At 45.6% G+C, this 121896-nt stretch overlaps 15 protein-coding genes and 2 pseudogenes across 16 annotated transcripts; 8 read left to right on the top strand and 9 right to left on the bottom strand.

Annotated features, from left to right (window-relative positions):
- The first annotated feature begins 2049 nt into the window (after positions 1–2049).
- LOC120707550 (cinnamoyl-CoA reductase-like SNL6) lies at positions 2050–7851 on the top strand. Of its 2 annotated transcripts, none has more exons than XM_039992466.1 (5): positions 2050–2652; positions 3978–4153; positions 6506–6706; positions 6917–7070; positions 7171–7851. In XM_039992466.1, exons 1-5 carry the CDS (start codon positions 2412–2414, stop codon positions 7503–7505), a joined length of 1107 nt encoding a protein of 368 aa, XP_039848400.1. In that variant the 5' UTR covers positions 2050–2411; the 3' UTR covers positions 7506–7851. The 2 variants fall into 2 exon arrangements, with proteins under 2 accessions (XP_039848400.1, XP_039848401.1); XM_039992467.1 differs by lacking the exon at positions 2050–2652 and adding an exon at positions 3310–3849.
- Positions 7852–7882: 31 nt separating this feature from the next.
- LOC120707551 (AF4/FMR2 family member lilli-like) lies at positions 7883–10300 on the bottom strand. Its single transcript, XM_039992468.1, has 2 exons — positions 9986–10300; positions 7883–8754 (listed from the first exon to the last, which is right to left on the bottom strand). Exon 2 carries the CDS (start codon positions 8691–8693, stop codon positions 8100–8102), a length of 594 nt encoding a protein of 197 aa, XP_039848402.1. The 5' UTR covers positions 8694–8754; positions 9986–10300; the 3' UTR covers positions 7883–8099.
- A 9169-nt stretch (positions 10301–19469) lies between these two features.
- LOC120707548 (scopoletin glucosyltransferase-like) lies at positions 19470–21201 on the top strand. The gene has a single exon (XM_039992465.1). The coding sequence runs from the start codon at positions 19629–19631 to the stop codon at positions 21099–21101; it is 1473 nt and encodes a 490-aa protein (XP_039848399.1). The 5' UTR covers positions 19470–19628; the 3' UTR covers positions 21102–21201.
- A 3071-nt stretch (positions 21202–24272) lies between these two features.
- On the bottom strand, positions 24273–26636 carry LOC120707547 (scopoletin glucosyltransferase-like). The gene is made up of 2 exons (XM_039992464.1): positions 24654–26636; positions 24273–24374 (listed from the first exon to the last, which is right to left on the bottom strand). The coding sequence occupies exon 1, from the start codon at positions 26432–26434 to the stop codon at positions 24797–24799; it is 1638 nt and encodes a 545-aa protein (XP_039848398.1). The 5' UTR covers positions 26435–26636; the 3' UTR covers positions 24273–24374; positions 24654–24796.
- A 5290-nt stretch (positions 26637–31926) lies between these two features.
- On the bottom strand, positions 31927–33144 carry LOC120710693 (transcription factor MYB21-like). Its single transcript, XM_039996292.1, has 2 exons — positions 32878–33144; positions 31927–32762 (listed from the first exon to the last, which is right to left on the bottom strand). Exons 1-2 carry the CDS (start codon positions 33032–33034, stop codon positions 32101–32103), a joined length of 819 nt encoding a protein of 272 aa, XP_039852226.1. The 5' UTR covers positions 33035–33144; the 3' UTR covers positions 31927–32100.
- Positions 33145–34954: 1810 nt separating this feature from the next.
- Positions 34955–36905, top strand: LOC120707544 (uncharacterized protein At2g29880-like). Its single transcript, XM_039992461.1, has 3 exons — positions 34955–35536; positions 35772–36092; positions 36180–36905. Exons 2-3 carry the CDS (start codon positions 35772–35774, stop codon positions 36705–36707), a joined length of 849 nt encoding a protein of 282 aa, XP_039848395.1. The 5' UTR covers positions 34955–35536; the 3' UTR covers positions 36708–36905.
- A 22-nt stretch (positions 36906–36927) lies between these two features.
- LOC120709940 (protein ALP1-like) lies at positions 36928–38091 on the top strand. Its single transcript, XM_039995558.1, has one exon. It carries the CDS (start codon positions 36928–36930, stop codon positions 38089–38091), a length of 1164 nt encoding a protein of 387 aa, XP_039851492.1.
- Positions 38092–38726: 635 nt separating this feature from the next.
- Positions 38727–39795, bottom strand: LOC120707546 (MYB-like transcription factor EOBI). Its single transcript, XM_039992463.1, has 2 exons — positions 39663–39795; positions 38727–39550 (listed from the first exon to the last, which is right to left on the bottom strand). Exons 1-2 carry the CDS (start codon positions 39790–39792, stop codon positions 38895–38897), a joined length of 786 nt encoding a protein of 261 aa, XP_039848397.1. The 5' UTR covers positions 39793–39795; the 3' UTR covers positions 38727–38894.
- A 2683-nt stretch (positions 39796–42478) lies between these two features.
- LOC120707545 (peptide deformylase 1B, chloroplastic-like) lies at positions 42479–45403 on the top strand. The gene is made up of 7 exons (XM_039992462.1): positions 42479–42795; positions 42899–43037; positions 43484–43676; positions 43961–44071; positions 44566–44628; positions 44895–45006; positions 45098–45403. The coding sequence occupies exons 1-6, from the start codon at positions 42585–42587 to the stop codon at positions 44991–44993; spliced, it is 816 nt and encodes a 271-aa protein (XP_039848396.1). The 5' UTR covers positions 42479–42584; the 3' UTR covers positions 44994–45006; positions 45098–45403.
- A 1975-nt stretch (positions 45404–47378) lies between these two features.
- LOC120707543 (polygalacturonase At1g48100-like) lies at positions 47379–51378 on the bottom strand. Its single transcript, XM_039992460.1, has 7 exons — positions 50831–51378; positions 49497–49628; positions 49149–49325; positions 49017–49058; positions 48725–48932; positions 48204–48394; positions 47379–47987 (listed from the first exon to the last, which is right to left on the bottom strand). Exons 1-7 carry the CDS (start codon positions 51299–51301, stop codon positions 47592–47594), a joined length of 1617 nt encoding a protein of 538 aa, XP_039848394.1. The 5' UTR covers positions 51302–51378; the 3' UTR covers positions 47379–47591.
- Positions 51379–79258: 27880 nt separating this feature from the next.
- On the top strand, positions 79259–81725 carry LOC120707542 (epoxide hydrolase 3-like). The gene is made up of 5 exons (XM_039992459.1): positions 79259–79619; positions 79721–80131; positions 80212–80301; positions 81160–81227; positions 81317–81725. Exons 1-5 carry the CDS (start codon positions 79338–79340, stop codon positions 81456–81458), a joined length of 993 nt encoding a protein of 330 aa, XP_039848393.1. The 5' UTR covers positions 79259–79337; the 3' UTR covers positions 81459–81725.
- A 3895-nt stretch (positions 81726–85620) lies between these two features.
- On the top strand, positions 85621–87860 carry LOC120707541 (putative fatty-acid--CoA ligase fadD25). Its single transcript, XM_039992457.1, has one exon. It carries the CDS (start codon positions 85771–85773, stop codon positions 87766–87768), a length of 1998 nt encoding a protein of 665 aa, XP_039848391.1. The 5' UTR covers positions 85621–85770; the 3' UTR covers positions 87769–87860.
- Positions 87861–88206: 346 nt separating this feature from the next.
- On the top strand, positions 88207–90213 carry LOC120709939 (PE-PGRS family protein PE_PGRS33-like). Its single transcript, XM_039995557.1, has 2 exons — positions 88207–88933; positions 89057–90213. The coding sequence occupies exons 1-2, from the start codon at positions 88207–88209 to the stop codon at positions 90211–90213; spliced, it is 1884 nt and encodes a 627-aa protein (XP_039851491.1).
- Positions 90214–91465: 1252 nt separating this feature from the next.
- LOC120710692 lies at positions 91466–97556 on the bottom strand (annotated as a pseudogene).
- A 2430-nt stretch (positions 97557–99986) lies between these two features.
- Positions 99987–103258, bottom strand: LOC120707540 (annotated as a pseudogene).
- Positions 100904–102226, bottom strand: LOC120707539. Its single transcript, XM_039992456.1, has 3 exons — positions 102046–102226; positions 101175–101964; positions 100904–100942 (listed from the first exon to the last, which is right to left on the bottom strand). Exons 1-2 carry the CDS (start codon positions 102070–102072, stop codon positions 101176–101178), a joined length of 816 nt encoding a protein of 271 aa, XP_039848390.1. The 5' UTR covers positions 102073–102226; the 3' UTR covers positions 100904–100942; position 101175.
- A 14402-nt stretch (positions 103259–117660) lies between the features above and the next one.
- Positions 117661–119130, bottom strand: LOC120710691 (protein RADIALIS-like 3). The gene is made up of 2 exons (XM_039996291.1): positions 118799–119130; positions 117661–117925 (listed from the first exon to the last, which is right to left on the bottom strand). The coding sequence occupies exons 1-2, from the start codon at positions 119058–119060 to the stop codon at positions 117921–117923; spliced, it is 267 nt and encodes an 88-aa protein (XP_039852225.1). The 5' UTR covers positions 119061–119130; the 3' UTR covers positions 117661–117920.
- Between the last annotated feature and the right edge of the window lie 2766 nt (positions 119131–121896).

The raw sequence follows: 121896 nt of genomic DNA, 5'->3' as shown, positions 1-121896 counted from the left end.
ATTGTTATTTTGTATGTGCCATCAGTTGTTCTTGAGTGTTATACCTACTGGATCCTTAGACCTGAGATTGCCATTGTTTCTCACTGTGTGTAGTGGTGCATCTTGGGACTGCTAAATGCTACTCCGTGACTGGGTAGTTACAAAAGTAGCTTACAGGTGTGTCATGAAACATGGAATGGGATGTGAGCGGATCAAGATGGAATTTGCCTCTCCTAGATAACGGGAGAGATATCTCTAGGCCCCTCGAGATAGTTGGATTTAAAAGTGCATGGCCATGCCAAAGTGATTAAAGAGTTAATCATGATGACTAAATGTTAGTTATGAATAAAATCCACTATTAGATCGAGAGAATGGTCGAGCTATCACAAAGGTGGCATGCATCTCGCTTTGAGCTTGACTGGTATCGTGTGGCAAAGGAATCGGTGTATGAGTATATCTAAGGTTCGGCCGATATGATCTTTATGTGTATTTGTGAGTCACTATGTCCTGCTAGGTGCCGCTATTGACTTGTGATTCGGAAATGATTTCTGATCACGACCACCTACACATGAAACTAACGGGTCACACACTTAAGGGATTTGGAATGTTGGAAAGCTTGCCTGTATGATTGTCTCTAGTGTAAGTGGGAGATTGTTGGTAATATGCCCAAGAGCCCATCATCACAAATACGGTTTAAAGGCCCAAGAGGATATTGATCCAAGAGGGATTAGGGTTACTAATGGGCCTATGAGATAGAAGCCCATTAGTACGCCCTATATATACGAGGGAGGGGCTAGGGGGCGACACCCCTGTGAGCCGCGCCACCTCCTAGCCACCGCCCCTCCCTCTCTCTCTTGGCCGCCGCCCATGCCGTGCGTGCGGTGCTAGCATACCGACGCACGGTGTTTCATCTCCGTACGTGTGGACTTCGTGGAGGCGCTGCTACGACTGCTGCGCTGATCGGCTGCTGGGATCAAGTACGAGGAACTCGGTTCGTGGGACGTGATCGACTACTTCCTCTACATCGACGCGCGACTTCTTCCGCTGCGCTGCGCGTCTAGTGGTAACGATCTATGATCTTCTACTCGCAAGTATCTTGGGTATATGTGGTAGTGATGCTAGCGTAGCCTACCCGTTTGCCCTACATCTTGAAACCCGCTGCCCGTCGTTGGCTCCTGCCACGTATGCGTTCTTTACAATTAAGATGGCACCATTAGCCCAGAGTATGACAGCCCATTTGATGTTCTAATTTGCCGAGAAATGGTCGGCGATAATCTTTCGCAAAGCGATGACGCCACCACTAAGAGGATCACATACTTTACAAATGACATGTCAGCGATCTGGTCACAATAGGTGGCGTACAAGCTAGAAACTTTCTGACTAGGAGCAGTTGACTCGGCAGAAAGAAATAGTAACCATTTTAAGCTACCAAAACATGCCTCCAACCGTGGCAATACGGCGGATCCAAATTCTACTTCTCATCAAATTTCTCAAAGCCGCGTCCATCTTTAAAAGTCCATCGTGTACGGGGCGCTTGTTCGCTCCATGTCACATGGGGCTTTCGATCATCATCCGGACAGTTAGAGAAGCGTCCCGTTCTGCCGCACCGGTGGATCACGCAGAGCCTCTTCATAATCGCAGTAGCAGGGACCATGGTCCATGAGAAGTACGCAAGTCATTGGCTCGCGTCGCATCGCATGGATCTCAAACCCGCATGGCGTGGCCACTCTCGGTACCATCATCTGCTGGAAACTGAGAGGTAGTAGTACTAGCTGCGCAGCAGCCCAAGGTTTGGCCTCCAGTAAGCCATTCGGATCGGGGAGCTAGCTTGCATCAGTCTCTCCAGCAAAATAATGAGTACAATTTGGCACCGATTTTTTTTTTAAAAAAAAGAAAAACAATTTGGCACCAAGAAGAAGAAATCGGGATCCAATCTACAGCCCTTATGATCCGAAGCGGAATGGAGTAAAGAAATGAATGCTAAACCGTGGAACAGGAACGGCCGAGCAATCCCCGCCACCCAGCGCAACAACCCCCCGCGTCCCGTGAGCCGCGCTCTAGTTCACCACCAGCCCGAGTGCCCTGAGAGAAAAAAGCAAGCCTCGGCCGTGCCGGGGCGAGCGGGAAGAGCAGAGGCAAGCGAGCAGTCCACGATTCAGCCGGCTCACCACGCGGGGGCCGCGGCCGCGGCGCACAGAGGCATCCTCCTCCTACCTACCCGGACATTAGCCTCCCCCCGCCCCCGCCGCGCGCGACAAGAGCTCACCAGCGAGTGCGAGTCCCCTCATCGCCCTATTTATCCACCTCATCTGCGCTGCGCGCACCCACCCCACCCGCGAAAACGCTCGCGAACCCACCCCACCACCATCACCACCAAGGCAGGGTGGTCCGAGGCGGCGGCGGACACGCCGCACCGCACCGCGGCGCAAGGCATGGGCGTCCTGCGGAGCACGCAGAGCCTGCAGGCGGAGGTGGACGAGCTGCGCGCCGCGCTCCTGGCCGGGTGGGGGTGGCGCCGCTCGGCGGGCGCCAAGCGCGCCCCGGGCGCCGGCGCCGGCGGGGCGGAGGCGCGCGCCGTGTGCGTCACGGGCGGCATCTCCTTCGTCGGCTTCGCCGTCGTCGACCGCCTCCTCCGCCACGGCTACACCGTCCGCCTCGCGCTCGAGACGCAAGGTCAGCACGCTTCCCCTCCCTCGCGGCCTCGCCCGCCACCTACCCCCGCCCCCGCCGCCGCCCCGGCCGCCGATTGCCTTCCTCCCTTCCTTGCTTCCCCTGCCTTGCCGTCGTCGCGGGCTCGGCCTGCCCTCGGCCGCGCGGGTCCCGCCGCCCCCCGGCCCTGGTGGTCGTAGTTTCCTTCGTCGCTCCCGTCACGCACACGCGCCTCGGGAAAAAGCGATCGCGAGCCTGGATTCCTGCAGCTGCTGGTGCCCCATGCTTGTTTTGTCCCCTGACGGAGACGCGACCGTAGAATCCACTGGGATCAACTGCGTCACGTGCCGTGTTTAGTTGCGCGTTGTAAAGTTTTTGAAAAGTCATCTTTCTACATTTGAAGTACTAAACATAGACTAATCACAAAAATAATTTCAGAACTTGTCTGTAAATCGCGAGACGAATCTAATGAGTCTAATTAATCCGTCATTAGAGGTTATTTACTGTAGCATTACTGTAGCAATTTAGCATCTAATTACAGTCTAATTAGGTTCATTAGATTCGTCTCGCCATTTACAGACAGCAGTCGCAATGCGTTTTTTATTTCGTCTAGATTTAAATCTCCATGCAGGTGCCGGAAATTTTTTTTGGAATTTTGATTTTTGTAACTAAACACGGCCTAGTCTTTTTTCCCCCTTCTGATAGCCGTGATGAATCGTTAGTTTCTTGGTGACTGACACGGCACCACACCCCGTCCAATCTAACAACTCGTTAGTGGAGTAATTGGGCCCCCCTCTACGTCTCTCCCCGCCTAAACAAATCTCGTGCGTAGGCTGCTGGGTGCGTCACGTCACATCGGCTTTGCAACAGATTGCTGCCCATGTAAAGCTGGATCAGACTGAACCTTGGCGCGGGAAAGCAGATGAACCATTTGACAATAAAAAGGAGGGATCCAACTTAATAGACAAGTGGTGGCCAGGGTGCGGGTTTAGGTTTCCGAAAGCCTCATCTCAACCTCCAACTTTTCCTCGACGAGCCGCCGGGCCGCCTGGAAAGAAAAAAAAAGATCGATCGATGCGGGTCTTTCTCTGACGCGCGACGATGCGTTCGTTGGCTAGCGGTTTAGTCTTTCTCTGACGCGCGATGCGAGCCGATCGCCGCTGATGATGAGACCCCAAGGCGTGCAAGGAGGGGGAAAAACATTATTCCGAACAGATCGTGGTTGATATTTATCTCTGTTTGCTGCTACTGGTTATTACAGTCATTGCAGCCAAGCTGATTGGGATTTCTATTATTTGGTTTCTGGCTGACATGGACCGGTGCTGCCCGTGCGCGTGCTGCGTTGGCAGAGGACGTGGACAAGCTGCGGGAGATGGAGATGTTCGGCGAGGACGGCAGGGACGGGGTGTGGACGGTGATGGCCAGCGTCATGGACCCGGAGAGCCTCCGCCGCGCCTTCGACGGCTGCGCCGGCGTGTTCCACACCTCCGCCTTCGTGGACCCCGGGGGCATCTCCGGCTACACGGTGAGTAGCACGGCGAACCTTTTTTTTCTTTTAACTTCTAGCGGTAAATCTTTTTATTTTAGCGAAACATTCTACTAGCTAGCAGAATCTGAGCCGGTAGCTGCTCACATCACTTTAGAAAAAAAAGAAGAGGACAAGCACCATGCGTGAAACTTCACGTAACCTTTTTCATCTGCGCGTGACATGAGTCGCACAGACCATGATGGTTTGCGAGTCTTTTTTTTCCTTTGCTTTTTGCTTCATGAAAATGATCAGGTAATGAAGAGTGCTAAGGGCCTTTTAGCAGTAGGATAAAATAGGAAGTTTTTGAAGTGGGAAGTCGTTAGATAAAGTAAAGTAAAAAAATTGAAAAAAAGCGGGACATTGGGCTAGGGCAAGAAAGTGTGATAATCCATCCAAGACCAAGTCGGCAATTGGAGATTTGGAGGGTGGTGCCGTGATCGAGCTGGAACAGAGGTTGCGATGGGCCCTTGGCAGAACAGAGGAAGCACGAGTCAAGTGCCACTGCCGGTAACAACTACCATATTTAATAAACTGGTTAAACCAGACAGTGATTTTGACAGGAAACAACCTTTTCTGGAACACAAGAGAGATGATTGGGGGGCAACAGAGACAGGCCACTCTCATCATTGAGGGAGGGACGGAGGAGTGAAGGACGGAGCTGAAGCACGAGGGCACTGCAATGAGCGGCGGCCCCCATGTTCATTTGCTCGGTGAAAGGGAGGCAGTTTGATTTGACGTGGGTGGAAGCACGCACGCCCCAGGATCTCGGCCTTGCTGCGTGGCCCGGCCCGGCCCGGCCCGCCGGATACGTGAACTCGTGAAGCACGTGTGACCGAGAGAAGGGGGCCTGCATCGCAGGAGAGCCTGACCCGGACACATGATGCCTGCATCGCAGGAGTATAATTTAGCCTTTGAAGTGTGAAGAGATGGATTCCCTACACCCAACTAGCCTACACTGTAGCAGCATGAGCTGAGGTGCTGAACATGAAAAGAAAGAAAGAAAAGCAGTACCTTCAGCACGGCACCCACCAACCCGTGCCGTGTGACTTTGGAAGTACAGCAGCTTGAGTTGAGGGTGCAAAAGCAGTACGAAATGGCAATCTTAATGCCCTGTTTAGATTTTTAAACGTAAACCCCGTAAACACAAAAAAAAATCACATCGAATGTTGGGATACATGCATTGTGTACTAAATGAAGTCTATTTACAAAATTTTTTGCATGGATGGGCTGTAAATCGCGAGACGAATCTAATGAGCATATTTAATCTATGATTTGCAACAGTGATGCTACAGTACCATCCGCTAATTATAGACTAATTAGCATCATTAGATTCGTCTCGCGATTTACAACCCATCTATACAAAAAGTTTTGTAAATATATTTCATTTAGTACTTCAAATTAATAAAATTCCAATATAAAATTTTAACATGTAAAAAACTAAACACGGCCTAAAAAGAAAGAGTTCCTGATTCGGACCTTCTCTGGCTGTACCGGTGCAGCGTCCTGAACCTTTTGACATTTTGGCCTTCCAACTGACTGAAGGCAACGCTGCCGACTAATGAGGGATCTCAAGTCCTACAATGTAGCTGGAGTACTAAACATCTTGGAGTGGTGTCTCATTCCTGTCTTAGATTCCTGAATCTTTAATTGCGCCTACCTAATCCAACAGACCAAGAACATATAGCTCGTCCTTGTCGAACACTAAGTCACTAACGACACTGATCGAAGGTCCAGACCTTTTCACCTAATCTAGCTAGCGCCTGAGACCTCCTGCCCTTTGACACTTCCCAGGGCGTAAGGTGCATCGTCGGATCTTTGATTTCACATTGCAACAGAAGAGTTTGACAGTGCAACAGCCACCAAACCAGTACGGCAGTGCTGCGTGAAGTCATTAGCAGTTAGGAGTTTGGAGCAGCAGGTGAAGGTCCCTTATCACCCCACGTATCAGATTCCAGGCTGAAAGTGAGGAGGCCCCCCTGCTCACCTGCTCACCAGTACGGCAGCCTACGGTGAACAGACAGCCAAAAGATCGCCGTCATATGTTGTTGGTAACTAAAACTGACCTGGACAGCCTTTGACTTGCATGCTCGTATTAAGTTCGGTAAAAGTCTTGATTAGGTTGCTAAGCCACAGTCTTAGTCCTTTTCTGTCAATTGCCTAACGCACCTACACCTCATTTACAATTTATCTATTGCGGACAAAGCCGCTTCTTTCTTTTTGAATTTTAGCGGTGGAACTTTTTTTCTTCTGTTAGCAATCAGATTGTACTAGTAGTTAATGGAAGACTGGAATGACATACAGGCTGAAGTGATTTTGCTGTTAACACATGGCGATGTCTGATTTTGGCAGAAACACATGGCAAGGTTAGAGGCCCAGGCAGCGGAGCGGGTGATCGAGGCGTGCGTGATTACAGAGTCCGTCAGGAAATGCGTCTTCACCTCCTCACTGCTGGCATGCGTGTGGAGGCAGAACTACCCCCATGACCGGCGGTTCCCCACCATCATCGACGAGAACTGCTGGAGCGACGAGAGCTTCTGCCGCGACAACAAGGTGAGCGGTTGCAAGAAATCTCTGTACTGCTAGAAGTTTCGGGTGTTGCCAGTTTCTTCAGGGTTCGGTGGCGCTGAACTGCTGAAAGGCCCTCTCAACCGTGGAAACATTTACCACCGAGGCACCGACCAATAAATAAATAAACAGTAATCTTGATTTTTTCTGTTGAAAAATTGAACCAACTGACGATGTGATCCACCATCGTTCCAGCTGTGGTTCGCACTTGGCAAGACGGCAGCGGAGAAGGCAGCGTGGAGGGCGGCCCGAGGGCATGACCTGAAGCTGGTCACCATCTGCCCCGCGCTCGTCACCGGCCCGGGGTTCCGCCGCCGCAACTCCACCGCGTCCATCGCCTACCTCAAAGGTCCGTGCTGTGACACGAACTAACTCGTGGTGTGATGCGTTGTTCACCAGTCATCATCGTTCTGACTTCTGACCGACTCGCTTGACATCTGGGGCCGCAGGCGCTCGTGCCATGCTCGCCGACGGCCTGCTCGCCACGGCGAACGTGGAGACGGTGGCGGAAGCGCACGTCCGCGCGTACGAGGCGATGGGCGACAACACCGCGGGCGGGCGGTACATCTGCTACGACCACGTGGTCCAGCGGCCCGAGGAGTTCGACGAGCTGGAGCGCCAGCTGGGGCTGCCGGGCGGCGCCGCGGCCGCGGCCGCAGCCGCGCAGGGCGCCGGCGACGACCGGCCGGCCCGGTTCGAGCTCTGCAAGCGGAAGCTGGCTAGGCTCATGTCCTCCACGAGGAGGTGCACGTACGACACCTACTACTCCGTCGCGTTTGACTAGCCAAGGACCTTTCTGCGAACACGGCTAGGATTGGCGCTGATGCATCTGAAGGCAGATTTCCTGGGTTTGCCCTGACGGACGGGCGATACCGCGGGTGCTATGATGAGCAACGATGGCAGCAAGTGTTGGCTGCACCGACCTGCATTCAGTGGTGGTCCGTTTTGCTTGACGAGTGAAGCAAAACAGTTAGACTGCTCGAGCTCGTTCCTCTTGACTTTCTTTGTGGATGGGATGGAGCAGAGAGCTCGGTTGAGAGTGTGTGCAATGATGTACTACTACTTGTGAGGCTGAGTGCAAACTTGTACATAGTTTTGGCCCAGCAATAAAAGCCATGTTATGATGCGGCTATCTTTCGTCCACACGACCACACAGCAAACTTTGTAGAGGAAATGACAAAGAAAACAGTTTGCACAACCATGCACACAGAGTGCGATCGTGTGCAGAGTTCTGCTGCAACAACGAAGGTGAGTCACCCACGAGCCACACCAGGCAGGCAAGTGCGCATTCCAGCACCGTGCCCAGCCCACGACCCGCACCCTCACCAAAAGAGAAAAAGTTTGTACAGGAAGACATTAGACATGGGCAGTGCATGTGTCACTCAGGAGCTGCGTCGCCGCCGTCCGTCTCGGAGTCGCCTCCTCCCCCGGCCATCACCGGCGCCGAGAAGGACAGCCGGCCGAACCCCCAGAGCCCGACCTGGTACATGTCCGCCCACACCTCATCGGACGCGTCCATCCTGGAGCTCACCTTCGCCCTGGCCTCGGCGCCGCCGGCCGCGGCCGCGCGGGCCAGCTCGGCGCCCCACTCCTTGCTCCGCCGCGGGCCCTGCTGCTGCTGCTGCTGCTGCTGCTGCTTCTGCTTCTGCTGCTCGTCGTCGCCCAGGTCGCGGACGCGTCTCGCCCTTGCCTTCCGCAGGCGCCTCCGGGCGAGCCTGGCCGCGCACCGCCGGCCCGCCGCGTAGGGCGCCCTGACGAGCGCCAGCGTGAGGCAGCTGAGCACGGCGCACGGGCAGAGGCACAGCGCCACGCAGCTCGCCACCGCCGACGCGCTGCACGTCCCGCACGACCGCCTGCTGCACCGCGCCGCCACCCGGTCGTCCTCCTCCTGCTCGGCCGCCGCCGCCGCCGCCGCCGCCGCCTCCGGCAGCGCGGGGAAGCGGTACGGGCGCGGTGGCGGCGTCGCCGCCATTGCCCCCCGCCCGATTGCGCTAGCGTCGCTGCTCCGTGCGTCGGCTCCAAAGCTCTGCTGCCTGTCAGTAGTCGACAAGAAGCCAGGACAGAGTCACAGAGTGATCATCAGCGACCAGATGGTTTTGTGGATGGTACCAGATAAATTCGGTGTTGGTGGTGGCGCATTTTCTTTTCCTTTTGAAAAAAACTGGTGGCGCATTTTCTCTGGTTGACGTATCGGGGATTCTGGGGCTCTAGTTTTTTTTTTTTTGATAACAGGGGCTCTAGTTAAGGTGCTGACAAAGATCTGTTGTGTAGCCAAAGTTAAGGCGCGCACGTCAGGTCTTGTGGCGGCTGCCCAACCACGGCTGTGTTTAGTTGCAAAATTTCTCTCCAAACTTCACTATTCACCCATCACATCAAATTTTTTGCCTCATGCATAGAGTACTAAATGTAGATAAATAAAAAAACTAATTACATAGTTTTGATGTACATTGCGAGACGAATCTTTTGAGCCTAGTTAGCCTATGGTAGGACAATATTTATCACAAACAAAAGACAATATTTATCACAAACAAACGAAAAGTACTACAGTGTGCTACAGAATCTAATGTAACTCTTTTTACCGTTTTTTGCGGATCTAAACACAGCACACATTCCAAACGGTGACCAGACGGCTGCGAACCTCATGGTCACCCGAGGTCTACTTTGAACACTGGGACAAACGGGCGATTGACCTTACCATATTGTAGAACTGCTGCAGACCGAAGCAATGGAAATGAAATGGTCTTGGGACATCATTGACCCAAACTTTGATCCAGTAAATACAACGTCAGCCGCGGCGCTGCATTTTGTTATGCAGACCTGCTGGATCCGCTTATGATTCTACGACGGCTGGCTCCAGCCTATAAACAGCACAATGTCGTCGCCAGAAAGAAAAGAGCGGCAGGGAGAGGACGCTAATCCCCTAATCCCAAGTCAAAAACAGGCAAAAATGAGCATTGTGTACTTGGATTCACGACACACTTCCAAGATCGAACATGGCGAGCATGCCGGTTTTTTTTTTTTTTTTGCTGTTTCTTCTCTTTTCTTCTAATGGTAAAATAATAATCTGTCTGTCTCCTGAGAAAAGGTCGAGGGGCAGGGGCAACGGATCGAGTTGAAACTTGAAACGACGGCACCGTGGCCATTTACGGGTGCGATGAGCGCCTCTCTAGCGTTGCGGTTACCGAAGAAGAAACGCCATGGTTAGGGGCAGGGCAAGCACGCACGATCCAGCGATGTGCAGAAGAAGAAACGGACAGGGGGTACCCGGGTGTTAAGGAAGGGGGAGCCGCTGACCGGAGACACCGCCTCGCTTCGCCGGCCGCGGCTCTCGCGATCACGTCGGGCGGCGGCGTAGAGGACGCCGCCGATGGAGAGAGATCCCGGAGGAGCCCACCGCGCCGCCTGACGGCCCCCGTACCAGCCGGCAGTCGACGCCGGAAGAGAGGGAGAGTGCAGTGTTGATTAGTGGATGATTGGCGGAAGGGGATGAGGATCGAATGGGTGCTCCGCGGACGAGTAGGCCGTTTAGAAACTGGGGAGATAAACAGGGGTTCTATGGATGATCCGGGGGCACGACTGCTTCTGTTCCTCTGGCTGCCACCGTCGCCTTGTTTATAGGGAGGTTGGACTCTTTCGTGTCAACTCAACAACTGTTTCCTTTTTTTTCCCACTCGGAGCGGAACTGAACAGCTGCTACTCCCGGGTGTCCGGTACCGGCGGTATAGACTGGGCCGGGCCGTCGTGCCAGTATCGATCGGTACCTCGTTCATGGCCGCGGTTTTTTCTTTTTTATATTTAAAAAAAATTAAAATTTCAAAAATATATATCGGTTTTGGAAAATTTCAAAAATATACCCCGGTCGTCCTATGGGGGCGACAGGGCTCAAATGTAATTTTTTTTTCTTCAAATTTGCAACGAAGTCTCTGGAGAAAAAAAAGGGGCCTGTCGCCCACCCCAGGGGCGACAGGCCCCTGTCGCCCGTTGGGGGGGTGACAGGGTCCTGTGTTTGCCTAGCCAACAAAGCCTATTGAATTTCATAAAATTCCTCCAGCATCCGAAGATTTATTGTGATATATTTGCAGAAGGATTTGGAAATCGAGTTCGAATTATCATGAAATTTACGGAAGGTGTCGGATGTCAATTTTGGTGGGCGATGCGGCCTCTAAAGGATGACACTAGATAAACTACTTTTCATGTGATTTCGAACTATAAACTTTTTTATCAGCGCGGATGTCTGGTAGATGCAGATTTCACAAACCTATAATGATTAGAAACTAAAAACGAGATCTCGAAGCAATTCGGACGATTTCGATTATCATTTATTTGTACTTATTAGTTACTTCTACCAATAGAGCTTAGAAGTTCGAAATAATAATTTCTTGGTTGATTTTATCCTTAACCATTTCTTTTTTTTTTGACACGAGGAACTCAACATGAATCCACTAATTGCTGTTGCTTCCGTTATTGCTTAAACCCTGGCCACCATTCGCCGCCATTCCCTTTGTCATTTGAGACTAAAAATTCAGAAAAAAAGAGAGGGGTGACGAGAAGTAATAATGTGAACCACCAAATTTTACATCATAATACAACGATAATGAAACACACATCACACATGCAGTGGCATGTCAGAACCCGTTGCAAACTACGGTAAACAGATTCCGGACTAACCTAACATGTCTTAGGTAATTTTAAAAAAATAGAATAAACACAATGATGCAGCATGTCACTAGCACTAGGGTAGTCCTAGTAGTCGTACCCCCACGTAGCAAACTGCGTTGAGCCTTCTCCGCAGTATCCACCCATTGCAGGTGGTGCAGGCGGTGGTGCCGGAGGCGCATGGCCCTTCTTCTTGTGACAAGGGCAGTTGCAGTAAGGAATAGTGCATGGTTCATCCTGTGAACCGGCTGCATTGCTGGTATCATCAACTTCGTCGTCTTTGTTACCCTCGCTCACTTCCTCATAATGGTTCACCTTACATTCCAGATCAAAGATCTTTATCTGGAGGTACTCGATGAACTTCTGAACAGAATCAATTGGTGCAGGATCTACCCACCTAGTAAAACCACAGTTTTCTGGAGCATCGGAAGACTGCAAAACAAATTCCAGATAAGGTGTCTCATTGAAGATAAAGAAATGAAACAACCAAGTATTACCCATGCGTGTGGACATTTAAAGAAACGCCGACCGCCATCCATCTCGTCGGTGCACATCTGCACTAAGCAGTCGTCACCATGTCTGCATTTTGGCCACGGTTCTCTACGGTTATCGTATTGTCGAAGAGGAGTTTCATTTGGACACTGGTTCCGGAAAGGAATCAGGTCCAAGAGGCCCCTCCCATATTATGGGGTCTCCCTTTCTTCCCCCTTTTCCTTTCCCAAAACCATAGTAATTCTTCCCGCTAGATCCACCTCCAGACATTGGGTATACAATAAGCTTTGGTGTTTGAGTGGTGCTGGGAGTTCACAAACTGGTGAGTATTTATAGGCGCACAAAGGTCTGATAACCGGAGTGTGGAGTGTAAATGAACATGAAAAGCCTATAGTATTCGCACGCTCCACAGCGCTCACTCGTACCACTTTAAACACGGACACGACCTCTCGTTGCTCTTGATTTGTACCCTCGCACGCTCAACACCGCTCACTCCTCCCACTTTAAACAACGACACGACGTCTCACTGCTCATGACTTCAGCACTTGCACGCTCTACAGCACTCACTCGTGATTATTGCACTGCCCCGACATATCCCATCGCCCGAAACACTGCAGGGCACCGGCCTAATCGTCATAATTTCACTACTCGATGCATCTCTGTGCATGCAGACTCACAGCACTGCATTACTGCCGCTCGGTCGATCGCGCCTAGATGCCGCCTTCCCCACTACACGCCACAGACCTTCGCTGTAGAATGACAGGTCCGTCGTCCTCGCCAGAGAGAATGCTTTGAAGGTGAGCTAGTGTGGTTGCCGTGTTGTCACATCTTTTTGAAATGTTGGAAGAGCACTGCTATTAGGTTGTCATCTTTTGTCACGTATGTCTAGGCAAACAATGCGACATTTGGGAAACCTGTGATCGCCGTGCTGAGCTTTTTAGCAGCAGACCCTGATGTATTTCTTAGTTCTTAATTCTTATCGTTATATTAATGTGTGTTTTTTAGTATTCTAGTGACATGAAAAGCTCCGAAAATATTAAGGAAAAGTTCAAAGATTTCATAGACTCCCGGCTACAACTGCAAATTAATGGTAAAGGCTACAACACACAGAGTTAAGCTCTTAACTTAAAACATAAACAACTAATTGCAGTGGCATGTGCACGCGACAAGATAATTTCTTGTTGCATCTAAACCTACCATGCCTTATAGAATGTAAAATGCCGGGATTATATGGTACTACTCTACTGAGTGCACCTAGGATATTTGCCCTTCCTAATTGCTTCGGGCCCGGCTTCCTTCGCACGGCGTGCCCTCTCTCGCTTTCTCTCCCTGTCAGCTTCACGTTCGGCCGCCGCCTTATGATCCACCTCCTCCATCCTCTTGCGGATCTCTTCTTGCTCTTTGTTGCGCTTCTCCTCTTGCTGCTCCTCGTGCTTCATTCGGCGCCAACGTTCTGCAGCCCATCTTGCTTTTTGTTCCACAATGTCCTTTGCCTGCTGCGACTGCACGGTGTCGAACCACTGCATAAAATCACAAAGAGGCGGAGGAGACTTTGTCCAACACAAGTTAGAATCATAATTCAATGTTAGGTCATATAGAAAAATAGCGTATGTTATCCTGCTACCTTGGCCCGGTCTTTGCCATATCGCTTAGGTGGATCATATTCGTAGTTCTCACACATAAAGAACCTCATGCCGTAGTCATCTCATAAAACCTCAGATTGCATGAACTTGCATAACGAACCGCAGAAGCACATTGGCACATTAATTCCTTTGGGTACGGTGGCTTTACACTTGCTCCACGGAATGTAGGTTGATCCTGACGAAGACATTGGCGCTATAGTGTGGTGCGCCAAATAACAAACCATAATTTAAGCAATGCACATATCGTATACCAAATCGATGCGTGAAAATATAGGTACTGTTATAATTCTATTGTCTTATACTGCAATATCAATAAGGTACTATCATAATTCTATTCTAATGTATAATTATTTTATTTGAAAAAGTCTGTAATAGTACTCAAATTGTAATACTAAACCAGTGTTCTAAAGCACCAAATCTAATTCAGCTAATCTGCTAATTAAATTAAATTGTTATACAATATCAACGAATTTATACGAAAATTACCGGTAGATCACAAGTGCGGAATTCGGCAGAGCTTCGCCGCTTCCCTTCTTCTCACCCCTCTCTTTTTTCTGGATATTTTTGGATTTTTTGAGGTCAAATGAGAGGAGGGAATGAGGGGGGCCTTATATAGGGAGGCTGACCCGGTCGCCCGTGGGGGGGGGGGCGACAGGCCCCCCCTGTCGCCCGCAGGAGGGGCGACCGGCCCCCCTGGCGGGCCCACTGGCCTGTCGCCCCTGGGGTGGGCGACAGGGGCCTGTCGCCCGTTGGGGGGGCGACAGGCCTCCCTCTTTTTTTTTCTCCAGGGACTTCGTTGCAAATTTGAAGAAAAAAAAATTACATTTGAGCCCTGTCGCCCCCCATAGGGCGACCGGGGTATATTTTTGAAATTTTCCAAAACCGGCATATATTTTTGAAATTTTAATTTTTTTTAAATATAAAAAAGAAAAAACCGCTTCATGGCCAGTCTATCATCTAAAGTTGGGCCAGGCCCAAAATCGGGGAGGTGATGGGCTAAGGCTTGGGCTTGAGTTCTTTTGCAAGGAGAGGAATTTTTTTATTACCAATTTGCAAAAAAAAATATTTAAGGATCGAGAATTTGCAAAATTATACCTCTGCCGCCACATGAAACGCCGTTTGAATAGGCGATTTTTGGAAAAAAATCACCAGAAAACATTTGGCGGTTTATGTTACTTCTGTTTAAACCGGCAGTGCTAGTAGTCCGCCGCCGCTCGTCAGCGCTAAGCAGGCGCCCCCACCCCTCGGGCGTCACCACCAATTCAAACGGCGTTAGACTAGTCCCAACTAGTCCCAACGCAAACCGGTGTCCATGCTACCACCTAGATGAGACGTTACATCTAGACATCACTGGTCCAACGCGTGGTGTCCTCGCAATAAATTTTTCTGACTCTTTCTCTCTCCTGCTCACCTATCACTCTCCGTTTTGAGCCCGCGCTCTCTCATCCCGGCGGAGTGTGTGCCTTGGATGCCGCGTCGAAACGGTGTGGTGCTGGAGACACCGATTCTTGCATTTTTTTTTTCTCTCACCTCTTTAACTGCGATGCCACATCAGTTTTTACTGTGCCACGTTAGTTTTTTGCTTAGTTGGCAGCGCATGAACACCGTCCGGCATGGAGCGTTGGGACCGGCTTTAGTAAGCAGTCGGCCCCTGGGCCCGGCCGCACTACGGCCACTTGAATCGGCGGGAGGAGCTTCCGCCGTTCCATTTGGCGGTAGGCTTCTAACGGCAGTCCAAATATGAATGAAGTTTGACGCATGTGCTTCTTCTCTTCTTTTTCTAAAGTGAAGGTGTGAGGAGCTACCCCATTCATATTTGGACTCACTGGCAGTAGAAGTCCAAAGAAAAACGTTGGCCGTGCTAATCACCGTGTAGCCCGAGATACCCCCGGAGTCCACGAAGGCGGAGGTGTGGAACGCGCCGTCGCACCCGTCCAAGGCGCGGCAGAGGTTCTCCGGGTCCCTGACGTTGGCCACCAGTGTCCACCCGGGAGGATACTGCCCTCTGCAGTTGAGTCACTGACATGTGGATCCGGCCTCATACGTCAGTGAAGGAGTAATACTGCACAGGAGTTGCTTTGGCGTCCACACCGAAACCGGATCAGCTGACTTTGGGGCTGCTGACATTGGGTCACTGCCAGCAGGCCCCAGCGCTAGTGGGCCCCACATGCAGTGGCTCAAAGTCAGCCACCCCAACTCCAGCGGATCTCAATCCGTCCACACCCCGCCCCGGCCGTCCTCACCCAACATCTCCATCTCCCGCAGCTTGTCCATGTCCTCTGCCAACACTGCAACACAGGCACACAGCAGGCGCACGGCACCACCGGGGTCCATGCCATGATGCCAGTCAGAAACCGAATATGGAAATCTCAATCAGCTTCCCTTTAGTAGCTGTAATAGGTAGTTGTAACAGGGCCTTATGACTTGTTTAGTTCCAAAAAAATTTCTACAGTACCCGTCACATCAAATGTTCGGACACATGCATAGAGTATTAAATGCAGTTAAAAAAAATAACTAATTACACAGTCTAACTGATTAGTACGAGATGAATCTTTTAAGGCTAATTAGTCCATAATTGGACACTATTTGTCAAGTAATTAAAATCAACAACTTTTCACCAACTAAACAAGTCCGCCAACCACGATCTGTTCGGAATCTGCTTCTATTGGCTCCCATCGCGCGTCGGAGAAAGACCAAACCTCTAGCGGACGAACGCATCGCGCGTCAGCGAAAGAAAAGTTTTCCTGGCGGCCCGTCAAAGAAAAGTTGTAGGTTGAGATGAGGCATTCGGAAACCTGAACCCGTTTCCCTGGTTCACCGTGGCACCACTTCTCTAAGTTCTATCCCTATTTTTTTTACTACCCCCGTTTCAAATTGTAGTTCGTTTGATTTTTTTTTACTCTAAATTTGACCATTCATTTTATTTAAAATTTGTACAAATATTGTCAAATTTAAGTCATTCTTGAAGATCTTGTGTTGAGAAAACAACTCACAATAAAAGAAGTGATATTTTGTACAAATTTTTTAATAAGACGAGTGGTCAAACTTAAGATAAAAAATTAAACGAACTAAAATTTGAAACCGATGGAGTATATAGCTAAATGGTTGTCTGCTTTCTGGCCGTACAGTGTTGCCGAACGTTCTTACGGGTTCAAAGTCCAAGGCTCAACGGACGTATGGTTCCTTCCTTGCCGTGCAACGGTTCAAGTTGCCATATCGCTACACTAGACTCTAGCGTGGCTGGAGGCCGTGCCCATTTTGTATTAGGGAGCAAGTCAGATCGATGCTGAACTGCTCCTCGTCATTTGTCGTTTTTCTTTCGGTCGTTCCAGTAGGCAGTAGGTGGGTTGATCAGATCGTCCAGGTGAGGTGACACATGGAAAAACGATGGAAAACAACGAGAAAAGACTGCCGTCAAAACTATGCGCAGAGCCATACTATGCATGGAAGTGGCCATCATAAGTTCATAACAAACTAACAACGGTTAGATTCTTTTTACTCTCTGCCCTAAAAAGAATGCAACTCTCATTTTCTGAGGAATCAAAATATTTCAACTTGGTGTCTCAATGGGGAGAAAATCGCTGATGCAGTACTCGAGTCAATTTTTTATCTCATTGGTGTATCTTAATTAGCAAGATGTCCCACGCAAATAGCGCAGCTAGCTAGTTTTTTTATTCTACTATCTTCGGCCCTAAAATTTTATGCATACATACATCTATATTGTTGTACAACAACTGTGTCTTTTTATATGACGTACTACGATTTACTACTGTACAATCCTCTCCTTTATGCTCACCATACTCTATGGCTCTCATTATTATCATAGAATCTAACTCGTGTTAACTTTTGTATCTTTTTTATTTTACTTATAGTTGTTTCCTATAAGTCAATACTATTCAATTGTGCTTCTCCTTCAATATTCTAATAATTTTTGGGGGTTGTTAGCACACTCTCTAAATGCTACACTAATGACCTATTTTGTTGGACCTTGTCTCCTAAAATTGCTTTAGTTTTAACTTCGATGGTGAAATCATATTTTTGATGGAGCTGGATTATTTTTTATTTTTATCAAAGCAACATCTTAGTGGTAATGTGGTAATTCTTAGAACACCTTATAACTCAAGGAGGAAGGACAGGCCGATGAAGCTAATTTTTTTCTCCTCTCCATTGTAAGCAGTTTTGGGATTTTATTTGGGCTTCTTGGATGATACTATTTTTTTTTACATATTTGGTGCAACTTTGCAAAAAAAAAACCTGTTGGAGAAGCCCCCAATAGTCGGATCCTAATACTTTACACATTTGTGGAACTTTACCTAAAGCTATTTTCCTTCCTAATTTGCTTATTAATCGCTATACAAAACAACAATTATTTTATTTCTATTTTATATTCATAAGTTGATCTATTTATTAATCATATTCATATGGATTATTTGGTCAACTACTAATTTTCTTATGGTTTACTTTTGAATTTAGCTATTTACTAATTGTAATTCTTTTTTTCAAGATCTAATTTTCTTATTTTTACAAACCTGAATTTAGTTATTTATTAATTATATCTGATATGGATTCTCCGGTGAACTGCTAATTTTCACATTTTCCTAATTCTGAATTTAGTTACTTATTAATTATTAATAGTCTTTAGGATGTACTCTTTGAGCTTCTTCTATTTTTATTTTTTTAATTCTGAATTCATATATTTATTAGTTGATATGGACTCTTTACATTAATTTAGACCGTTAGATCTACATAACATCCAATGGTGTAAATACTTCACCTTTTTAGATTAGCGTGGATATTTCTAAACCCTATCAACGAACGTGGTGGCTTCTTTAACACTCTTATTAATATGAAGCAGCCCGTTTGTGCATGAAAACGAAAATTTCGGCGCGTTGCTCGCGCATAGTATTCACTGGTTGGAGTCATTCAACTAGTGACTCTGAACTCTACCCCATCCATTCAAAATAAGTGTTCATTTAGCCATCAAATTTTGTCCTACAAAGAGTGTTATTTTATAATCCATCAAATTAAAGCCATATTAAATATCGAAAAAAATTGTATAGAGAAGTGTATGGAGCAAATCAAATGCTTAAGTAGATATTACTTTTCTAGTTCCACTGTATTTGCATTGATTGAGGAATTAGGGAACCTAATAAATAGCGCGTTTTTTCTATTACAATTGATATAGTTAATTAGGGTTAATATGATCATTTTTCACTATTATAATGTGTCTGAAATATTCTAAATATGTTTGAAATTTTGTAAAAGTTAGAATGGTATCGCAGTGCTGTACAAATAATCCGATCTTACCACTTCCCGGGACCGCTGCCCTCTAGAAACCTGCTAGTGGAGTCGGTTAGCTGTCAAACGGGAGGGACAATTTTCTGGTCAAATCCTTGCTGGTGAAGCAGCACACTGAATTGGAGGGCAAACCAAGTCAGAGATGGCTACTAGTGTTCTTCCTGGATGATCCATTCCATCACGAAGTTGAAAAATCACTACTAAAAAACATATCAAAGGTATTCATAGAGGTAGAGTTGTGTCCGTGTATTCATAGAGGTGAGTGTGCGTGCGTTTATGAGCATTTGCATCTGTACTGTTTTTTTGGAGAAAAAAAAGAAGCAGACTCGGTACCAATGCTAGCATAAGTACCTGGTTTTCTTTATGGGTTACTTCAAAAGAAAAGTATTTTCTTCTCATCACAAATGATGTGTAGGTGTGATGGTAAGCAAGATACATGAGAGGTAAGAATTCCCGAGTTCGAATGTGGGCCACTGCACACATGCGTAATTCGCGTGAAAAATAATGTGACTTATGATGTGCACGCGTGTGGACTTTTTTTTAACAAAAACTACCCTGATATAGAAGAAGGCATTAGGTACCGAGTGTTTTACCCGGTGACGAATATCGGTTCCCTAGTACTAGTTGGAAAACCGGTGCTGATGGCGTGTTTTCTAATAGTGAATATTAAAATCCAAATCATATTGAGCGTATAAATTGTATCTTCCATTCGGTCTGAAGTTCCCGTCTTCCTCGCCACTTTGCTTTCTACGCCCTGCCACGTAAAATCCACACCTGATCTTTCCCAACAGCGCCGGGGCGCCGACTCGCGGCCAGCCATGGCGATCAAAGGTGAGCAACAGCCGCTGCGCATCCTCTTCTTCCCTTTCCTAACGCCGGGGCACCTCATCCCGGCCGCCGACATGGCCGCGCTCTTCGCCGCCCGCGGCGTCAAGTGCACCATCCTCACCACCCCTGTGAACGCCGGGGTCATCCGCTTAGCGGTGGACCGCGCCAACGAGGCCTCCCGCGGCACCGAGGACGCCCTGTCCATCGACATCGCTGTCGTGCCGTTCCCGGACGTCGGGCTGCCCCCCGGCGTCGAGTCCGTGCCGGCCCTGAACTTCGATGCCGACGGCGACAAGTTCTTCCGGGCGATCCAGCTGCTTCGGGAGTCCTTCGACCGGTTCCTGACGCAGAACCGCACCGACGCCGTCGTGTCCGACAGCTTCTTCGACTGGTCCGTGGACGCCGCGGCGGAGCACGGCGTCCCGCGGCTGGCGTTCCTCGGCACCAGCCTGTTCGCGCGGGCCTGCAGCGACTGCACGGTGCGCCACAACCCCGTGGAGGCCGCCCCCGAGGACCCCGACGCGCCTGTGCTGCTGCCCGGGCTGCCGCACCGCGTCGAGATGAGGCGCAGCCAGATGATGGAGCCCAAGAAGCGGCCTGAGCATTGGGCCTTCCACCAGCGCTTGAACGCCGCAGACCAGAGGAGCTACGGCGAGGTGTTCAACAGCTTCCACGAGCTGGAGCCGGAATACGTGGATCACTACACCACGACGCTCGGGCGCCGCGCGTGGCTCGTCGGGCCGGTCGCGTTCGCCAGCAAGGACTTGGCGACGAGGGGCGCCGACGACGGCCTCTCGCCCGACGCCGACGGCTGCCTGCGGTGGCTCGACACGAAGCCGGCCGGGTCGGTGGCATACGTGTCCTTCGGCACGCTGTCCCGTTTCTCGCCGCCCGAGCTGCGCGAGCTCGCGCGCGGCCTCGACCTGTCCGGCAAGGACTTCGTCTGGGTCGTCGGCGGCGCGGACGCCGAGGAGTCGGAGTGGATGCCCGACGGGTTCGCAGAGCTGCTGGCGCGCGGCGAGCGCGGGCTCGTCATCCGGGGCTGGGCGCCGCAGATGCTGATCCTGAACCACGCCGCCGTGGGCGGCTTCGTGACGCACTGCGGCTGGAACTCGACGCTGGAGGCTGTGAGCGCCGGCGTGCCGATGGTGACGTGGCCGCGGTACGCCGACCAGTTCTACAACGAGAAGCTGGTGGTGGAGCTGCTCAAGGTCGGGGTCGGCGTCGGGTCCACGGACTACGCGTCGAAGCTGGAGGCGCGGCGCGTGATCGGCGGCGATGTGGTCGCCGAGGCCATCGGGAGGGTGATGGGCGACGGCGAGGGGGCGGAGGCGATAAGGGAGAGGGCCAGGGTGCTCGGGGAGAAGGCCAGGAGCGCCGGGGAAAAGGGCGGGTCCTCGTACGATGACGTCGGGCGGCTGATGGACGAGCTGATGGCTCGCAGGGGCCTCGTCAATGTCTGATTGGTGGAAGCGCGTCAAAAGTGGAAGGCTGCGGTTGATTTTTTAAAATACTTTATCTATTATCTTAATATAATAATTTTAAAAGAAACAACTACGTCTGCCGAGTAGAAATTACGGGACGCTGAATCTACAGTCAACCGTGAGTTTCTAAACTCACGGTCGATCTCTCCACCCACTCCCACCTTCTGGATCCTCCCGCACCCTCCCCTTCCGCACTCTCACCTGCTCCTTTCCCCTTCACCTTTCTCCCTCACCATTTTCTCCTGGATCTCGGCTCCGCCCGTGGGAGCTCCGCTCCCCATGGCGACCGCGCCTCTCCCATCCCCTTCTCCTTCCCCCGCCCCCTTCCCTTCCCCTTCCTTCCGCTAGACCAGATCCATGGCGGCCGCCGCCTCCCCTTCCTCCCTCAAGCCGCGCTTCCCTCCCCCTCGCTGAGCCGGCTCCTCCACCTCCCTGAATCCGCCGCACCTCCCCCGCGCGCCGTCGATGGACCGCCTCCCTGGGCCGCCGCGGGCTCCCCCGCCGCCGCGCGCCGCCAGATCCGGCTCCCTGGGTCGCTGCGCGACGCCAGCGGGGTGGTGCGGTGCCGGTGGGAAGACGGGCAGCTGTGGTGGGAAGACTAGCAGCGCGCCGCCGCCGGATCCGCGCGCCGCCGCCGCCGCGCGCTCCACCGACGTCGCCGCCGCCGGATCCGCCTCCCCGGGGTGCGGCGGCCTCAAGCCTCCCTGGGCCGCGCGCTCCCCCGTCGGCGGGGAGGACGACGGGGCAGCGCGGATCCGCCGCCGCCTCGCGCCTCCATTTTTTTTTGCAAAAAATTTTCAACAATTTTTTTTGAATTCCTTTTGATTTTTTTCAGATGAATATTTTTTAATGATGCAAAAAAAAATTCTTGAAATTTTTGTGCTCTCCAATTTTTTTTCTTGAAATTTTTTTCTGCTCTCATATCTTGCTTGAAATGTTTTTTGGTCTCCAAATTTTTTCTTGTATTTTTTTTTAAAAATTTTAATCAGTAAATGACAAAAAAATTTCTATAATAGAAAAAAAACAACGGTCGGAAAATCGACCATACGGGAGCCTCCCGTACGGTTGACCGTAAACCATCAATACCCTAGAAATTATCGTGTTAATCTGAAAAAAGAAGGATACATACCGTTGAATTTTTTGAATATCTAACGGTTTAGGCTAGCCCAAAAGTTCATATCTAATACGTCATATCAAATATGATAAATAAATAAATATATATATATTTAAAATTTAAAAGAAAAAAAGATGCATGTGTCCAAATATTTGATGTGATATTTTGACCAAAAATTTTTAGAAACAAAGCAGAGCTACTATCCTTTCTAAAAATAATATTCGATGCTTTTGTGAAAAGCAGCATGTCGTGGTATTGACCTAGATGAATAGTAAAGTAACTCCAGCAAAACCTCTATTCAAATTTCTACTCAAAAAGTAGGAGCTGAGAGAAAAAAAAACTCACTCCGCAGAGCCCTATACTCAGGCTTCAGGTACCCAAATCTCCCCATCCGACCCCTTCTCCCGCGGTTGGATAGGGAGGCCCTACCTTTTTATTTCACCTGTTTCTCTTCCTCTCCCTCTCCCTCTCCGTCTCCCGTTCCCTCTCCATCGCTTGAGCTGTCGGCAGCCAGGTGGTGCGCAGACGAGGCCGTCACATGCGAAGCGGTTGATCTGGAGCACCAGCACGGACAACGGAGTGGGAAGTGAGGGAGGGTGGCGGTGAGCACGTGGAGTGCGACGCCCGAGCCGTTCGGAGATGCCGATGCCGTCGCACCTCAAGAACCCGCTCTACTTCGACTTCCACATTGCACTACGCGTGTCAGAGTCACACGCATGGCCAGGAGTCCAGGACTTCATGACCACCCCGTCATGGTTGGCTGCGGCACGCCGGGGATGCCAGACGCTGCGCCGGTGGTCGAACTACGGGAACCCAGCACGACAGCGGTGGCCAACGTGGCGCGCGCCGCCGAGCAGTGGGACGCGTTCGTGCTCACCGGCCACGGCGTCCTTGCCGAGCAGTGGGAGGGGGAGAGAGAGTACGAGAGAGAAGAGCACGGGGAAGGGAGAGAAGAGTGAGAGGGAAGAGGTGAGCCGTGAGCGGGAGAAGTAAAAATATGAAAAAAATCAACAACTAATATGCGGGTTCTACCATGTCATATAAACGTAGGGGATAAGAATTAGGGGCTATTGCTGGAGTTGTGAGTTAAATCTAGAGCCTAACATAGTTAGGACAGCTCCTACTCAGTAAGTAGGATAGAGTTGGACTTACCAGCGCATTAGCGATGATTGTGATGTATACAAGTTAAAATATTTACTCCTAAATGAATTAAAATATATTCATATTATATGTATTATGGTGTATAAATAAAAACTTTATTTACCTAATCCCTTCATTCGAAACTATAAGTTACTTTTTGTTTTATTCTGAGCTAAATTTGTCTATGTTTGATTGAGTTTATAGAAAAAAAATCCATAAGTATCTACAATATTAAACTAGGCGCACCAGATATATAAATATATGCTTTAGTCTATATTTTTCATAAACTTAGTCAATATTAGATGAATTTTCCTTAGAGATAGTTTTAACTGAGGAGATATAACTCTAAATTACTCGCAAGTCCATTTGCATGATTGATAAGCTAGTACGTAGTATTATATAAACTAGGCGTATAGCCCGCGCATTTACGCGGCTAGTATTGAAAATTCAAAAATTTACATGTCGTTGTATCTTTACTTAAAGGTTATACTATTTTTTTACCATACATCATCCTGTTTGTTATCGTAAATTATGTCTTATTGTTGATTAAACAATTCAAGTATGATTTACCTATAATAACAATTTGATTTGTTGAGCTTTAATAATATTATGCGGGTAATTATTCTTATTTTCATTTTATTTTGATTGATTGTTGTTAGATTTAGTTTTTATTAATAATATATATTTGTAACTGATACATAGTTAAATGGTATTTTATATTTAATTTTTTATAATAGCATTGCTGGGTGATTTTTAATTAGGCACAGAGATATTTTATGCTAATTTTTATCGTAATGGTAGTGGTGAGTAATTTTTATTTTTTCTATTTTTCTTCGATTAACGTGGAAATTTTTAGGTCTTCAGAGTGAACGTAGAGGCTGCATTTATTGGTCAAATAATAAGATAAAGATAGATAGATGAGATTAAGAGAGGTAGCCATCAACGATCATGAACGTTAGATACAACCTAGGCAAGTCCAAACTCTCCGCGCAACTCCACTGAGGCTGTGTTTAGTTCCCTGGAAAAGTGGGAGAAAAAATTACACCGGACACTGTAGCACATTTCGTTTGTTTGTGGTAAATATTGTCCTACCATGACCTAACTAGGCTCAAAATATTCGTCTCGCAACGTATATCAAAACTATGCAATTAGTTTTTTTATTTACCTACATGTAGTACTTCATGCATAAGTCATTTGCTATATTTAATGTTTCGATGTGATGGAGATGTGATGGAAAGTTTGGATTTTGGGGTGGGTTTGGGGCATCTAAACACACCCTGAATACTTTTCCTTTCCACACGATGGATGGCACGAACTCTACGACTCTAGTCAGTGGCTGTCACTGATAACCATATTCAGATTCGCATTCGCCCCGTCGCTACCGAACCCCAACCTTCCATTTTCGACGCGCTTCCACCAATCAGACATTGACGAGGCCCCTACGAGCCATCAGCTCGTCCATGAGCCGCCCGACGTCATCGTACGAGGACCCGCCCTTCTCCACGGCGCGCCTGGCCTTCTCCCCGAGCACCCTCGCCCTTTCTCGTATCGCCTGCGCCTCCTCGCCGTCGCCCATCACCCTCTCGATGGCCTCGGCGACCACATCGCCGCCGATCACCCGCCGCGCCTCCAGCTTCGACGCGTAGTCCGTGGACCCGACGCCGACGCCGACCTTGAGCAGCTCCACCACCAGCTTCTCGTTGTAGAACTGGTCGGCGTACCGCGGCCACGTCACCATCGGCACGCCGGCGCCCACGGCCTCCAGCGTCGAGTTCCAGCCGCAGTGCGTCACGAAGCCGCCCACGGCGGCGTGGTTTAGGATCAGCATCTGCGGCGCCCAGCCCCGGATGATGAGCCCGCGCTCGCCGCGCGCCAGCAGCTCCGCGAACCCGTCGGGCATCCACTCCGACTCCTCGGCGTCATCCGCGCCGCCGCCGACGACCCAGACGAAGTTCTTGCCGGACTGGTCGAGGCCGCGCGCGAGCTCGCGAAGCTCGGGCGGCGAGAAACGGGACAGCGTGCCGAAGGACACGTACGCCACCGACCCGGCCGGCTTGGTGTCCAGCCACCGCAGGCAGCCGTCCGCGTCGGGCGAGAGACCCTCGTCGTCAGCGCCCCTCGTCGCCACGTCCTTGCTGGCGAAGGCGACCGGCCCGACGAGCCACGCGCGGCGGCCGAGCGTCGTGGTGTAGTGCTCCAGGTAGTCCGGCTCCAGCTCGCGGAAGCTGTTGAACAACTCGCCGTAGCTCCTCTGGTCCGCGGCGTTCATGCGCTGGAGCAAGGCCCAGCGATCCGGCCGCTTCTTGGGCTCCATCATCTGGCTGCGCCGCATCTCGACGCGGTGCGGCAGCCCCGGGAGCAGCACGGGCGCGTCGGGGTCCTCGGGCGCGGCCTCCACGGGGTTGTGGCGCGCCGTGCTGTTGCTGCAGGCCCGCGCGAACAGGCTGGTTCCGAGGAACCCCAGCCGCGGGACGCCGTGCTCTGCCGCGGCGTCCGCGGACCAGTCGAAGAAGCTGTCGGACACGACGGCGTCGGTGCGGTTCTCCGCCAGGAACCGGTCGAAGGGCTCCCGGAGCAGCTGGAGCGCCTGGAAGAACTTCTCGCGGTCGGCATCGGAGTTGAGTGCCGGTCCGGACTCGACGCCGGGGGGCAGCCCGACGTCCGGGAAGGGCACGACGGCGATGTCGATGGCCAGGGCGCCATCGGCGCCGCGGGAGGCCTCGTTGGCGCGGTCCACCGCCGAGCGGATGACCGCGGCGTTCACGGGGGTGGTGAGGATGGTGCACTTGACGCCGCGGGCGGCGAAGAGCGCGGCCATGTCGGCGGCCGGGATGAGGTGCCCCGGCACCAGGAACGGGAAGAAGAGCATGTGCAGCGGCTGCTGCTGACCTTCGATCGCCATGGCTGACCGCGACCCGGCTCCCCGGCGCTGTCGGGAACGGATCAGGTCAGGTGGACGCACGCTGCGCACTCTTTTTTTATGGATGAATTTTACGAGGCAGGGCGCACAAAGCGGAGTGGCAAGAAAGACGAGAACCTTCGAGTGGAAGTTACACATGTACAGTATTTATAGGCTCCAAATGATTTGGATTTTAGTATTTTTCTACATGGTGATGGAATCATCGAGGAAGAACACCAGTAGTTTCGCCTCAAACGAACACCAGTAGCCTTCTCCGACTTGGTGATGACCTCCAATAATTTTAAAGTAGTTGCTTGGATTGCCCTCCAAGTGTGTAGCTTCACCAGCAAGAATTTGAACAGAAAATTGTCTCTCTCTCTCTCTCCCGGCCCGTTTGACAGCTAAATGACGCCACTAGCAGGCAGGTTTCTACCGTAGAGAGCAGTTGTATTTGTATAGTGCGATGCCATTCGTAAGCGGCGGTAGACTTGAGAGTCACCAGCTGAAGTGAATTCCATGAGCGAGCGACGCGCGGGGATGCTGCGCCGCGATCTCCCCACCCAGACACCAAGTTGGCCTCGTTTCTGTGATGGAAAAAACTAACAACCGACCGGTCGCTACATCTAACCATCAAGCGACCCGCACGGACTGCATATGGCCTAATAAAGTATCAAAGCCCATATTCAATCTCCTGACAGGATTCCTCACCCGCACGTTCTTCCCTTTAATACAGTTAGCTCCGGAGTCTATTAAACATAAAAGATTTTAGGCTAAAAAATATTTTATCTCCTTCATATGATCTCTATTTTGATAACCGATTGCACCATTGTGTTCTATACGACAAGACGAACAAAACTAGACCGCACTTGTATATGTTTTGGCGATGTTTTACACTAGCAGCAATTTATGTGTAAATTTAAATTTGAAGGTTATTAAAGAACTTGCTACAATATACATATATAAGTTGCTACTATGTCTTTTCAAAAATAAGTTGTTACTGTGTCTTTCAAAAATAAGTTGCTATTATATGTATACTGGCAACTTAGGTATATGGCCACACCCTAGCGCCTTCGTACAACTCCCACGTGGCCCATAACCTCCCACCAGCGATCTTTCATTTCTTATGGCCTTCCAATTCGAGACTCATCTAGTATATGTAAGTGGACTTGATTTGACCCCAGATTCGCTCTTGTGGCCTGCATTCTTTATGTGGCAATTTATGTGACGAGTTGTTTTCTTTTTTTAGCAATTTATGTGTATTGACTTTGTTGTGGTGATAAATTACGTGTATAACAACTTTTATTTTGTGTTAACTTTATGTGTATGAGTGTATGATAAATTTGCTTATAGTAACTTATATGTTATATGTGCGGCAACTCATGTGTATTCATGTGTATAGCAGATTATACTTTTGTGACAACTCTCTTCTATAATAATTTATAAATATTTTTTTACAATTTATATCTTATATGTGTGGCAACTTATTTGTATGAAGTCTTATATTTTTGTGGCAATTTATATATATATAGTATATTGCAACTTGCTATCAGTATAAAATATCTTTAAAATATATGCAAGTGGGATCTCGTTTTGACCGTCTTATCATGAAGAGCACAACGGTGCAATTGGTATTCAACACGGAACTCGTATTAATGAGATAAAATGTTTTTTTAGAAAACTTCTCATACTAAAAAGTTGGATATTGATTTGATAAGATGGGACTGCACGTGGGTAAAAGGGGAAGGAAATGAGGTCGCGCGTTGCGCCTACCCCGCGACGCGTCGCGCATTAATGTTGTCCTTCTGTGATACCGACGTTGGAAATCGGGAACGCCCGGATGTCTCAAAACGGACTCCTGTTGTTCGTCATCACTTACGTAATGAGTCACATCTTTGAATATTCCCACCTGTTTTTTATACACAAACTTCAACTCGTGTAGTACGTGTGTCGTCGTGACTTGGAAGTGCACATGAGGATCGGGGGTACATCTGAAAGGATCAAGGCCCAAGAAGAGGGGTTGAATTGGAAAATTTTCAAATTTTTAACTAGTCCTTAGCCTAAACTAGTATTGCCCAATTTATAAATTTTAAACCTATCAACTAGAGCACACTAGCAAAAGGTCTTTAGGTGGGTAAACACACTAACATGCTCATCATTGTCTAAGGAGAGACACACTAGCAAGATTAAGTCTTAAGCAAAAAGTCACACTATCATGCGATTGTCCTAGTCAAGTAACAAGCAACTAAAAACAAGATCACAAACAAAGGAACTTAATTGTTTGAAAGTAAATACAAGAGGCACGAGGCAATCGGATTTTTTTCCTGTGGTATCGAGGAGTTGACGCTTCCCCCTAATCCACGTTGGAGCACCTACACAAGAGTATTGCTCTCTTGCTTCACCAAGGAGAAAGTGATCACTAAGAATGCTCCTTCTCCATCTCTGGAACGGCGAGCTTCACACCGTGTACAAGCTTTTCTTTTTGGGGCTCCCACAAACTCCAAGAGCTCACCAAGAACCTCCCGATCACGAAGACCGTCTAGGTGCCGTCAAACACCAAGAGTAACAATCTCCTAAGCCTTCACTTGACCTACACTCAGTTGGCCCTAAACTCAAGCACACTTGCTATACTTGCAAAGGTTGATTTCTTCAAGTTTGGAACACTATCAAGCTCTAGATCTTCATCTCATGGCTCAAAGCACTCTCTTCTCTTCTCTTGGGTGGCCTCAGGTATTCAATGCGTCAAAGGCATCATAAATAAGTCAGGGGGTGGCCTTATATAGAGTGGAGAGGGCCACATAGCCGTTGCAAACCCACTGCAGAAAAATTGGGACCATCGGAAGAACCGATGGGTTGTGTTGGAGTGGCGTCGGTTCAACTGGTCTCTCTGCGTCCAAATAGTAGCCATTGGAACCCTGACCCAGTGTGCATGCTTGCGTAATTGCACCAGTGCATACATCGATGGGGCATCGGTTAAACCGGCGCTGAAGGATGTTTCTGGTCCACCCAAACATGCTCTCTGGGCAATAGTATGTCAATTGCACCGATGGTCGTATCTGAAGCGTCAGTTCAACCGGTGCTGAAGGCAAATTCACAGCCACCCAAACATGCTCTCTGGGCAATAGTATGCCAATTGCACCGATGGTCGTATCTGAAGCGTCGGTTCAACCGGTGCTGAAGGCAAATTCACAGTCACCCAAACATGCTCTCTGGACAATAGTATGCCAATTGCACCGATGCATATGCTTGATCCGTCGGTTCATCCGGTGACCAGGGTATCTTGACTTGATCCCAATTTGCATTCAAGAGAAATAGGCCGACAGGGGCATCGGTCCTTCCGCTACGTTTCGGATGCACCGATGCTAAAGCATCGATTAAACCAGTGCTACTGATTTTCTTGTTTTGCAGCTGAATTGACTTGGATTTGATTTTTTCTTTGATTGATTCTTTTTTCAAGTGTTGTTTTGGCTTCTTTGGACTGTCTTGAGCTGTATTTAAGCGAGTGTGCAAGATTTCTAAGGCCAACTCAAATTTTGGTCAAGCTACTAACTCAAGAACCCCTCTTAATATACGGTCAAGAACTAAAAACTATAAAATCCTAACTAAATAAAATGTCCTTCATATCTTTATGACACTTGAGACTAGAGGGGTCTCCTTTCATATTTCATATGAGACTCAACCAATCATTGATTTTTCCATCAAAACATACATTAGTCGCATACGGTTATCATTAATCACCAAAACTTACTATTAGCATCTATCGGTCTAGATGCGCTTCGACGTCAAATCAACCTAGGAACGAACTAGGTGGTACGAATTTGTAAACTTAGAAATTATATATCCATAGGGCATTTCAAGTTTCTTAAAAAAACCTCCATAGATAAAGTTGTAGTATGCTTTCATAAAAAAACTTTAACTCCAAACTCCTCGGCATGATTCACTAGTAGATATAACAAATTTGGGTATCTCTAAAAAACTTTATGCCTGCCGCATGAGTCATTGTGACTGAAGGAGCAACTGCCTAAATTTTTTCGAAACGTTGCATCCAGCGTCATATTTTATTAATCTAAGTATTTTACCATTTGGAGTGTTACATCCATATAAAATACTAGAAGCTAGCATTGAAGCATGTCATTTTTTAGAAAATATAAGTAGGCCCACACCGTTCGGCAGGCTGGAGCTGGAGGCTGGAGCTGGAGTTGTGTGAGAGAAAAACACTGTTGTCTGGCTGGTGGCTGGAGGCTGGAGCTGGAGTTGTGTGAGAGGGAAATACTGTAGAGGCTGGAGGCTGTCCACCAGCCGAACGGGGTGAATCACCACACATCACACTCCCGGTCCCCCCACGCCGCACATCAATTTGAGCAAATAATATTTCAAATTTCAACCAAGCACGAAGCATGCATATTTGTACTTTTGAAACTAGTGGCGATCACAATCGATTCTGTAAGTAAGAGAAATATACACTCACGGTACTAATAGTAGCTATATAAGTCATTGTCCTATTTCCGTCAAAAAGAAACTAAGCCAGCTTCCTAAGTACTAACTTTGTAAATTTCTACTGTGTTTTGCAGCCTCAAAATTTCGATCCACGATTAGAAAAAATGGTTTAGCCCGACACGCACATTTCGAAAAAAAAAGAAATGGAGAATCTATTTAACACTTTGCGGTCCACATGGCGTTCTGTTCGCATCCAGCCCACCCAGGGACTTCCGTGGGCGGTGGGCCTTGAAGAAAAGAAGCTGATCCCGCCAGTTCAGCTCCACAGGCCCACCCGTCTGACACGATCGTTTCGGATCCTTAAAAAAAAACCTTCTGGACTGATAAAAACTCCGAGGAGGGTGCGGTCATTTCCAAAATCTAGCTTAGGTCATGTTTAGTTCTCAAAAAAATTTCTACAGTACCCGTCACATTGAATTTTGAACCAATACATGAAACATTATATGTAATTAAAAAAATAATTAATTACTCAGTATATCTGTTTTATACGAGATAAATTTTTTAAACCTACTTAGTCTATGATTAGACATTAATTATCAAATAAAAATAAAATAGTTATACCAAAATCCAAACTTTTTTCGCGAACTAAACACGGCCACAAGGAGGAGGATGAGTAGTCGTTGCAACCTGGAGTTGCAGCCTGCTTTTCCGGCACGTACGGGGTCGATCGATGACAGATTGACAGGCGCATGTGCGTGCACTTGCTCTCCAGAGCTAGCTCAGCTGCTTTTGTTCATCGAAATGGACAGCTCGATCGATCGAGCGCGCTTATGTACACAGGCACACCTCCTCTACCACTCATCTATATATACCCTCGTGCCGATCAAGTTTTCCCGTTTCAAGCATCGCCCCCGAGATGCTGGACGCCCCCAATCCTGCATCTAGCTGTACGTGCATTCCATCACCAAATCTGAAACACGGGATGGAAAAGATTACGCGACAAGCGACACGTACTGTGTGAAAAGGAAACATCATCGATCGGATGAGCATGCAGCAGCAGCAGCGGTCGACTCTTATCTCCAGCTGGCAGGATACGGGACACTGGGCACGATGGCGCGCGATGTTCATTTCAGGGAACGCAAAAAAAAAATGACGAACAATAATCCGTCCACGTGCACTTGTAGGTTAACCATGTTCAGTGCTGTCCACTCAGCAAATACGGCAACCAGAGCAATCGTTCAACTAGTATTGTAGTAACTTTCAAGAAGCGTTTGTGCTCCTAAGCATTGCACTTGTTTACCGATCGACCTTGCTAATAGTTCTTGCTAGCTAGCTACTGATCAACACTGAACGAGTACCACAAACAATTTGCCGGCTGCCATGTGCACTCTTCAGAATGCATCTGCGACCGGTTTTGTCTCCCAGAAATTCTCCACGGCGTTCCAGAAGGTGTCACTGAACTGGGACGAGAACCAGTGCAGCGGCGTCAGAGCGTCCACGCCGACGGCCGTTTCGCCGTGGCCGGCGGCGGCCGAGCTCATCAGCTCCGAGTAGTCCGGGCAGCAACTCGACTGCTGCACGTGCCAGTCTCCGGCGGTGGGGCTGTCCTGGCCCGTCAGCGCGGTCGACGCGCCGCCCTCGCCGCTGACGGCAGCCGCCGCCGCCGTCGGCGCAGCAGCTGCCATGGCGGCTTTCTGGTAGTAGTACGCGGCTTCCTGATCGGGATCGGGCTTCGTGCTGCACCAGTAGTAGTCCCCGGCGGCGGAGCTGGCGCCCTCGCTGACGGCCGGCGTCTGCTGACGCGGCGGGGTCGTCGTCGTCGCCTTGGGCGCCGCCGCCGGTTTCTTCTGGATCCTGGTCCTCCAGTAGTTCTTGATCTCGTTGTCGGTCCGGCCGGGGAGGTGCTTGGAGATCTTGGACCACCTGTTGCCCAGCGCCGCGTGGAGCTCCCGGATGGCCGCGTCCTCCGCCGGCGTGATGCCGCCGAGCCGCACGCCCGGCCGCAGGTAGTTGAGCCACCGCAGCCTGCAGCTCTTTCCGTTGCGGTTCAGACCTGATTCGTAGGAAAAAAATTGCAATATTAGGCGTAGGGTGGGACGCTCAGATCAATTGGTCCATCTCGGGAAAGCACGCGAGGTCAAGCAGTGGATCGGCCGATCGAGGCTTACCAGCAGCGCGCGCGAGGTTGTCCCAGGAGCCTTCCCCGTGCTCGGAGATGTAGCCGACGAGGATGATGTCCTCCTCCAGCGTCCACGGCCCCTTGCGCACCGCCGGCTGGTCGCCGCCGCGGCCGCGCGTCGACATGCCCACCGTGCAGGTAGCCATCTACTAGCTAGCTCGCGTGTATCGTGCGATAGATGACACCTCGAACTGCCGCACTTGCTAGTGCCGAAGTGCGCGCTGCTAGAGGATGCCGGCAGATCGATGGGCGCGGTGACCGGTTGGTGTGCTAGCTGCAGACCGTTCGGCGGCGGCCGTTATATAGGCGCGCCAGCCGAGACCGGGCCGGTGGCGGGACCGGGATGATCGGTACGTACGTGTACGTCGTCAAGCGCGCGCACGTTCTTGGTGGGAACCAATCATGTACACATGCTCGAACGATTTGAACCTTATTGTCCATCCTACTCCTACACGATCTGATCAAATTGATCAGACGCTTAATTGTCATCTATCTTTTGTTCAACTCTTTGATGAAAAGATGAAAAAACCAAAAAAAAAAACTCTGCCCTTTCTCTCTATTTATCCAAGAGATCCTCTTGTGTGGCTGCCATGAGGCCGGTTTCATGCACCTTTGGCTCGATTGGGAAAGGAGGAAGGCTGCTTTCGTTTGAGCCGCTTCCATTTGTACAAGTTAAAACCAATGCAACTCCAAACCACGGATCAGATTATTGGAGGAAGACCAATGCCCCAAACAATTCCGAACTGCAGAAAAGCTTGAGCAGAAATTGGCCACCAAAATTAGCCGCAGTTGTACTATAGCTATCCAGTGCCGGACTTATAGCCGCCAGTTCAGGACGAATTTGATCTTGTCATGTGATTAAGTTAACATGCTCGTTCTGTTCCGGAAACAAAAGGTTATCAAACTGTTTTATACTGTACTGCAGCCAAGCAAGTCCCCATTTGCTTTTGTCTCTTTACTGCTCCCCGACTCTTTTTCTTGCTTTCTCGTGCAAAAACAACTGACCGGAACATCCATGTGCTAGCAGTGCACGAGCACTACGAGAACACGTACTGCCTTCTGAATCGGGGAATGAAGAGAGCACTCGCTCCTTGCTGTTGCTGAACTATAGCATCGGTGCCATCGCTATCGCCGCGCGCGTCCTGTGTCTCAGGTCCTGCATAATGCCGATGCCAGTGAGAGAAACGCAGCTGTAAGCCTGCAATCTTATCCGCGAGCCGTGCGCACCACCAGCAGCAGCACGCATAGCACCGCGCACCCCCGGCTCTCGCTTTCGGTGCGCGGTGGACTGGCCAGTGGCCACTGGCGGCGGCGAGTCGATCAGTTTCAGTTGTGCCACCGTCGCGCCACGTGCATGCGCAGCCCTCGCCCGTAGGTGGACACGCGTTAGCTCTCCCAGCCAGCCAGCCAGCCAGCCAGCGTCGCATCGCTCTCGAGTCTCGACGACCACATCTTTTGGCTGCCGGAACCGGAACGCTGGCCGCGCTCGGCATGTTACCAGCGGCGCGCCTCGTGCCATTATCGCATGCCTGAAACGGAAGAGATGCCGCGCGCGCTCGCCTACTCTCGGAGATGGTTAGGCCGCCTGCCCGATTCCGGCCGGGGAGGGATAGGACGGCCACACTGCTGCTGGATATATACTGATTTGATTGAGACATGCGGCGGGCGAGGGGCCGGACGTGTGTGCCGGCTCTGCTGCGCTGGAGGGCACGTTTCGTTTGTGCTGGGAGAGGAGGAGATGGCTAGCTAGAGAGCTTTTGGTCGATCTTGCATTCGTGACCACGCACTAGCTAGAGGCTAGAGAGCCAAAGACAGCAGAGGTGTTTGATAGCGCGCGGAACAAGATCGAGAAGGGCAAATAATTAACATCCATGCAACTGTACAAAGGAGAAATGCATGATCTGATGAGCCGCACAACCTGCTTTCAGATGGATCTGCTGCCAACAACAGCTTTCGGCTGCGCTTGTGAGTTACACAATCAAAATGTTTATGCGGACGTACGAGGAAGATATATAAACGGGGGGCACAGGGCTGGAAGCTGTGCGTCTTTCTATGGCCCTGTTTGGGACCGCTTTACTCAGATTATAAGCGAAAAAAGCCAAATAATCCCGCCAAACGCCCTGCTTATTATCTTGCTTTTTTGGAACGCGACCGCGAAAAAATCCACCCCAACACTGCGTTTCGAAACGCGGCTCGCTCCTCGCTTTTCTCAAAACGCGACGCTTTCCCCTTGTAGCCCCTCGGTCCTCTCCTCCCCACCCGACCCAGATCTGGATCGGGCCTCCTTGCCGCCGGTCGCCTCCTGTCTGCTGAGGCGTCCGGCCTTGTCTGCTGCGGCGTCCGGCCGGCTGCCGCCCGCCTCTCTCCCTGCTGCGCACGCCGGCCCGCCTCCCTGCTGTGCCCGCCTGCTTGCAGCACGAGCAGCAGAGCCCCGCCGGGACTGCAGCAGGGCGCCAGCAGAAGAGCCCCACCGGGACCGCAGCAGAGCTCCGCCTCCCTGCTGTGCAGCCTTCTGCTCCCTGCTGTGGCTGCCTGGAGCGAGGACCCCAAGAAGCCCCGGCACGTCCCTCAAGCTAGCAGGCAGCAACGCCCTCTCCTTCCTCAAGCTAGTAGGCAGCAGCGCCCTCTCCTTCCTCCCTGCTTCGAAGGTCAGCACAAGAGGCTTTGGAAAAATTGGAAATTGGTGAAAATTAGTGCTGTAGAAATCTTATTACTACTTTGTGCAGTAGAAATTATGGCTATATATATATTATATATATATGTGTGTGTATATATATACATATATATATTCATGCTGGTAGAAATTCCTACCAATCTTGCAGTAGAAATCTAGCCTACATGTATTCATGGTACTAGAAATTCCACCAATTTTGCAATTTATAGATGGAAAAAACAACAAAGGTTCCAGCTAGATGGGATGCATTTGCAGCCAAAGTGTTCAACGAAATATGTGTAGAAGAAGTCCTTGCCCATAACAGGCCACAACATTGCTTGAATTCTGTGGGTTATGCTAATTTGGTGAAGAAGTTCTTTGATCGAACAAAAAGACCGTACACCCAAGACCAAATGAAGAACAGATGGGATGTTCTAAAGAAGAAATACAGTCAGTGGAAGACCTTGAACATGAGAGACACGGGATTGGGTAGAGATCCTGTTACTGGATGTATTTCAGCCTCAGATGAGTGGTGGGCTGACCAAAATGCGGTTAGTAGTTGTCATTTCGTGTTTTTTGTACATGCATTACTTGTTATTTTTTTGGTGACATTCTAATTGTTCTAATTTCTGTTTCAGGCTATGCCAGGATGTATATCATTCAAAAATTCAGTTCTTGAGCATGAGGACATGATGCACATAATGTTTGAAGCAATTAGTGTTACAAATGAAACTTCATATGTTCCTGGAACTGGTCATGCGGGGGGAGAGGAGGAAGAGCATGATGATGGCGAGGATGGTGAGGCTGATGGTGAAGGTGAGAGGGGTGCACCACAGGTCACCCCAAGTGCTAACAAAAGGCCAGCTCCATCTTCAGGGAGAACCACAGGTTCCCCTTCTGGAAAGAAAAAGAAAATATATAGGGATACCCTTATGAGGAGGTTGGTGGAAACATATGAGAAGAAGACCCAGAGTAGTAATAATTCAGCAACTTCTCATGTCATTGATCATGTTAGAGATGAGATTGGATCTATGTTGGAGCAAGTCCTTAATGATGGCGCTGAAGAAGGGAGTGATGAGCACTACTATGCTACCCAACTTCTAAAAAACAAGGAGAACCGTGATGTGTTTATTACTTTGAAGACACCTTCTGGGAGACTTAATTGACTGAGGAGAGCATGGGAGGACAGGAAGAACTAGTGATGTTGTTTTGTAATGAACCAATATTTCCTTGCTTAATTTCCTTGTACTGTAATAGACCAGTAATTTATTTCCTTGCTTCATTTAGTTGTACTGTAATGGACCAATTATTTGTTTCCAAGAATAATTATGTTGTTTCCCTGCTTTATGTGTACCTATTTTATAGGTACTTTTGTGACAAGTGAAGATGAGCACATGTAATGCTTCTTGTGAGATTGAGGTGTCAGATGATGATGAGGATTTCATAGTTGCATATATGGCATTGGAATTAATGGGCTCACGTAATGGTGCACGGAAGAAGGTGGTGGATCCCAATATACCAAGGATGACTGGGATCCAATGGGTTGAACTCACTTTAAATGACCGAGTTGAGTGCTACAACATGTTCAGAATGACAAGGTCAGTGTTCTATCGTCTCCATGATACATTGGTTCAGAATTATGGCTTGACTCCAAGTAGAGGTATCTGTACCAAGGAAGCTTTAGCCATGTTTTTGTGGGCATGTGGTCCACCTGAATCATTGAGACAACTCAAGAATAGATTTGGACATTCATTAGAAACTGTCAGTAGAAAGTTCAGTGAGGTGCTTTACTGCATTTGTAGATTGGCAGTTCACATCATAAGACCTAAAGATCCACAATTTCGTACAATTCATCGAAAACTACAAGAAGCTAGGTTCTGGCCTCATTTCAATGATTGCATAGGCGCCATCGATGGAACACATATACCTGTTACCGTGCCAAAAAGTGAGCTACCAAAATACGTTGGCCGACATCATTATTCTTCACAAAATGTCATGGCGGTTTGTGACTTTGATATGCGGTTCACATTTGTTGTTACTGGTTGGCCTGGATCTGCTCATGACACTCGGGTATTTTTGGATACTTTAGTCACCTACAAGGAAAGCTTTCCACATCCACCTCAAGGCAAGTATTATCTTGTTGATTCCGGGTATCCTAACAGAAAAAGATATCTAGCACCATACAAAGGTCAAAGGTATCATGTGCCTGAATGGCAACATGGTCACCACCCAGTGGAATTGAAGGAGGTGTTCAACTATCATCATGCATCCCTTAGAAATGTGATTGAGCGCTCATTTGGAGTTCTCAAGATGAAGTGGCGCATTCTCTTGAAAGTACCTAGCTTTCCGGTTAATAAGCAGTCTCAGATCATAGTTGCTTGTATGGCTCTTCATAACTTCATTAGAGAAACTGACATAAATGATGAACATTTCATAACCTATGTGGATGACATTCGTGACGAATACCCTTCAGAAGATGATAGCCTAATGGGGGATGATATAGATACGTGTGCCTTCCGTGATGTACTTGCTTCGGCTTTGGTTGGTTGATTTATTATTGTAATTTTTAGTATTTTGTAGCATTTTCGATGGATCAAATGAGAGTTAATTTGACTTCTATTGTACTTTATATTTTTGTAGAACTAGATTTCTATCTCAAACTTCAAAAAGATGCAGAAAATTGCCTTAACATCAGTGTTACAAACAAAACGTGGTATTATCAGCCTCAGGGGTATAGCAGTCATTTTATATACAGGACAGATAATCTACCGGCAATAATCAGGACAGCCAAACACCTTGCTTATTCTAGACAGCAGATTCTCCAGATCGCAGCTTATCAGATAAGCATGCTCAGCTTATAAGCGAGTTTCAGAAAAGCGGTCCCAAACAGGCTCATACTGTATAAAAAGCACAGTGTACGTACGTCTAAGGCAGCGCACCAGCGGTCAACAACGTACGAGCCTGCAGAGGCAGATCACGTACGCACTCACGGCAAAAAGCGGGTTCGTAGATACTGTTTTTTTTAATAAAAAGAAGAAAAGGGGTTCGGCTGCCGTCCCGATTATCGCAATCGCAAATCACAATTGAACGCTCAAGTGTGTGCATGGCTACTCAAACACTAAACAAATCTGAAACATCGGAACCTCAGAAAAATCCAGAGGTGCATATATAGCTTCGCCCAAAGGTAAATAGCACGATGTTGAAAGCACACGTTCACTGTTCACACACCGGCCTGTATATATAGCAGGATTCATGCATGCTACGAAAATGGTACTAGTCTTTTTCTGTCCTCTGTAGCAGCTAGCTACCCCTATACCCTCTCGCACGCGCGCTGTATGATCGGATCACTTCATTCAGGAATCAGGATAATGCAGCATCTGGAACCGGCCCCAGAAGTCGTCGTCGACGTTCCAAAAGCTGCCCGCGTCGACCATTTCCACGCCGTCGGCGGCGGCGGCCGAACTCAGCTCGGAGTAGTAGTAGCGGTCACCGTAACTCGTCTGCATGTGCTGCCCGTCAACGCCGGCGGTGGTGGAGCTGTCCCGGCTCGTCAGCGCCGACGACGCGCTCCCGCTGTCGACGCCCGCGGCCGCCGCAGCAACGCTCTGGGAGCAGTGCGCTCCCTGCTCGGGGTGGTTTACTGGCTCCACGTACCACCAGTCGGCGGAGCTGCCGTGGCTTGCCGCCGCGGACGACGACGACGACGCGCCCTCGCTGGCGGTCATGGCCGCCGCCGTCGCGGTCGCGGTCGCAGGCGCGCGGTAGGGCTGCTGCGCGCTGCTGGCTGGAGCCGCCGGCCGCCTCTGGATCCTGGTCCTCCAGTAGTTCTTGATCTCGTTGTCGGTGCGGCCGGGGAGGTGCGCGGCGATCTTGGACCACTTGTTGCCCAGCGCCGCGTGGAGCTCCCGGATGGCGGCGTCCTCCGCCGGCGTGATGCCGCCGCGCCGCACCCCCGGGCGCAGGTAGTTGAGCCACCGCAGCCTGCAGCTCTTCCCGTTCCGGTTCAGGCCTGTTCGATCAATCGGACCAACACATCGATCAGAATTCAGAAATGGTTCAGTCCACGCGGATCTCAGCATCAACGTTGAGCCAACATCAAGAAGCTAAGTATGTAGGATTACCAGCGGCGCGCGCGAGGTTGTCCCAGGATCCCTCCCCGTGCTGGGAGATGTAGCCGACGAGGACGAGGTCCTCCTCCAGCGTCCACGGCCCCTTGCGCACCGCCGGCTCGCCGCCGCACGTCCTGCCCATCTTCCTCTCGCAGCCGACTTCTTGCAAGCTCTCGCTCTTTGTGTGTGGACTGTGGCCGGTCGTTGCAGCTGATCGTTCGGCGGCCGTTTATATAGGCACGCCGCCGACGGGATCGATCCTCGCGTCTACGGCATCACACACATGCATGTTTGCGTTTGAATAACCAGCCACGCACGCACTCAGCCACACGCTCTTTTGTGGCTGTGGCTTGCGGCCTCCAACCTTCGCCTCGTTTGGGCAAGGAGAGCGGCTGCTTTCGATCGACGGAGCCAGTGAGCCGCTTCCATTTCCGGATGCACGCATATACAAGTGACAAGTCCTCCAGCTCAAAACACTGAACACAGCTGTGCAGCACAGCAGTGAATAGTGATCATCTCCGAGAGTCCGAGCAGTGCAGTACGCGTAGGCTCTCTCTCGCTTTCGGCGCGCGACGGATCGACGGCGAGGAGTCGGCTTCCGCCACGTGCGTAGCCCCATAAACGCACAGCTCCATCTCCCAGCCGGTGTCACCCTCTCGAATCGAATCGCTTGGTCACGCCTCGCCCTGCTGCTCGATCGCCACTTGTCGTTGTCCATCACCGCTAGCTATAGCGCCTCCCGGAAATGGAAGCCATCCCGGCCACCGCCTCGACCGACTGACTCCTCATGGAAGAACTGGTTACTGCTTCAGTTGCGTGGTTTGGCCGCCCGTCGATCCGGGGAGGGGGCCGGGGTTGTTCTCGAAGGATCCATCATCGATCGGCCGCCGTGGATGCTGATCGCGACGTGCGACGACGAGGAACGTGGCCGGCGGGGCCCGTGCTATAGGCTATAGCCTGTAGCGAGTGGCGGCGTAGGCCACGTTTTCTTGATGGGGAAGGGAAAGGGAGTCGAACGCTACTCACTTGCGAGTCACCCAGCAAATAGGTTGGAAACCAAATTATACCCACACCATCCCATTCTCATGAGAGAAATTATATAAATCCATCTTATTCTAAACCACCACCACCACACACCAATCTAAACCAAACATTTAAGCTCATAATGTAATAACTATTAGTCAAACTATAGTTACAATCCAATAAAAAACCGTTTCTCAAAAAAAAAATTACAATATAGATCTTGTCGCACTGTTTTGCATAGAGTAGCTGTCAATTATACTGAGTTATCTCAGAAAATTTCGGTCAATTTCGATTAAATTTTATAGTGTGAACGCGAGGTTTTAATTCCAGGGTCCGGCTCTTGACATGGGCCCACGTATAGGTCTAGCCACACTGCTTTGCACAGAGTAGCTGCCAGTCATACTGAGTCATCTCCAACAAAATTCGGTCAATTTCGATAAAAAATTATAGTATGAACGCGAGGTTTTAATTCCAGGGTCCGGCTCTTGACATAGGGCTCACGTGTAGGTCTAGCCACACTGCTTTGCACAGAGTAGCTGCCAGTCATACTGAGTCATCTCCAGCAAATTTCGGTCAATTTCGATAAAATTTTATAGTGTGAACGCGAGGTTTTAATTCTAGGATCCGGCTCTTGACATGGGGCCCACGTGTAGATCTAGCCACACTGCTTTGTACAGAGTAGCTGCCAGTCATACTGAGTCATCTCCAATAAATTTCGGTCAATTTCGATAAAATTTTATAGTGTGAACGCGATGTTTTAATTTCAGGGTCCGGCTCTACACAAAGAATCCATTTCAACCCAACCCAACCCAACCCGTATTTACATGGAAGCTGCTCCACCCCATCCCATTAACTAATATAACCTATTTCAACCCACCCAAATACACTCCACATCAAAACACAACCCATTAAACTCATTTGAATCCACACCGTTTGCAGGGTGACTTGCGAGGGCAACTGAGCTGTTCGGTCCAACTGAACATGGAGTTGTTCTTCCTGTTCTAGACCATGTTTGGTTTCCTTCAATTTTTAAGAACAGAGACCCGAATTATTGGTGGCTCCTATACATCTTGTGGAAGATGGATAATACAACTATCTTTAAAACCCATTTGGTCCAATAAGTTGTTACAAATATGCTCAATATTTTGATAGAATTAACTCAACATTTTTCATAAACAGGTTCAACAATTGACTTCAGATTGTTGAAATTATAAAGATGAAATGTTGAAATCAGAAGCACAGAATGTTGAAAATACTAAAATTGAAAGTTGAACGGGGCGCTTCTTCTTTTTTCGAGCTGGAGCCTTCTTCTCCCGCGAGAAGGGCGGTGCGAGGCAACGCGGCGGCGGGTGGCGGCGCGGGCGCAGCAGGGCGCGCGCTGCGCGCAACGGCGGCACATGGGCAGGAGAGGCGGCGGGCGACGGCGTGGTGTGGTGCCCGCCGGCGAGGCGCGGGAAGGCGGCGGGCAGCGGCACGGTGCACGGCGGCGGCGGGGTGAGGAAGATTGGGGAAGAGAGAGAAAGTTAGGGTTTGAATGGGATCCAACAGCTCTAGTTTTTTTTGAAAGGCTCCAACAGCTTTAGTTGTTTGCACGAATCTCAAATACTGGAAGTTAGGGAAGAAAAAAAACTTTCGAAAGATGTATATGATCCGTGCGAATTATTGGGCCCTGTCAAGGTATCTTACTGAGCTGCAGAGGCCACGAGGATTCGGCCCGAGGAAGACAATGGGCCGACTCGGACCGACCCAAGTCCAACCCAACTCACCGATTTCGGGCACGCGACACGGCGTCAGTCCTCGAGCGGCCACTCCACGCTCAATCGCCAGGGTGGAGAGAGAGAGAGAGAGAGAGAGAGAGAGATCGAAGCGGGAGAGAGACAAGGGCAGAACCAGAAGGCGCCCGCCGCTCCAATGGCCGCGGGCCTCCGCCTCCACCTCCTCCCGTGCCTCCGCGCCTTCGCCGCCTCCTCTCGCCCGCTGCTCGCCGCGCACTCCGGAGCCCTGCCCCTGCCCGTGCGCCGCGCCGGCCCGGCCATGCCCCTCGCCGCCCGCGCGCGCGGCGGCATAGGCTCCTTCTCCACCGCCGCCGCCCCTCCCGCCGAGGACGAGGAGTTCGCCACGGGTTAGCCGCCTCCTCCTCCAAAAGTCCTTCGAGCCACTAGGCGACTTCTCCACTCGATCGCTCTCGGCTTACTTGGGCTGATGCTGTGTTTCACGGTCTGCAGCTGCCGACCTCCGGTTCGAGCGGCCGCTCGAGGTCGTCAAGTACCCCGACCCCATCCTGCGCGCGCGCAACAAGCGCATCAGCACCTTCGACGCCAACCTCCGCGCCCTGGCCGACGAGATGTTCGACGTTATGTACAAGTGGGGTCCTCTGAGCCTTGCGCAATTTTTGTTTCCATAGCTTTAAGCTATGTGCACCGCGACTGTTTGATGAAACGCGCGAGAGGGTGTCGTGCTAATAGGCACCGAATCGGCGTGCTGTTGTTTCAAACAAATAAGCGTGCCTTTGTTAGCTTGATTGGGTGTCCGTAATAGTGGGCTTTAGCCAGGGCTTATTTTTGTGAAAATCTTTCTATGACTGTTGATTTGAGGAGGCATTTGTTTGTGTGGAGGGATGGTGAATTTGTTTGGGTAGTTCTTAGATTAGTACAAACTTGATGCAATAAGGGCTAGTTACATTAGGCATGTTTCAAATATGAGCAAAGTATCCAATCATAGGCCTGCGGCCTGCCTGCTGTTTTGAGATAGAACTGTGCCAGACTTATTAGGAACTGTACTGGTCGGTTAAATAGTTGGTTTCTGTACAGGACTGATGGCATTGGTCTCTCAGCACCACAAGTCGGAGTGAATGTGCAGCTTATGGTGTTCAATCCAGCTGGGGTGAAGGGGGAAGGAGAGGAGATTGTCCTTGTCAACCCAATGGTATACAAGTCTGGGAAACGATTGCTTGTGTTCGAAGAAGGGTGCTTATCATTTCCTGGAATATATGCCAATGTGGTGGTGAGAACAGTTTACCATACTGATTTTGTTACCCTGCAGAAGACTTTGTCTGTCCTTTATCTGACCTTAGTGTGATGCTTACCATTAGACATTTTCATAACATGCCAAATTTATGATTGACATTGGTACATGTTACATGGCTTTGACATACTAAATTAGTATGTAATTTTGTAAATTATCATCCTCTGCCATTTCTTTTTTTAACCAATCAGCCTCTGCTCGGCAACTGAAAAGGTGCTCAATTAATAAATAAAGTTAACTTTGTGGCCATTGTTTGCTTGCAGAGACCAGAAAGTGTGAAAATTGAAGCTCAAGACGTTACAGGAGCAAAGATCAAAGTAAAATTATCTGGCCTACCTGCAAGAGTTTTCCAGCACGAGTTTGATCATTTGCTGGTATGTATTTAACCACTATCCAAGTGATTATCAGGTCCATCTGCACAATAGTAATTCTTTGAGTCATGTCTCCTTTTCTCTCTTGACATATGCATTTGTCCACTGAACAAACTGATGACTCAGATATGTTATTCTCATAACGGAGGGATGCATTTAGTCCATGCCAAATGGAAGTGTACTTAGTACCGTAATCAAGCTACTGAGTTTTTAAGTCTATGTACATATATGCTATTTCTGTTTAATTTGCTATCACATATACTCCCTCTGGTTGCAAATTGAGTCATCCTAGAGTTGTGCCTGTCAGGTACTTTCAGTTTCAGGTTTAACCTTCATTACATAAAAGAAGTCTAAATTGGACATGCAAAATTGATATTACAGTAATTAGACATTTTCCTGGTTTTTAATGTCTAATATCATATAAATTACTGGTTAAAGTTTTAATTTGCATACGGAATATGTTATCAGGGCCATGCATGTTGTTTGTGGATTTGCAGGGGATCCTTTTCTTTGACAGAATGACAATGGATGTTCTTGAGACCGTACGTGAGGAACTGAAGGTTAGTACAATGTGGTTTTGAGTACATCATGAGGGATTATGTTGAAAATTCTTATTTGGCCATTGGTTTCTGCATCTATATGTTCTCCATCCCGGAATGATGTCAGCTTAAGTTGCCTTTCATATATAACCAAAATTAATAACATGTGCGTAAACATTTCTCCAAGGCTGCACATATAATTTGACTTAGTGGTTAATATTTTACATATTTTGTATATGACCTCATACTTCTTTCCTTGTTATTTCCTTTTTTTTTAAAAAAAAAAGAACCTAGAGAAGAAATACGAGGAAAGAACAGGACTGACGAGTCCTGAAACTGTTGAGAACTACAAGGGTACAAAGGATGTCTTTAGTTTTTCGAGATGAAGGGTTGTAGCAGGTCTGTTTCATCTCAATACCCTTCTAATTTGGCTATCTTCTCATTCACTGTCTGGTGATTCTAAGAATTTTTTTCCCTATTTTATGGACAGACTATGGAAATTTTGCAAATACATCATCAAGCTGAGCTTTAGCCTGAAGAGTTTTTGGGACAGTTCTCTCTCACACACACACTACTTTAGTTGCAGTGTTGGCAATCTTGCTATGTCTAATTTTCTGCGATATCAATTAAACTAGAGACAGCAAGTTCACTAGTTACAAATGAGGTTTAATTTTCAATGCTTATGTCTGTATTACTGTTTTGTCCGTGTATTTGTGACTCTTGGGTAATGAGCTATTGTAAAACTGGTTTTCTCTGAAATTATTTATGGAATGGTGATTTTTTTTTGTTTTCTCAATTTCTTATTAATGAACATGTCTCAGAGACATACAATTTTTTTTTAAAAAAAACAATGAGATAAGTTTGTAGCTGGCCCTTACTGCATGCAGATGCATCATTTTTGTCGCCACATTAGGAACACATCATAATGTATCATAATATAGTGTACCATCATCATCTTTTTCATTATGTGATGCAAGTAATGGTGATGTTCCTTTTGAAACTATCATTTGTAGCATCCCAGAATCATAGTTAATGGACTTGTTTCATTTTCATGTTTTACCGTTTACCAAGCAGTTTGTGGTAAGAGCAAATGTTTGTACTTAATAGGCCTTACACTTTTTTCCTGTAAATATTATCTTTATACCGCCACATCTGTTTTGCTGGTTTGATTGCTGGACAAGCACACTAAGACAGTATAGATTGCAAATGACATACCTCTTTCATTAACAAATGGTTGCCACCAGCTGCCCAATACTTTTGAATTTTGGCCATCAATATGTTTTAAGATATACAGAATGTCTACGTAAAAATTGTAACCTTAGATTAATCAATAGGAATGCTTCCATGGATTATGTTTCTATTTGATTGTTTGACAGGTTTCTAGGTTTTAAATATTGATTGATGGCTTAAAACTCCAAGTTCTTTGCAACCAGAGTGGGTAAAATAGTATGTGCTCGAACAGATATGATTCTTTGTTTTAAATATTGATTGCTAGCTTAAGTTTTAATGGACTGAAGAATGAAGATTGTGGTAGAAGAAAAAAAATATTGTTGAGTATGGCACAAAAGTAACATTTTTAGCATCCCAGAATTATTCTAGCATTGAAGAACTTTTGTAGCATCCCAGAATCAATCTTCTTGTGAAACTAACATTTCTACCTCAGTTAATGGACGTGAAGAGTATGGTAGAAGAAAAATTCTCCATCAATTCATAATTTTTGCTTTACAGTTGGAGAGACATAACATGTCTAGTTGTAATTTTTTTAAAAGGAATAAGAAAGGCAAAGAACTATATGCTCCATCTTTTGTACTGGATCATATCTTTGACAGTTCTAGATCCTGTTTCAGTTTTCTTTTTCCTCGTTATGTGTGAAAGATTTGGAGAAGCTAGTTACATGACCGGTTAGTCCCATATTACATATTTCCTATTTTTATACTGTTTTGTTCTCTTGTTTAGCTAAGCTTCTAGAAACACATAAATACAATAATCCATAGGCATGTTGCATGTATCTGACTTATAAATTGGCACTTTTGCATGCCATGTTCTTTTGATTAGTTATTAATTTTAGATAATCTACCATCTTTCTGTGCATTATAATTAATAATTTTAGTTAATCTATCATCCTTTTCTGTGCATTGTTATGCAACTACTTTGATATCTTGGAACACTTGTTGCCCCCATTTTTCAAAATAAGTGCAGCTGAACCCATTGGTATCCCCTAAGTATTATGTCTACTGTCATATACTCATATTGCAATTAACAGGTGGCATTTGTCAGCTAGAAACTGACTATATTACAATGCCTTATTTTTCTAACCATTTTCTAGTGTCCTTGAACATCCATTTCCTTTTTATATTTAGTCCATGTAATTTTCTCCTTAAATTTCATTGGTATCCTTAACAATCGATCTCTAGTTACTCCCTACGTTTCAAAATAAGGCATTCCAACTTTCTTGGACAGTCAAACTTTTTTTATGTTTGACCAAAATTATAGAAAAGATTACAGATATTTATAGCACCAAATAGATATACTATTAAAGTATATTTAATGAAGAATCTAATGATACTTATTTGGTATCATAAATGTTAGTACTTTATTGTATATAAACTTGGTCGAACTTGAAATATTTTGACTCTCCAAGAAAGTTGGAATGACTTACAATTTATTATTTTGATTATTCAGGTTATGTATTCACCAATTTCCATTGAACCCTTTGCTGTAGCTCTATTTACACCTAATAAAGAAAACAACCTTGGTCATCGTGTTACTCATATTTGGAAAACTCAAGTACATACTCTTGCTGTATAACCATTCAAATGATTATATGTATGTTCTGTTTAATGAAAAGGTTAAAAATTCTAATAAATGACATCAAAATAACTGTATATATGCACATAACAAAGCAATGGTGCAAAGGGGTCGGATGTATCACAACGACCACTCATGGATAAGCACCAATCTAACAGACGAAGGCACTTATAGTGTCAACATATATCATTATATGTCTGTAAGTTGTTCCCAGCAGGTTTTCCAATCTGCAAGCAAGCTATGGGAGGGACAGTCGGGGTGTAGAGTTCCCCAAAAGCTTGCCAGCAGAACGGGTTGTTCAGGTGGTAGTGGGGTACTTGCACTGGTCTGAGTTGCACACCTGTAAGAGAGATCCCTGAACAAGGTAAGCTGTCACTGCATGCAAAGTGGACAGGTTTGATTGTAAATGTCCCTCTGATGTTCTCATACTGGACCCCTGATACTGCCACTGCTGATGTTTGATTTCTGCAAGTGCTTTTGTCACAATAAAACTGATCTATAATAATAGGTGTTTGAACTTCCGAGACTTGTATATTTGAGAACCTTATGTCTTGAACCAATCCTACACCACCCTGCAAGAAACGAAAGTTTAATTTATTTAGCTGAGTATAATTATTATTGTTTCGCTTGGCGTCATCATTTTTTTCTTCTTGGAACCTTCCAAGGTTGTTGCTTTTATAGCTATCAAAAGATGACATTTCTTTTCCTTTTCAGTTTTTCTTTTGTGAGGTTGTCATTTGTCTTCTGTTGAACTAGGATTTTATTTGTATATATGCGCCCAAGTTTACCTGACAGGTCTTGATCCTGACACCATTCATGGTTCGGAACATGTTGACATCTCTTACTGTAACATTTGATACACATGCTTTTGTGTTGTCCCGTCCCAGTCCACCTATGCTGATTCCATGGCCTGGTCCACAATTCACGTTGTGTATATTTATGTTGCTGCATCCTGTCTGGATGGAGATACAATCGTCACCTGCATTGAATAAGACAAATTGGTCACATTGATGTTATACTACTTTGGATTTACTGTGAAAGGTAGCTGGATGTTTCAAGTACCCACAACAGTTTTTCAGTGTACCCTTAACTCTGAAACCTGTCTTTTGACATGCAGACTGTACAGGAGGTATAGAACTGAGGTGCAAGCTTTCAGTTAGCCCTAGGTAATTGTTTTAAAGTCACAAGTTTGTAGATAAAGCCTCATATATTTAGAATATATGTATTGTCTTCTGTTGAAAATTCCTTCTTTTGTGGTTAATGAATATAGCCTAGATGCCTCTTGACTTTGGATGCAACAAGGAATTACCGCAAGCCATGTTCGTATGATGAATGCTGACATCTTTGGAGTTCTGCAGGTGTATTCCGTCAGTGTTGAGACTGTTCTCAGGGGAGGATATAGTCACATCGTGAACCATCACTCCTTGACAGTTGTCAAACTTAAGATGGCACTGTGAGCTGTTGACAATAGTGATGCCAGCTACCAAGACGTTGAAACTACCATAAAACCTCAATGCCTGCATCAGGTTACGAAATCTGATTTATCATTATTTTGTTTCTGTAAGTGGTAATAATGTCAAAAAGATAATTGATATTCTTACTGTAGGTTTAATCTGTGGCATTCTGTCGAGCTCCACATCGTACTGCAGGAAAGTATCCAAGGTAAACAAACACGACCAACTTTTCATTCGAGTAATTTATTGACAATCATACACTTGGTGGCCAGTTCTTACTGTGTCATCATCATCATCATCCTCTGGGTCTGAGTAGGTCCACCATTGTTGCCCTCTGCCATTTATGATGCCATTGCCTTGAATTACTATTCCATTTAGTTTGGTGAACTCAAGCCACTGGAGCAAGCCAGAACCCCAGGCTTTAGCACTGGTTGGAGCTAGGATTGTTCCTTCCAGCTGCAAAATAAGTACAACATGAAACAGAATTTACTTGTTGCACCTATTCTTCCAATATCAAATTAGACGAAATACAGTCCTGCCCTACCTTTTTTTTATCAGTTTGGGCAATGAAAGTTATCGGGAAAGTTTTTTTTTGAGTAATTATTTGGGACTAAGAGCATAATATACCTGGAAGATGATGTTTGGTTTGCAGTAAGGCCCAGAGAATGAGATTGGCCCAACAAGGAACTCTAGTTCTGGTGGTATGAGAACTGTAGACGCCCCCTGCTTGCAGGCAGCAGCCCAGGCTCCTTCAAAAGCCTGTTTGCAAATGCGTACACAATTATTAGCTATAGCTTCTACCGAAAAGACAGTCCTCTGGAATCTAGCATCACTAAATCAAATCAGCAAGGGGTAAAACACACTCTGTAAAGCCCAGTCTCCCTAAGATAGATAGTCAGCAGTTGCGCTCTGCGTCTTATTTTTTCGACTGCCGTGCCGGAATGACAAGCAATTTATTACCACCGAAAAAGAAATTGAAAAAAAACTAAGTTCTTTTTAGTGAAAATATAAAAGAAGTCATAATTGATAAAGATTTCAAACCATGCGACAATGCATCTCAAAATATTTTTAGATGAGGTTTATTTCCTTGCAATTACAAATTTCCCATGAGTTTTATTTTTTGCTTTTTAATAAGAACATAAAAAAATATTACTATTGATTCATGCCTTGTGTTCTTGCAAAAGTTAAAAAAAGGACTAGGTTAATGCCAAAGAGAGAGTTTGCTATATTATCTATCTGTAAAGCCTGGGGAATCTCAAGGTTAGAATAATTTTTTTGTTTGTTTCCTCTGCACATAAAAAAGTCTTGCAAGAGCTGTGAAAAAGGTTCTCGTGTTGTGGATCCTGACTTCTTTCGTGTAACCATTGTTCTCTCACATGACTGTATAAATAAAAAAGCTTGACTAGCTAGATGTGTAAATGCGTCTGTTTAGCATTAGATGCAACAATCATGTGAGAAGGAAAGAATAAGCCAAAGTAGGGAACAAATCAAATTGCTGGCAACACATGCAGACACGCGAAAAAAGACCAGAAAATATGACGCTTGTGCCAACTCTCTCGGGCTCTGCACTAGAAATGTGAGGTGGTGAGAGTAAACTGGTACCATGTTCATAGGCAACATTGAAATGCCCACCACCATAGATTGCAGTTCTGGCAAATAAATTCGGGCTAGCAAAAGCATTCGTAATAAATTCACATTTCTAAAAATTCAGGAGACAATAAGAAAAATATGCATGATAAATTCTAATCTCAAGATGTCATTGGTATGACAGTTTCCACTGGAGGGGATCAACATGGAGTTCTCATGCAAGTCATGAGGAGGCGAGTCTGAAACAAAGCGTTTGAAGGGCAAACTGGACAAAAGGAATTGGCATTGAGAATTTACAACACAGAGAATGCATGGTGCTTGATAATTTTATAAATTTAGTTTGAAACAGAGCATTTGAAGGTGAAGCTGTCAACCTTAGTATCATCTGAGACTCCATCACCCTTGGCTCCAAAATCAACCACGTTGAAGACTGCACCCTGTGAGGCAGGTGGTGGCAGTGGTGGCCGCGATGGCTGTTGATGACCCTTTCCACAGTTTGGAGTCGGCGGCTTGGGACTCGGATGCCTACTGCTGTTGGCAGGGCTTGGACTTGGGCTGACAGGGGCATCCGGAGTTGGACTTGGCTGGTACGGATTCTGATTTCCTTTGCCAGCACCAGGGCTTGGTGTCGAGCTGACCGGTGGCTTCGGACTTGGCCGGTTGCTGCCATGTTGCCGGTGGGAGCTGCTCTTCTTTCCTTTGCCTTTCTTCAGCTGCGAGGAGCCTGGTGAGCTCCTAGGCCTCCAATGCTTGCCTCTTCTCGCCTCGCTGACATCAATGGTGGAGCAAAGAGCAAGGAAGACAAGGAGAAGCAGGAGGCCGAGGCCTTTTGCTCTCAGCTTCATCCTTCTGTCTGTATCTATTGGCTGTGTGGACTGTGAAGGTTGGATTGTGTAGCTGGTTAAGTAGATAGAGAGCAGAGAGCGAGAGAGGCCTGTGCGGAGGGAAAGGGAGGTGGTTTAAATAGCGAACCTCAGAGCCGGCCACGTTCTCGTGTTGTCAGGATTTTAGATGAAAATGAAATGGAAAATGATTGGGGAATGGGACCCCCAAGTCACGTGCACGCAAGGGAGACATGCTTCAGTCTTATATCTGCACAGTGAAGTTGTAGCGCCACTTTTTTACTATTTCGTCGCAATTATGGTCATTTGTAGCGTTTGATTGCCTTTGTTGTGCTATTATATGAGAATCTGTCGTTTGTGTTTATCTTTAGGCGAGGGATAAACCTGGCATGGCTCTTAGTTAACTCCTATTATCATGGCATTGATCTTGTCATTGCCTACTAGTATTCCGGAGGGCATTAAAGTTTAGGCGATATGGGTTGATTTGTGGAAAAAAAACAATGGAGAATCTTTCTGGTTTTGATTTATTGCTAAAGAATAATTGTACACTCTTAATGTACATGGCGTGTAATTAGTGTGGGATAGGGAGAGCACGCCTGCAGCTGAACTTGTCTAGAATGAGGTATCCCTAGAATATTTTTGGAGAGCGAGGTGTTTAGGGGAAAAACTGACAGAACTTGTGCCGAGATGGTGCCTAGCTCATGAGTCATGACGACCATGGCGAGTGTTGCCTCGACCTGGCAATCTGGCATCCCTGGCATGTGCCCATGTTCCAATATACTGGTTTGCGGGAGCACGACTTTCTGTACATTTAATCCCAGTATAGGTCACCCTGCCCTCCCTTTTCTCCTATTTAAGGAGCATTACTGCAGCGCTTGCGCCATCGTGCCATGGCTGCACTAGCTACTGTACAGCCATGTGTATGCGGCCAGGGCCAGGTCACAAATTGGCTGTAGATCGAAGCCAAAAGCGGGCACGCGTGGGTGAGTGGGGTGACCGATTCCCATTCACTCGCCAACGCCAAGGCTCAATTCAGCTCCCTCAGAGCTTGCAGGCGCTGCCACTGAAACTGCCCGTGTGTGTGTGGCTCGGAAGGACCGTGTTTAGTTCTTTTTACAAAAAAATTTTGCAAATTTTTTTTGCAAAAGAATCTTACCAATTTGAAGTACTAAATAAAGTCTATTTACAAAATTTTTTGCACAGATGGGTTGTAAATCGCGAGACGAATCTAATGATGCTAATTAATCCATGATTAATTAATAATTAGCGGATGGTTACTGTAATATCACTGTTGCAAATCATGGATTAAGTATGCTCATTAGATTCGTGTCGCGATTTACAGCCCACCCATGTAAAAAGTTTTGTAAATAGACTTCATTTAGTACTTCAAATTAGCAAGATTCTTTCGCAAAATTTTACGTTTTTGGGTTTACGGGGTGCGAACAGGGCCCTAGGTAATCCATGCGGTGGCTTCTTAAGAGTCATGCGGCTACAAATGACGGCGGTGTGGCCTGTGGAACACCGGCGGCAAGTGGCAAGCCGGCCGGCCATACGTACGTGGCCAGGAATGGCCGCACGCTGCACGGGGGGCCGCGCGCGGCGTGTCGCATGCACGCGTTCCCGTCAGCCCTCCGGTGGCGCTGGCAGGCCGCAGGCTGAGGCAGATTTTTTTTTACTGACCGCCACCCTCCATTTCCGATAAACCGGACCAATTTGACCTGTTACTGAAAAAAACCATTCAAATTCAAATTTCAAACAAAGAACGGCAGTTCAACCGGTTTCCACCGGTTAGCCGACCGGTTAGACCGTTACCGGTCGGTTTGAGTGGTAACCGGTCAAATTCAATTTTTTTTCTTTTTTTATTTAAATTCAAATGCCCGCAAAGTATACTAAATAAATATTTGTACAACATGTTTTAGCCTAAATGAGCCCTCCAATCCTCTTTTGTACTACTTTTACATTAATACAATGTATAACATGTTTTACATTATATTTGTATACTTTTGTATGCATGTTTTTTTGTTTAACTTCAAATGCTAGTAAAGTATACTAAATGAACGAATATTTGAAAAAAAATTTGACATCATTAGATTCGTCACAACTTGAAGTATTTTTAGGAATTTTTTGAGAATTTTTCATTTTTTTGAATTCAAATTTAAATTTTAAATTTGGGCCGGCAGCAGGCACAGCCACCGCTCTCCCTCCGCGAGAGTCTGCTGCGTCGTCCTCCACTCCTCACCCAATCATCCATCCAGCATCCGCCTGCAACCGGCCATCGACCTCCCCGTGGCTCCGCGCCGTCGTCACCGCCCTTCCGGATCGGGGCGGCTCCTAGCTGGCTCCATAGGTCACGGCTCGCACGACGCGCGCGGCTGCCGCGCCGGGGATCGAGGGCGGATTCAGATCGTAGCGACCTTTTCAGGCTCCCTCCTAGGATCTACACCTACTTGCTGGTCGCTGCTAGCTGCTAGCTGCTAGCCTGCTACTGTAAAATGCACACGGCAAAATCGTGTGTTCGAGTAAGTGACGTTTTTTTTTCCTTTACATCGATGCGTGGTTTGTTGGACGCTAGCTGGAGCAGAACCGAGGTAGCACGGACGGAGGTTTGCGTGTCTTGTGACGGTAGGAGACAGGGACCAAATCAAGAGGCCCTGAACCCAACTCGCTGCTGCTGCTGGCCTACTCCCCGTACATGTCGAGGTCACAGGTCAGGGACCGAACGAACACCGGCCGGCGGCACAGAACCCAGCGCTAGCTGCAGCGCAGACGGTCGCGAAGGCCGACACGTACGTTTCCTGGGCCAGCGACCCAGCGTACACAATACACATCCTCTAGGCTCTAGCTCCTCTTTCCTGCAGTACATCACATGCATGCATGCTCCGCGCAGCTAGCTACGATATTGGTCGCCCTGTACAGAGTCACAGTCAGAGATAGGGTTCTGGAATTTATGCGTCACAAGAACCTGTACGTCGGAGTTTATGCGTCACAAGAACCTGCTAGCTAGCTAGGTCTGACGAACAATAATGCCCAGTTAATTTGCATCATGCCACCAACTGATTGCCCGCCTATGTTGCACCGATTCCGACACGCGTGTCGGACACGACATGTGTCGGACACCCCGTGTCGTTGTTTTCTTAAAAATGTCGATACGGCGACACGGCATCATATATATATATATAATCATGACACCAAATCTCAGCAAATAGAAAAGAAGGGGGGGAGATAGAAGGGAACGGAATGGTCCAGCCCAACTTAGACCAATCCCGTCCTTCCCTTATTCCCATTGCAGCCCACTGGAGCTAGGGCTCCATTTTACTCCCGCACACAAACTGCTCATCTCCAACTCCACCCCTTCCTACATGGCCGCCGCCTCACTCAACCTCACCAATGGCGCTCAGCTTGGCCATCTCCCTCCAAGCACCCGCTCGTTGCCTCCCTCCGCGCGCTCAACGGCCGAGGATGCGGACCTCGGCAGCTGCGCGATGGCCTCCCTTGTACTGGTGGGGGGGGGGGGGGCGGCGAGGACGAGGCCCTGCGACGAGCGCGACGATGGCGGGCGCGCTGCTGCCGCGCCTCCAGCCGGGCTGCGCGCGCGAGGTGGAGGCCCGCGCAGGGGAGGCCAGCGTGAAGGATAATGGGGCAGCGGAGGGTTAAGGGAGGGGTAGGCGGCAGTATCGCGTAAGTATCGGCTCCGTGTCGTTGAAGTATCGGTTAGCAGAATTATTTATTTTAGAGGTTCGATTATTCGACACTCCTTCGACACGTATCGGTGTCGGACACGGTGTTCGAGTCCGACACGTGACTTCAGGGGCGTGTCGGTGTAACAGAGTTGCCCGCGTGCGTGTTCACCGTTCAGTGCTCCGCACTCACCGGAGACGGAATCGGAGATCGATAGATCCCGGCCCAGCAAGAAAAGGTTTGACGATACGTGGGCATATCGTGCCCCATCCGAAAGACAACAACACTCTGTTTGCTTCATCTTTGCTGCATACAGCCAATAGTATTTCTCTCACACACAAAACCAGCACCAGCCAGCCAGCATCAGCCAACTAATAATACTTTTCTCTCATAAAAAATCAGCACCAGCCACCAGTACCAGCCAGCCGAACACAGTGCAAGTGCACCGACAAGTCGTTGGAAGATTATCGACCATTATTGCAAGATGGCAGATGGAAACGTTTTGCTTCGAGGCAATAAACTTACAAAAACGCGGCCGGAACGTATGTACTACTAGAATAAATGATGCCAGGACCCCGGCCTGCAAGAGTCGCTCGTACTCGTACTCGTACGTACGCACGCAGACGCAGCTACTACGCTGCTTGGCTGTTTCAGTAGCTATCAGCAGCAGGGCTCACGAGCGCATGCCGGCCTCCAACTGGATCGACCTGACCTGACAGCGGTCGTGAGATACTACAATACAACCAGGGACGACGTGCTTTGCAGATGCGGCTCCGTCATCGCTGCTGCTGGTTGGATCCTAGATCGCTATTCGCTTGGGGGTGTGTAATTAATAAACCAGCTTAATTTAGCTTAGCATGCATGTGACTCCTTGTTATATGCGAGTTAATGATGCTGGGATCACAAGGCGACGTACGGCCTCGCCACTTTGGGCGTGTTTAGATGAAACGCAAAAAATTTTTGCGATGGAATCTTACTAATTTAAAGTACTAAATGAAGTCTATTTATAAAATTTTTTGCACAGATGGGTTGTAAATCGCGAGACGAATCTAATGATGAAAATTAATCCATGATTAATCCATAATTAGCGGATGGTTATTGTAGCATCACTGTTGCAAATCATGGATTAAGTAGGCTCATTAGATCCGTCTCGCGATTTACAGCCCATCCATGCAAAAAGTTTTGTAAATAGACTTCATTTAGTACTCTATGCATATGTCCAAATATTCAATGTGACATTTTTTTGTTTTACTAGGTTTACGGGTTGGGATCTAAAAGGCTTTTGTCAGTTTGCCGGCGCGTTCTGCTGCTGCTTGTTCTTTTTTTAAAAAAAAAAATTACATGCTGCTTGTTCTTTGACAGCGCTGCAGCATGCAACTCTAGCTGGCGGCTGGCGCGGCGCGCTAGCTAGACAGGTGGCTATTTTCCTTTGTTTTTCTTTTTTTTTCTCCCTACCTCAAACAACCCTGCTGTCAACCTTGCTGTCAGGGTGAAATAGCAGAGATGATTATATTGGTACCTGGCGAGAATAGAGTGTTTATTACCTGTTGCTGATGTTGGTGTTATTAGTTAAAGAAAGATGATATATATGTACCTATAGATGATGTATGTAGCCACATTTGTTTTCTACCAAAGTTTTTTTTTTTGAAGAAACCCCTCTGTCTAGGGTTGTAGAGAGTAGAGACAGAGAGGTATTGCCCCCATCTTCTGTTCTGAATTGAACAAATATAATAAAGCCATTTTGGACGTTGACATTGGCATGCTACACACATCTCATATATTGGAACCATACGAAGCATACCGTATCTGTCCATGGTGTGCTGTAGCTATCGTGCCAAGAGCAAGTGATGAGCACCATGCATGCTTATCTCTTATGTTTGGATCACAGTCTCTTCACACTAGAGGACAATAATGACCACAGATGTGAGATGGTCCTCATACACATACTACACCAGAGGGCAGATGACATCTGCTACATAGGTTCAGATTAAAGAAAGAAAGTCTCTCACATACACTTAGCTATTCTCTACACACACATACGGTGGCATAGTGTCAGCCACCGCCTCACCGATTATCGCACTACCGGAATTCCAAATTTTGCAAAGGACAGATCCCACTCGGCAAAATCTTTGCCGAGTGTAACACTCGGCAAAGACTCACAGCAAAGTTGACTTTGTCGAGTGTCGGATTTCGGACACTCGGCAAAGGCTTTGCCGAGTGCCTTGATACTCGGCAAAGCAGCCACGTGGCGCCACCCTGGGCCGGCGCTTTGCCGAGTTCTGGCACTCGGCAAACTTTCAAATCTTTGCCGAGTGCCAGTACTTTAGCACTCGGCAAACTAGCTGCGCTACTAACCTGTGCAAGCCACTTTGCCGAGTGTTTTGGCTTAAGCACTCGGCAAAGTGGCCAATTTTTATTATTTTTATTTTTTTCTCTGTTTTTCGATACAAATATAACAAAAATATATATAAATGTAGGGGTCATTACAGTCAGTTATTATAATAAATATATAATTGACAATTACAAGAATGACATCGATACAAATAACACAAGTCCATTACATATATCACAAGTCCAATACATAACACGAGTCCGATACGTATAATAAGTCCGATACGCAGAATATAGTCCAATACATAGAATAGTCCATCACATATATCACAAGTCCGATACATAACACAAGTCCATCACATAGAATATTGTCCGATACGTATAATAAGTCCAATACATTAGTAGGTGAAGATAGGTCCTAATCCCACCCGACCATGCGTAGATGCGGTCAGCTTCCATGATCCACTCCTATCCGAGACAGAATTTTGGCAGCACCTCCCCACTGTTCTCCAGATACACGTTCTGGAAGGAAGTTTGTGTATCCGAAGAACACCGGGGAGATGATGCCGAAACCCAGTCTCGGATAGGAGCGGACCATGAAAACTGACCGCATCTACGCATCCTCGGGTTGATACAGTTATAGATATGCAAAGATATGCATATCTTCAACTGTATCTATTCTGAACAGGAGACACCTAACTATGTTTCATGATCTATGAACATTAACATGCAAATGGACGGTGACGGTGCTTACAGCGGGTCGGCGGTGTAGGCGTGGCCGGCTTGGTGTGGACTCGCGGTTCAAGCTTCTCGTCGAGCACCTCCACTAGGCCCTGCAAAACCAGGTAGCCCCTAGGCCCTGCAAAATCACCAATGTCAGCTTCAAATTTTGGCAGCACCTCCCCTGCTTGGGGAGGTTACAAAACCTGCAACAAAAGAGCGGCACGATGATCGGCAACCACATATACGGCTAACCAATTTTCAATTAATACTAATTACAACCAAATTTAAATACAACTAAATCTAACTAAAACTAAATCTAACTAATTCTAACTAAAACTAAATCTAACTAACTAATAACTAATTGTAACTAACTAATAACCAATTCTAACTATTTCTAACTAATACTACCTAATATAGATTATTAATAATTATATATATATATATATAAAAGAAAAAACCTTACCTCACTGCCGTCAGCAGCAGTGTGTGGGGAGACCGCCGGCGTAGGGGCCGGGGAGGATGGCCGCGGTCGGGGGCCGGGGAGGAGCACGCGCGGCAGCGGCCTGCTGGCAACGGGGAGGAGGACGTGCGGCGGCGCGTCGCCGCGGGGCCCGGGGAGGAGGGCCGGGGTCCGGCCGGTGTCGGGAAGGAGGCCCAGGGTCAGGGGTTGGGGAGGAGCAAGCCCGGCGGCGGCCGCCGCCCCCGTAGAGGACGACGCGCGGCGGCGCGGGGGCCGGGGTGACGGCGTGGGACGGCGGCGTGGCGCGGGGGCCGAGGCAACGGGGCCGGGGACGGCGTTGAAAGGCCCTTGTTTGGTTTTGGTAATTGAGTGACAACTTAGGTGGACTAATAAGTGTTTATGTTGAGATACACAGGAAATTAGTCCACACAAAGACACTAGTATGAGCAACATGTGCCATGGTGGAGAAATGGCTAAGGGATTGATGCTATGCTCATATAGTGTGATCGAGGAGCTCATTGCATATGAGACATGACATGGAGTCATGTGACCAAAGTGGAGAAGATCAAGACAATGCTTGGCTTGATGGACCGGTTGCAATAGGAGAAGGGCAAGTCAAGGCTTTGAAGCGATGGACCGCGAGGCGGTGAAGCTTGGGCAAGATTTGGCGCCAATGGACCGAGGCAACGGTGAAGAGCGAGCAAGGTCAAGATCGATGGACCAAAGAGGTCATGTGATGATATGGAGTGGATCATATCATTCAAGGAAGATCAAGCCAAGTGTTGACTCATGAAGATGATCAAAAGGCTTGATGGAGTTTGGTGCTTGTGTGGCATCAATATTTGGAAAGATGAAATGGAATGCGCAAGGCAAAGGTATGACTTGTAGGGCATTTCATTTCACCGGTCAAAGGTTGTGTAGAGAAGTGCATGACCGGATTTAGGATAGATGGCCGTTCTATCAAGAGGGGCAAACTTGTTTGCATATCGGTCATCTAGTGCCACTTGAGCGATCTAACATTGCAATGTAGCTAGGATCGAGTGGCGTGGTGAGATCAAGTGAAAATCCTTTGAAAATGATTGTGAAATGCTAACACACATGCACATGGTGTTGTTCACGTGGTTGTGTTGGCACATTTGCAAAGGAGAAAGAGTTGGAGTTGTTGTTGATCAACATTGGGAAGTAAGAAAGGTTTTTCGGTGTTCTCCGGAAATTAGATGGCTCTTGGAGTGGAATACTGCTTTGATCCATTGTGTTTTGGATCAAGTATTCAGTTGGGTTGTGTAGCCCTCTGAATTAGCTTTCCATAGAGTCCAAGATCACCTAATTTGGACTTCGGAGCTAAGAGTTATGGCCGTTTTACCGAGGTACATTTCTGCTGGAAATAGACCTGCGGACGGTCCGCTAGACCTGCGGACGGTCCGCCCTTGAGTGGCGGACGGTCCGCCGTTATCTCGGTTGAGCTCAAACAGAACCGTTTTTGGCTCTGTGGGTGGTCCAAAATGACCTGCGGACCGTCCGGTCCATGGGGGCGGACGGTCCGCCTTTAAAAGCTGAAACGGGCGCAGAAACTTGGTTGTTCTGTCTTGGGTGCCCAAAATGACCTGCGGACCGTCCGGTCCTTGGGGGCGGACGGTCCGCCTCCTACTGAAATTTCTGGGACAGAAACACTGCGGTTTCTGTGTGTGCTCATGTTTTGAACTGCGGACAGTCCGCCCCTGGGGAGCGGACAGTCCGCCGGTAACTTCCAGATTTAGTCAGAGACGTTTGCAAATCGGTTGGTTCGAAGTTTTGAACCGCGGACAGTCCGCCCCAGGGGCGCGGACAGTCCGCTCGGGGCTCTAACGGTCGACTCTGACACATAATCATTGCAGTTCTAGCCGTTGGTTTTAAATGGCGGACGGTCCGGTTTTTGTGAGGCGGACAGTCCGCGAAAACTCAGTTTTCACGGGATTTGAGTGTAACGGCTAGTTTGGGGCCTCCCTCTATAAATAGAGGGTGTGGCCGGCCATTTGAGATGGCTTAGCACCTTGGGGACTTAGTGTCCATGTGTGAGAGTGCTTGAGAGCCCTCTACTCACTCTAACTTGATAGTAATCATCCGATCGAGTGAGAGAGCGATTCTAGTGCGATTGCTTTGAGAGATTGCATCGAGTGGCACTAGGTGATCGTGTTGCAAGCCGGTGTGCTTGTTACTCTTGGAGGTTGCCACCTCCTAGACGGCTTGGTGGCAAGAGGCTCCGTTGAAGCCCGCAAGAAGATTGTGCGGTGCTCCGGAGAAGAGATTGTGAGGGGTATTGTGCTCACCCCGCGGGAGCCGCGAAGAGCAACTCTAGTTGAGCGAGACTTGAAGAGCAACAAGTGGTTCGGCCGGATCATGTGCTAGAGCTCGGTGTGAGCACTCCACGTGGGAGAGTGTGACTTGAGAGTCACCACTAGCAAGAGGATCGGCGGCAACCTTGGAGCTTGTCTCAACGGGGATTAGCTTGGTGGCAACCAAGTGAACCTCGGGATAAAAATCACCGTGTCAACTTTGTCTACTCTTCTCGGTGGTTTGCTTTCTCCAAATCACAAGCATTGTATTTACATTCTTCTATATCTTGTGCTTGTGTAGTTGCTCTCTAGTGATTAGTTAGCTTGTGTAGCTTGCTAATCAACTTCTTGCTTGTGTAGCTAGAAGTAGAGATCCTAGTGTAACTAGTTAGCTTGTGTAGCTTAATTAGTTGCTCTTGCTTAGATTGTGTAGCTAAGCAAGTTGAGCACTTGGATTTGGATTGTGTATCCTTGTCCTTGAGCATCTAGTGAGCTTAGGTTTCGCTTTGTGCTTTTGCTCATTAGATTTGTTTAGGAGCTCCCCCGGTTTGTGTAGTACTAGTGCTTAAGCTTGTGTGACTTGGCATTAGAATTGTTAGGAGAGCTCTTACTAGCTTGGCACTCCATTTGCTTTGTGTAGGATCCTTTTGGAGGTGCCTTAGAGTCATAGTTAGAGGGGTGAAGTCTTGGCTAAGCGAATAGTTTCAATTCCGCATAAGTTTCGGTTAGCCGGCGTAATTAATTTTAGAAATGACTATTCACCCCCCCCTCTAGTCCGCCATCTCGACCCTACAAGTGGTATCAGAGCCGAGGTCTCTCATTTGTGGTCCTTACCGACCCGAGAGGATGGCGACTTATGGGTTAGATGTTGAGTGTCCACACATTTTTGATGGCACACACTTTGCACGGTGGAAAAATTGGATGATATGCAATTTTAAATTTATTTGCCCTCAAATGTGGTGGATGGTAGATGTAGGTTTATCTCATGTGTTAGATGAAGGAAATCTAACTCCAACACAAGAGAAATGCCTAGATCTAGACATTCAAGCTACTAACATCTTGTTTAGATCTTTGCATAATTGCATTCTTGGTGAGATCATGGACAAGGAAACCGCCCATGAGATTTGGAGTTATCTAAATGAAAAATATGGGGCGGCCTCCGATGATCATGATGATTATAAGACCAAGGAGGAAGTGCATGAGGATGATGAGCACATCCATGACATGGTGGTTGTGGAAGATTGCTCCACCTCATGGTCAAGTGATGACGATGATAATCAATCTACAACAAGTTCACTTGACATGATTGATGATGATTCAAGTGTTGCAAATTATGATTCTACTCCAAGCATACTTGATGATCAAGTTGGCTCATGTACGGATGATATTGCTATGTCAAGCTCATCTCCATCTCCACATTGCTTCATGTCACAAGGTGACACAAAGGTATCAAATTGCAATGTGATTGATCTTAATTCATATGATGAGCTCTTGAGTAGATATGCTAGCTTGACCAAATTATTTGAGGAAGTGTTAGCCAAAACAATCAAATTTGAAAAAGAAAACTCTTTTCTCAAAGACACATGTGAACAACAAAAGCATCTACTTTATGTCATGAGTTGTTCACATGAGGAGCTAAAATTGACTCATGAGGAGCTTAGTGTTGCTCATGAGAATTTGGTACTAGACCATGCTTTACTCACTAATAAATTTTCTAGTAAAAGAATTAAAACTAGTGAGAGCTCATCACATGGGTTAAAAGATCAATTGCAAAATATTGCTAACCCTTGTGATGTAGGAAAGAAGCATGTATCCACCTCATGTGATGATTTATTGTCTATGCCATGTACTTCACATATAGATGCTTGTTCTTCTTCTACTATGCAATATGAGACTAACCTTGTAGAAGAAAACAAAGAGCTCCAAAGTCAAGTGAAGTATTTGAGCAACAAGATAGAGAGATGGACAAAATCAAAAGTCACCCTTGAAAGCATAATCAAAAATCAAAGAAGCTTCGGTGACATGAGTGGCATTGGTTCCATCGAGAGCAAAGCCAAAGGCAAGAAATGGGGCAAAAATAAATATAATAGAAAGATGAAGAAGCAAGAAGAAATGAAGCTATCTCATTTCATGTGCTTTCAATGCCATGAGATGGGACATCTTGCAAATGGTTGCCCCAACAAAGAAAAGCTAAAGTTGAAGAAGGAAGAAGAGAAGCTTAAACATATCAAATGCTTCAAGTGCCGCACTTGGGGTCACCTCACCTCAATGTGCCCAACCAAGCAATTGGTGAAGCAACAAGAACCTCAACCAAAGCCACAAGTTGAGCAAGAGAAGGCACCCCAACCTCAAGACAAGATCAACCATGATGATCAAGTTGATGACTTGAAGATGATGAAAAAGAGAACAAGAAGGGGTGGCAAGGCAAGAGCAAGGCATCCAACTCATATTCAAGATGCCAAGATGTTGAGCAAGAACAAGATTCAAGATAAGAATCCACATGCTCACATCAAGTGCCATAGTTGTGCAATATTGGGTCACCAAGCTTCGGGTTGCCCAAACAAGCTTGAGAAGAAGGCTCAAGCAAACTATGAGAAGCAAGGCAATAAGAAGCATCAAATGAGTAAGAAAGAAAAGGCTCAACAAAAGAGAAGATGCTACTTATGCCGGGAAAGGGGACACATGGCTTATTCATGTCCCTTAGGTAACAATTCTAAGCTTATTTCAATTGATGCAAATATTATGCTTAGAAAGGATGGTAATGGTACCTCATTTGTTACTATTGCAAAACATTCCACTATTCATACTAAGGCTTTGCCAAAGTATGTTGCTCCTAACTTGAGAGGACCCAACCTAGTTTGGGTACCATCAAAACGTGGATAAATGTGTGTAGGTACCAATGACATTGGAGGCTTGACTCAATTGGTTTTATCTTGTTCATCATGTGATTGAGTCAAGTAATCGAAGCCTAGTGCTATTCTCATCCCAATGTCAAGTCAAAACAATGAAGTCCAAGTTCTACAACATACAAGTATCTTTTTCTAGTTGTGAAGATTTATTGGAAATATTTGATGGCTTGCAAATTTATTTGAGTAGAATCTCGTTTTTGGATGAAAATCTTTTTGCAAGTTGAGAAATGAGCTACTTGTCATTTGACTTCTCAAATATGACTTGAAAACTAATACTTATGGCATTTGGTTCATATATGCACTTCTTGTTTCATTTTTCTGAATTTTTAAGCCATTTATGAGTTTTCATGATTCTACTCGATTTATTTTTGAATTCTTGTTGAAACTTGCTCATATGAGTCTTTGGAAGGTTTTCATGCAATATTTGAGATTTTTGGATTTTTATATGAGCAATGATCCCAAATTGGAGTTGGATTTGAGAAAATTGGCAGAATTCAGATTTGTCAGATTTTTGGTAGCGCGGACAGTCCGCGGGTATGGGGCGGACAGTCCGCCGTTCATAAGGATTGTCCACCAGAGGCTCTGCAGAGAAGTTGTCAACCGCAGAAATTCATTGCGGACAGTCCGCCAAAGGACCGCGGACAGTCCGCCAGTGTTGGGCAGTATTTGCCAGAGGCAGTTTCAGTCGGGCGGCAGTGTGAAAATTCAAAGGCGGACGGTCCGCTAGGATATCGCGGACAGTCCGCGAATGGACAAAAAGGAGGATCCTGACAGCTGGACTTATCATGAGCTACAAAGGTATATCCCTAAGTTGATCACATTCATTTGGGTGCATATGAGATGTTTGAATTAGATATATATGCTCGTGTTGCTTGCTATAAGATGTTTGAATGGATTAAATGCTTAGTATTCAAAATTGAGTTAATTTGAATGGATATGATCATGAGATGACATCTAGTATGCGATATAATTGAATATATGTCTTGTGAGAGTATTCAAACAAGTTGACATCAAGTTTGATTCAATTTGATGAAGTATAGCTCAATTGCTCAAAATCTGTCCTTTATTGAAAATCTGAGTAAGCTGAGAAGATAGCCATAGTTGGATGATCAAATCTATTTGGATTGGCTTGAAATTTGGTGTGCATGCCCTACACTTATGATACTAGTTGCTGTACAAATATCATGAGAATATGATGAGGGGTACTTCGGTTTTGGAGTGGATCTTTTCAATGAATGTGCAGCAGTTTTCAGCATACACCTATGAGTGAAAATGTGAAATCTGGTAGCAATCAAGAAATGCATTGAAGCTCAAATTTTTATGGCCGCTATATGACTTAGTGTCACACATCTCCACAAAATTTTGTGGCAATTCAACTTGTACTTCGAGAGATGTGATGTATTCTTTGAGAAGTACAAAATCTGCCAGAAAAGTGACAAATATTGGATTGATCTTGAGTCACTTAAATTGAAAGGTCCTTAAGTTGAAATCATCTTTACAAATAGTTGAGGAACCTAGATTTGGTTTTGAGAAGAGCTAGAAGCATGAAAATTATTGGGTCACACTTTTGGGACTTAATTGAAAGATCAAGACCAAGCTCAAGAAGAAAGAAAAGGACTTAAAGAAAGATGTGAAGATTTTTTCATCATGACAAGTCCATAGTTTGATCAATCAATCAAAGCCATTCAAGTGAGTGTCAAGAATGGTTCTTGGAGAGATCACTTCTCCCTGGAGAGGGGCCGGGCCGCCCAAAAGTGGGATGGACAAGCAAGGTGCTTGGAAGGCCGACATGGAAGTGGTAATCTAGAGTCATTGGAGATGCTTAGTTGAAGCTATCAAATGGGTTGATCAAGAAAAGCAAGCATCACCTAACAAAAGAGAGATTCATGATAGTTCAAGTATATTCAAGTGGTATTCTCTCAAACAAGTAAAGATCAAAAAGAAGAAGCAAGCCAACCACTATAAGATAGTGCACTTGATTATAAATAATTCTCAATTCATATGGGTGAAGGATGGTTTTCATATTGGCATTCATTGTCTTCACCAAGCTATTATAATTGGACTTCATGATACTAGTTGGAGAGCTAAATTGGAATCTAATGACTATCCTCTACTCCAACATAGCAAGGTGAAATTGCTTGACATATGCATTCATACTATGCTAAGGACATGATTAATGCATATAGTCATATATAGTGATCATTCATGAGAAATAAAATAAATTTAAATATTTTATGATGCCACTATTGCTTCTATGCTTGATATGATCTAGTGGTAACATATGACATGTTCATGAGCTAGTAAACCCAAGTAGTTGATCTAGAAAATGAGCTTTCAAGTGTTTAACTCAACATTGTCAAGATAACCCTTAGAATGAGGTGTGAAGAAGCTTGTCATTGGTTCAAACCGAGTTGAATTATTTGGGCAAGTAGTCTAGATCAAGTCAAAAAGAAAGAAGCTCATGGAAACAATCTAGTTCAAGAATTGGTTATCAATGTCAAATTCCACAAGGTGATCCATCATGATTTTACAAGTGATACTAGATTCAACAAAAGGTATATCATTGTATCTCTACAAGTGATATACATGGTCATACAAGTAGTATTCATTCAAGTAGATCTAGTGCAATAATGTTGGTTCCACAAGTGATCCTCAACTTTAAGTGATCAATTCAAATCAAGAAAGCTATCCTCATCAAGAAGAGCTCTAGATTCAAGTAGATTGACAAAACTCTTTGACATAGGGGGAGGAGCCCCACTACAAAGTATCAAGGTCAAGGATCCTACTAGTATCCTACATGTGGCATTTCAAGGTGATCTTCATGCTTCCACATGTTGTTACAAGTGGTGTCGATTCCAATCAAATTGAAAGTGTCCATCAAAAATGAAGATTCAAGACTCAACCATCTACCCAAGTCCAACTCTTTGTATCAAACCACAAACGCTTCTTATGATTGCCTACAAGGGGTATTCAAGTGATAACCCTATAAGTACAAGAGGTACAACCTCAAGTGGTAGCCATTGATCTTCACATGGCCAATTTCATGTGGCTTCGGCCCTTTTTATGGTCATTGATGACAAAGGGGGAGAGAAATGAACAAAGATATGAATTATCCTTGGATGACAAAGGGAGATGAGATGAGAGTGCAATCATGGACATGGATCAAGAGGAGCAATATTGAGGAGGATCAATATTCTTGGACAAGAGGAGCACACAAGTAGGGGGAGCAAGCTCATGAACTTAGTTGTTTGCATTTGATATGTGCATATTCATGTGCTTGCTTGCATTTGCATAAGTTTTAAAATTTATATATGCATTGCTTGTGTGTGATGTATGCTAGTCATAGAACTTAATTGATGATTTGATAACTAGCATGCATAGATTGTAGCTAGACATTTTTTTTACAAATGGATCAAGAGCCTTGCTAATATTGTTGATCTCATGAGGTATCTTGAGTTTTTGATGAATGTCTAGTTACTCATTGATGCTAAGGAATGAACTCCAAGGATGCAACTCAAATTGGTATCACGCTTCAAAGGTTTATCCTATATACCTTAGCATCACTTAGTAGTGATAACAATCCCACAAATTTCATATTTATGCATGTGTGTGAGTTTAAAACCAAATCTCTTGAGCACACATGTAGGGGGAGTTATCACTACCAAGTCGGATTTTTATGGTGCTTATCCAATCTTTACAAGTGGTCTTAATGGTGGATAAGAAACATAAAATCCAAACCAAGTTAGCTATTTACACATGTGTGAAGTGCTAGCTTGGAATATGCTTAATTTCCATATCTTTGTAGAGTTGTCATCAATTACCAAAAAGGGGGAGATTGAAAGGCCCTTGTTTGGTTTTGGTAATTGAGTGACAACTTAGGTGGACTAATAAGTGTTTATGTTGAGATACACAGGAAATTAGTCCACACAAAGACACTAGTATGAGCAACATGTGCCATGGTGGAGAAATGGCTAAGGGATTGATGCTATGCTCATATAGTGTGATCGAGGAGCTCATTGCATATGAGACATGACATGGAGTCATGTGACCAAAGTGGAGAAGATCAAGACAATGCTTGGCTTGATGGACCGGTTGCAATGGAGAAGGGCAAGTCAAGGCTTTGAAGCGATGGACCGCGAGGCGGTGAAGCTTGGGCAAGATTTGGCGCCAATGGACCGAGGCAACGGTGAAGAGCGAGCAAGGTCAAGATCGATGGACCAAAGAGGTCATGTGATGATATGGAGTGGATCATATCATTCAAGGAAGATCAAGCCAAGTGTTGACTCATGAAGATGATCAAAAGGCTTGATGGAGTTTGGTGCTTGTGTGGCATCAATATTTGGAAAGATGAAATGGAATGCGCAAGGCAAAGGTATGACTTGTAGGGCATTTCATTTCACCGGTCAAAGGTTGTGTAGAGAAGTGCATGACCGGATTTAGGATAGATGGCCGTTCTATCAAGAGGGGCAAACTTGTTTGCATATCGGTCATCTAGTGCCACTTGAGCGATCTAACATTGCAATGTAGCTAGGATCGAGTGGCGTGGTGAGATCAAGTGAAAATCCTTTGAAAATGATTGTGAAATGCTAACACACATGCACATGGTGTTGTTCACGTGGTTGTGTTGGCACATTTGCAAAGGAGAAAGAGTTGGAGTTGTTGTTGATCAACATTGGGAAGTAAGAAAGGTTTTTCGGTGTTCTCCGGAAATTAGATGGCTCTTGGAGTGGAATACTGCTTTGATCCATTGTGTTTTGGATCAAGTATTCAGTTGGGTTGTGTAGCCCTCTGAATTAGCTTTCCATAGAGTCCAAGATCACCTAATTTGGACTTCGGAGCTAAGAGTTATGGCCGTTTTACCGAGGTACATTTCTGCTGGAAATAGACCTGCGGACGGTCCGCTTGAGTGGCGGACGGTCCGCCGTTATCTCGGTTGAGCTCAAACAGAACCGTTTTTGGCTCTGTGGGTGGTCCAAAATGACCTGCGGACCGTCCGGTCCATGGGGGCGGACGGTCCGCCTTTAAAAGCTGAAACGGGCGCAGAAACTTGGTTGTTCTGTCTTGGGTGCCCAAAATGACCTGCGGACCGTCCGGTCCTTGGGGGCGGACGGTCCGCCTCCTACTGAAATTTCTGGGACAGAAACACTGCGGTTTCTGTGTGTGCTCATGTTTTGAACTGCGGACAGTCCGCCCCTGGGGAGCGGACAGTCCGCCGGTAACTTCCAGATTTAGTCAGAGACGTTTGCAAATCGGTTGGTTCGAAGTTTTGAACCGCGGACAGTCCGCCCCAGGGGCGCGGACAGTCCGCCCGGGGCTCTAACGGTCGACTCTGACACATAATCATTGCAGTTCTAGCCGTTGGTTTTAAATGGCGGACGGTCCGGTTTTTGTGAGGCGGACAGTCCGCGAAAACTCAGTTTTCACGGGATTTGAGTGTAACGGCTAGTTTGGGGCCTCCCTCTATAAATAGAGGGTGTGGCCGGCCATTTGAGATGGCTTAGCACCTTGGGGACTTAGTGTCCATGTGTGAGAGTGCTTGAGAGCCCTCTACTCACTCTAACTTGATAGTAATCATCCGATCGAGTGAGAGAGCGATTCTAGTGCGATTGCTTTGAGAGATTGCATCGAGTGGCACTAGGTGATCGTGTTGCAAGCCGGTGTGCTTGTTACTCTTGGAGGTTGCCACCTCCTAGACGGCTTGGTGGCAAGAGGCTCCGTTGAAGCCCGCAAGAAGATTGTGCGGTGCTCCGGAGAAGAGATTGTGAGGGGTATTGTGCTCACCCCGCGGGAGCCGCGAAGAGCAACTCTAGTTGAGCGAGACTTGAAGAGCAACAAGTGGTTCGGCCGGATCATGTGCTAGAGCTCGGTGTGAGCACTCCACGTGGGAGAGTGTGACTTGAGAGTCACCACTAGCAAGAGGATCGGCGGCAACCTTGGAGCTTGTCTCAACGGGGATTAGCTTGGTGGCAACCAAGTGAACCTCGGGATAAAAATCACCGTGTCAACTTTGTCTACTCTTCTCGGTGGTTTGCTTTCTCCAAATCACAAGCATTGTATTTACATTCTTCTATATCTTGTGCTTGTGTAGTTGCTCTCTAGTGATTAGTTAGCTTGTGTAGCTTGCTAATCAACTTCTTGCTTGTGTAGCTAGAAGTAGAGATCCTAGTGTAACTAGTTAGCTTGTGTAGCTTAATTAGTTGCTCTTGCTTAGATTGTGTAGCTAAGCAAGTTGAGCACTTGGATTTGGATTGTGTATCCTTGTCCTTGAGCATCTAGTGAGCTTAGGTTTCGCTTTGTGCTTTTGCTCATTAGATTTGTTTAGGAGCTCCCCCGGTTTGTGTAGTACTAGTGCTTAAGCTTGTGTGACTTGGCATTAGAATTGTTAGGAGAGCTCTTACTAGCTTGGCACTCCATTTGCTTTGTGTAGGATCCTTTTGGAGGTGCCTTAGAGTCATAGTTAGAGGGGTGAAGTCTTGGCTAAGCGAATAGTTTCAATTCCGCATAAGTTTCGGTTAGCCGGCGTAATTAATTTTAGAAAGGACTATTCACCCCCCCCCTCTAGTCCGCCATCTCGACCCTACAGGCGTCGACGCGGGCGCGGGGCGACGGCGTGGGGCAGTCCATGCAGGAAGGCGGTGGGCGCGGAGGCGGCGGAGCGGCGGGTGGGGGCGGGGAGGTGTCGGAGCGGCGGTGAGCGGAGCAGCGGCGCGAATATGAAAAATGGCTAAGTGTGTGGCCGCGAGGGGTTTATTTCCACTAAAATGACGTGTGCCAGTTATGCCGAGTGCGGGATCTGGGCACTCGGCATACTAACCATATGCCGAGTGCCGGATCCTAGGCACTCGGCATACCCTAAGTATGCCGAGTGTTATAATTTTGGCACTCGGCATATCCCTAGATGCCGAGTGCCATTTCCTATACACTCGGCATATTAATTTTTCAAATGCAATTTACACCCTTTAGATAAACTCAATTAAATAAATTTTTAACTACAAAGTTGTTTGCCTTGTCAACATCTACAACTTTTCTATATAACTTTTTCTCATTTCACAAAGTGACCGTAAAATTGTTCACAAATCGGATAGCTCTGGGAGAAGATTCTAGAATCAACAAAGAGATCAATAAAATTAGTGAACTATCTCAACAATATTTTGTCAAATGCATAAAATATCAAAATAAAACTTGTTCCTCTTCTCAATATTGATAACTTTGTAGTTCAAAACTTTTTTGTTTCAAGTAATTCTGACGGCGCAAATTATGTTTGAATTTAAACGAATTCAATTTTGAAGTTCTTTTGAAATACCTCGGATGGGTAAGCAGCCAAAAGAAAATGTGTAGATCTCGAAAATATAAGAAACTTTGCAGTTCACAAGTTTTTATTTCGAAATCATGTTGTCAAAGAAAACTAAGTTTGAACTTTTAAAATTTGAAAATTCAAAATTTCAAATTCACCTCGTATGAAGATTCTACCAAAATGAAAGTTGAAGATCTAGGTAAGATATGAAATTTTGTAGTTCAAAAGTTTTTTTTTTTGAATCCGTTTAGACGCTCAAACTTGCGATTTACAGTAACTTAAATATACAATTTAAGGAACCGCAACCCTAACTGGACACTAAACAAACTACGTCGCGATGGTAAGGGTGGGTTTTTGGTATGCGGGAGGTTACGGGCTCGATTCCCCCGTTGGCCACAATTTTCTTTTTGGGTAAAATTGGACTTTGCCGAGTGCCAAACGGAAAGCACTCGGCAAAGCAAACGGACGTGACGGCCGTCGCGCATGACGAGCACGTGCGCCGGCTTTGCCGTGTGCCCGCTCCGAGGCACTCGGCATATTCATATTTTGCCGAGTGCCATTTGTTTGCCGAGCGCCGGCACTCGGTAAATATGGATTATGGCGTGTGCCTCTGGTTTGCCGTGTGTTGGGTTCCAGGCACTCGGCAAAGAGGTTCTTTGCCGAGTGCCCGTGTTGTGGCTCTCGGCAAACCTTCTGGCACACGGCATATAACAGGTTTCCGGTAGTATCGACTGCTTGACGCACATCAGTACAGGAGCACAAATCCGTCAGCAGTGGTTGCATCACAAAAGGCTCTTTCATCTTCTTCCCAACCCCCAAATAAAATGCCAAAAACGCCACCGCGCAGGCGTTCCTCCGGCCCGGGGCAGCTTGGATCCCGTGGGGCTGCTGCTGCGGTTGTTGTGATTAGAAAAGAAAGAAAAAAAGGTGTGGGTTCTAGCGCCCGGCAAGGCAAAGCCTCCACCTAGCTAGTTAGCGCTGTCCGGTTGCGCGCGCTCGTGAACCTCGAGAGGGACGCTCGTGAACTCGATCGATCGATCCTCCCCCACGCCGGCCACCACGTCCGTCCGCCGGCGCGCGAGCTGCAGGCTGCAGCTCCCTGCTGTGTTCTCGATCCGTCCGGCTCGCAGCATCCGCTTCGATCCCCACGTCCTGGAGGCTCGGCACATTGGTTTCAGCCGGCGGTATTGCCGTACTGCTAGCTGCAAAGCCTGTGGTAGCGGTGTCGTCGATGTGGAGTGCAAACTCGTTTGTGCGATGCCATTGGGAGACATATCATATGCAATCGGCCTAGCTGTGCAATCCGCGAATATGAAGCATCCGATCTCAATCCAACGGTCCCTGTTATTTTGCACTTAAACCCCCACCTCATCAGCAATCTTCTCTTTGAATACTTACTAAACACCCCTCGATGATATCGAATCGTTAAACCGTACCCCAGGTACCGCTCCACTCCGGTTCGTGACGTGCGGAGGACTTCTCGCATCGATGGCCCCGCGCCGGCCGCCTCGAGCTCGGCGGAAGCGGCCGGATCTGCTCCTCCTCGGCCTCCTTGCCGCGCCAGTGGGGCCGGCCCCCTCCTCCTCCCTCTTCCCTCCCCCTCCTCCCTCTGTCGGTGGCCGGGCCGAGGAGCCACGCCCGGGATCCGGCCAGGCGCGCCCCTCCCTCTCCCTTCCCTCTCGCGCGGGCGACGGCCGGCACGCGACGGCTGGTGCGCGCCAGAGACCGCGGCGGCCTGCGCACCGCGGCGGCGAGCCAGCGGCGGGCGTGTGCGGGGGCCGCGGCGGCGACGCACGCGCAGACGCTATGGCGGCGTGGCCCACGCCGGCGCTCGCGGGCAGGCTGCGGAGCAGGCGCGCGGCGGCGGGCTCGAACAGGAGCGGCGCCCTGTAGCTGGCGGCGAGCTCGGCACGCGCGCTCTGCAGCTGGCGGCGAGGACCTCCTCCGCGGCGACCATGGCGAGGCGAGGCGGCCTCCTCCTCCCTCCCCATCTGGCGGCCTCCGCGCTCCGCCCCTGCCGCCCGTGGCCATGGCGGCTCGGCACGGTGGCCTTGGCGGCGCGGCAAGATGGACTTGGCCTCCGGATTCAGGCGCGCGGCGGCGTCCATGGCCTCCGGTGGCGGCGCGGCCCTCCGCCGCCGTCGGTGGCGCGGCGTGGCGCTGCGGCGGCGGCGGGGCTGCTGTCCCGGGGCGGGGCGGGCCTACAAGGCGGCGCCGGGGCGGCCGGGCTGCTCGAGCGCCCTGCTCCATCCGCCGCGCCTCCTCGTGGGCTCCGGCGGCGGAGCCTCGCGTGGACGGCGGCGCCCGTCTGCCCTCCCTCCCTCTCCCATGGCGGCGACGCTGGCAGAGTTTTCCGCGGCCATGGCGAGCCGTGGGACTGCAACGCCCCCTCCTCTGCTCCATCCTCGCTCGCCGGCCGGTGGTTGGGATGGCGCGCGGGTGCGCGGGCCCCGCACCACGTCGCTGCGTTCCAGAGCTTCTCTACCTGCTCTGGATTTGGCGCGGGAAAGGCGATACCGGCGAGGAAGCCGAGAAGTCCTCTGCGCGTCGCGAACAGGAGCAGAACTGATGAGGTGGGGGGGGGGGATTTAAGTGCAAAATAGCAGCGATCGTTGGATTGAGATCGGATGCTTCATATTCGCGGATTGCATGATTGCACAGGTAAGCCGATTGCATAGGATATGTCTCCATGCCATTGATGGGTACGTATATTTGCGTGACCTCGATGAGCATAAACTTCAGACATCTCTTGTTTTTAAATGGGTGCGGCCGGAGCACTGGTCGATGGGGATTTATTCTCATCCAGCCCCGTGCTCGCTGCCATCTTGGAGATGTGGCCATGTGGTGCTTTATTAGGAGATGAGATTGGCTTTCGATCTATATACAATCTGTCAACCCGGCCGGAACGACACCGCACTTTCATGGGTCACTCCTAGAGACATCTCTGATTGATGATTCCACTGGTTCAGATCCGAGTTATCTCCAACTCCTGCTGTTTTGCTTGCTTATAGTAAATAAACTAGTGGATTGCTCGATAGTAAAAGATGTTTTGAAGTACATGAAGAAATTAAAAGTAGTATGTACATTTTATAAAATCTGATGAGGAAATAGAAAAAGGAATGTCGAAGTTATAGTTTTAGAAATTTCTAATTTTTTCCAGGTGTAACCTAATAAGATTGTAACGGATCTCAGTTCATGGAAACAGCCCAGATAGCAGATGTAGCCCAGATATGCTTAGGGTAGTAGTGTGCATACAATTGAACTCCCAAGAGCACACCAAAGCTAAGGAATCATTATACACATGAATTCTTCCAAGGAAACAAAATATAAATGGGCAAATGGCTTTGATACACGGGAGTCATTGCCAGATCCCTTGATAATAAAAGAAGAGAGGTGCACAATGTTTGATAGTTACATTTAAATTTAGAAATTATATCTCAACTTGTGTTTAAGAGTCCAAGTCATTGTATTTTAGGGGCTATATGCCTGTTATTTAACTCCATGCACCGGGCAAACACCACGGTTGATTATTTTCACCTACAAAGATGAAAAGATTATTTCCAGTTCTCATAAATCGACCAAAAGATTAATATCGACTGAAACAACACAATTCAATAAGGACAATATGAAACTTTCTTTGCTTGTTTGGCACGAAGGACAAATGCTTGTTGCCATGGTAACAGAACATTTTGTTCGTTAAACATGCACCATACCAACATTCTGAAAATGAAATTGAATCATATAGAGTACTAACACAGGGAGTTCATGTGATTAACCAAAAAGGGTGATTTACCTAGAAAAACAAATAATATAATAATTTGGTATACAATATGCAGACAACCAGCCCGTAATGACTGTAATCTGCTAAACTAAAACTGTAAACACATTACAAGAATAGAGCAGCTTGCAAAGATGATCGTTCATACGCAAAGATTAAGGATTACTCTGCAGGGCTCCAAAAGAATTAACGATGCCGAGGTGTGACTAACTCCAGCAGTGGTAGCTATAATTCTACATCGCATAATACAATCCTATCATCCCCAACTTCAGTAGTCAAAGATTTATATGATAGACAATACTCAGGGCAATCTGAATAGTTTGAATGCAAAGTATATTGATCCAATTATATTAACTTTTATCATGCAATCAAATCAAATTAGGTCAGCAATTAGCACAAAAATTCTATTGGCAAACCTGATCAGTATGTTTCAGGTGAATGAATATCGGGCATCTAGCACCAAATTTGGATTCGCAAACATGGCCAGCATCTCTCGGAGTCTTGGGTGAAATAATTTCAAGCAGTAAAGAGCGATGTCACTAGATCTGATATTTCTCTAGGATGCTTTGCAACTGTTAAGATGAGAAAAATTGTTCAGGTAGAGCAAAACAAAAGAAAAGTAGCCCCTAATGCTGGCGAGTTATCAATTATTCTAATACATAAGCATGCTTCATTGGTTCATCTAAAGAATCTGAACAAAGGTAGTTTGTCAAGAAAGAAACATTTTCAGATTGTAAGCTTAATGTAACAATGCATATCTAGATTATGAACAGGTACTCATCTAAACAAATAAAATCATGAACTAAATGAATAAATAGATACAAAGGATTAAAAACAGAAAGAGAAAGGAAAATAAAAATGGAAAGAGAGAAATAGGATATAGAGAAGAAAAGAACAAGATAAATAAGCATAAGAAATTAATCTAGCACTATGAATAGTTAAGTAGACAAAGTGAACACCCAAAAAATTATATGGACTAAAATAAAATACACACGCATGAAACAAATTCTACAAATGCATAAAATTAAAATATGTAGACTTAGAATGAGTTATATGAACTCATGAAAAATATTAAGTTGATAAATTTATGTTTATATGAAGTAAGAGAAGAACGAAATATAGAGTAGCAATGAAATAAAAGAATAGACAAAGAATGAATGGATGGTAATAAGAATGCAATGAGAAATACAAGAAAAAATAAAAAATAGATAGGAAAATAATGGGAAAATCAAATGAAATTGAATAGAATAGATAAACGAAAAATCAAGTACTATTTTATAGCACTCATACGCTTAGTCTATAAAAAAGAAAATAAATATTGGGAAGAAATATGAATTCAAATAAATGATACAACTAATAGGAGCATGCATTGAAAAACAAAATAAAAACACCATGCCGCAACATACGAACATGTGTCTGAACGGGCAACTTTGCTACTGAGGTGCGTCGCGTCAGACACTCAGAACAAAGACCAATAGAAACACCGAACAGGCTGGCTAAGAAACATTAATGCATGGGCTGACTAGTTTCGTAGCCCGCTCGTAGCGCGAGCGATATGACCCGAATGAGAGGCTTGTGGCCCTAAAAGCTGGGATGGGCTAGTTGGCCCAACCCAAAAATACGAGGGCATTGGAATCGAACAACGAACGGGTCGAAGTAGGTGATGGGCTAGAAGCAGCATTCGCCCGCCCGCCTGCCTGCCCAGTCTTTCCTCCTAATCAAATCAAGGGCGAATTGGGCCGCCATTGTTTTTTCAGTATTTGCACGGCAGCACGGGGTGTTTTCGTCAAATTCAGTTTACATTTTACTTTTTACATGTTCCCCCTTTTTCATCGAGGAGTTTACATTTTTTCGTGATGAACTGCGTGCAAGAAAAATGAGGCTTCACTTCATCATGTACTAGGGGGAAACAAGAATTCAAGAAATGAAACAGGCCGGGTTTTCATCATTTTGTGTACGATCAGAAATGAAAAAGGAACAGGAAGACTTCCTTGCGCAAAGCAGACCGATCTGCAGTCTACACAAAATTCGTACTCGTACACCGATCGATCGATCTGATTTAACGCGAACCTACTCGCCTGCCCGTGCCTGCCGCAGAGCTTGACTTTGCCTGCGCGCCATCGGAGGCTCGGCGGAGCCTACGAGTAGCTGTTTATATTTGGGACTTTGCGTGCGTTCCATCTGCAATGTTTTGCCCATCGCTGCGGCGGGCGACATGGCAAACGGGGAGAGCGAAGCGCAAGCGGCGCGGCGCCGTCCCAACTCCCAACTACTCGCAGGCAGAGCCCAGTCAGGACGACCCCAGGCTCTGCCATGGCGGACACAGCTTCGCATGCCGGGTGGTGGGGCAGCGACGTGACGGGCGGGGGCGCCGCTGCCTGCTGCCGCCGGCTGTGCGGGGCTTGGGGTGGAAGAAGTCGCCGTCATCCTGGGTAGGGTTGAAAATGGGACGGGAAAATCCCGTCCCGACCGGCTCCGTTTACCGTTTAAACCGACTGTAAACTGTTTCTGTGGAAAAAATAGGAAAATGTGAAAACAAAACGGGAAAACGGGCGGGAACGGGAACGGGAACGGTTATGGTGTTTTTCCGACCGTTTTCACGGTTCCCGTTTTCAGCCGGGAAAATTCCCGCGGGAATTCCCGTATTTGTCGTAGTCGGCTGTGTTACCTATGTTGGAAACGTGAATTGTTGTTTGCATGTGTTACAACGTGAATTGTGAATTCGTGATTCACTTTACCTGTGTTTCTTAGTTATACGAGTCTTGTTTCCATGTTATTTATGCATAGTTGTAATTATTTTATCGAGTTAAATGTTTGAAGTGGTTGTATGTATTTTCCCGTTTTGAGTTATCGATTCCCGATCGTAATCGGCATGCTCCCGACCGATTGATTCCGTTCCCGATATCCCGTAATACCGATTTCTTTTTCCCGTCCGTTTTTTCCGTTCCCGTTTCCGTTCCCGACCAAAAAATACAATTGCGGGAACGGTTAAGTGGTTTTCCCGACCATTTCCCGACCGTTTTCATCCCTAATCCTGGGATTCCAGAAGCCAGCGGCCGGTTCGTCGTCTCCGCGGTTGGAAAAAAATTAAGCAACGCGTCCAGCAGTGCACGCAAAAGGCTACCGATCGATCGTCCGAGCATCCCATTCCACGGTTGTTTCGAGTAGGCAGGAGCTGCTCATCTAACTCCACACACGCACCGATTAAAAATTAGCGCTGCTACCGCCACGTACGACTCATCGATCGCTCAAAGGCATGCTGACCCTGATTGTGATTTCTTTTTGAAGCGAGACCGTACCTGACTGCGATTGATACGTACACCTGTCCCGGTTGACAGGCCAGATTGTAGCAGCTCTAACACTAAACAATTCCTCGGCAGTCGGGATCTCGTTATGCTAGCTCCGCGGATTACAAGAATCGATAGGGGGAATTTGAGGCCGGGCAACTTGCCTGTCCCTTTTTCCCGGCAGCAGACCCGCGGAATTGGCTCGGGTGGAGATCACGCATGAGCGTGTGGTTGGTTTACCGGTCCATCTGTTAAGGTCTTTAGGACGCTGATGAGATCATGAATCTTGCCGTGATCCCAAAGATGGCCCTGTTTTTTTCCTCGTTTTCCACAAGGATGCACGGCACGGTGACAGCTGACATATGCATCCAAGTTGTAGCATGGTACTCTGTTGGAACAGCGATCGACCTGAATTCATGACATAAGATTGAAGCCAGACATCCCACGCGCGATATCCTGTTTTTTTTTTTAAAAAAAAAGCATATGCTAAACCAACTGGTTGAATCACTGTGACGGCATCCCACATATTTGGGGTTCGAACTCCGCATGGGGCGATCGCTGGCGCAGCCAGGTTCGGTGGATTTTCTCGACTAGGAAGTTGATTACTTTCTCTTAATAAAATACGGTTGGGGTGTCATACCCCACCCGGTCGCTTTATTTTTGCTGGGTAACCACTGAACCACCATATGCATGCATGTTTCATTTATTTTTGGGCTTAATATATATAAAGGTTCATTTCATCTTCGAGGTGGAATGAAGGTGAAGGCTACACCAAATTGCAGAGATACATGCGGGTCACCCGATGAGCTCCCACCACAAATTTAAAAGACCGCACAGTACATCCCAGAGCTGCACACCGATCGATCCCGTTCCAGTAGTGCCGTGCATGCATGCATCAACGTCGTATACACAATTGTTTGGCCCCTATCTGTAACGAATTTTTTGTACCCCACCTCACTTATTAAAGCGTTCAAAGTCAGACTAGAAGCTAGCAGCCAGTACCTGTAATAGGCTGATAGTCCTGTGCTGAAAAACGGAACGGTAGAAGAGCTGTGCTGAACAACTCGCAACTACCACGTACCACCCAGCCGGCCGGAACAACTCCTTCAATCACTGCTCCCCTGCCCTGTCCATCCTACGCACGCAGCATTCCGTTGCCAGCAGTATATAAGGTCAGGCCATCCAGACCCGGCTCTCTCATCAGTCACCAGAGCCCAGCATTTCGCTAGAATCCAAGGCTGTTTTCCTGTTGCAAGCGCGCGCAAGGATGGTGAACCTGGTGGAGGCGCAGAAGCCGCTGCTGCACTTCCTGGTCCGGAGGGCCGGGCTGCGGCAGCACACCGTCGACGTCGACGGCGCCGGCACGGTCATCACCTTCTGGGTGCCCAAGGACAAGGTGCCCAGCGACAAGCCCACCGTGAGGGACGCCACTACGCCCGATACCAAACTCCCGCCGCCGCCGCCAGCGGCGGCGGCCAAGAAGGACAGGCCCGCCGTCGTGCTCGTGCACGGCTTCGCCGCCGAGGGCATCGTCACCTGGCAGTTCCAGGTTCGCTGCTGGTCATTGGCCGGCCTTCTTTCTTGTCGATCCATCCATTCATGTCGTGAGTCGTGACACACACGGTCCGTCCGATCCGTGCATATACGCAGGTGGGCGTGCTGGCGAAGCACTACGACGTGTACGTGCCGGACCTGCTCTACTTCGGCGGCTCGACGTCGCCGTCGGCGGACCGGTCGCCGGGGTTCCAGGCGGAGTGCCTGGCGACGGCGCTGCGGAAGCTGGGCGTGGGCCCGTGCGCGGTGGTCGGGTTCAGCTACGGCGGGATGGTGTCGTTCAAGATGGCGGAGGCGCACCCGGACCTGGTGCGGTGGCTCGTCGTGTCGGGCTCCGTCGTGGCCATGACCGACTCCATCAGCGAGGAGGCGCTGGAGCGGATCGGCGTCAAGTCGTCGGCGGAGCTGCTGCTGCCGGAGTCCGTCAGGGGGCTCAAGGCGCTGCTCTCCATCGCCACCTACCGGAAGCTCTGGTTCCCCGACCGCCTCCACAGGGACTACCTCGAGGTGAGTGAGTGCTCATGATTCTTAGCCAGAGAGACAGAGTCGTAGTCTAACAGACAGATCCAACATGGACGGCATCGCAGGTGATGTTCACCAACCGCAAGGAGAGAGCGGAGCTGCTGGAAGGTTTGGTGGTCAGCAACAAAGACGCCACCGTGCCCGTCTTGCCGCAGGTACCGGTTCGGCCACCGCTCCCGTTGACGCCGGCGCTACTAGCTGCCGATCGCCGCGCCGGCAATGCCATCGTAGGTATAGGAGTAGTTCCAGCTCGTTGTCGCGAGCCATTTCGCCCGGGCTGCTGGTCGAAGCATTTTGGCCTTTTTTTTTTTGTTCCATTCAAAATTCCAAAATTTTATAAGATTCTCCATCACATCGAATCTTTTAACGAATCTTTTAACGCATGTATGAAGTATTAAATGTAGTTAAATAAAATAATCAATTATACAGTTTGTTTATAGTTTACAAGACGAATCTTTTGGGCCTAATTAACTCATGATGAGATAATAATTACTAAATACAAACGAAAGTGGTATAGCGCTTTACACTAAAAAATTTATGCATCTAAACAAACCTTTGCACGAAACATCGTAGGTAAGTACTAGCCAGGGCCATTTATTTCCTAGCACTAGCAAGCATTGATGGTCTTCATCAAATCTCTGCACCTGCACGCGCGAACTGAGAGGAGCTTTCCTCTCAGCAAGTGCCTGGTGCAGCCTGCGGCGTGAATGCTTCCGCGTGCCTTCCTGACCCGCTTGCCCCGGCTGCACCATGCCGCTTGCCGCACCTGTACCCTGACCCGCTGGCTTGGCCTGATGAACTGGCCAATCACAGGATTGGAAATTGGAATTGGCATCCCATCAGAGGCCGGGAATGGCTCCCCAGTCATCAATCGGTCCATAGCATGCATGCATGCCATGAAGTAGAAGTTAATGATCGATGCAGTATAGCCGTCCCCACTACTACTACTACAATTGCGCCACACTTATTTAATTCGAGACCCTGACAAGCTGAGACCCTTAAATACTTTGCAGAAAATACTTCTGCTGTGGGGGGAGAACGACAACATCTTCAACATCGAGCTCGCCAAGACAATGAAAGAGTAATAAAGCTTGGGACCTGAATTCTTCCTTCCACAAATCAGCACAGTATGCCTTTATAACCGAGACGACTTCTGATTTGGACCTGCAGGCAGCTGGGCGAGAAGACGATGCTGCAAAGCATAAGCAAGGCAGGGCATCTCGTGCACCTGGAGAGGCCCTGCGTCTACAACCGTTGCCTCAAGGAGTTCCTGGCGTCAGTCACGGCCGCAGAAACCACCCCCAAGCAGTGACGACAGGGAGGGAGTCTACCTACAACAATGTCTGGAAAAAAAAGAAAGAAGAAGAGATTGCCAGCACCCAATATGTAGAGTATTGCATTGTTGCTTGAGCCGACTTGTGTGAGCACGAGCCTAATAAGTGCAAGAATAGACTCATCTATCGCACCCCTTGTACAAGTTGATTTTTTTTTGAATTCATTCTTGTTCAAGATGAACATACTCTACAAACAGAATTGCACTGCAAGGATCAGGGTCCTGGTAGCTTGGTATTTCCACGAACTGAAGTTGGTCGCTCAACTAGAATTCTAGAAACGAGTTGAGTTGGATTTGTGTTCCAAGGTGGGTGGGATTTCGGAAATCCAATTCAACAAGCGGGCGTTAGTAGGTTTCCTGACGCACGACGAGACAGCAACTCAATATGCCTGCGCGAGTATGTCGTGTACTCGTGTATGTCTATCTATGAGATAGAGGTTTAGCTGTCTAGCTTAAGCCCGTACGTGAGACTCGTGCACACAACACACGTATTACTTTTACATTTTTTTTTCTTTTCTTTCTAAAGTGTTCCTTTGAGTTCGGTTAAACTAAGTTTTCTTTACCAATATTTTTACATTCTATTATGTTATCTCTTGAGAAGTTTTTATTTGATAAATGTTTCATTGAAATTATGCTAAAAATTTTTTATGGAAAGTTGGATATAGTGAACTTATGTGTAAAAGTTGTGCGAGAAATTTTTCTGATAATATTATCGTGGGAGTTATGCTAAAATCCTCCGATAAGTTTTCTTAAAAAAATTATACATGTAAGTTGTATATTATAGAAAAGTTATGCTAAAGAATATCTTCTGCGAAGTTGATTGACAGAAGTTATACATAAAAATTTTGTGTATCACGAAATTTTGGTGAAAAAATATTCCCTGAGTAGTAGTTTGGAAAAAATTATACACAAAACTTTTATGTATAAGTTATAAGTTTCCAAACAAGAAAGTGGAGGATGAGAAATATTACCTAAAAGAAAAAAACGTGGCCCTGTCGGAGATCGCGCGCTCGCGGGGCTCCTGGCGCGCGCTGATTAGATGGCCCCGTGGGATTTCCGGATTTGGGGATCAGTAGGCAGCAGCAGGATTCGCTGATCGCTATTGGTGGGCCGGCATAGAAAGCCCATCCCTAAATGGTGGGGTGGTAGGTGCGCGCAATAGTTGTTGGGCTGGCGGCCCGCCAGGAATCCTATACATCTTTTGAAAAAAAAATTCTTCTCTATTTTAATATTTGAGATTTGTACAAATCATTTTATCTGTTGAATCTTTTCAATCCTAATCTTATCTTATTGCTCCTCTTGTCCTCGTCCTCACCGTGCGCCGCCGCCGCCGCCCGTGACCCTGCGCTCCGCCCGCCGCCGCTGCATGCTCGCGTCGTCTCGAGTGCCGCACACGCCTGCATGCCGCGCGCTGCTGTGGCACGCTGCAGCTCTGCTGCTCCCGCGGCACGCGGCGCATGTTGCTGCTGCTGCCGCGCATGCCTCCCGCGCCGCGCGTCGCGCCGCGCTGCGGCCCTGCTGCCGCGTGCTGTTGCTGCGCCGCGCGTCGCGCCGGGCACGCCGATGCCCGAGAAGAAACACCCCGCTCGCCGGATTCAACATTTCTATTTTCAACATTTTTAATATTTTATATCTCCAATTTCAACATTTGTCTTAGTTTAAAAAAAATTCAACACTTGTCTTCACAATTTCAACATTTTGAAAGCCAAATGTTGAACATGTTTTACAAAATGTTGAGTTAACTTTACTAAAATATTGAATATATTTGCAGTAGATAATTGAGCCAGAGTGGACTTTAAAAATAGATGTGTTAACTATCTTCCACAAGAGCCCCATTCCACCGCTGCAGGAACGTGTGCGCCCCAAATCTTTGGACCGGCGGTTTGTTTTTTGTGATTAAAGAAAAACCCCAAACACGAACAAATTTAGAAAGGGCTGTACCTAGTTTTGTCAATAAGGAATATATACTCATGATACGAGGTTAGTTGTACTACTCCCTCCATTCTAAAATGTAGGTCATTTTGACTTTTCTAGATTTATATATTTTACTATGTATCTAGACATATGTTATATTTAAGTGCTTAGCAAATATTATGAATCTAAAAAAATCAAAACGACCTACATTTTGAAACGGAGGGAGTACTACTGAGTAGGAATATTATTTTTTCTTAGAATAACTAGGTAAATATGCTTGTACGTTGGTATAGACAAAAGCTTATATAAATATCAAATAGTTGCTCGTAGAGGCGGATACAGCCTAGAAAATTAGGGAAACTTGTTAGCTTATCCTCGTTCCTTTTCTTCTTCTCCTTCCTCTCTTCCTCGGCTTGAGTCACCCGTAGTTGCTCGTGCATTAATTTATATGAGTCTGCATGATCGAGTTGTGGAAAGAGGGCCGGTTCGACTCGTATACAGGATAGACTAATAAGACCCACAAAATGAATCAAGCAAAAATTTAAATGGAAACGTTACATGCTTTAGGAACTGATATAGATATGCAACACTGAACACTCCATCTTGGACATGCCCTGCACCAATAATAAATATTCCACCCGGTTTTGTTTGCCACTAATTTAACCATCTTCTCCCCCTCGGCATCATCGGCGACGTGCCTTTCGTACGCTACCCACCAAAGCGCGTCACTGCTGATATCACCCACGCCCGGTTAATTAACTAATTAATCCGCTCTCAGCGGAATGGCAAGTTCGCTCCACCCTGCTCGATGGTAACTAACCTCTCGCGGCATCCACCAATGGCAACTCATGTGGCTGCAAAACCTGAGCTCTCGCGTCTCGAGTCCCGATCACGCGAGCCTGGACGGAACAAACCACCAGCGCATCTCGCGGATATTCGCCTCAATGTCCACCGGTGGCTGCGTTCGGCACGAGGAGATGAGACGAGACCACTGCGTTTTGCCTCGTCCCGCTCGCGGCAGTTTCTTGCCCTCGCTTTCGCTCTCCTCCGCGTCAGTAAAAGAGCAACTAGAATTTTTTTTCAAAAAAGTAATAAAAAGTAAAAGAGCAACTACTAGCACCTAGTATTTTTTTGGACCTGACAGTTTTTACCGTTGCGAGTCGCTGTGCTGAACACATGCATCTATCCCCCTAATGTGCAATCACGAGTACGTCTGCTCCTTCCGTCCTAAAATGTATGATATTTTAATTTGTTCAAAGTCAAATTGTTTCAAATTTGACAAAATTTATAGAAAAAAGTGGTAATATTTGATTATCAAATGAGAATAGTTAGATTCATTATGAAACATATTTTCATAATTTACTTATTTGATGAGTTATTAGATGCTAATATTCTTCTATATAAATTCGATCAAATTTAGACAACTTTTACCTTTCAACTTAGGATAAACCAAAAATATCTCACATTTCAGGACGGACGAAGTATATGTTGTAATCTATTATCTTATTATTTGGCCAACGGAGTATCCACGTTCGCTCTCAAAAGCCTAGAAATTCCCATATTAATCGATGAAATATATTATCTTATTATTTGGCCAACAAACGGAGCCTCCACGTTCGCTCTCAAGGCCTAGAAATTTCCATATTAATCGGTGAAAATAGAAAAATAAAAATTACCCACCACTAGCATTACGATAAAAATTAGCCTAATATACCCTTGTGCCTAATTAAAAATCACCCACCAATGCCATTATGAAAAATTAAATATAAAATATCATTTATCTATGTATCAGTTACAAATATATATTATTAATAAAAACTAAAGCTAACAACAATCAATCAAAATAAAATGAAAATAATAATAATTATCTGCATAATATTATTAAAGCTCAACAAATTAAATTGTTATTATAGATAGATTATAGTTGAATTGTTTTAATCAACAATAAGGCATAATTTATGATAATGAACAGGATGATGTATGGTAAAAAATAGTATAACTTTTAAGTAAGGATACAACGACATGTAAATTTTTGAATTTTCAATACTAGTCGCGCAAATGCGCGGACTATACGCCTAGTTCCAATATATTTCTCCTACACCACCAAAATGCAGTCCCCTAAAATTTTCTCCTTTTTCCATTTATATACTTGTATATAAAAAGCTACTAGTACTACTAGGAGTTCATAATGTTTGGTGGCAATGGCAGAATGACAGGTTGCGCACGGTTGCCGGTCGATCATGTTGGAGGATGCGTCCACGGAATTAGACGTACATGAACCTGACACGCATCATGAGCTGTATAAATACAGGAGCGCATCGCACACGCTCCCGCACACCAAGCACACGGCGGCGGCACAGAGCGTGGCACGGGAGCCATGTCCACCGAGAACTACGACCCCTGCTACCCCGACCAGCCGGTGGTCGACCAGTACCTCCCGGTGTGGGCCAGGCAGCCGGCGTTCGGCCCCAAGCCCGCCTTCATATGGGCCGACGACGACCGGCGTGCCGGCGGCGGCGGCGGCTCGCCGTCGTACGCCGCGGTGACGTACTCCGAGCTGAACGCCGCCGCGCAGTGGATGGCTCTCGGCCTGCTCGAGACCGTGCGCAGGGGCGACACCGTCCTCCTGCTCGCGGCGCCGGGCCTCCGCCTCGTCAAGCTCATCTTCGCGTGCCAGCGCGCGGGGCTCGTCGCGGTGCCCATGTCACCGCCAGACCCGTCCAAGCTCGGCGCGTCCGCGGCCCACCGCCGCCTCCTGCGCGCCGTGGCGCAGACGAGGCCGGCCGCCGCCGTCGCCGACGCGGGGTACATTGGCGCGGTCATGGAGTGCCCCGTCGCCGAGCTGAAGCGTCTCCGGTGGGTGCCGGCGGGCCACCTGGAGAGCCGCCGGGCTCCGGGTGACGCGGCCACCGCCGCCGCCGCCAGTGGCGGGCCGGGGTACTACGGGGGATGCGCGGCGGGCGAGACGTACCTGATCCAGTACACGTCGGGGGCCACCGGCGCCCCGCGGCCCGTCGTGGTCACCGCGGGCGCGGCGGCGCACAACGTGCGCGCCGCCAGGAAGGCCTACGGCCTCCACCCGGGCAGCGTCGTCGCGTCGTGGCTGCCGCAGCACCACGACTGCGGCCTCATGTTCCTCCTCCTCACCGTCGTCGCCGGCGCCACGTGCGTGCTCGCCTCGCCCGCGGCCTTCGTCCGGCGCCCGCGCCTCTGGCTCGAGCTCGTCGCCGAGTTCAGGGCCACGTGCACGCCGGTCCCGTCGTTCGCGCTGCCGCTGGTGCTCCGGCGAGGCCGCCGCCCGGGGCGCGGGGCGCGGCCGCTCGACCTCGGGACCCTGCGGAACCTCATCCTGGTGAACGAGCCCATCTACGAGTCGTCGGTTGTCGAGTTCGTGGAGGAGTTCGGCCGTGCCGGCCTTGACGCGGCGGCCATCTCGCCGTCCTACGGGCTAGCGGAGAACTGCACGTTCGTGTCCACCGCGTGGCGCGGGACGGAAGCCAAGCTTCCGAGCGGCCGCTGGCTGAGCCTCCCATCGTACAAGAAGCTCTTGCCGTCCGCCAGGCTGCCGCCCCTGCTGGCGTCGTCTCCCCGCGAGGAGCCGGAGATCGACATCGCCATTGTTGATGGGCAGACCGGAGAGCCCGTGGAGGACGGCGTCGAGGGGGAGATTTGGGTGTCCTCGCCGAGCAACGCGTCGGGGTACCTCGGGCAACTGTCGGCGAGCCGCGAGGTGTTCGGCGCCAGGCTGCCAGGGAGAGCCGCCGGCGCTCGCTTCGTGCGTACGGGCGACTGCGGCGTGGTGCGCGGAGCGGAGCGGTACCTCTACGTGCTTGGCCGGAGCGCGGACGCCATCGCCATCGCCACCGGCGACGGGCGGCGGCGCGTGCACGCGCACTACGTTGAGACGGCGGCGTTCGGCAGCTCGCCGGGCTCGCTGAGGGGAGGCTGCGTCGCCGCCTTTGCCACGCCGTTGACGTCGGCGTCGTCCGTCGTGGTCGTGGCGGAGCTGCAAAAGGGAAGAAGCAATAATGTGCATCCGAGCAGCATCTGCGACAGCATAAGACGAGCCGTGTGGGAACAGGAGGGTGTGAAGGTCGGGCACGTCGTGCTGGCCGAAATCGGCGCCGTGCCGAAGACTACGTCGGGGAAGCTGCGGCGAGGCTCGGCGAGGGAGATGCTCGCCGGCGAACTGATCCCCAAGGTTTTCGAGGCGCTGTACGACGAAGACGACAAGGGCGGCGGCAATGAGGTGGAGGTGCGCGGGACGAGTTGGGCGCCGGGAGAGGCCGGATCAGGGGAGGTCGCTGCTGGCATGGTCGTCATGGCCAGCGGGAGTGCTAGTAGTCAACGCCTGCGTTTGCAGTCATCTCTCTGAACTGAACCTTGCTTGTACTGCAACTGAGTGTAGTTGAGTAGTGTGAATTGTCCGGCCATTTTAATACATAGTAAATCATAATTTTGCCATCATATATCCGTAGTAGAACAATCTTTGTACGACTATCTATGAATGTGCACGTAATACACAGCTTTACTTTTCAATTTTGAGAAAAGCTAATAAAGAATTAAAAGCAGATGAACTGGTGCCTCTCCGCATTGTGCTCTACACCGTACCACCCCGGCTTCGTTCCGGGCAATGCTCTCGTCCGCAACCGTCCCAAGCCGCTCATCTTGGTCAGAGGCAACGTACTAAAATAGGAGCCTAGGAGGGGAGTCGCGTCCTATATAAATGCGCGCGCGCGCGCTCGTTCTTCCTCATCCCAGATCAAATCATCATCAACAGAGTGCGGAGGCGAGTTAGAGGAGAAGCTCAACAATGGCGAAGGCTTCTAACACTTCCGTGGTTCTCCTAATGATGCTCATCGCGGCATGGAGGACGACGCCGGTGCTGTCCCATGCCAAGCCGGAGCTGGATTACGGGCCCGCGTACGATGAGATCTTCTCCCCGATCATCGCTCCTCATCGCATGCTGAATGATCATCGCTCATCATATCTAGGAGTAATGCAATTGATCTTTTGTTTTTCTTTCTTTCTTGTGGCTCGATCGATTAGGCCGACCAAGGAGACGGCGGCGCCAAGCGTGGCGGTCAGCAAGGGAGGGGGAGGGGGAGGCGCGGTGAGCGGCAACAACCAGGCGGCCGCCGATGCCGCGGTTCTGCTGCGGGCCAAGGAGGAGATGGCGAAGCGCATGGTGAAGCACATCGAGATCATCATCAACAGCGTGAAGCTCGTGGTACAGCTGAAGGCGGCGCTGCTGATCAAGTCGGCGGAGTTCATGACCGCCATGGCCGCCGAGGTCTCGATGCACCTCACCCAGGTCGCCCAGGCGCACGCCCAGGCCGCCGCGACCAACTGCGTGGCCGCGCTCAAGCTCCAGCAGGAGATCCTGAAGAAGGCCTGCGAGAGGTGCAGGGCCGTCTCCCAGGACGTTGCCATGACGCACAAGGCCAGGCAGGAGGCCCTGACCGGCGTCGCCCAAGACCTTGTCAAAGCTGCAGGAGCCATTGCCGGCAGCATGAGGACCATGGCTGAGGCTGCAGCCGGTAATTAATGACGCTTACTACTTGTTAATCATCGGCATCGTTAACTGTCTCAAGGCTTATTAATTATTACATCTTTCCCATATGCAACTGATCGGCATGATGATGGCTTTGCTTGTATTGTAGGAGTGGCCGGTGGGGTATCGATCGGCATCCATTTCCGTGCTGGCATCGACGCTCACGCTGGTGCTAAAGCCAATGCGGCCGCTGCTGCTGGGGCTCAGGTTAGCGGCGGGGCTGGAGGGGAAGCCGTGGCAAGCAAGGGCGCCAGCATCAGTGCAGGCGGCAGCGGCGGTGCCGGTGCCGACGCCAGTGCGGCGGCTGGTGGCGACGCGGCGGCTTCTGGAGGCGCAAGCAAGAGCGCCAGCGTAGGAGGATACACCGGCGGTGGTGTTGGTGCCGGTGCCGGTGCCGGTGCCGGTGGCGATGCAGCTCTTTCTGGAGGCGCTAAGGTCGGCGGCGGCATCGGGGGTAAAGCTGATGCCGGCGTTGGCGGTGGCGCCGCGGGAGGCGCTAGAATTGGTGGCGGTATCTCTACGGGCGCTAAGATCGGTGCTGGAGTAGGAGGAAGCATTGGTGCGGGTGCTAAAGCTGGCGCCGGTGCCGGTGCTAGTGCTGGTGCTGGTGCAGGAGCTGGAGCGGGCGCGGGCGCAGGCGTTGGCGGCGGCGCCAGAGCTAACATTGGCGCTGGCATATCTGGCGGCGCTAAAGTTAGCGGTGGCATTGGAGCATCTGTTGGAGCCAAAGTTGGCGGCGGTGCTGCTGCAGGCGGGAGTGTTGGTGGCGGTGCTGGTGCAGGTGCAGGTGGGAGCGTCGGTGGCGGTGCTGGAGGAAGCGCCGGCGGAAGTGGCGGCGCCAGTGCTGGTGCTGGAATTGGCGCGAACGCTGGTGTTAGCGAAGGTATCGGTGCCAAAGTCAGCGGGGGTGTTAGCGGTGGCGCGAGCGCTGGTGCTGGTGCGGGTATCTCCAAGGGTGCTGCCATCGGTGGCGGCGTTGGAGGAGGAGCCGGCGGGAGTGGCGCTGCTAGCGGCGGTGGTGCCATCGCCGGTGGTGTCTCTGGAGGCACCAAAGTTGGTGGCGGTGTCGGAGGGAATGCGGGAGGGAGCGGCGACGCCTATGCTGGAGCAGGTGGTAGTGGCGGCGACGGTGCAAGTGCTGGTGGTGGTGCGGCAGCTGGTGGTTCGGCCGATGCTTCTGGTGGAGCCAAGGCTGGTGCGGAGGCTACCAAGTCATCCGGAGGAGGAGCGGACTTTGGCTATGGTTCATCGTCCAAGGAGCTCTGAAGAAGAGACGACCACTGCAACAATAATCTCTCTACAATATGCTCGGTTTAAGAGCTTCCTGCTGCTTTCTTTTTTGTTAATACATATACTCTAATGTCTATCAGTAGTGTGGAGGCAACATGGCTACTCCCCTAGCTACTAATATTACACTAATATATTGTTACGAGCAATTTCCTTATATGCTGCCACATAGACAACTCGCAATCCCTCCACAGTCGTCACTGACAGTGGTATAAAGGATTTAGAATTTAACCAATAGTAGTATGTAAGGAATTTTTCATGTTATGTACTGTAACAAATAATAATGCTGTGTAAATGAGAATTGCTGAGATTGATTTTTTTTTCACGGTAAACATATCTATGTAACATTCTCCAGTTTTATGGATTCACGGTGTTGTTTCACACTTCCACATAATTTTCATGACTGCCTAAGTTGTGAGGAGATCAATATAAATAAGATGCAAATTCCAGAGATTTGAAGTAGACATCCAAGCAAGGACACATTCTTTTACTCTTCGTTCCAAAAACTAAGGCATTATAGTTTTGTATGAAGTCAAAACTCTCATATCTTAGATCATCAATCAAGTTTGTTTCATTAAATCCACCAAAAATATCTTCATATTGTAATTATTCAATAACATAAAAGTTTATATATTTTTCAATAAATTGGGGCAAAAATAAAGAAAAAGTTTAACTTAGGACAAAACTTTAATGGCTCGCATCTTGGAAGGATACTCCTACTGCCTACTCACTCTATCCTGAAATGTAAGGCATTTTGTTTCATCCCAAGTCAAAGTAGTCTAAGTTTGATCAAATCTATATAGAAGAATATTAGCATCCACCACATCAAATAAACAAATTATAAAAATATTTTTATAATGGATCTAATTATTCTCATTTGACATTCAAAATATCATCACTCTTGCATATAAATTTGATCAAACTTAGAACAGTTTGACTTAGGATAAGCAAAAATATCTTACATTTGAAAACTGAGGGAGCAGGGCTGCAAATGAAGATTTTGGTGCCACTATTGTTCTTTCATTAGTGGCTTCTAAAAAAGCGAGGATCCATAGCTCATTGTGCCGCCTGACTCAGCAAGCATGATAATCTACATGAAATCTGCGTGTGCAGCTGTGCGCTATGAAAATTTGAACAATACCCTGTTGGCCCAAAATCTTGACCAAACGAGAACTAATTTTGATGCACTATCAGAATGGATCTGACAAAAAAAAGTAACCAGCATCTCACATTGCATAAACTTTTAATGCCACTTACTAATCTTCCATCAATACATTATCCAACGTTACTTCCTGCTAACATGTCGCCTATGCAGCAATTCTTGTGATCAGAGTCTCATGTATGAAGAAATACCCAAACAATCAGGAGTGGTCCACTCATGTCATGTGAGTGACTAGCAGCAGTAAGCTAATCTTTCTACCAGTCCCAAGCACCAATCTTCAACTTGTTATTGCCATGCCTACTTCTTCCCAGCACGGGGCTTTTCTTTCACATCAGATTCCTACAACCAAAAACAACAATGATCAAAGAAGAAACTATCAGACTAGGATAAACAAAGATAGCTACCATCATCCAAGGAAAACAGGCGTTTGGATGAGATCATTCACATTCATGTTGAATTAACATATAAAAGCTTAAATTAACCAACTGCAGTCGGTAATATTAACAGTTCAAAATGTTTGATAAGAAAAGAGCACAGAGCTACAATCTGAGCTTACCTTGTCTGTAGTATCATTTACAAAATCAAATGAACCACACAAAAATGTTAATACAGAAGAAGGCATCTAGTGAAAAGTACAAACTTGTACGCTATGTATAAAGATATTTGTCTTTGCAGTAGAAGGATTATGCTTCTCAGCACCCTTGCTCCAATCGCAACATACCTATACAAATGACACAGCATCAACAAATTTGAACTTTCAATACATACTCCCTGTCCTAAAAAGAGTGCTTTTTTAGCTTTGTCCTAAATCAGAAAACTTAAACTTGACAAAATTTAAAATTTTGAAGAGTTTCAATATTTATGAAACCAAATAGGCATACTATAAAAATATATATCATGAGGAACCTAATGATACTTATTTGTTATTGTAAGTATTGGCACTTTTTTGTACAGACTTGGTACTTAAGATGGTATGTCTCAGCAAGAAGAGATATAATAAGCATGAGAAATCATTAAACTTTCAGGATAATAACTGGAGGAATAAAAGCCATTTATGGTTGGTAACTAATATGAAGCATGTAGGAATCTCCGTCTTCCACATCAGTAATATAGTTGCATATTGTACGTAACAAAAAGTATCATAAGCAAACATGTATATCTGATAAGTTATTCTAGTTCAGTCTACAGATGCTGACAACAGATGACCTACCGCATAAGCAAATATAGATCCGTCCTGGTTGAATGTACTGCATGTGATGGGTGCTGGACACTTACTAAAAGCCTGTAAAAGAAAAAGGGAACATTAGAGGCAAATCTTTAAACGAGTACAAGCAGATTTTCATTGTTAATTTTGTCTGACAAACAACAATAAACATATATTAAGCACATTTTTCTCTCTTCTTAACCAACCACCACAATACTAAAAACACTCTGTTAACAGTAAGCATGTATATCATATGCAATTTATTCTTTAACACAGGACACTGAAACAGAGCACAAAGGACGATATAGCTTATAAGGCTTGCAGTTTCAGTGAAGCAGAAGGTGGCCTTTTCCTACTCATTAGAAAATAAGTACACTTGGCAGGCATGAGCAATTTCACAGTTACTAACAGAGAACTTGAGCGATATCTGAACTTGAGTGTGGAAAACTTATGTTTCATGTTCAGATTAATTCAACTTTTCAACAAATCCCACAGTTCTAAAATGGATACCATTTTAGTAAGTTGATATTAGTTGATAAATAGATGTAATTTGGGGGTTTTCAATGTAATACCTCCCAGCAAATGTCCAGTGATGTAAGAGAGCTAGCAGAGTAATCGATTGGGCAAGCTACAACAGCAATATTTTAAGTCCCCTTTATTCTACATGGTTTAGATTAAACCAACAAATATTTCAGGTCAGAGTGAAAGTACAATTGTACAATGGCAGCGCTAAGGCCATTCTTCTAGTCATGAGTAAATGTTACAAACAATTCAGACCAGAGGGACACTACAACTGTACAAGGACATCACTAAGGTCCTCTTCTAGTCATGAATAAATGTTGTTAACATAATAACATTTACAGTCTAAAACATAAGTTCAACCATTAATTCCTATTTTTAAGCCTGACAAATAGTTACATTATCTTTTCTAGCAATTTTTTTTGACAAATCAGCTTAGACAATCTTCATATAACCAGCCTAGATATTCATTAAAACATGTAGGTCAAAGTTAAAATAGTTTAAACACTTGCACTCTAGGACAAATAGTTTTTAACTGAATGGGGTTGCTAATATTCTTTAGGGTTTACGATTTAAAAATACATGTTAAAACAATGAAAGTAACTTTTTTTGCAATAAAAATACATGCTAAAACAATGACAGTAACTTTTTTGCAATAAAAATACATGCTAAAACAATGACAGTAACAATTATGACCAGTGGAGAATGTGAAATGTATATATCAATAAAGAATATTACGGGAAACAGACCTTCAGCCTTTGCTTACTGTCCTTATCCCAAAAATTGAAACCTCCATCAGAGCCTGTAGTAGCAAATGTGTTGTGCACCTAGATGGAATTGCATACGACAATTAAAATTGTTTGGTTGAATGAAGTAGCTAATATTAACTGCTCCTAGGTTGGTAAGTTGGTTAACAAGTATTCAGTTGCATAATTTAAATGAAGTCCAAGGTGAACTTATGAAATTTCTACTTCCAAACTAAAACATTAAGGATTTAAATTCTTCTTTTTCAAGGATCTTGAAGAAGTTCTATTCAATATTGAGTGATGATACTTATTTGAATATATTATAGAAGAAAGAGGGCTCACCGGATGGAAGTTCAGTGAGTTAACAGAGAATATATCATTGCCATCGTGGTGACATTTGAATGTAAAGTTTTTGCTTTGTTGAGAGTCATCCACATGATGAACACCAACTCTTCCTTCTATAGATCCAACCTTCAAAGTAAATAAAAGGTCAATCAGCTGTGCAGAAACATTAAAAGTTAACTGGCCATTCGTCCAGTGCCACATAGATCACTGACTCAATCACTTCAAACAACAATGCCAGACTAAAACACCAAACAAAAGCTGTTAACAACTGGTACAAGCAGATAAGAACAAGAAATAATGGATACATCACACTGAGTTAATAAACTTTATTTATTATAGAACATTTGGAGAAATTGTTTCAAGTGTGAGAAACCCTGCGGATGAGAAATGAAATGAACATCTAACAGCAGTTGAGTTATAGAATTCTAAAACGGTTGACGTAGATATACATTTGTACAGTTCTTAAACTGAAAGAAATAATAATACAATAGCCACTTTGCACTCTGGAAAATTGTGTGTTGATAAAATCAACACAGGATTAGCCACACCTTAGTTCTGAGAAGAAAAGTTGGGGCAATACTTACAATAATAACTTTTAACTTGTTTTACAAAACAACCACTTTTTTTTTCATATTTGCCTCCTTACGAATATAAAATAGTTCTTTACAACACCTTTCTATCATATTCCCAAAACAAAACACAACTTGTTTGACATTATGCGGTCAAGCCCACTAACTCTTATTTTTGTTTTTTTTTTCTTTCCTTGCATTTTGGTGGACGGCACATTTGGGTGTTACACAAGATTTAATTGGTTAGCCACATATACTAAATGAAATGAACATCTAACAGCAATTGAATTATAGAATTCTAAAACGGTTGACATAGATATACATTTGCACAGTTCTTAAACTGAAAGAAATAATAATACAATAGCCACTTTGCACTCTGGAAAATTGTGTGTTGATAAAATCAACACAGGATTAGCCACTCCTTAGTTCTGAGAAGAAAAGTTGGGGCAATACTTACAATAATAACTTTTAACTTATTTTACAAAACAGCCACTTTTTTTTTCATATTTGCCTCCTTACGAATATAAAATAGTTCTTTGCAGCACCTTTCTATCATATTCCCAAAACAAAACACAACTTGTATGACATTATGCGGTCAATCCCACTAACTCTTATTTTTGCTTTTTTATTTCCTTGCATTTTGGTGGACGACACATTTGGGTGTTACACAAGATTTAACCGGATAGCCACATAGACTATCGCAGAGATGATATATACAGAAAAGCCAAAGTGGGGTCTTACCAAAAACCCTTGTTGATCAGGAAATGCGGCAAGACACCTTGTCTGTAGCTTCAATGGAGATACAGTTCTCTTGAATTCAGCCTGTTATAAGGTAATGAGAAGTCAGAATTGCGGATACGATAGAAATTTACTAATATTATTTTAGTGGATAAACCTGCAGAGTTAAATTAGATGAATGGTTCATGTGGGCACCTCGACCCCATTGTTTTGTCAAAAAAAGGCAACAACATTTCATTACTTATTTAATCTTTGCCACAAGATAATACACAAGGAATAATTTTGTATCTTCATCATTTTTTGCAACTCCCTTCCCTATCACTCAAACTACATGCTGACCTCATGTGGGATGCTACATGGGTTGAGAATATATCATAGTAGTTCTGAACTCACGGATTAAAAAAACGGATCTTTCAACAACTGAGATGTAAATTGTTTTGTTCCACAGTTTCACATACAATTGGAACATTTCACTCAGAGCAAACTGAACAGAATTGAGGCACAGGATGCAATGGCATATTGTTATTTTTGAAATCTTTTGGCCAGGATAAGGCTGGAATAATATATTCTTAGTAAATTCTCAAGAGTTCGTACACCTTCTCTCATATATTTGGTTACACTAACACAGAATAAATCAGTTTTCATTAAACAAGGGCTGGTCACTTATTTGATCAGGTTGGAAGTTCTAAATTCCTTACCATTCATGTGTATAGCCGGTCACATACTTGATCAGGTTGGAAGTTCTAAATCCCTTACCATTCATGTGTATAGCCGGCCAGAATTCAACTAAAATCATCTAAAAGCATTACAGAGTTTCTTACTTGTCGATTCTGCAGATTGAAGACTATTACGTTGCGATCAGCAGTGCCAACCACCATGAGAGGATAACAAAGTGACAGAGCATAGCAACGCTCAGGAAGTTGCTGAACATGCACCGGTTGAGGTTGCCTAATGTCCCAGTACCTTAACAAATGGAAATATGGTTGAGAATACAAGGATAGCCACCTTGATAATGACAAATTGATTTTTTTTGAGATCAGACAAATTGATTATTAGGTTCTTTTATTTTGTACATATAAGCGTTAGGACAACAAAGTATGTAGTTCTTGGTGATAGTGTTGACGTTATCTACAATATGTGGGCACTGCAGCACTGCTCCTCTATGGTTATGCAATACATCACCAATCTAACATTGAACTGGACCAGACATTACTGTATGAGCTAATTGTAGAGGAATCTAATGTATCTTGTATAGTGTCCGCACCTCAAAGTCTTGTCCCAGCTTCCACTGACAAGAAGGTTCATCTGTGGCACCCAAGCGAGTTCTTTGATAGGCGCCTCATGCCCTGATAAGGTTGTGGGCTGCCCATCAGACAGCAGCGGCCACATTTTAATATGCTTATCACAACCTCCTGAGAAAACAGTCATCCCATCATCCTTCCATGCCGTGCACAGCACCTGCGTAAAACAAAAAACGGCCTACATGTCACATCATCGCAAAATGCAGATAATACATAGAGATCTAACAGCCCACAAAGGCCGCAGACCAAACAGCTCTGCATCCATAATTAGCTAATTGGAGCAACGGATCACTAGTGGGGGGAAAATGCTAAGACGAATCACCATACCGGCTGATCATGCGAAATCGAGGCCTTCGCTTGGCAGACCCCACCAGGCAGGACCTCCCAGCACCGAACCTGCACCCGGAAGCTGTCAGCCCAACCGTATCTTAACAAATATTACCCAATACATGATACACATGCTACTGACAATGGCGGGGAGCTCACCTGCTTATCCCATGAGGTGGCTACGAGTTGGTTCGCCTTGGGGCTGAAGCTGAGACTGGAGACCTAGTCTTCGGGCGCCGGAGTGACCTGCAACAGAACAACGGAAACAGCACGCGGTCAAATCGAACCCTGGAGAAGGCATTTTTCTACCCGATGAGGCGGAAGGGCAGCCGCAACTTGAAACAGCGCGCGCACCTCGACGGATTTGTTAGGGTTATGGTTGGCGGCGCCGGCGGGGCTGAAGCTCGCCATTGCGGTGGGGGAGGCGTTCGCCAAATTCGGAGCGGGGTGGAGAGAAGGGAAGGGAAGGAGAGAAGGGGGAAGCCGGGATTTCGGAGGTTTTGGGGGAGGGTTTGGCTTTAACAGGGGAGTTGCGCGAGAATCAGTGAGATTCAGGTCGCGTGGGATGGACGCTTGGTTGGCCCATCTGGCGTGGTTCACGTGTTCTCGGCCCATCTGGCATGGCCAGGTTGGTAGGCAGCCCATAGATAGGGCCCAACAGTTTGTTGGCTGCGGGCTGGCTATAGCAGAGCTGCTGCTGTAGCTGCAAAACGTGATGTCTTCATGGGTTAGTATAGAAAAAAAATCACCAACTAATGTGAAAGAAAAAAACAACGTATACGTATATTATACTTAGACTCTTAGAGGCAATTTTAAAAAAGAAGGGTGCATGACAGGGAGTAATAAGATAGCATCTATGGTTTGATATACTTGAAACTTCTAAGGACACACGCCCATGCAGGCCATTCTTTCTATTATTATTGTTACTAGACAATTATGCCCGTGCGTTCCTACAGACAAAATTTATATAAGTATCAGATACGTATTTGTGCCCATGTGTTAATTTGTAGGGATCTACGTGATTGAGTCGTGGACGGAGAAGGTTGGTCTGACTCAGTTACGAGATGGACTAAGGCCCACCTGTCAATAACACAGGTGGACCAAACCAACGTACCAAACCAAAAATTTGGGTGGAAACTTTACTCGCTCTAGTAATAGGTATAGATATATCATATAAAACATGCATCTACAAGACAACTATTGCTATTATATATTTTTCATTCACACTCTCCTTCCTACTTCATGTACACTTAAGAAAACACTGAACGATTCATCCTTACCTCATCTATACTCATCTCCTGACCCTTGAATCTGAAACGAGCGAATCCTTGATGCACTTCCGTCCCCAAGCCACTAATGGCCCTAGGGGCATAAGAAGCTTGAAAGAATGTAGGAGTAGGGCACAATGTATTGTAATAGAAGGTTGTGGTAGCAAAAGGGTGTATACGCTGAAGAAAACCTATGCCGGTCTTTTTTGAGGAAAAAATGTAGTGAATTTTCCCTAAAAGTTTATTAGAAAAGATTCCACAAATATGTGGGGATTGTTTGTGAAATAGTTTTGGAAAAGGTCTTCTCTAGAAGTTTTTGTAAAAATATTGTCCATAAAGTTAGAAAACAAAATTTAGAAAAAAAAATTAAAATAGCTTATTAAAATGTTATAGAAAATCTTTTGAAGCTATTTTTTGGTAAGTTTCCTTGAAAATTTTGTCTCAAAAGTTTGGGCAAAACTTTTCGAAAACTATGTTTTTATCAGTTTTTTTAGCCAAATATTTGTCTCAATTTTTTCGATCTGGATGTTCTGGATACTAGAAGATTTGGTGTGTTTTTTTTAGAGAAGAGAAAGAAACCGTGAGATCACAAGGGATCTTCGACCTGTTTTTTTTATTAAATAAGTGAATGCTCTTAGGATGAAACAGGAAGCTGGAAAAGCTCAATTTTCTTATGAAAATGGAAAACATAGCATCACATTGCATACAATACTCTTACCAAAATCTATTAAATACTCTTACCAAAATCTATTAAATTTACCAGAGGCTAAAGAAGACAAATGTTGATTATTAACTGGGTGCAGAATGAAGGACTTTTTAAGGGGGGAAAAAGGACTTTTTTATTTCACTTTTTCTGAAAGATACATAATACAATTATACAGATGATCTTACATGAGAATTAAGATGAACACGAACGCTACTACATACATGGGAGATCGATTGATCTGCGGGAACTAGCTAGGTAGCTGTAGTTATTATGCACATATGTGCGCGGACGCTCCGGGCCACTTGGTTGCGTTACTTTTTTGTAGCTAGCCACACCCACTGTATGTCATGAATGTCGCCTAAATAGATCTTCATCAGGTGCTTCATTCAGCCTGCAGAAAAGTATGGTCGTGGATAAGCTGCCTGCCTGCAACTTCCAAAGGCTGTGTTTAGTTGCAAAATCTCTTTCCAAACTTCACTATTTATATATCACATCAAATATTTTGTCTCATACATGGAGAATTAAATATAGGTAAATAAAAAAACTAATTGCATAGTTTTGATATACGTTGCGAGACGAATCTTTTGAGTTTAGTTAGCCTATAATAGAACAATATTTATCACAAACAAACGAAGAATACTACAGTATACTACAGTATCCGATGTGACCATTTTTACCAGCTTTTTGCGGATCTAAACACAGCCAAAATATAATTTTACCCAGCAGATTCTAGTCTAGATCGTTGATGCCTGCCTACTACTTTTGAAACTTAAAAGGTCCTAGAAACTAGCTCGATCCTCTCCACTAGATGCAGCATGGTACAAGAATCTGGCGCAAAAAGTAAGACTTGATGGATCTATCGTTTACCTGTGGCCTGTGGGCGGCCTAGCTAGGCGCTAGTAATTGGGGGCGGCGCCGGCGGGGCACATGTAGGCGGGGAAGGGCACTTGCCGGCCTCGATGCGCTTGACCTCCTCCTCCAGCAGCTCGTAGTAGCGCCTGACCTCCTCCGCCGACTTGCCCCCCACGGCGCACGCGATATTGTGCCACCGGTCCGGCGTGTCCTTGTCGTACACTGCCAGCGCCTGCTCGAACAGCTTGTCCTGCTTCTTCATCCACTGCGCCCTCGACGAGCTCATCGACATCGACGCCATCTAGCTTTCTCTACTAGCTCTCTCAGAAGAAGCAGCTAGCTGAACCGAGTGAGCTGAGAGCATGGCTTATAATATAGCCAGCTGCTGGCTAAATAGAAGCGCCATGTCATTTTCAGCCTACTATACAGCAGCTAGTATAATGGGTGGACTATTAGGTTGGCTGAGAGAAGGAGTATATTTAAATGTATCTATTCAATGGTTCCATGTGCATACAATCATATGCGGAGTGCATCTCTGTGGCCATTTATCAAACAACATGTACCTGAACCTGGCAAATAAGCTCATCAAACCATCACACATGCAAAAATACTAAAACTGGAAGCCACGACATAGTTCACTTTAATATCCAAATAGCAAATTTTGTTTAGCAACATTGCAGAGATATCACCAGATGGCACATAGTACCATGACAGTACCAATTAACACTACAGAAATCTTACGAATCAAAAGGACTGCCAAATAAGTTCAATGTCATGCAAGCCACTAATTATATATTAATCTAAACAACGATAAAAGCATAATGCCATAGTCATCAGGAGTCACCACCAGCAACACTGCAAGCCAAGTAAAAAAATAAGTACAGCATATGGCTCTGAAATACAAAAGAAACAAGGTCCTTTCAAGTACTTACAAATAGCATCCACAGCATTCACCAGATCACAGCAAGGTCCTGTAAAACACAGTATAAGTTACCATGTGAATCATAAAGCTGATGAGAAAAGGAACAAAACCCATGCATATAAAAGTATCCTACCATGATTAATTGTGATTTCTATTTCCAAACTTGTGCCAAATGTGCTCAACTAGATCATTTTTGAGTTGGGTATGTTGCGGGCGAGCACGGATAGTAGCTTTTCTACACATCACAGATAACTAAAATAGTAGAGAATAATGCTTAGTACCTTAGTCAGTTTTGCCATATAATTTCTCCCTGAAACATCTCAAGGCAAGCACATGCTCAGATCTCACATCCTCTGACATCATAGTTGTGTCTTGCATCATCAATGATCGATAGGCTTCTAGCATGGTTGACTCCTTGTGTTCTTTTGCTGCAAGGTATGCAAGCTTTCGAGCTTCAAGCTTCTCATTGGATACATGCCTCTGTGTCTCTAGCAGCTCTTTGCGACCTTCATTTGCTGTATTTTGAGCATCTACAAACTTGTGAAGCTCATCTTCAAGATCAATTACACAAGCTTGGTCCTTTCTTTTTCGTTTCTGTTGCTCCTTAGCTTTCTTGCCCCCTATTGGTCTTTCATCTGTAGCATCATTTAGAGAGAAATGCTGCCCAATATCCTCATCAACACTAAACTTTCTATTCTCTGGCTCTAGCTCTTCAAGGCACGCCAAATACACATCCCATTTTGGTTCCTTGCGAAGAACATCCCAGCAATGCTTAAACATAAATGGACCATCTTCTTCGTGATCTACTTCATAAGATTTGAGTGCTCTTTCCATCAAGTCCACATCAGATTCACCACTAGCCCACAAAGCATTAGCCTCCTTCCAGCTACCACAAAACCATGCAACCCTCTTCTTAATTCTCGCAAAGTGATCCTTAACTTGCTTGACTAGCCTAGCACGATTTTTGGGGGTGGTGCTGTTGAAGACAGCAGTAACACCTTTCCAATACTGGGCGCTTTTCTTGTAGTTTGCTTGGATTGGATCATTTGAATTATTCAACCAAGCGCTCACCTACAATGTCATCAAAACATATTTACTGCTATGCAACAAATGTAGCAGATGAAGGCCATCATGCAAAATAATTTTTTTTACCAATCTAAGATCCTCCTCTTTTTCCATAGCAAGCGCTTTTCAGTCCTAGCACCATCCCCATCATTAGTGTCATCACCAACATTGATGGGTTGTGATGAGCTCCCATTGCTCACACCTTGTGCATGGCTGGGTGTGTTTTCATTCAGAAGATTAACGAAACCACCAGGTGGGTGAGAATCTGATCCCCTATCCAAAAAGTGTATACAAATCAGTAGTTAATTATATACATGACCATGTAGCTGCAAATAACATAGCAAGACTACAGAAGCGCCACACATTAATTGAATTAACTTTTACTCTGGTGTAAAATAATATACATGGCCATATAGCTGCATCCTTGCAAATAATAACAAAATAAGACTGCTTATGAAGAATAACCAAGACAGTGGGCAACACATACCATGCTTGCAGATCGGAGTTCTCTGTATTTGCAGAGGCACCAATGACAGGAGGTGCCCACCAAGGGCCTCTAGTCGACGGGCTGGCAATGCTCGGGTGCTGCAGTCCAGCAAGCCAGTATGGCGCGGAGGGGGGCGTCTTGGATTGCGCTGGACCTGGAGGACACCAAGCGCCAGGACCAAGCATGGAAGAGATGGGAGGTGGTGGAACGGGCTGAGCCCCTGGGAGAGTAACAACCGGAGCCCCAGTCGGCAGACTCTCCATGGGAGCCGGCGCAGAGGTCCTCTTGGACCACCGACCCATCACCAGCAAGGGCAAGAAGTCTAGGGTTTGGGAGGTCGAGATTTGGGTGTAATTTGGTGGCAAAGGTATGGATTTGGGCCTTTATGTTGTGATTTGGCGCGAGAGGGATCAATTTTGGCACGAGAGGAATCGATTTTGGCGCGAGAGGGATTGATTCCGGTGAGGTTTGGCTGGTGGAGCGGGAGACGGGAGGGGGCGGCGCAGGGGATCTCGAGGAGGAAGAAACAGTCGGCTCTTTTCGTCGTTGTTGGCTGGGAGCGGGCGTTTTCTCCTTGAGCCTAGCGATTCAGCCCGGTTGGGAACGGAGCGCCCGCTGCCTTTTCTTTCGTTCTCTCTCTCTCTGCCAGCGAGGCACTTTTTGTTGACGTGGATTCCTCCCAGCCGCCTGAGTAGGCATTATAATACCTGCTCTGATGGGCAAGGAGCTGATGAGGGCTGCTGGCTCTTGTGAGTAGAGGAGCGGGAGAAGCGGCGCTACTTATAGGGGGCCGGCCATGGAGGATGGCGCCCGTTAATTCAGTGTGGGGTCAGGGAATGAAAGCCGGGGAGAATAAGAGCAAGGCCAGCAACCCAGTCCGCCCGTCGGCTGCCTGCGGCGCGCATGCGCTCGCTACAGGCTCGTAGCCGGCGTTTGGCTCCGTGAGGGCCCACCAAGCAGCGGCAATTCAGCTTGTTTCAGCCGGTGGGGAGTAAAACGCCCACTTTCTTTTCTCTTTTCTCTTCTCTCTCTTCCATGTAGAATTTAGTCAACTTGTAGCCCACTATAATACTTGCTCTAAAGCATCCGTGAGCCGGAGCGCGGAGAGCCACAATGAGTGTATGTCGCCAATGCAAAGGAGGAACAAAGATTTGTGTCCCAGGGAAGCGGGGGATATATCTCGGCAAGGCAACCTTTTTATCGCTTCATCATCTCTTCCTGCTATATAGCTAGCTACTGGCTGCTAGATGGGTACTCCTGCGAGTCAGGTCGTGTCGTGACCCAACCCTGCCGAACTGTGTTGAATCCCTGGCACCTTGCACGACTGGTCTGGCCAGGGGGCACCTGGGCACTCATGTGTACACACTGGAGACCAGGGTTCACCAAACCGGTGGGAACCGGTCCGATTTGACCGGTTAACAGTCAAACCGGTCTGGCCCGGTTCCGGTTTGGGCCGGTACCAAACCGGGTCATATTCAAAATTCAAATTTGAATTCAAAAAAATGAAAACTTCTCAAAAAATTCTAAAAATACTTCAAGGTGCGACGAATCTAATGGTGTCAAATTTTCTCAAAAATTCGTTCATTTAGTATAGTTTGCGGGGATTTGAAGTTAAACAAAAAAACATGCATATAAAAATATACAAATACAATGTAAAAGTAGTACAAAAGAGGGTTAGAGAGTTCATTTAGGCTAAAATATATTATACAAACATTTATTTAGTATACTTTGCGGGCATTTGAATTTAAACAAAAAAAGAAAAAAAATTGAATTTGGCCGGTTACCAGTCAAACCGACCAGTAAACCGGTCAAACCGACCGGTAAGCCGGTCCGAACCGATTGCACGGCGGCTTTTGAATTCAAATTTGAACTTGACCGGTTCCAACCGGTTTACGGCCAAACCGGACCGGTATACCGGAACCGGACTCCGCCAGTTTGGCCGAACCGGTCGGTAAGAAAAACCCTGCTGGAGACCACATGACATGAGAGCACCTGTGCTGATTATGTTGGCGATCAGGCTGCTGATAGTAGTACATATATGCCAGGCTTCTTCACAGGAAAACTGCCTGTAGTAGTAGTGGCTCTATGTGTTGTGTATGTTGCTTTTTGCAGTCTCGTACTACTTGACACGAGCTGGTTATGTACCTTGACAGCCGCTTGTACCACCACACGTTTACACTTTACACGACTGCAAAGGAGTGTGGCTACAAGTTCTGTTTTGGCACCGATCCTAACACGGCCTTTTGATTATTGGATCTCTTTACATCGTATACGTCCTCGCAGAGGACGAAAGTTTCTTATCAGAGTTTCATTTGGAGTTTTGGACTGAATTGCCGCTTGCTGGAGGTTATCAAATCTCGTTGTTGATAATACAGAGAGCTGTTTCTGGCTAATAATATTGTGTTTCTCCTCTTTGCTGGATACACTAGCTATTGATAGCGACTGCGAGTTAGCCAAAGTGATGTCTTGATGATGGAAACCAACGTTCCGTACATGCGTGATGACAATGGGAGTCTTTCTCATGTTACTTATTAGAGAAGCTTTTACAATGATTGAAAAAAATGAGAGCCGTCTATCTGATAGGATCGTACGGTGGTCATGTAACAGAGCTCTACTTATTAACAGAAATACATAGGTTTTGGCAGGCACAAGAAAAAAAAACTTAATAATGCTCTCGTGTAAATTTGGAATTATTTCCTCCACCGAGAGCACTAGGCAAGTTGGAATAATCTCAAATAGCAAGTTGCAGAACACAGTATATTCCGTGACCAGAAAGAGCGGCGATTCTATTTATCGCGCGATCTACCTGGCGCGATTTCGTCGCTGAAGAGCTTCGCTGGGTTCTTTTCGCTTTGCAGGAGGCCCATTTAAGCACAGCAGCCCATATTAAATCTCTTCTACATCCTTCCAATTCGGCGACGCGATTTCTGATCTCTCCTATTTCCTCACGGATTCTGATGACTCCGGTCTAGCATCTTTGAAGGTTTGATTTCGTTCCTTCAATTTGGTTCGTTCTCCTATTCACCTGCTTCTCACGCGCGTGCCCTTGTGCTTCAATATTCTTCAATTTTCTAGATTGACCGGCGATTCTATTGTTTCTACTAAAACTTTTAGCTTTTTTTTTCTAGATTCTTATCCGGATCTAGTTAATTTTTTGTGTGATTATCTCCCTAATACACGGTGATTCGTGCATCCATATCTACGCATGTGCAGCTATGAGCTTTTTTTTCTACTTTTCCTTGCACATTGATATGGTGATGATCATTTTATCCTGACCCAAGGCCACTGGCATGCCCCCAATCGCTTGTGACGCATCAGTTCACCTTTTTGGAGCAACATCCCTTTATAAGTATCTACTTGACAGACACAGACTAGGTAGCTACCTACAAGTTCCCTTAACTAGCTAGCTTACCTGCTGTACTTTTACGAGCAATAATTTTCTTCATGTTAAAACATAAAATTGATCATAACTCTTCAAATAGTTTTTGGAAAGAGTACTGAATTATTTACGTTCACTCCAACAGTTTTGTTTTAGAAACAATTTTGGAGTGTTTCATGGACATTTTTTGGAAACTTTTTGATTGAAAATTTCTACGAAACACTTTGCATTGTTTCGGAATATTTCAGTTTATTTGGAACATTTTGGATAAACAGTTATTGAATGTTCTGGATCAATTTCAAAAGTGCACAACTTTTTCTACAGAACATTTCCGATTATTTGGAACATTTTGGGTAAACAGTTCTTGAATATTTTGGAATAATTTCAAAAGTGCAAAACTTTTTCTACGGAACATTTCCGGTTACCCGGAACATTTTGGTTTAAAATTATTCTACAGAACAATCTAAAATGATTCCAAACACACATTGAATGTCTAGAAATATTTTAAAAGTTTGAATCTTTTATTCAGAATATTTTTCAAAAATTATTCGAAACATTTTGAATTGTTTTTTGAATACATACAGAACATATTTGTTTGTTCTGCTACAATTTATAGTTTTTAGGTCGAACAAGAAAAATTACTACTTGGGAACACCTTTTGATGAAAACAACTGAATGTTTGGGAATACCTTTTTAAATATTTCAAAAACAAATTTGAATGTTTCGGAATAAACTAAAAGTTTCGGAATATTGTGAAAACGGGTCAATCTACTAAACAAGTCAGAATGTTTCAAAATGCTTTTGAAAAACATCTTAATGTTGTGAAACATTTTTGAAATGTTCCAAAAACAAATTTTTGAACTGTTTTCGAAACAAATTTGAAATATTCCAGAACACTGTAGAATGTTTCTAAAAAAACTAAAAGTTTTGGAACACTTTGAAAAACAGAACAATTTGGACATATTGCTAAACAACTGAGACACTGAAATGTTTGCAAAACATATCTGATTGTTTTGACATGTTCACATTCAAAATTGTTCCGGAACAATTTTAATGATGACACTCATTTGAATGTTTTGGAGGATTTGAAACATTTTCGGAATAATCTGGAATGTTTCTAAACAAATCTGAATATATCAAAATAATATTGAAAGTTTCAGAACACTCTGAAAACAAAATAATCTACTAATCAAGTCAGAATGTTCCAAGAACACCTTTTGTTTTTGGAACATCTGAATGTTCGGGGACACTTTTTGAAATATTTCCAAAACAAAATAAAAGTTCAAGAATATATTTTCAAAACAAATCTTAATATTGCAGAATAAACTAAAAGTTTTGAAACATTATGGAAACAGGACAATCTACTAATAAGTCGGAATATTTCAAAACACTTTTGAAAACATCTTAATATTCCGGAACACTTTTGAAATATCCCGAAAACAGATCTGAATGTTTCAGAACAATCTTGAAAATTTTCCATAACATTTTTGAAATGTTGCCGAAACAAATATGCATGTTTCGGAATAAACTGAAAGTTTCGAAACATTCTAACAACAGGACAATCTACTAAACAAGTCAGAATATTTTGGAATACTTTTAAAAACATCTTAATATTCCGGAACATTTTTTAAATGTTCCAAGAATAAATTTGAATGTTTTGAGATAAACTGAAAGTTTCGAAACATTCTGAAACAGGACAATCTACTAGACAAGTCAGAATGTTTTGGAACACTTTTGAAAAATATCTTAATGTTTCGGACACTTCTGAAAATGTTTTAACGTTCCTTAACACTTTTGAAATATTTCAAAAAACAAAATTTTAAAATATTTTCAAAACAAATTTGAAATATTCCAGAACACTCTGGAATGTTTCTAAACAAACTAAAAGTTTCGGAAGACTTTGGAAAATAGAGCAATCTGGACATGTTGATAAACAACTCAGAATGTTTTCCAAACACTGAAATGTTTGCAAAACATATCTGATTGTTTTGAAACAATTTTGGAGTGTTTCATGAATATTTTTCAAAAACTTTTTTATTGAACATTTCTAGGGAACACTTTGTAATGTTTCGGAATATTTCCGTTTATTTGGAATATTTTGGGTAAAAAGTTCTTGAATGTTCTGGAACAATTTCAAAAGTGCAAAACTTTTTCTACAGAACATTTCTGGTTGTTTGGAACATTTTGGGTAAACAGTTCTTGAATGTTCTAGAATAATTTCAAAAGTGCAAAACTTTTTCTACGGAACATTTCCGGTTACCCGGAACATTTTGTGTAAAAGTTATTCTACAAAACAATCTAAAATGTTTCCAAACACACTTTGAATGTTTAGAAACATTTTAAAAGTTCAAATCTTTTATTCAGAATACTTTTCAAAAATTATCCAGAACATTCTGAATTGTTCTTGAACAAATTTGGAATTAAAAAAACAATTTGGAATGTTTGACAAAAAATATTTTCGAGAACTTTTTGGATAAAAAGTTCCACGAAGCACTCTGGGAATATTTCCAAACAAATTATGAATGTTCAGGAACATTTTAAATAGTCCAAAACTTTTTTTCGAACATTCCAGGCAGTTATCCAAATCATTGTGAATTGTTCTCGAATAAATTTGTAATTTGTTTTAGAAATAATTTTAGGAATGTTTGACGAACACTTTTTGGGTAAATATTTCCACAGAACACCATGAAATGTTTCCAAACAAATTTTGAATGTTCAGGAGCATTTTAAAAAGTGCATAACTTGATTTCGAAATTAATTCTGGTTACTTGGAGCAATTTCTACGAAACACTCTAAAATATTTCAAGCATCTTCAATGTTCAGGAACAATTTCCAGAATGTGTTGCTAACATTTTAAAATGTGCAAAACTTTTTTTCGGAATTTTTTCATAGGAACACGTAGAAGTAGGAGTGAACATGTAGATCACGAATTCACGATTTCGCTTTTGCTTCTAGCGCTGCAAATGAGAGACATTCAATTAACATTTCAGCCCAATAAGCATGATGGGCCACCTTCCGTGTCCGTTCCCCTGCGGGTCGCGTGTCTGTCTGACCGCGCGTGTGCGTCCGCCCGGCCACTAAATCGTTTCTGCGACGTAACAATTTCTAATCGCAGAATGCGATAGATAGATGCCCCCAGAAAGAGGGCTCTCGCGTATTAGAATCTAAATCTTCCCTTTTCATTTTCAAAGAGAATAATATCATAGTGAAGGGTCCATCCAGGATTCGGGCTCCGGTGGTATTAAAATTTTATCTGCGCCTTTTCCAAACTTTCAGCTCGGTATTCTGGATTCTGTACTGCTATATATGCTGAATCTAGTCTGATGTACATTTCTCCATTTTGGACTATCCTAAAGTAAATGGTGGAAAGGCAACTCGCATGGCCTTGAACATTTTCTGCACTTTGGAATAGAGTTTAACGCCTCTAAGAAGTACGAACACACAAGCTCAGAAATGTCCCAGGTCAGTTGAGAAAGTACAAAATGGCCAGCAAAACTAAGAACGAACAGCAGAAAGGTGCCATGTATATATGTGGAAAATGCCCATAGATTTGATTCATGTACACGTATAACGTCAGGTTGAATCCTTACCCAAAGCATATAGGGCATCAAATTATATTATGATGACAGAGACATTAAAAATTTCCGTTTAAAAAAAAGAGAGAGACATTAAAAATAAACAAGAGCCTGGGGGCAAATATGCTTGTTGCAACTTGCTGCCGACAAGTTCAGTCTCCAGAGCCCCGATCCTTGGAGCCGGCGAGCGGCCATGTGATCGATCGTGAGACCTGCAGATTCTATTATTCCCTTTAATTTCCTAGACAAGTTGGTGTTGGTGCGTGCATCTCTCAACAGCCCCGCATGCACATACACATTTTATTTAGAAAAAAGGAAATTAATTTGGAGAATCTCGCTATATAATTTGCTTCGTGTACGCAGTAAGTTTTCATAGATGATTATAGAGTAAAATACATAGGTGATCTTCGAACTTGTCTCGAGGTGTCACGAGGTCCATAAACTCTCAAAATACATTTTTAGATCTCTAAACATGTACAAAGGTGTCATTCGGGTCCCTAGACTCTCAAGATGCATCTTCAAGTCCCCATACTTGTCTTAATTTGTCATTTGGGTCCCTAAACTCTCAATGTAAGTTTTCATATCCCTTAAAATTGCTATTAATTAATTGTATTCAAAATGGACTATTTATTAAACTATTTTATCCGATTCATTTACAAAGCTTACCACTAAGACATTTTAATTTTGAATTAATCATGCATCATGGGTTAATCTAGATAATTTGATATCAATAGTGGATATTATAGTTTTCTTGTTTAACATGGAGATATCAATGATAATCCTAAATATTTCCTACTAATTATTTATTTGTTGCTTGCGCTGTGTATAAATTTATTAAGATAATTTATACTCATTCTCAATAAAATAGAAATTTATTAAATTTAAAGTAGAAAACGAATATCTCATAAATTCAAAGTAGGATAATAATAATTATATCAAATTAAAAATAGCATCTCAAAGAGTTTAGGGACCTGCTTGACACCGCCGGATAAGTTTATGGGCCTAAAAATGTATTTTGAGAGATTAGGGACCTACATGACACCTTGAAACAAGTTCAGGGATTTGAAAATGTATTTTAAAAGTTTAGGGACTTAGATGACACACCAGAACAAGTCTAGGGACCGTTGGTGTACTTTACTTATGATTATATTAATGGGATACCATATGCCAACCCGTGTAGTCACAGTAGTTTAATTAGAAGCATCATGAACTTTTCTTCTCCAGCTTAACCAGTCCTAAAATTACTACTACCTCCGTTCCAAAATACTATAGCTATTTTTAGGTTTTCTTCAGGTCAAACCTTTTGAAGTTTGACTATAGATGGTGAAAAAATATAAAAATTGATATTAGTTTATTTATAATAAAATTAACTATTATAACATGTAACCTACTCTATTCAAAAGTAATTATTTTGGAGATATTATTGGTCAAACATAAAAATATTTGACTTTGGCCAAGTCTAAAGTTGATATATTTTGAGACGAAGGTAGTAGTTACAAATATGTGGAAGGATATTTGTCACAATTAAACAGTTGATCAAGTAACGTTCATGCATATAGCGAGATTCTCCAAATTAACATTTTAGATGTACTTTTCAAGTTGTCTTGCTTAGCATTGCCCTTTTAAAAGACTATACAGTTAATAACCTTTATAACTTTTATTACCAATATTTTTCAGATATTTGTCGCAAAAAATATTTTTTCAGATATTTATTTTGAAAACTTGAAAATTCTATGCATATATTTTCCCAAGGCTAATATAATGTTATAAATTTTCTTTGATTTTTAGTATATTTCACAGGAATTGGTGGCCAAACTTTGTATTTTGGATGAGCATATCAAGTCCGTGCATGTGCAAATATTCAATATTTGTATCAATCACACTTGTAATTTACTCTTGTTTTGACACAATATTCATTAAACAATTTACATCTCTGGAGTGCTCATAAAGGTATGGTATGTCTGCATGCATTTGTAGGATGAGTGTTGTATTTTCAATTATTTGTTTAATTTTGTTTGCCTAATTTTGTCCTCCTTTAATTAAAACTAAAATGAAAAGTAGGAAGTTACTTTATTTGGTTATTGCAATAAGCGAGATTGTTTGTTGGCAATGGCTTTTTGCCCCTCATCACCTGGCCGGTTGGTCATACTCTGATAAGTTGTGTTAATAATATTAAAAACAACAAATACTGCAACTGGAGAGATTGTATTCGCAGATATATATATACATACATACATACATACATACATATACATATGTATATATATGTATATGTATATATGTGTATATATATATGTATATATATGTATATATATGTATGTGTGTGTATATATATATGTATATATATATGTGTGTGTGTGTATATATATATGTATATATATATGTGTGTATATATGTGTGTTTATATATATATATATATATACCTATGTGCTAATCTACACCCTAGGTGTAGATTAGCATTCTACACCCACACCCAACCAACCGATCCAGCCACGTCTCCCCCACGCCAAACCCGCTCGGCCCAACTTGGCCCACCCCGACCCTGCTCCAATTACCCCTTCGATCAATCCCCCAACCTCACCAGATCCCGATTCAAATTGCTCCGGCGTCTGCGAGCAGCGAGAGGGCGGCGGCCCCATGGGAGCGGAGGCCGCGGCAGCAGCAAGCAGCGTAGCCAGGCAGCCGCGGCTACGTCGAGCGGCGTGGCGCGGAGGTGGCTTTGCGAGGCGCGAAAGCTACGGCGGCGTCGAGCAGCGCGGGCGTGGAGGCTACGGCGGCGCGGAAGCTGCGGCGGCGTCGAACTGCAGGGCACGGAGGCTGCGGCGGCGCAAAAGCAGCGGGGCGTGGAGGCTGCTGTGGCATTGAGCGGCATGGTGCGGAAGCGGCTCATCGGCGTCCTCAACAAGCGGCCGGCATGCAGGGGCTGCAGAGACGCGTGATGCGTGAGGTCCCCGCGCACACCCTGCTGGGGCCTTGCGTTGTGCCCCCAGCGGCCGCGAGCGGCGGCGTCCAGAGGCTGCTTGACGCCCCCGTCCTCCCCCATCCCCACATCGAGCCCTTGAGTAGTTACTGAATATTGATGCTCTAAATTACTGAATATTGATGCTCTAAATTGAGTAGTTAGTCGAGTATATTCTTTCGATTACTGAGCGCTGATGACTAAACTGAGTAGTTAGTATAGTAGTTTTGTAAGTATTTTTATTTCAGTTTCAGTAATTTGTTATTGCAAGCACAATTATTCTTTTTTGTCGCTTAGTTTAAACCCAGTAGGTAGTTTAGTAGTTCAGTAATAAAATACTAGACTATCGAACTACATGAGATTGAAATAGAGTTTAGTAACTAACACTACTGAAACTAAAAAAATTACTGAGCTCAATCATCTCATGAATCAGCTAGATGCGCAACATAGTTGAATAGTCTAATTACTGAATCGTGTGCCCCTTTTGACCCGATATATATATATTGGAAATGGATACATGTTGATTCCACCAAGCTAGTCATTAAGCAAGCAACAGCGCAAACAAATTGAGGTGAGAACAACAGGAGTAATGTTTAATATCCAAAATCACATGTCCATGTTTATCGGTGATTACCGAATATTTTGGCTAGCTAGGCTAGTTTTTTTTTTAAAATTTAGTATCACATAGTTGTGCTGGTCCAGATGAAGGAGCGCCGCTGGGAAAATGAAGGTGCGGCTCTCACACCTCCACAACCTCTCTGCCTCTTTTTACTAATCCTCCAACATTTTTTCTATGCGTTTTGTGATGTCGTCAGCATGCGGTTCATAGATTTGCTTGAACAACTTAGTTCAGTAATTTATTTGAACATATTTAGTTTCAGTAATATGGGGGCATGTAGAAAATGGATTTTACGTATTTTCTCATAGGATCCTATATGTGTTTTCACGCATAACGTGGCGGTAGTCTAGCTAAATTTAAATTCTATTCATTTCAGTAATTAACATTGTTCAGTAATCATATTCAGTAATATTATTTATATAATTCAGTAGCCAATCTGTTGCATTCAGATTTAGTTCTTTTTCCAAGTAATCTGTTTCCTTCATGGCTCTTTTTCTTTTTGCAAGTTCCTTGGCCATTGTTTGATGGTCGATGAGAATGAACTAAATCCCGCACATTCAGTATGTCATCTTTGTTAGTATTTCAGTAATTCTATATTAGTAAAATCCCCTGCTACTACACACCTCAGTAACAGAGTAATTCCATCTTAGTATTTCCTCCATCTTATTTTGTAGTATTTTCAGTAATTCTCTATTACTAAAACCCCTGCTACTACGTACCTCAGTATTGAGTAGTTAGGCCTGTAGTATCAGTAATTTGTTAGTTTAGTAGTTAGACCAGTATTTTTTTCGACTCTTTGAGCACTGATGATATGAACCGAGTAGGTAGTCTAGTAGTTTAGTAATGAAAATACTAGACTATTGAGCTGCATGAGATTGAAATAGAGCTCAGTAACTAAAACTACTAAAACTAAAAAAACTACTAAGCTCGTGCAATTTTATATTCAGTAACTCAACATAGTTTGAATAGGCTAATTCCTAAATCATCTAGGGCCAGATACTCAACATAGTTTGAATATGCTAATTACTGAATCATCTGCACATTTTTTTACCTATATATATGTTCTAGGTTTTTTCGGGGTATGTTGGAAATGGAGACACGCTAAACCCGTCAAGCTAGTCATTAAACAAGCAACGACGCTGACAAATTGAGGTGAGAACTGCAGGAGTAATGTTCAATATCCAAAATCACATGCCCATTTTTCTCTGCGATTACTGTATATTTCAATGCTTTAAGCCATACTCAATGTTGGCTAGTTAGGCTAGTAGTTTTTGCTTGGATTTAATATCAGTAATTTTTTTAGGTTTTGTAGATAGGCCAGTATTTTTTTATCAATGATGCTTGATGAAAAAGAACTAAACACAAATTCTTCCCGATATGGGGTCATCCTAATGCCCTCGCTTGCGATATATCTCAAGTAATCTAGTAATCCTTACAAATATCAGTAATCCCTCAATACTCCAGCGATATATGCATATTTTTCAGTAATTCTCAGTAATCTAGTAGAGTAGTACTACATAGCATTTAAGTTATTCTCAGTAAAATAATAACCTAGTAATTCAGTATCTTGGCTATCTCACTCTATTTTTCTCAATGATTTTTTTTAGATTTTTACCGGTGGCAGGTTCATGTGGGCATAACACCCCTTTCCGACTCATCGTCTTATGCATATAACAGTGATAGTAATGAACTTCACAGGGGAGAGGGGTTCCAACTGAAGAGAAAGATACTTTGTGTTTTTAAGGCTTTTTTTATGTTTGGAGGCTGCACGAGATAGTTAATCATAACTAATATGTGTACATATGCGTAGTCACCGCCCAACTATATGTATATACTTGGATTCAGTAATTAAATACCTGTATTATTCTGTATTATGTACTTTTTTCATTGGATGGGTTCAATAATTTTGAGATCCAGTTATTTAGAACTTTTCTGTACATTGGATAGATTCAGGATTCCTTGCAAACCAGTAATTATTTTGCAAAATAGTTCATATGTTCGGATTCAGTAATAAATATTCAGCAGATGCTTGTATTAAGTAATCCAATTATTGGGTATTATGTACATGAAGTAATGTCCGGATTCACCAACATCTTACTTTCATAAATTATTTTTTGCAATCAACAATGGTGTACCTTGCAGATATTCAGTATTTTTTCAGATCCATTTATAAATATTATTAGCATTACTTGTTGTATGCATTTTCTTCCAATATTTTTTAGGTTTTTAGTGGTTCATTTTAGAAATCTAGTAATCCAACCAGCAATTTTAGCAACATTTTATAACCAATGTAACCAGTAATCCAGTATTACAAGAGATCATCAGCAATGTACTTTTTTGTTTCATCCAAATAAATAGCCATTGGTACATCAGTAATTTTATTATTACAGTAATTTGAGAAATCATCATGTGCGTTGTAGATGAGCTTGTGGTTCTGCTGAAGCACAATGTTCCAGCACAAACCATTGCTCTTTTATTGCACCCATCATGATTCTATGCCTTTGATGTCTTGTGGTCATCCCCAACATTCGACTTTTGCTTGCCCCTCGAACGAGCAATCAAAAGCACTCAAAGTATGCAGCACCCCAATGACTCAATGTTGACCTCATGAACTACAGAAAAATACTAGAGTACTGATATCCTGAGCTACCGAAAATTGAAAATGCAGATGATTGAGAGAGCTCAATTAACATAACAATACTGAACTATTTAGAAACTACTGAACTACTGAATCAAACAACAAAATACTAGACTACCGAACTACATGAGATTGAATAGAGCTTAGTAACAGAAACTACTAAAACTAAAAAGCTACTAAACTCGTGGAATTTTATATTCAGTAACTCAACATAGGTTGAACAATCTAGAGCCAGATACTCCAAGCCATGACAAAGCTTTTCAATAATTTTTCGATGCCCCAACTTGCTCGCCTCGGTACAGCTCACACACGGTCATCTTCGGGCACAGTGGCACGGACCACCGCTGTTCCCCGAACACATTAACTGAAATACAAATACTAGAATACTGAACAATAATAGATTGAAAGAACATGTTAACTAAAAAAATACTGAACTACAGAAACTACTGAACAAATGCATTTTCTGGTAATACGCCGATAACTGGCGAATACATTTCTTCGGTAATTGAATAATTGGACTACCGAGCTACTGGAAATAAAAAAAACTAATGAACTATCGCCATCACACAACACAATACAAATTACTGGACCACAAATGTAGATGAGATAGAGATAATTCAGTAATTGATACTACCAAAACTACAAAAAAAATCTACTAAACTAGTGCCTTTTGTAGGGATTGCTCCATTACCGACGAATCAATTTTCTTCACTTTTTGGATCAAAATACTGGACTATTGAACTATTGAACTACTGAATCAAAAGGATAATACTAGACTGCTGAACTAATGTATCAAAAGGATAATACTAGACTCCTGAACTACATGAGATTTGAATAAAGCTTCTTGACACTACTGAACACATTAGACTACTGAACATATTAGTATTACTAAATTAATGGATTAAAAACCTAAATACTAAGACTACTGAACTACAATAGATTGAATAGATCACCTGATACTACCCGAAAACTAAGCTAGTAAAATTTTCAAATTTAGTAACTAAATATAGATTGAATAGGCCAATACTGAACCATCCTAGCACCGGATAGTGATCTCGATGGCACCCACTATAACTAAAAATCAAACCATAAATTATTGAATTCAATCAGTCCATCACAGCAAAACACACGGAGAAAAGTTATAATAGAGGTATTAGCTCAATTACTGAGAGAGAGAGAGAGAGAGAAGTTGAGTGCTTCAGTATTTATCGAATTCCAATGGAAGGTTCAGTAATTTTTTCATCCCCAATCTGCTCACCACAGTACACCTCTGGGCATGGGGGTACTCCCCGCCGCTGCTCCCTGCCTGGGCGGATCATGCCGCACGCCTGGCCAACCACAGTATGCGCCGCTGCCTCCGACAGAGTCCCCGCGCGCCCTGCCTCTGGAGTTCCTGCACGCTCCAGCTGCGGCCTCTGCACGTGCCTACTCCTTTCAGACCGCAGCTGCTGGCCGGCCAGCCGCCGCCTCCGCTGGCCCGAGCGGCCACCTCCCCCGTGTCGCACCACACCGCAGCAGCCTCCTCTGCTGGCCTACTCCTCTGCCCGCAATTACTTAGTCGAGCGCCCAGTGAACCGCGCCGCTGCTGCCCTCGCCCGGCCTGCGCCTCGCCGCCGCAGCCTTGCGCCCGCCTGCGCGCCGCCGCTACCCTCGTCGGCCTATGCACCGCCGCTGCCCTCGCCGGCCTGCACGCCGCAGCTGCCACTGGACCCGCGTGCCGCAGATCCGGGGACGTCTCGCACTCGCCGCTCGCCGCGCTCCGCGCGGCTCGCGGCTCGTGCTCGCGAATGAAGAAGCTGGACAAGGTGGGGCGGGTCGGTCGGTTAGCTAGATAGGTGTTAGGCTGGTTGGGTGTAGAATCTCATTCTACACCTAGGGTGTAGAATAGCGCTGCCGTATATATATATATATATATATATATATATATATATATATATATATATATATATATATATATATATATATATATATATATATATATATATATATATATATATATATATATATGGGGTTCTTCGAGTGTGAAAATGTTGGGATGCAAGGGATTGCCTTAATAATTCACACACAATATTTCAACTCATGAGAGGAACATTCATGAGGCATTTATGTAATTCGATCCATATATATGAAAAGCTGAACTTGGTACACAAGATTAAAGAGCAGCAGAGATCGGGCATCAATCTCGATATCCTAGCTAGCTTTGCCATTTCCATTCAACGCGCACACATGCACAATTTATAAATCTTCTTGGAGGAGCACAGCTAGCTAGCCACTGTGCAATCCTTCCCCTTCATTGAAGCTCAGTTCAACCTACAGCCACATTGTAGTCACATGAGAATTCCTAAGATCAATGAATTATGTATATACACACTGCAGTCTAAGTTTAGGACACAAATAAATAGACATGCACAAATGAATACATGACTCTCTTTTTTTCATGAACACTGTTTACTCACATATTTTTTAAAAAAATTTGCAGGTGGGAACTTTTTGTGCATATTTTGCGTCTGTACCGAGCACAGGTGAATCTAGTATGATGATGATGCGTGTGGCCATTTCCTATTCGATCCATTGTTCCCCAGCATGATGATATGGCTGATGATAACATAGTATATTCTGTGAAGTACTAAACCGGCCACGAACAGATGTGTCTCTCGAGGCAGAGCACGTACTAAACCATAGTACTAGTCAATTAGCAGCCCAAACCAAATTAAATTAAAGATGCCAACTTGGCATGTCGTACCAATCTACCATCGGAATTAACAGCATGGACGGTTTATCTAAACAATATAAAACATTATCACAGCGACGCCAGTGGCCTGCATGATGACATAATGCAGTTTTTTTTGAAACAATGACATAATGTAGTTTTTTTAATTAAGCAGCCATAATGCGATTTAATTATGACTAATCTCGTGGTATTTGCCGTTTCAAGCATATGCACGAACTGACTGCTTGCTGTTCAAGGATCAGATCTCATGTGGCGCAGCAGCTATCTACTACATCTCTACTAGTTGACATCAGGAATGGTTATTCATCAATATATTTAGTGGCATGTTGCATGCTCCAAGCAAATAATAGAAAGGGCAAGCAATTAACGGGGGTCGTCAGGGACGGCGGGGCATGATGGCCGCCGTGTTGTTATTTGTTAAGCTAGCTGTTGGATCGGTTATTAGTTGTTACCTCGCTGCAGCGTCGGCGGCGGCGGCGCGGCGGCGTACCAGTGGAACGGCACCCCGCCGGACTCGATCTGCGCGACGTCGCGGACGAGCAGCTGGTAGTGGCGGCGCACCTCGTCGACGGACTTGGTGCCGCCCATGTAGCGCGCCACGTTGTGCCACCGGTCCGGGGTGTCCGTGTCGTACACCGCCAGGGCGCGCTCGAACATCTTGTCCTCCCCCCGCGTCCACTCGGACGGCGACGAGCCCAGCTTGGCCGACGCCATGGCAGGGTGCCTGTCTTCCTCTCGGAGGTGTGTGATGATGATGTAACTGATGGTGGAGGGAAAAGGAAGTTTTGAAATGGTTGCGATGGAAGACCCAGAGTTGTGAGGGTTCAATTTATAGGATGATGGATCCGCGGGGCTGGGTTTTGATTTGGGCCAAGTGGCCGACCTCTGTTTCCAACTGGCAAAAGAACCCTCACGGTGGCCGGACTGCCCACGTAGGAAAAAGGAGAAGTAAATTTTTTTTAGTACAGTACAACGCAGACGCTCACAACACGCATGCACACTCACCCCTATGAACACACGTACGCAAATCCTACCCCTATGAGCACCTCCGAAGAACTGGACCGGCAGATCTGGAGATTCCCGAAGTCACCAATGACGCCTTGTTGTCAACGGGAACATCGCTTACCACTTAATGCATAATACTGGAAAATCTTGGAATAAATCCAGGAAAGTGCGAGCACCCGTGCCAAGTTGAAGACTTGAACCCAGATGGGTAGATTCCACCACAAGGGACCTAACCAACTGATCTAAGATCAGTTCGCAAAGGAGAAGTAAATGATAGCCGTCATTCAATGGCCTCACATGTCACTTTGTCTGCCGTCTTTGTATATATCTTTGTATCCAACATCATAAATGTTATGTTGACCAGAGATTTTAATGGGTTGGTTGTGAGTAATGTTGGTTGGCATAGTTCAAAAGGCCTCACCTCATGAACTCTTTAAATTATGAAACATTTCAGAACATCTGACGTGTAAATTGGCTAGGTTGAGTGATGCTCCAAGGGTCCAAGGGGATATGATGAGAAGAAACTCTACTTGGGCGTGTGAGGTGCAAATGATCGAGGAAGTACTCTAAATTAGAACATTGGGCAACTTGCCGTTGAAAGAAATTAGAAAAGTACTGCTCCAAGGGTACAAATCAGCGAAATAACGCCCGATCGTCGAGGATGTAGGAAGAGTGCAATGATGATTACAGTATTGAGCAACCTGCTATTTGAAAGAAACAACATATGCTGGGATGAGAATCAATACATGGTACTAATGGAATAGCCTTCTCAATTCTATATGCTCGAACTCTCAAAGCTTCAACCTATGTATGAAACTATGCAATCCCTAATTCCCTATACGTGGCAACCAGTGGAAAACTAGTGGTACACCGTACAACTGATAAATAAACCCACCTATTTGGTAATTCATTAGGTGGGAAGTTCTTTTAGCAGAGGAGTTTGATTTTATATGGAACTATCTATTATATTTTTCTAGTTTGTTTAGCTATGTTTAATCAGAAGAGCAGAAAAGGGCACTCAAGAGTGTTGCTGCCACCTCTCTCTCTCTCTCTCTCCCTCTCTCTCTCTCTCACAAACACAGGAAGGACAGACGCAAACATACCCATCCCTAAGAACACACACACACACACACACCCACTTCTATATAAACTTTCGAGACACCAAGTCAACAGATTTTTAAATTGATGAAGTCACCACTGGTGTTTCATTGTTCATAGGCTCAACTCCTACCGCTAAAAGAATAATTATTCATAAATGTGAACATCTATTATGAGCCGGATACTCAGAACCTACTCATCAGGTTCACCACCGCATATAACCTAACTACCATGTGACTCTTACTTGATAACAACATATACAATATTATTGTATAGACCAGAACATGATGAGGGGGCAGGCTGATTAAACCAATTATGAATAATACATCACCCACATTTATACAAATATTGTGGAAATGCCATGGATCATGAAAACCCATGTTATTGTGTGTAGAACAACCACAAAACAGATATATAGTTATGCGGTAATCATCATTGATGTTCATCAACTTATGATATCTTTAGAATCAAGATCGATAAAATATGAGAAGTGGAAACCAACTAAAACAATAAGAGGATACATGTCAAACATTAAAAATATCATAAATTATAAATTGCATATAGTTCTCGCATTGCTCTAAAATAACCATATAGATAGTTCTTCACATAGTGACTTGCGAGTTGCAAGAACTGACTATACAATGTAGCATGTAAGTATTTTGAACATTCAAAATAGTTTAGATGATATCTACAGTGTTTCCATGATTTTCTAGATCTCCTAGCATTTGTAGAGATGTTTCCCAGTTTATGCATCGAAATTATCATGTTCTAATAAACAAACTTGATTGCTGTTATTAATTTATTTGAATTCAGACATAATTAAACCTTATGAAATTTTGGAGTTTTATAGTGTTTTTGGCCTATTGCTCATGATTTGTGTGGATTCTCTAGATATATTGAATTGTCTTTTGAGAGTTCACATATTTATCTATTCAGTTCTCCAGACAATTCTTTCCGATATCTTGGTCTAGTTCTTGATTGTGTTAAGTATGGCTTATGTCCTGTTTGGATCTACTAGAGTTAATGGTTAGCTAAGATTAGTTGGGTGTATGCAGCTAGCTGGATAGTTGTTAGTTGGCTAACTGTGAGTTGTTAGCCGAGAATTATTAGTAACTTCTATTTGGATTAGTCAAAGCTAAAATTAGATATATAGCCCGAGCTATGTGGATCCAAAATTACAAATAGGCTCTAAACCGGATAATTCAATTTCACTTGTTGGCTGGTTCATTGTTGCTTGGAAGAGCCTCTTCATTTAGTTGTTGGATGGTATTCCATCACTGTTCGACTTTTGGTTTCCTGATTCCTTCGTGGAATCAAACTGTATCTAATAAAAAAATTCTTAGATCCCACTAAAATTTTGAATTTTCAAAATCACGAGATGCTTCATGCATGATGTCAATTCACATCGATTCAGTAGAAGATAAAAAGAAAAAAAAGAAAAGAAAAG

This window comes from Panicum virgatum, chromosome 5K, assembly GCF_016808335.1.
Source record: "Panicum virgatum strain AP13 chromosome 5K, P.virgatum_v5, whole genome shotgun sequence".
Taxonomy (NCBI): Eukaryota; Viridiplantae; Streptophyta; class Magnoliopsida; order Poales; family Poaceae; genus Panicum; species Panicum virgatum.
This window is presented reverse-complemented; position numbering and strand designations above follow the sequence as displayed.

Coding starts and splice junctions, on each gene's coding strand:
- LOC120707546 (XM_039992463.1), bottom strand. CDS start 39,792: ATGGGCAGGACGTGCGGCGGCGAGCCGGCGGTGCGCAAGGGGCCGTGG. Junction 39,551..39,662: donor CAACCTCGCGCGCGCCGCTG/GTAATCCTACAT, acceptor TTGATCGAACAG/GCCTGAACCGGAACGGGAAG.
- LOC120707542 (XM_039992459.1), top strand. CDS start 79,338: ATGGTGAACCTGGTGGAGGCGCAGAAGCCGCTGCTGCACTTCCTGGTC. Junction 80,132..80,211: donor TCCACAGGGACTACCTCGAG/GTGAGTGAGTGC, acceptor ACGGCATCGCAG/GTGATGTTCACCAACCGCAA. Junction 81,228..81,316: donor CTCGCCAAGACAATGAAAGA/GTAATAAAGCTT, acceptor TTGGACCTGCAG/GCAGCTGGGCGAGAAGACGA.
- LOC120707551 (XM_039992468.1), bottom strand. CDS start 8,693: ATGGCGGCGACGCCGCCACCGCGCCCGTACCGCTTCCCCGCGCTGCCG.
- LOC120710693 (XM_039996292.1), bottom strand. CDS start 33,034: ATGGCTACCTGCACGGTGGGCATGTCGACGCGCGGCCGCGGCGGCGAC. Junction 32,763..32,877: donor CAACCTCGCGCGCGCTGCTG/GTAAGCCTCGAT, acceptor CCTACGAATCAG/GTCTGAACCGCAACGGAAAG.
- LOC120707545 (XM_039992462.1), top strand. CDS start 42,585: ATGGCCGCGGGCCTCCGCCTCCACCTCCTCCCGTGCCTCCGCGCCTTC. Junction 43,038..43,483: donor ATGTTCGACGTTATGTACAA/GTGGGGTCCTCT, acceptor GTTTCTGTACAG/GACTGATGGCATTGGTCTCT. Junction 44,629..44,894: donor CCGTACGTGAGGAACTGAAG/GTTAGTACAATG, acceptor TAAAAAAAAAAG/AACCTAGAGAAGAAATACGA.
- LOC120707541 (XM_039992457.1), top strand. CDS start 85,771: ATGTCCACCGAGAACTACGACCCCTGCTACCCCGACCAGCCGGTGGTC.
- LOC120709939 (XM_039995557.1), top strand. CDS start 88,207: ATGGCGAAGGCTTCTAACACTTCCGTGGTTCTCCTAATGATGCTCATC. Junction 88,934..89,056: donor CATGGCTGAGGCTGCAGCCG/GTAATTAATGAC, acceptor CTTGTATTGTAG/GAGTGGCCGGTGGGGTATCG.
- LOC120707547 (XM_039992464.1), bottom strand. CDS start 26,434: ATGTGTAACTTCCACTCGAAGGTTCTCGTCTTTCTTGCCACTCCGCTT.
- LOC120707548 (XM_039992465.1), top strand. CDS start 19,629: ATGGCGATCAAAGGTGAGCAACAGCCGCTGCGCATCCTCTTCTTCCCT.
- LOC120710691 (XM_039996291.1), bottom strand. CDS start 119,060: ATGGCGTCGGCCAAGCTGGGCTCGTCGCCGTCCGAGTGGACGCGGGGG.
- LOC120709940 (XM_039995558.1), top strand. CDS start 36,928: ATGAGCACATGTAATGCTTCTTGTGAGATTGAGGTGTCAGATGATGAT.
- LOC120707539 (XM_039992456.1), bottom strand. CDS start 102,072: ATGGAAAAAGAGGAGGATCTTAGATTG. Junction 101,965..102,045: donor AAGAGGAGGATCTTAGATTG/GTAAAAAAAATT, acceptor ATGACATTGTAG/GTGAGCGCTTGGTTGAATAA.
- LOC120707550 (XM_039992466.1), top strand. CDS start 2,412: ATGGGCGTCCTGCGGAGCACGCAGAGCCTGCAGGCGGAGGTGGACGAG. Junction 2,653..3,977: donor CCTCGCGCTCGAGACGCAAG/GTCAGCACGCTT, acceptor CTGCGTTGGCAG/AGGACGTGGACAAGCTGCGG. Junction 7,071..7,170: donor GTCCATCGCCTACCTCAAAG/GTCCGTGCTGTG, acceptor CTGGGGCCGCAG/GCGCTCGTGCCATGCTCGCC.
- LOC120707544 (XM_039992461.1), top strand. CDS start 35,772: ATGGAAAAAACAACAAAGGTTCCAGCTAGATGGGATGCATTTGCAGCC. Junction 36,093..36,179: donor GGTGGGCTGACCAAAATGCG/GTTAGTAGTTGT, acceptor TTTCTGTTTCAG/GCTATGCCAGGATGTATATC.
- LOC120707543 (XM_039992460.1), bottom strand. CDS start 51,301: ATGAAGCTGAGAGCAAAAGGCCTCGGCCTCCTGCTTCTCCTTGTCTTC. Junction 49,629..50,830: donor GAGTCTCAGATGATACTAAG/GTTGACAGCTTC, acceptor ATTTGCAAACAG/GCTTTTGAAGGAGCCTGGGC. Junction 47,988..48,203: donor TCAGGATCAAGACCTGTCAG/GTAAACTTGGGC, acceptor CGTTTCTTGCAG/GGTGGTGTAGGATTGGTTCA.